General features: G+C 43.4%; 1 protein-coding gene across 1 annotated transcript; it reads left to right on the forward strand.

Moving 5' to 3' along the window:
• Nucleotides 1-31,232: 31,232 nt before the first annotated feature.
• LOC128901901 (protein patched homolog 1-like) lies at nt 31,233-85,358 on the forward strand. Its single transcript, XM_054184049.1, has 18 exons — nt 31,233-31,387; nt 32,610-32,679; nt 32,795-32,886; nt 34,313-34,511; nt 35,111-35,232; nt 37,685-37,832; nt 38,423-38,554; nt 38,837-38,992; nt 39,636-39,734; nt 40,629-40,754; nt 70,935-71,053; nt 73,068-73,470; nt 73,937-74,246; nt 79,986-80,128; nt 81,671-81,854; nt 82,832-83,112; nt 84,680-84,817; nt 85,266-85,358. Exons 1-18 carry the CDS (start codon nt 31,257-31,259, stop codon nt 85,356-85,358), a joined length of 2,946 nt encoding a protein of 981 aa, XP_054040024.1. The 5' UTR covers nt 31,233-31,256.
• The last annotated feature ends 40,655 nt before the right edge of the window (nt 85,359-126,013 follow it).

Consider the following 126,013-nt stretch of genomic DNA (forward strand, 5'->3'; position numbering starts at 1 on the left):
CCCACAGAAAAAATAAATCATGAAAATAAATGGAGTCAGGGTGAGGAGTTTTCTTTAATGCATTCTCTGTTGAAAGTAATTTTGAGTGTCCATGGCTTTCAGAGTTCACTCTTGTCTGAACCCAATGTCTGCTGAGGAATAATGAGAAAGGAAGGCCCATTTTCTACAAAAAGAGTCCACTTAAGTAATAGGAACTAATAGACCTCAAACCACTCACCAATACCTCCACATGGCACCACAACTCCAGCAGCAGCCTGCCCTACTGCTGAGCCAGCCCTACTGCTTACCTACATTCCCTCTGTTCCTGCTCAACAGCAGTGGCATAGGGAACAAGAAAGTAATGTGGCTTTCACTATGTTCTATTTCACTCCTGGATTTACGCACCAAAATCTCCAAGCTCTCTGGTACTACAAAAATGCCCATCTCAACCTGTTCAGAATCAGCAGAATCCCAGGGTGCAGGAATTCACTCAAAGCTCAAGAGAGAGAAAGAAAGGAATGGTGCAACCAAGGCAGTGCCCTGTCTAAGCGTACATGTTCCAACAGAAAAGGAAACAGATCCTTCCAAACAAGGATTTATAGTGCACATTCTGGCACAGACATTAGCCACAGCATGATAAGTTTGGAAATAATAATGAAGATTAATTTTCTGGAGCCTCGAGTAAATTAAACTCCTATGAAGTTTCAAAGGCAAAAGGAAGCATGTACTTACAACTTGGGGGGGGGTGGGGGGTGCCAGTTCTACAGAACAAGATCCTCCTGTTTCCCTTCCCATAATAGGTAGAGTGAGGGCACTTGTCATGTATTAGTCTGGTACAGTTTTGTAGAAACGCTGGGTGAAGGCCAGGCTATACTAAAGTAATTCCAAGTTCTGCCACTGCTTTCAATGAGTTCAGGTTTCACCCTTTACCTTCTCAGTGACCAAAGAATAGTTGCACTATTCTAGACTAAACTAGAGTTTCACCAAGTTAAAACTCTTAAAGATGAAAGAGGAATTTTAAATACTTTATTCTTTTGATGCATTAGCTGTTCAGCAATGAGCATCAATCCTGAGCAGTGACATGTATACCTGTCAAGATGGAACTTGACAGAGACCTATCAGTGATTTAGAATGCAATAGCCGCATTGAAATAATTGGCAGGGGTTTGGTGAGGGGGGTGGTGGGGTGTGCTGCAGGGGTGACCTCTGTAGGAGATCATGGGCTGCCCTGTGTTGTACACAGCAGGTTCCAACTGCAGGTCAATGGAGGTAACCCTTCCCTTTTATTCAGCACTGGGTAAGCCACACCTGGAGTACTGTGTCCAGTTCCGGGCTCCCCAGTACAAGAGACATGGACGTACTGGAGAGAGTTCAGCAAAGGGCCATGAAGATGATTAAGGGACTGACTGGAGCATCTCACAGATGAGGAAAGTCTGAGAGAGCTGGGACTGTTCAGCCTAGAGAAGAGGCAGCTTAGGGGGGGATCTCATCAATGTATATAAATACCTGAAGAGAGGGTGAAAAACGGACAGAGCCAGGCTCTTTTCAGTGGTGCCCAGTGACAGGACCAGAGGCAATGGGCACAAACTGAAACACAGGAGGTTCTGTCTGAACATCAGGAAACACTTTTTCACTGTAAGGGTGACTGAACACTGGAACAGGTTGCCCAGAGAGTTTGTGGAATCTCCCTTCTTGGAAATATTCAAAAGTCATCTGGACATGGGCAACTGGCTCTAGGTGGCCCTGCTTGAGCAGGGTGGGTTGGACCAGATGATCTGCAGAGGTGCCTTCCAACCTCAACCATTCTGTGATTTTTCCTTGAGAACTGAATTTTTACTGCTGGGCCAGTCACAGAGATGTTGTCAGCAAGCGGTTTCTTTTATTAAACTGTCAGAAGAAGCAGGTGGCATAAGATGGGAATACCCTTCCTAGTAAGTGAACCACAGTAATATCAGGATAATAAACCTCAGGGACAAGTGCTAGATGGAACTACAATCAAACGTTATTTACCAAACACTTATAAAAAAGCAGAGACAAAAAAGTAAGAGCAAAAATTGACAAAAGAAACTTTGCCACAACAATCTCACAAGGAATTAAGAAAAAAATGCTGAGGAAAAAAGAATGTTCACAACTGTGCATTGGTAATTAAGGTGCACAGCACCTAATGACCAGAACAGATTCTGAATGTACATCTCTGCCTATGGGTGGGACCCTGCAGTGCCTGCTCTATTTTTCTCGGCTGTGGGGGCTGATTTCATCGTATTTTTTGCTCCTCAACTACGTGTACCAAAAAAGTTCAATTAGTAGCACCTTATTTTTCAAAATAGAAAGAACGATACTCACTAAATGATCCATGAACTTCATCTTGACACCAATATGGCTGTCATCTGCAAATCTGGTCCTATACGCTATAACTCATCCACAGGGCAAGACCATCTTGATAATAGCTGATAACTTTGCACTCAGCGCTAAATTCTCAACGCACACAGGTATTTACTAATGATTACTTATGCAGTTTTCTGTATTAACTTTTATAAACCAAATTCTGCTGCAAGCTACTTTGACATAAATCCAGAGTAACTACCACTGTCAACAAAGTCAGTCTGGTTTTACATAAAAACAGCTAGAGGGAATCTGATGCTAAGTAAATAATATTTTCTCCCTGAAAAAGAAAAAATGACAACCTGGAGTCATGCCTCTCAGACTAGAGCAACCCTGAGCAGGCCCCCGGACAAGAAGGAAGTAACGCTGACTGCCTACAGGCCCTCAAGGGAAGCAGCAGCTCCACATTCCCCCGCCTGCATGCTGGGGTGGGGCTATTTCTAAAGGAAGCACACAAATCCCCAGTCTCCCAATACAATTTCTTCTCCTTTACCAAAGCAACCTTCCTACGCTGGTGCTTAACAACACAAAGGCAAAACGGGCGAGCCTTTTGGCTGGTTTTGGAGGACATCTTGCCCTCTGGCCTAGGGCAGTGCCCACAGTCACCCCACACCTGTCTGCCTGGCCACAGCCTCTGGGCTGGCCAGGCCGGGCTTCACTTCAGCAGTCTTTTTTTTTTTTTTTTTTTTTTTTTTTTAAAAACCTTGAGACAAATGTTTCTCCCCCACAGTTGAAAGCTATCCAAAAAAACAGGACCACACACAGGCACCCACCCCTCTAGGCCGTGCTCCTCATGGCCTGCTATGGGCACATGCACTCCTAAAATGTTGAAAGGGAGGCCTCCTTGCAGCGCAGACTCCCATCTTTGGCAGTGGGGCCAGAAAGACACTGCTGCCAGCAGCCCTCCTGTTCGGAGAGCCTCTCCGTGGCTGGTGAAGTAGTATGTGCCACCTGGAGCCACGTGCCCTGCTGTCCACCCCTTCCCAACCTATACACACTCTCTGGTGTTCACCAGCCTCACAGAGCCCCGCAAAACAGCACAGACAGCGCTTTGTAAGCTTCCCCTGGCTGCCAGCTCAGCCCCCAAACAGTCAGCTGCCCCTCCTCTGCATGAAAGTCTATTATATACATATGTATACACACACATGCATGCACACACTCTTAAAGTCTCCGATACTCAAGCTCTTTTTATCCAGCTCCTGAGGTGGAAGGGGCAATGTGGGGAGGGATGACATCAGAAAAAAGGGGATCTTGGACTTACCTTCCACCCACAGCTCCTCCATGTTGGTTTCAAGATTTGCTGCCCTTAATCCTACAGCAAAAGCCCCAAATATAAGAAGGCCAACAACCAAAAACTTTCCACAGTTTTTTTGTATGAAACAGCCCAGTTTAAATAATAGTCTCTGAAACTTTGCTCTCAGTCACAGCGGTGCTTTTCTTCCAGTAGCTTTCCCCTACAAGGCAAGGAAAGGTTAGTAGTTAAGAGGCAGGGACAGACATTGACGCAGGGAGGGCACACTTATTCCAAGAGGGCATATGGGTAAAGTCCCCCTCCAAGCACTAACACACAAGCAGAACAGTTATTTACACATAAATGCTCATATCCTCATAGTGTCCCTTGGAATAAGAACAGTAACACTGTCCTTCGTGAAGGGCCTTCATTCCATGACTCAGCTGAGCAGCTTGCAACCACCATTAAGTATTCATGTAGGCCAAGATGTGTAGCTGCTGGTAACCATCCTATCGCTAAACCACCATGCAGGTTTGGGATTCCATAACTGCTTAAAATCCATATAAACAAGACAGTGTGTGTGTGCCTGCTCCCTGCCTAAGCTGCCCATCACTGTCTTGCACTCAAGTCACCGCTACCAGTTCAGGTTGCAACACACTCATTCATACTGGCAAGATTCATGGCTCTAAGAGAGAAATAACCTATGTCGAGAAAAAAAAATGTCCCCTTTCCTGTTCTCATTAGACCTCTAAAGGGCTGAGAGTGGGGTGGTGGGGATGCCGATAGTGAAGGAAAACTACTTTGTAGAAATTTGTTGCCATTTCTCCAATTCCCAGCCCTTAGCACAACTAATGCTAAGGTAAATGCATGATCCACGTGGTGAGCAGTGCTGTAAGATCATAAAAAATTAATTTCCATAGAGTTTAGAGACACTGTGAGATCTTAATTAGGAAGCAGAGCAGCCATCTGTAAATTGCGACAATATTTGTGAACGGAAGAGGGCAGCCACATGGATTTTTTTGCCTTTCCCCTTTTTACAAAGCCTAGAAATCTGCTCCGCGAAATGAAATGCTCTTTGCAGAAAGGCATTGTCTCTTGAGGTTGTTTATTTTGAACATTTTTTGGTTTGCAGACGTTAGCAGTTGGGACCGTTCCCCTTCCCCTCCCCGAGTTGGGCTTCCAGAGCACTCCTGCACCTCCGGCGTTTCCATGCTAACAATAAAGTCGGTGAGCTGGGGGAACGCAGTACGACCTGCACAGATTTAAGGCGGTAATTTATTTACGACTTTCACTTTCCCTCCAAACGCTGGGGTAAACGTTACAAACTTTCTCTGCTATAAGAACCCCTCTCTGAGGGTAGTCGCGTTTTCGGCACTCGATGGAGAACTTCACAAAAGCACAACTTTTTACCATGAAAGCAGACACTCATTTTCTCCCCTTTTCCGGTTTAGGGATTGGTGTTGCAGAATGCTACGAGGGAGCAGAGAGAATCAAAGGAAGCGGAGAGAGGAGAGGAAAAGCGAGAGCGGGCCACAAACTACCCGGGGGAGGCCGGGAGGGAGGTGAAACTGCCTCTGGGACATTTAACTAGAGGAGCGCTCCGCAGCACAAACACACACCAGGGAAAGCGTATGCAAGAAGGAAGGGAAGGAGAGCACTCTCTCCCGCACTAAAGAGTCACAGACGTCCCTCTCTTTTTCCCAGCATTTTATTGGTGGCTGTTAAATTTCCATCTCCTCCTTCCACCCCCCACGAGAAAACACCTCCCCCATAATAATAGTACTAGCATATATCTCTGAAAAAAGTCTGAGAGATTGAATGCACCTTTGAGATCTGCTCCAAGGCGAAAGCCGCATCGCAGTAGCTTGGTCGCTGCAGATACTCCCGGTCGGACTCCGCGGCGCGCTGGTTCCCTCCGGGCCTTCGTCGCCTCCCGCTATCGCTCCTCGCCGCCCGGCCGTGGTGTACGCCGCCGCCCTCCGCACTGCTGCTCGTCTCCGGCTCCAACACGTTAACGGCTGAGGCCATGTTGCCGCCGCTGCCGGCGGCGTGAGGGAGTTGCCTTTGGTGCTGTTGCTGCTGACGCTGCGGCGGGGTCCGGAGCCCGACAGTGGCCCGCGGAGTGCGGCAGGGCCCGCGGGGGGCTGGCGGCGCTGCAGACCGCGAGCTGCTGCTGCCGCCACCTCTGCGCGTCCACTTCACGCGGAATGTTGGGCGGTGGCTGCTGCCACGGCCGCTCCTGCTGAGTCGTACCCTGCGCCTCCCATTGCCACATTGCGTGCGGTCCCCGAGGTGCTGGCGGTTGCTCCCCGCACCCAGGGAGGGTGGGCGGGCGCGACTCCCTGCCCCCCCCCGCGGTTGCCGCCGCGCTTTCCTCCGCTCCCGTTGAAAACGCTTCCTCCGGCCACCACTGCCTCTGGGAAACCGTTCAGCGGCGGCGGCGCGGCAGCGGCACGGCGGGCTGCGGCTGTGCTGTCTCGTTGTGCTGCACCATACTGCCTCAGCGCCAGGGTGCTACCCGCGAGTCGCGGGGACGGTGAGGCTCCGCGCTCTGCCCCGCGGCGGCGGGCGGGCGGCTGCCTAGCGCTCTTCCCCGGCGTGTGTGCGGCAGGACCGAGCTGGAGCCCCTCAGCTCAAGAGATGAGGTGAAGAAGAAAAAAAGGATTTTCTCCGTCTGGATAAAGAGGAGGAGGAGGAGGGGTAGAAGGGAGGGAGTGATAGAGGGAAGAAAAATAGAGCTGAAAGCCCGCCCCTGGGGCTGTCAGATGGCTTGGGTTTCTACGAGGCGGATTGGCTCGAGGAGAGTAGAAATTACTCAGCAAACATGCCTATTATTAGCTGCTTAGCAACAGCTCACCAAAGTAGAGAGACCACCCAGGCAGGCAACCCTTGTACGCATCGCCAGTTTCAGGGGGAGCCTTAAAGAGATCCAGCCTTCTTTGCATGCAATACTTCCATTAAGGAATGCCTCTCCTTTCTTCTTCATTTTCTTTTCAAGATTTTTTTCGTTCGGGATGCTTTTAGACAAATACATGCCCAGAACTTTCTCGCGATCCATATATAGATTTTTTTTTTCTTTTAAAAAAGAGGAGGGAAACGGGAGGAAAGCAGCATTAAACAATTTCTAAAGCCCTTAAAAGAAAATCCTTTTAGGGGCACCTTGGCCTCAAGCTGCAACAAATACTGGGAGGTCCAAGATGCAGAAATAATGACAGTGGTGAATACTGTGGTAGGAAGTGCCAGATTTTTCTCACTCTGACTTTATTTTTTAACTAAAGAGGTGACTTAGTTCCTTGCAATAAAAACACCCCGTCCAGTTAGAAAAGCACAGTGTAAGATTATGACTTGAGGGATTTAAAGTTGCACAGTAGCTAGCCTGTTTCAACTTAGGGCTCATTCTTTAAAACTGAAACCAGAGGATCGCCAACTTTAATATGTTTTAGTGTAAAAATTAATGAAACGCAGCCAGTCTGGCCGCGCTAAACACTTCTAAAACTATACGTGATTGTTTACTTTTTTGGCACCGCTCCTCCCCGTCTCTGTTCATTGCGAAGTAGCCATTAATTGCTACCGTTACAGCTGCGCGCATTCTCGTCCAGCCTCGGGGCTGCGCGCACTGGCCCCCAGCGCGGCTCCCCGCAGAGGAGCCGCGGGAAGCGGGGACAGCACAGAAGACGTTGCACTCCGCGCCCCGTCGCACCCGGCTCCGGCCCGGGCAGACCTCCCAGCGCACTCGCGCGGAGGACAGATAAAAACTCGCCCGCCGCGGCTCCGCGCCTGGCCCAGGAGGCTCTTTGTGAGCTGCCTCCGAGCAGGTGAATTGCTGCGCGGCAGCGAAGGAGATGTGTGTTCGTTAAAAAAAAGTCGAGGGGGGACGGGACGAGACGGGATCAGACCCAACGTGCGAGCGAGAGCCTGGGACGACCTCTCTGGGCGGCGCGGAGGGGCGCTGCTCCTTCTCTTTCCGCGCTGCGGACAGCAGTGCCGGAGCTGCCGGGGCAACCGCGGGACGTGCTCAGAGGAGGTCTCTCCCGGTACTGTCCCCCGTAGCACGCCGGGACCGTTAAGCCCGCGGGCACCGGGTGCCTTTCCCTTCAATACGTCAAACTCCCGGGGCTGCGGTCGTGGACAAAGCCCCCGAGCCTCGGGGCACTGCCAGCGCCATCCTCTCTTGGGGGGGAGGGCTGTTTTGCAGAGGTTGTGTACCGGCAGCGGGGCTTTCCCGGCAGGGCTTCGAGCCACCAAGCCCCAGCGCTAGGAGCGGCCTATGCACCTCACCACTAGTGCAGAGAGTCTTTTTGTGAAATTACAGTGGCACCCATTGACAGGGGTTTTCCAGGGTCACTGTCAGCAGTGGGGGATCCTCTCTCCCTTCTTCCACTTCCCCCTACTTTTTCCCACACTTCCCTGTAGTATTTTGATTGCAAGGGAAATCTGCATCTTTGAAGGCCAGGCCTTGTGCTCCTTACTGAGCTGTCTCCAGGAAAACTGCTGGGAGCAGCACACACATGTACATACACAAACATGAGAGAAAGAAACCTAAAGGGAGCCAGAGGCTGGTTTTAGTTGGAGGATGAAATCCACACCTAAGATGCAGTCACAGAATCACAGAATGGTAGGGGTTGGAAGGGACCTCTGGAGATCATCTAGTCCAACCCCCCTGCCAGAGCAGGTTCACCTAGAGCAGGTTACACAGGAATGCGTCCAGGCGGGTTTTGAATGTCTCCAGAGTTGGAGACTCCACCACCTCTCTGGGCAGCCTCTTCCAGTGCTCTGCCACCTTCAAAGGAAAGAAGTTCCTCCTCATATTTAGGTGGAACTTCCTATGTTCAAGTTTGTGCCCATTACCTCTTGTCCTGTCACTGGGCACCACTGAAAAGAGCCTGGCCCCATCCTCCTGACACCCACCCCTTAAGTATTTATAAGCATTGATAAGATCCCCCCTCAGCCGTCTTTTTTCCAGACTGAAAAGACCCAAATCCCTCAGGCTTTCTTCATAAGAGAGGTGTTCCAGTCCCCTAATCATCTTGGTAGCCCTTTGCTGCACCCTCTCCAGCAGTTCCCTGTCCCTCTTGAACCGGGGAGCCCAGAACTGGACACAGTACTCCAGATGCAGCCTCACCAGGGCAGAGTAGAGGGGGAGGATGACCTCCCTCGACCTGCTGGCCACACTCTTCTTGATGCACCCCAGGATGCCATTGGCCTTCTTGGCCACAAGGGCACATTGCTGGCTCATGGCCATCCTGTTGTCCACCAGGACTCCCAGGTCTCTTTCCACAGAGCTGCTCTCCAGCAGGTCAGCCCCCAACCTGTACTGGTGCATGGGGTTATTCCTCCCCAGGTGCAGCACCCTACACTTGCCCTTGTTGAATTTCATAAGGCTTCTCTCCGCCCAACTCTCCAGCCTGTCCAGGTCTCTCTGTATGGTGGCACAGCCTTCTGGTGTGTCAGCCACCCCTCCCAGCTTTGTATCATCAGCAATCTTGCTGAGGGTGTGCTCTATCCCCTCATCCAGGTCATTGATGAATATATTGAACAAGACTGGACCCAGTACTGACCCCTGGAGAACCAGTCAACCACCTCTTATTCAAGTTTCAGCTTGGGAAAATAACTGTGCTTCTCATTAGGAACCAATGTGCCATTGCTCCTGCTCCCATTCAACCTGACCAGGTCTGATGAGGTGGCAGGGCTGAGAGATGGGGAATGAAGGGACTGGTGGACAGGTATTTTGGCTCATCCTCCAAAACCATAGAAGATGGTCTCTTCAAGTACCAGGAGCCTTCAGATCTGCCCTGCCTGCTTCCTGCTTGCTAGGCTGACTTCTCAGGGCTTCACAAAATAGACCAGTGCACTTAAATTCTTGCTCCTGGTTCCAAAACTTGATCTGAAGACTCAATTTAACAAGTGCTATCTTAATCTCCCCTCTCTCCCTGTGGTCTGGAGGGATTAGTTTATATTTTTTTTAGCATACACAAGAGATGAACTACTGCAGGGATTTAATTGTCCTTGCTTATTTGGTGTACGTGGCAAGGGGGTGGGTCAACTCACCACACCTTGTTTTTGGTTTTTTTCTGTTTTCCTTAAGGAACAAGTGTCAGTGAAAAAGTCTCCACTTGGGTGGTCAGAGCTGTGGCTGCCCCCAATTTGTCTCATAGCTGATACCTGGGTGCTACATTCCTAGCGATAATGTTTTAATCAATCTGCCCTTATTTACATTTGCAAGCACTGCTGGCTGTGTACCCAGAACTACTCTTCCACACTGAGGGATTTTTTTCTTGCTTCAACAACTTGCAAGGATCCCACAGATTTTTTTTTGTCAGACTTGCTCTGCGGGTGAAAGCCTGTGAAGGTGTCTCCTTAGGTAGAGTGGCTGCAATCTGAAATCCTTTATACCTGTTCTTCCCAATGCTTGGATGGCCAGAGCTGGCATACAACAATCTCAGAGATTTGGTCATACACAAATAACTTCATTTTGTAAGGCTCTGCCTCTTCCTTAGGTCACCTTTGTTCTCAAAGGTACTACATTATAACCCCTAATACTGAAGAGCTTCATACTTCCTCCAGCCAGGTGAGGAGGGATCAAATTCAACAGAGGTTAATAATGAGTAGCACTGATTTTATTTTAATACATTTTTCCAGGTTGCCCATTACCTGTGGCCATGCCATTAAGAAGATTGTACTGCATGAGCATCCAATTACCTTAATAAAGAACAAACACTGAAATGAAGTGCGTACCCTTCAGTTTACTTGTTAGGGACTAGGAGAGAGCTGAATGTGGCAGAACAGGGAACAAAACTAACTTGCATGAAAATAAAATGGGTTTGTGTATCCTTTCAAATTTTTGCCTCTCACACGTTTTCATCATTCAAGAGCACAAGTCTGCTTCAGCCCTATGCTCCACATACCTGTCTTACATTGTCTTTGGCATTAAATAAGGTCACAAGGTAGCACCTTCCCTGCATTTTGCAGAGCAGCATACCTACTTGAATCTGCCACCTCTCCATTTCTCTAAATATATGCCCCACCCACCAAGTGCCCTACTTGCTACCTTGCATGTGGGTTTTACAGTCCAGTGGTAGCGGTGTGCAGCAAGGAGCCACTCTGCAGGGCAGCCCCTCTGTAGAGTGCCTGAACTTGGGAAAGGACCCAGTAACATGAAACAAGCCCTGCTCACTCCTTGCTCTCTCCCTGTCCTCAACACTGGAATAAAGAGAACTGCTCAAACCAACTTGTCAAAATAACATGGCTAATTATCCCTGATCTCCTTTAATGGAAAGCTGTTCCATATGCCACAAAGGAGCAAATGACACTAATCCAGGAGCACAGTCATTTTTCTTCTGCAGAGGGCTGCAGAGAAATGCAAATTCAGAGCCACCAAGTTTCTGTGCTCCTCCAGCATAGCAGCAGATTCCCAGAGGAGGGCAATCCAAGTGCCCAGGGAGCTGCGAAGGACAGCAGCAGTAGAAGCAGTCCTCTTGCTCCAAAATCTGGAGGACATCCCAGCTCTAGCAGACCTTGTCATATTCCACAAAGGGCTTTAGTTTTACAAACCAAAGTCATCTTCAAAACAGATTCTTTTGTGAAAAAATGCTTTGCCACTTGCAGGACTTCAATGTGCACAAAGGGGGGAAAGTTAAGCTGAAAAGTTTTTAGAAAATCCAGACAACATTGAGTCTGTGTAACGATGTAACTCAACTCTTGCATTTGGAAGAAAGCAGGGCATTCATTTTCATGATCTCTGCCATCAGATCTTGCAGAAAAAAAAGCTGAGTGACATGATGTCTTTGACCCACTGAAGAAGCAACAAATTTATTAGATATAGGTGTGAGAAATGAAAAGGAAGTAAACCAATGGAGGCTTATTGTGTCTTTCTTTCATACTGCTAATCCAGTATGCACATCACTCCTACATGTCTCAAAAGGGCTTTATACAATATGACAAAGGCAGAAGAAAAATAAAAGTGTGTGCACACGTGTGCATGTGTGTGTGAAATAAGGATAAAAACAGAAAAGCCCAATAAATTAATCCACTGAGCTGCAAATTTTACATTTACTGGTTCTTGAAAGCAATTAGATTTTAAAGGATTCCTCTTCCTCCTCCACCCTCCTCAGGCCTAACATTTATCAAAAATATTAAATCCCCTTGAGATACAGTGTCAGATTATAATTCAGCCACACAATGACTCTAATAGCCCAAACAAAAATGCAGATACAACTATGAGACTGGTGCTGAAACTATATTAAAGCCCTTGAACCATAATGAAAACTTGTTGCCTGGTTAGAAGCTGGGAGATATCAAGCTTGGCTTAAAAAAAAAATCTTTTTAAACTGTGTTTAAAAAGCAGACATTTTGTCAATTCCTCTCCCCTCCTCATCCTCAGAAAACAAGTATATGTCCCATACTAAGGCTAAGGCAATATACAAGATGAAGCTATATAATTGAAAACCTCTTAATTTTCTTAATTCCTTAAAATTTAAATGTCGTATGCCCTTCCTTCCTTCCTTCCTTCCTTCCTTCCTTCCTTCCTTCCTTCCTTCCTTCCTTCCTCTTTCATCAAGGCACCGCATGTAGATAGATAAGCTGTCTTCCACCTCCAGCTTTTCCAAGAAAATCTTCCTTTCTTATCCCCACTTGCCCTGCATGCCTGCATCTCACCCGTGGAGGTACTGTCCTTCCAATTCTTTTTAGTTGAAGAAAATGCGGTGAATTTCATTCCCTACTTGCTCCTGCAGGCCAGCCTCTAGTCCATCTGGAGTTCCCTTTGGACTTGGCTTTTTTCTGCTCAAAAGGAAGGGAACTGTTAGTGTAATCCCTGTGCCACCTTTTGGTTCTATCTTCATGACTATGGCAAGGGCATGAGCAATTGGGATGGTGCACCTACCTCAGAACTGGTATCCTGTGTACATGAATTGCAGGAAAAACCACATCCAAAAAAGGGTCTTCCAGGAAGATTACTGCTTCAATTGCCTTCAAGGATTTCACTAGACACATATAAGGTTTAGAATTCCCCTCCTCCTTCTAATACTGATCCATGGACGTATGTTCTTTTGTTTTTAAATCCCACTCCTGGTATCATGTTGCAGAGACCTCAGGTTTGTCTTTACAGGAATCAGGTAATGAATGCTATGATCAAGAACAGGGGGTCCTGCCTCTGGCCAGGCAGAAAAAAGGCAAAACAGGGTTTACTGGACTGTATAGATTCGATGGCCTGGCACATCAGACTCAAGGAAATATAAGGCTTTGCTGGACAAATTTGCACACTGTACCCTAATGCTGTAAGTATACAAGGGGAAAAAACACATCTGGATTTCTGGAGTTACAGAATAGTTGTCTGTGTTGGAAGATGAGGTGAGTCTAACAGGGAACAAGTCACAAAAGCATCCTATTGTGTGACCAGTCTGATTTCCACGTGTATCCTTGGCAACGGCTATCTCAAAAGAAGACACTTGAAGGATTGAAAAAGGTACTGGTGGGCCTGTAGGAGTCAACCCTCAGTGTAACCCAGGGTCAATACTGAGTCCAATCCTGTTTAACATCATTAATGATCTGGAGGATGGAGCAGAGTGTACCCTCAGTACCACTGCTGAGTACTCCAGTATCAAACATGCTAGAACTCCAAGATGAACTAGAGTCAAAAGCCAAGTGGTATGCCACAACTGATATTGCCAATGCATTTTTCTCTGTCCTTTTGGCAGCAGTGTGCAGGCCACAACTTGCTCTCATGTGGAGGGTTGTCCAGTAAACCTGGAACTGATTGCTCCAGGGATGGAAGCACAGCCTTATGATTTATCATAGACTGATACAGACTGCACTGGAACAGGGTGAATCCCCTACACATCTGTAATATATTGACAGCATCATGTGGGGCAACACGACAGAGAAAGTGTTTGAGAAATGGATAATAATAATCCAAACCCTTCTGAAAGCTGGTTTTGCTATAAAACAAAGCAAGGTCAAAGGACCTGGATGAGAGATGCAGTTCTTGGGAATAAAATGGCAAGATGGGCATTGTCACATCCCAATGGATGTGATCAATAAGATAACAGCTATGTCCCCACCAGCTAACAATAAAGAATCCCAAGCTTTCCTAGCCCTTGTGGGTTTCTAGAGCATGCATATTTTGGGTTACAGCTTGGGAGTTCTCTCTGTCAAGCGACCTGAAAGAAGAACTATGTTGACTGGGGCTCTGAGCAGTCACAAGCCTTTGAACAGATCAAACAGGAAATAATCTGTGTGGTAGCCCTTGGTCCAGTCCAGGTAGGACCAGATGCAAGAAATGTGCTCTACACTGCAGCCAGGTAGCGTGGCTTCACCTGAAGACTCTGGCAGAAAATGCCAGGAGAGACCCAAGGTCGTCCTCTAGCATTTTGGAGCTGGGGGTGTCAAAGGGTCCGAGGCCTGCTATACTGTGGCTGAAAAAGAGATGCTAGCAGTGTATGAGGCATCATGTAGATGCTCACATGCTTAAGAGCCATAGTACGGAAGAACATCGAAACAATGAGCAGGTAGACTAGGCTGCCAGAATTGAAGTAGCTCAGGTAGACCTGGACTGTGAATGTAAGGATGAGATATTCATAGGTGGGCCCATATAACATCAAGACATCTAAGGAGAGATCACAAAATCACAGAATCACAGAATGGTTGAGATTGGAAGGGACCTTTAGTGGTTATCTGGTACAACCCTCCCAGCTGGTTGTGTTTGAGTGTTGCCGGGAGCTCCTTGTTCATCCATGCGGGCCTTCTGGCGTTTTTGCCTGACTTACTGCTTATTGGGATGGACCTCTCTTGAGCTTGGAGGAGGTGATCCTTCAAGATTAACCAGCTTTCTTAGGAACCTCTTCCCTCCAGGGCCTTATCCCATGGGACTCTTTCAAGCAGATAACTGAGCAGGTTAAAGTCTGCTCTCTTGAAGTCCAAGGTTGTGAGATTGCTTTTCACTCTGTTTCCTCCTTTCAGGTTCCTGAACTCCACCATCTCCTGCTCCTGCTTATACTGATTGCTGTAACGACCAAGGCCAGCTAACTTTGTTATTTGCCCCATTGGAGGGTTAGAAATGGAAAAGCATAGAGGGGTTGCACCTGTGGGGAGGAGTGGACAGGACAGGTGACCCAAAACTGACCAACAGGGTATTCCATCCCATCTGCATCATGCTCAGTATAAAAGCTGAGGGATCAAAGGGTCAGCCCTCTTCAATGGCTGACATCTGAGGAGGACTCTGTCTGTTCATCTGCCTTTGACCCCGATCCGTGCATTCCTGACTCCAGATCCGGAATCCAATCTCCGTCTGTTGCTGAGTCCAGCCTGGGACTTCCCCAGTGCCTGCTGGTGATGTGATCGTCATCCTGGGAGCTCGATATTGGTTTTGTATATACTGTATCTATTTCATTATTTCCTTTTTATTTTATCATTAATATTCCATTAAAGTAGTTTAGTTTATTTTCTAAACTCATAGGTCTCTCTCTCTCCCTCCTCTCCTTGGAGAGAGTGGTAGGGGAGAGCATCTTTCGTTCATCTTAGTGGCCAGTCCAGCCCAAAACACGACAGATTTATTGGCACCCAACATGGGGCTCAAGTGGGGCTCAACCAGGGCTCTGATAGATTGTCTGAACAGTTCAAATTACAGTTTGCTCAGAAATTAAAACAGACAGCTCACATGATGTTGTTCTTAAGCAAAATGTTATATCATGCCTTTAGAGAGATTTGTTTAAAGTTAATTGATGCAATGCTGCTTAGCCTGCCGAATGTGTTCCATGATTTGTTTGTTCTTTGTGTTTGTATGTGGTGGTTTAAATGTGCTATTCTGCTGTGGTTTGGATAACAGTTTTAGCTGCATATCTTGGGCATCACATAATGGATTCTATTACTAATTACACTTTTGATTTTATCTGGGGAAAGTTTACTTCGCCTTTTAATGCTTATACAAAATTGACACCATCAGAGCTACAGGATGGAAACCTTTTGGACTGTTTCGAAAATGAACGTTACTTTCTTAAAATCATGATTTTGTTGTCATTTTTTCTGAATGTGTTGCAGGGGTGATTTTTTATTAAAAATCAGTGTAGGAGTGGGTATTGTGTGACATGCACTGCTGCTACTCGAATCCCAGGAGCCACTCTGCAGCCTGTCACCTGCGGCAAAAGCCACTCCCCTGCCTGTAACAGCACAGGCCACTTCACTGCCTGCACTGGCACAAGCCACTACGCAGCCTGCACTGGCACAACCTACTCCATGGCTTGCACCGGCACAAGCCACTCCACCACCTGTACCGGCATAAGCCATTCCGCCACCCATACCAGCACAAGTGACAAAGGATGAGGAAAAGGATGAGGTACTTAATGCCTTCTTTACCTCAGTCTTTAATAGTAAGACCAATAGTTACTGGGGTACGCAGCCCCCTGAGCTGGATGACAGAGACAGGGAGCAGATGAAGCCCCCATAATCCAAGGGGTAATGGTTAGCGAGCTGCTACACAACTTAGACGCACACAAGTCTGTGGGGCTGGATGGAATCCACCCGAGGGTACTGGGGGAGCTGGCAGAAGCATTCACCATGCCACTTTCAATTGTTTATCAGCAGTCCTGGCTAACTGGGAAGGTCCCAGATGACTGGAGGTTAGTAAATGTGATGCCCATTCACAAGAAGGGCTGGAAGGAGGATCGAGGGAACTACAGGCCTGTCAGTCTGACCTCGGTGCCAGGGAAGGTTATGGAGCAGATCATCTTGAGTGCCATCACACGGCACGTACAGGACAACCAGGTGATCAGGCCCAGTCAGCATGGGTTCATGAAAGGTAGGTCCTGTTTGACTAACCTGATCTCCTTCTATGACAAGGTGACCCGCTTAGTGGATGAGGGAAAGGCTGTGGATGTTGTTTACCTGGACTTCAGTAAAATCTTTGATACAGTTTCCCACAGCATTCTCCTGGCAAACCTGTCTGCTCATGGCTTGGATGGGTGTACTGTTCACTGGGTAAAAATCTGTCTGGATGGCCGGGCCCAGAGAGTTGTGGTGAATGGAGTTAAATCCAGTTGGTGGCCTGTCACAAGTGGTGTTCCCCAGGGCTCAGTATTGGGGCTGGTTCTCTTTAATATCTTTATTAGTGTTCTGGATGAGGGGATCAAGTGCACCCTCAGTAAGTTTGCAGAGGACACCAAGTTGTGTGGGAGTGTTGATCTGCTTGAGGGTATGAAGGCTCTACAGAGGGATCTGGACAGGCTGGATGGATGGGCTGAGGCCAATGGTATGAGGTTCAAGAAGGCCAAGTGCTGGGTCCTGCACTTGGGTCACAATAACCCCATGCAATGCTACAGGCCTGGGGAAGAGTGGCTGGAGAGCTGCCTGTCGGAAAAGGACCTGGGGGTGTTGGTCGACTGCCAGCTGAATATGAGCCAGCAGTGTGCCCAGGTGGCTAAGAAGGCCAAGAGCATCCTGGCCTGTATCAGGTGTGGTGAGTAGGACTAGGGAAGTGATCATCCCCCTGTACTCAGCACTGGTGAGGCCCCACCTTGAATACTGTGCTGACTTTTGGGCCCCTCACTACAAGAAAGATACGGAGGTGCTGGAACATGTCCAGAGAAGGACAACGAAGCTGGTGAGGGGTCTGGAGAATAAGCCTTATGAGGAGCAGTTGAGGGAGCTGGGGTTGTTTAGCCTGGAGAAAAGGAGGCTGAGGGGAGACCTTATCACTCTCTACAACTACCTGAAAGGAGGTTGTAGCGAGGTGGGGGTCGGTCTCTTCTCCCAAGTAACAGGCGATGGGACAAGAGAGAATGGCCTCAAGTTGCACCAGGGGAGGTTTGGATTAGATATTAAGAAAAATTTCTTCATTGAAAGGTTTGTCAAGCATTTGAACAGGCTGCCCAGGGAAGTGGTTGAATCACCATCCCTGGAGGTATTTAAAGGACAGGTAGACGTGGTGCTTAGGGACATGGTTTAGTGGTGGACTTGGCAGCATTAGGTTAATGATTGGACTTGATGATCTTAAAGGTCTTTTCCAACCTAAATGATTATGTGATTCTATAAATCAGTGTTGAAATTCTTGCTCATGTAATACTGTTTAGACAGACTGGAAAAGCTGTAGTAGGAGAACTATATTACTTTTTTTTTCACAATTAAAAAAAAAAGCTAGGAAAAGGAGATTATTTTGAGAGACCAACAACTTGGTGATATTTGCGATGTGTGGAATATCTTACTGTCTTTATTTGCCATGTGGTTTTAACAGTACTGACTATGAACTACTCAAGGTTTACAAAAAGTTTCAATTCTGGGTGCCTTTTTCAAGAACTTTATTCAGATCTGTGTTCTTTGCCTTATACAACTGAAAAAGTAAAAAGCAGGTTGGTTTCCCTTGCTGGCCTTTGCAAGAAAAACCTGTGAAATGAGGCATAACTCTTATTAATAGTATCCCTTAATAAATACATATGTGATTGTAACTGCATTAGAAACCATTGCAGTAACTCAGCATGTTCTTGGGCAATTTCCTAACTTTTGCTGCATGTGAAAGTTGTTGTTGACTGTCCCATAATTCAAGTAATAACACTGTGCCTCAAAAGGGGGAGCACAGAGACTGTAGTGGTGTAAATATAAGTTGCATTCTGTGGACTGAAGTCACCATTTAGGCAGGCTCTCATTTCAGATTTTTTTGTAGCAGAGCTTTAAAAAAAGTAATTTTCATTTTTAATTTTTCTTGTTAACATCCTTTAACTAACCACATTCAGCTGCTTCCCTTACTGTAAAAGAGGAAACAGAGTGTTTTTTTTGAAGTTTATAAATTAACTTTGAACTTCTGTGCAATGGAGAAACTACACATACTTTTAAAAATATTTGATGTAAAACAGTATCATACAAAGGAAATATGTTCACAAATTTTTTAATTTTAAAGGTTTATTTTCTTAAAGGAACAATTAAGATATCTTGTGATCAGTGGAGCACTATATTCCTGGAAGAGAGGAGCTATACTTCATAAATCACTGTACAAAAGGAGCAGCACAGGGGTACGGAAAACATTTTCAAAAACAGAAGGTCTGACATTTATGGCAAAAGTTAACCTACATGAGACAGTAAGAATACCAATCTTAATTTTTCCCTCAGTCCCATCCTACCACCAGAATGATGGCTGGTCACTTCCAGCTTCCAATTACCCCCCCCCCATTCCAGCTAATTTTATATTAGCTTTTTAATTCGGCATAGAAGTTGCAAACAAAATACAGGTTTATCTAATTTCAGTGATTCCTATGTTGACCAAAGTGCATAAAATCATTCAAATCAAGAGTCCTTGGCAGCTGCAAATTGGAATGGCTACATCACCAAACAGCAAAGATAAACCACAAATTGTTTGTGCTAAAGAACTACCTTGAGTCACAGTAGTGTGTGTGTGTGCGTGTAGTTTTTGTGCACATGAGGTTTGTGTTTGTATGTCTGTGTGTGTTTTGAAGTGTTCTTGGTTATAGTGAGCCTCTGGAAAACATAAATATTGAGAGGTAACCATTTCTGTTAGCCGATTGTTTTAGCAGTCACGTAATCCTTCCTTTGATATCTTGGGTCAATGAAATCCTAGTACCACCAGGGTTTAGTAGGAGAAATATTAAAAGAATTTCTCTGTGATCTTTCCTGCAGCAGAAACAAGTAAAAATTACTCTGCTACAATAAAGGAGTATTTGTGTATTCTTGATTGGCTCTTCTCCAAAAGCTGTTGTGGTAGGTCTAGAAATCTAGAGAGATCTCCCTTCTGGGTACTCAATACTCTTTACCAGATGAAATATAAGGGGAAACAGTGTTTTTAGGTATAGTTATAAATTTAGCTCTGTAACAAAGTTCCATAACCACAATTATGCTCTGCCAGTAACTTAAAAACTAAGTCCATTTGAAAAATTGGGCCGAAGTACAAACACACTCCCATAATTATTAGCAGATCACTCTGAAAATGATGCTAGAGGTAAATTAGTGGAGTAATACTATATAATGTGCTACATATCCACATAACTTCTTGTGTTAAGATCATAATGCATATTAATTTGATTTTAGAGAGAAAACAATAACATTTTTCATAGGCTCTTGGAAAAGGTACATCTTTTTTGCTCTAGGGCTCGACTCCTGTTCCTGCTGAACTGAGCCAGTATGTAAAATCAGAACTGATATCAGCTCAGTAGGCACTGGAGGATGGGTCCATCAAAAGCTTGGAACAACAGCAGCAGCCGTAAATGGCAGCTCCAGTCAAAACCAATAATTTCCTGCAAACGATATACATTGCTAAGCTACGATTGCAGACAAATCATGAGACCATCCATTAAAGAAGAGACTAATTTACAAAACAACATTTTATAGACAATTCTAATTTAAAATCACAAATATTTATTCCCTCTGACCTTTAGAAAAACACTGTAACCAAATTATCTTAAATTCTCAGTCTGACTGCAAAAGTAAGGAGCATTGTTTATTCTCAACTAAAAAAGAGAGCATTTGGTTCTTGCTGAGTCACCTCTGCCTCTTATGCTCTGTATACTGTGTTTCACATACAAACATTTATTACAGAACTATATATTAAGCAGCAATTTATCTCAGCCAGCAAATGCACTCCATCTGATATAGGCTGGCACTTAAGTGTTCTCATCTCCTCTTCTCTTCAGGTACAGAACTTAGCCACTGTGAACAAAGAGGAAAACAATCACTGTTCACCAATCAACTAAGCTCTGTACCTCATCAGAGAGGTCATCATCTAACTAATTATCATATGAGGTTCATTCCTTTTCTGTTAGGACTTTTTTAATGGATGGATAAGGTGTATATCAGATAGTCATGATGATTTTCATAGTAGTAGCTGGGGTTATGGCTATGTGGTAATCCCTGGCAATGTGATTTTAATCTCAAATCTTAAATCATCATGTCAGGAACCCAAACAGCAACAACATTAAAAGAAAGCTGTGTAGTCGCTCTTTCTTCACAGGCTCAATATTTCTTAAGAGTGGTGTTCTCATAACAAAATCTTCAGATTTTATTTATTTAGCTCAGCATGCATTTCTAGTCTGTCTGGGAAGTCAAACAAATTCTAGTCTATTGCTAACACATATCTTATGTAATTTTCCTATGATAGATACTTACCACCAGAAATTTGTAGAAATTTTGATTTTCATTTTAATATTTAAGGAACTATAGGAAGACAGCACCAAGTAAAGAAGAACAAACTGCATCTGCATCTTTATGGCCTTTATTGCACTTCAGACACTTAAAAGGCATTTACCACATTACAGAAATGTTGAATGTAACTCTCAAATTTGGGTGGGTTTTTGATAACTGGAAGTCATAAGCAAGTGTCTTGTTATAGCCCTGCCTGTTTTTAGAATGTGACCCTTTCCCCCACAACTGACATCCTGTCACTCTACAATCTAATCCACATTGACCACATTTTCCTGGCAGGCACAGTTCTTGTCTATACAGAACAGGACTATTCATTTGTCACCTCTGTTGTGAGGTTATGCAGGGAAAAAATTAGAAGGGCCAAAGCCCAGCTAGAAATTAATATGGCCACTGCAGAAAAAGACAATTAAAAATGTTTCTATAAATACATTAGCAACAAGAGGAGGACTAAGGAGAATCTCCATCCTTTACTGGATGCGGGGGGAAACATAGTGACAGGTAGTAGTGTAGCTGCGATAACATATTTAAGAAGAGGAAAACAGTTGGTTCATGGCAGCAATTGCAGCTGGAGAGAGGAGTGAGAATATGTGAGAAACAATTCTGCAGACACCATGGTTAGTGCAGAAGAAGGGGGAGGAGGTGCTCCAGGCACCGGAGCAGAGGTTCCCCTGCAGCCCGTGGCGAAGACCATGGTGAGGCAGGCTGTCCTCCTGCAGCCCATAGAGGTCCACAGTGGAGCAGATATCCACCTGCAGCCCATGGAGGACCCCATGCCGGAGCAGGTGGATACGCCCAAAGGAGGCTGTGAGCCTGTAGAGAGCCCGTGCTGGAGCAGGCTCCTGGCAAGACCTGTGGACCCGTGAAGAGAAGAGCCCATGCTGAAGCAGGTTTCCTGGCAGGATTTGTGACCCTGTGGGGGACCCACACTGGAGAAGTGTTTTCCTGAAGGACTGTACCCCCTGGGAAGGACTCTATGCTGGAGCAGGGGAAGAGTGTGAGGAATCTTCCCCCTGAGGAGGAAGAAACAACGTGTGATGACTGACCGCAACCCATTCCCTGACCCCCTGCTCTGCTGCGGGGGAGGAGGTAGAGAATTTGGGAGTGAAGTTGAGCCTGGGAAGAAGGGAGGGGTGGGGGGAAGATGTTTTAAGATTTGGTTTTATTTCTCATTATCCTACTCTGATTTGATTGGTAATAAATTAAACTAATTTCCCCAAGTCAAGTCTGTTTCGCCTGTGACGGTAACTGGTGAATGATCTCTCCCTGTCTTTATCTTGACCCACGAACCTTTCATTATATATTCTCTCCCCTGTCCAGCTGAGGAGGGGGAGTGATAGAACGGCTTTGGTGGGCACCTGGCATCCAGCCAGGGTCAACCCACCACAGCTTGAATGGGAGAGAATTAAGACTCCTGCTCAGTACTGATTACAAAATGATGGTTTTGCTAAATTAGATATCTGAATTTTGATATCACAAATCAACTATAAAGGTATGTGAACATCCAAGGCAATCAGCCTGTCAGATGAATTATATCTTTAGGCAAAAATCTGAGGTATGCTGTACTTGAAGAGATCTTCATACCAATCCTAACTGGCGGTATGTTAAACATACATGTACAAATAATGTAAGGTTATCTCAAGCTATTCAAATAGATTGAAAGATGGAGAGTATCTTTGCAAATGACCAGTTTATAACCTGCAGAAATGTCTATTTTGTGAATATTACTTGCAATTTTGCATTTTCTCTGTTGTCTTATCCCCATTTATTTCAGAAACAAGTTAGATTGTGTATGACATTAAGAAGCTTCTTTTCTTACCTCAGCTTCAGTCTTCAAAGACCTGACTACAGTTAGCACAAAATCATTTAAATTATCGAATTGTTTTCACACAATTCAGATTTACACAATTTCATAATTCTATTATGGGTGCAGATTCTTTTCAAAGATTGTGCTACCTGTCAAGTCAATATGCAACTTTGGTAAACAGGACTGCTTCTCACACAACTGCAATTTTGTTTAAGATGTGTTGTAAACAGAGTTAAGAATACAGAATGGAAAACAACTGCATGTGGAGCCTGGCCTTTTCTGGATGTTCTGACTTACAGTTGCCTATTGTACAGGCCATTACAAAGCCTAGAGCAAAGCCCCTCTGTGTTTTTCACGCTAGTGCCTACATACATCTAACTCAGTGCTCCAGCAGCTGGGTTTAAAAGCAAACAAGATATTTAACAAGAGTTATTTCTTGAGCTAAGCATCCACAAATTCTATGGTATGCCAAAGTTTACTGTTTGGTGAGCCATACGTATTCATTCTGTATGAGGTCAAATCAAGGTTTTAAATGAAAAAAAACCCAGAAAAACACCTTTTCTCTTCTCCAGACTAAACAGTCCTAGCTCTCTTAGCCTTTCCTCATAGGAGAGACGCTCTAGTCCCTTAATCATCCTTGTGACCCTTCATTGGATCATCCCCAGTATGTCCATGTCTCTCTTGTACTGGGGGACCCAGAACTGTACATGGCGTTCCAGGTGTGGCCTCACCAATGCTGAGTAGAGGGGAAGGATCACCTCCCTCCACCTGCTGGCAATACTTTGCCTAACGCAGCCCAGGATAATATTACCCTTCTTTGCTGCAAGGGTACATTACTGGCCCGCGTTCAACTTGGTGTCCACCAGGAGCCCCTGGGCCTTTTCTGCCAAGCTGCTTTCCAGCTGGGCGGCCCCCAGCATGTGCTGGTGCATGGGGTTGTTCCTCTCCAGGTGCAGGACTCGGCGCTTCTCTTTTGTTGAACTGCACGAGGCTCCTGTCTGCCCAATTCTCCAGCCTGTTGAGGCCCCTCTGGATGGCAACACGAGCCTCTGGCCTATCAGCCGCTCCTCCCAGTTTTGTGTCATCAGCAAACTTGCTGAGGGTACGCTCTGCCCCATCATCCAGATCATTAATGAAGATGTTGAGCAGGACTGGACCCAGTATATTGACCCCTGGGGTACGCCGCTAGTTACTGGCCTTCAACTAGACTTTGTGGCACTGATCGCCACTCTCTGGACTGGGACATTTGGCCGGTTACCAACCCACCTCACTGTCTGTTCATCCAGCCCATACTTCATCAGCTTCTCTATGACGGTCTTATGGGAGACAGTGTTGAAAGCCTTTCTCGAGTCAAGGTAGACAATATCTCCCCTTGTCTACCAAGCCGGTCATTTCATTGTAGCAGGTTATCGGGTTGGTCAAGCGTGACTTCCCTTTGGAAGTTTGCTTAAGTATTCTCTGACCCGATCCTCTTCCACAAATGGTAAATATTCCTTGCCCCACACTTTTCCCCTGGTATCTGGGATGCCTGAAGGCTTGTCTTGCTAGTAAACACTGAGGCAAAGGAGGCATTCATTACCTCAGCCTTTTTCATGTCCTGTGTCACCCGGTCCCCTACCCATTCAGCAGTACGCCCACATTTTCCTTAGTCTTATTTTTGTCAGCTATGTACTTATAGATACCCTTCTTATTGTCTTTGACATCCCTCACCAGATTCAGTTCCAGGTAGTCTTTCCTAATTTCATCTCTGGATGTTCGGACAGTGTCTCTGTATTCCTCCCAGGTTACCTGTCCCTGCTTCCACCCTCTGTATGCTTCCTTTTTGTGTTTGAGTGTTGCCAGGAGCTCCTTGTTCATCCACGCAGGCTTCCTGGCATTTGTACCTGACTTCCTACTTGTTGGGATGGATCACTCTTGAGCTTGGAGTAGGTGATCCTTCAATATTAACCGTCTCTCTTAGGCCCCTCTTCCCTCCAGGGCCTTATCCCATGGGATTCTTTCAAGCAGGTCTTTGAAGAGGCTAAAGTCTGCTCTCTTGAAGTCCAAGGTTGTGATCTTGCTTTTTGCTCTTCTCCCTCCCCTCAGGATCCTGAACTCCACCATCTCATGGTCACAGCATCCAAGGCTGCCTTCGACCTTCATATCCTCAATGAGCCTCTCCTTGTTGGTGAATATGAGGTCCAGCAGAGCGCCTCTCCTCGTCAGTTCCTCTGTCACTTGCGTTAGGAAGTTGCCGTTGATGCTGTGGAATACTTACTAAATTGGCTAAAAATACAAAAGTACCGCATTGTTCACACATTAAGGACAAGTATAAAATCAAGAGGCTTCTGAGGTAGAAAACAGCCGCAGCTGGCATGAAGAATACAACACCTGTGGTTCCCTGATAAGGATGCTTGTGAAGCTACATGAGGTATGGGGCGGGATGCAATTGTTCCGCGGCTTTACCTTATGATGTATAGCAGATACGGGAATGGGATGATACCATGAAACAGATAAGCTGCCAATTAGCTGCCCGCTCGATACTCGGAGCCAACATTTTGTCAAATTTTGATGAAATGCTGTCCTTTGTGCGAACTTTGCTCATTCTAATGTCATTATAATACCAAAACACACCTCCATCCCGAAGGCTACCCGCCTCCAAGGTGCGAGCACTCCTTCTTGAGTCTGCGCCCTGAATTTCTCGTGAACTATACCTTTAATTGTGAAGCGAGAGAATTTTACACCAATCATGATAAAAGTATGTATGACTAAAGTCACTCAAACTCCACCTTGAAGATAACAAATAGTATAAAAATAGCCCGAGAGAGGGGGGATACCCAGGGAAGACACCATCGCGAAGAATTCCATCACTGATTTCCAGGATCAGTCGACGGGCTGAGCCTTTCTTCCCCCCTCCCCCCATAGGGCCGCCTTTGGGTAAGACTTAGATTATACCGAGTACTTTCTCGAGGAACTTAGAAATTTCTCTAGAGAATCTCTTTCCTACATTTATAGCCAGGCTATATTGTTTATAACTTTGTTGCGCATTTTGTATACTTTCATTTGCACGTGCTTTGCAGACAGTGTATTTATCACCGGCAATCCTGAGAACCTATATATCTGTTGTTTAAATAAACTGCACTTTTTAAGTAGCTAGTTATTTCGGTTTCTCACTGAACGCGACCAAAGACTGGAGAGTGGCCGTGCTAGTTCAGGAGCACGACTAGACTGAAGGTGCAGTCCACTATTAGTGTATCCAAATCGTAATAGTTGAATACATATTAAACGCGATTGGACTGATAGTGCTGAATTGGGCATCACTCAGAATTTAAACCTAGCCGCACCTAGCCTCCCACCTCGGTGAGGAGTGTTAGAACGCAAGGGGGTTTATTTTCTGCCAAAACCACTTTGCCCCTTTCACGCAACAGATGCAGTCCAGGAACCTCCTGGATTGCTTATGCCCTTTTGTGTTGACCCTTCAGCAGACGTCAGGGTGGTTAAAGTCCCCCATGATGACCAAGGTCTGTGAACGTGAGGGTACTCCTATCTGTCTGTAGAGGGCCTCATCCGCTTGTTCTTCCTGGTCAGGCAGCCTATAGCAGACACCTCCTACAAAGTCACCCATATTTTTCTGCTCTTTCATCCTTACCCATAACGTGTTATTTGGCTCATCATACATCCCCAGGCGGAGCTCCATGCTCTCCAGCTGCTCTCATATAAAGAGCAACTGCACCTACTTGTCTTCCGCCTCTGTCTTTCCTAAAGACCCTGTATCCCTCCATTGCAATTCCCCAGTCATGCAAGCCATCCCACCAAATCTCTGTGATCCCAATAAGATCATAGTCCTGCAACTGCATATGGATCTCTAAATTTGACAAATACAATTATTAACAATGTTGACAAATACGGTTACTAACAACGTTGGCAAATACAGTTATTAGCATACTGTAATGAAGAGTATGGAAATTTTCAAGCAAATTACTAGTGAAAATATTTATATTTAAATAATGTGAACAACACATCTTTGAAATGAATGCTTTTTTTTGCCTTTAAGTTATCGACTTTGTTCTTAACCACTCTTGTGGTATTAGTGTCATCTTACACTGCAGCAACACTCTCACTTGTAGGCAGTTATCAAGCTAATGTTTTATATGCCATTATTGTCTCAGCACTGACCCTAACGTTTGGACTCGATGATCTTAAAGGTCTTTTTGAACCTAAACAATTCTATGATTGTAAAGGAAAACAGTTGAGTGCAATAAAACCCTCCCACTCCACTGCTCCTTCTGTTCCAGCCTTTGTTCTTACTATTTTTTAAAAGACAGGCAACTAATAGTAACCAGTTTTTATAATAAGAGTAAAATGTAAGGAGTTTTAATATTTTTCAAAACTGAGTCCAAATTTGATATTATCAAGTAATTGAGTGTTGCATTTGGTTTATGTGTAAAGGTTTTAGTAGCAGTGGGGCTGCAGGGATGGCTTCTGTGCAGAAGCTGCCCCCATGTCTGACAGAGCCAGTTCCAGCCAGCTCCAAGATGAACCCACCACTGGCCAAAGCTGAGCCAATTAGCACCATTGGTAGAGACTATCATTCCCTGTAGAGACTACCAGCAGATGTCAACAAATAGAGACAAAAAGCTAGTATCAAATTCCATTGAAGAGAGACACCTTGAAATTTGCTGCAGAATTTATTAAGATGTAAATTACTGATATATCTATGTGTGTATGTGTGTTTCTGAATTTAGGCATTAACTGTGAGTTTCTACTAGGTGGAATCATCACCATCTTTTCTAGCTGGTGCTAGAGACCCCCCTGTAGCGCTTAGTTCATAGCAGTATTTGCATGTGGGCTTGTTTATGTCCACCTGCCTCTCTGGCTGTTTCAGTTGCTGCCTTAGCAGGGAGTAGCTTATTCTGGGAATTTGCTGTTAGGTGGTCTGTTCATGACTGAATGTCAAAAAGGAGTTTCTCTTGCTTGCATTGGCCATCTTCCTTTAACCATTTGCCTGGCTATCGGAAAGAAATAACCCTCATGAGCCCCTCAAGAGCCAACTAGGCGGAATCATCACCATCTTTTCTGGAGACACCAGAAAAACATAAATGTTATCTTCATAGACCACTAAATTTCTTCTTGAAATACATCACAAAACCCCTCCATTATGTCTCAACTTTTCTTTTTTTTTATGCACTTCAGAGAGGCACCCCAGCATGCTGATTTTCCAGAAGGGGTTTGGTGCCTTGTAAGCACTTCCTTGCTTACATGCGAGATCTTCGGGTATGGCAGCCTACAGTGATTTTTGTAAACTTTCAGTTAAAAGAAGTGAAAACATCTAACTGATAGAAACTTTGTGTAATTTTTTTGTCTTCCTTCTTGTTCTTTATTGCTTATGATATATTGAAAGGCCACTGACGTATATATTTGCTTTTGGTCCATCCATATGTTTTCACATAATCTTTTTTCCTCTGCAATCTAAGTTTATAATCTGTTTACATGAGTGTTATGTTGTATAAAGTATCTGCATTTAGCCTGTGGAGTTATCTTTATTCTTTTTGGGAGAAGAAATGTTCACAATGGACCCACCAAATAAATAATTTATTGGTGTAATGTCTTAAGAAGAATGTGCAGCAGCTCTATTGCTGAATTCTGGAACATGTGCTTGCTTTCTTGGATGTTTTTTTTATTCCTGTTTTGAATGTAAAAGGGGAAAAAAACAGCTTCGTTTTTGATGACAAACTTGTGTGATTGATGCAATTCAGATTAGCTAAATCTGCCTTGTTCAGTTAAATTAACTTAGTTTGACAGGATCTTGATTAGGAAGCAATCATTTCTTTTGTTAATAAACAATTGATCATTTTCAGCAGATAGGAATGCTGCCCTTTGTTTTGCATGGTTTGATCTGTTGGTTCAAGTCCTAGTTAAATTCAGAAGTGAAGTGTGAGTGGAATGGGAGAGAGTATAGTAGCAGGAGTAGATGTTTATGGCTGACTCCAAAGTCCTCATCCAATTGTGTCTTTATTGTCTTGGGTGGCATTTAAATAAAAAAAAAAAGAGAAAGAGACATTTTGTGTTCTGAAGTACTTGCAATATACAGGACTGCAAAAGCAAGCTTTTGTTCCAAGACATATATATTAGAATGCATGTGCTCCCCTATCCCCACCGCTTTGTCCTTGTAAGACAAAGCAAAATTTATTAGCATATCATAGAGTACTGGCTGGTGGAGAAGGACAGCAGTGGACACGAACATCAGCCTCACGAGTGAAATTGGAATTTTATAAATTATAGAATCAGAGAATATCCTGAGTTGGAAGGGACCCACGAGGATCATTGAGTCCAACTCCCGACTCCACCCAGGGCAACCTAAACGTTAATATCTAGGAGCATTGTCCAAACGGTTCTTGAACACCACCAGGCTTGGGGCCGTGACCACTTCCCTGGGGAGATTGTTCTAGTGCTTGACCACCCTCTCACTGAAAAACTTTTTCCTAATATCCAATCTGAACTTCCCCTGATGCAGCTTTAAGCCATTCCCTCGCATCCTATTGCCGGACACCAGAGAGAAGAGTTCAGCACCTCCCTATCTGTTCCCCCTCATGAGGAAGTTGTAGACAGCAATGAGGTCACCCCTCAGTCTCCTCTTCTCTAAGCTGAACAAACCTACTCTCCTCAGATCCTCAGCTGCTCCTCATAAGCCATGCCCTCTAGTCCTTTCACCATGTTTGTTGCCCTCCTTTGGACACATTCTAATATTTTTATATCCTTCTTATATTGCGGAGCCCAAAACTGCACACGGTACTCAAGGTGAGGCCACACCAATGCTGAGCATAGTGGGACAATCACTTCTTTCAACACAGCAGCAGTACAACAAATCTGATATATGGGTTTGCAAAGTAACTTTCAATCTAGAATGATCATTTGATATGGAGTATGATATTTGATTTGAATTTGCATTTAGTTGTGATTAATGTGCATATACTCAAACACTTGAGGCAAAGTCTAAGTGGTTTTAGGGTTTAATTATTGATATAAATGAACAGTAGCTTTTTTGTTACTGTGCATATGCAGTCTTATTTATTGTATATACCGTCACTGTAATGAGAGGGATGTTAATAAGTTATAAGGGGAATCTTGGTATGGAATTTATACTTTGCTTTTTATTTTTTGTTACTGTGAGCTGATCATTGTTACATGATGTGAAGGAGGTAGTGCCGCATATGACAGGCTGAGAAAATGTTTGGAATGTGTTGTAGAAACACTTATTTCTTCAAAGACTTCTTGAAATAAAAATTAAGTGATGCTTCATGCCAGAATGACTATAATTGTTGAGGGCCTGATTCTGACAGCTTTATCCATGCTGGGGCCTAGCTTCTTGCCTGATGGTCTAATCCATTAGCCCCAGGGTGGTTACGGGTAGAGTGAGGGTCCAACTGATTGAAAAAGTATGTCCTAGGCTTGTTCAGACTTGAGAATGTCGTCATTCACACTGCTGACTGGTTAGAGATCGGTCTTCCATTATGTGGCCTAAGAAGAGAGAGATTTACATGTATAGTTTCTATTCCCACTGTTGCAGAACCGAACTTTGACAGTAATTCAGATCATCAGTGCCAAGGTGACTAGAACTGAAGAAAATGTAACAAATTAGACCAGGTCTGTAGCTTGGACCTAGCAGACCAATAAAGTTAATAAATTGTAAGGGATGGAAACAATATATCAGTGGTGTTCTTGTCCCCCTCATCTGTATGTGGTCTTGATTCAGCTAATGGACTGAATTAATTGAACCCTCTCCCACGTGGATTTTCTAGAGACACTATAGGGGAGGTATATATAAAGTATACGTACTCTAGCTGAATGCTTTTTTGTAAGTGAGAAGATAATTTTCCATTCTTATGTAATTTTCTCTGGCAAGGCAAGTTGAATATGGCTCCCTCTAGAGCCTGTCTCCTTTGCAGTCTCTCTCTGCCTTTTTTTTTAATCCGTGTTTTGATATGGAGCACACCTGCTCAGCTCATGTGGGTTTAGAAACAGATGTTGTGTATGAATTATCCCCTGCATCACACCATGTTATGCAAGTACTGGAGCACTAAGGCAAATTGTTTGCATATGGTCCTTTCTGCTGCACTGTTGCACTCAGGACTGCACCTCTTTATGTGAATTTAATATTTTTTCACTTTATATAAGGCTGAAAGAAGTACTCATGCTCACTTACTCTTTCCCTCTTCTGTTTTTTTAACTGAAGCGAAACATCCTCCTTTTGCCTTTGCTAAATTATTTAGAAGAGTGTAAATTGAAGCCATTTATCTTGAAATGTGCTATTGTAGCAGACTGTTTATACAAGTGAAAGAAATTGTAACATAAGAGTATTCGGTCTGGTCTGCAAGCAAAAGGTTTGGTTTTGGTTTTTTTACATATGGAATATTGGTTCTAATATAGAAAAAACATGTTACTTAAGAAGCTTCAATTTGCACAACGGTGTTTGTGCAGTAGGGAAAATGGCATTTTTTAATGGGGAATATGCTTTTTGTTACACTGTTATTAAAATAAATTTTATATTAGATTTAGAGCTACACTGTAATCAATTTGAGGTAGAATATTCCATGCACATGGTAAAGATTTTCTGACCAGAGATTGCTCATCGTTGAATCCAGAATAAGCTGTTATTAGCTAATACAAAACTGTTAATATTTATCCATCAGTTGGTGGACAAGTGAGTCGGGAATTAAATTACACATGGCAGAAGATTGGAGAAGAGGCCATGTTTAACCCCCAGCTCCTGATTCAGACTCCACAGGAAGATGGTGCTAATGTACTAACAATAGAAGCACTCAGACAGCACCTTGACTCTGCACTTCAGGCCAGCAGAGTAGATGTTTATATGTACAACAGGTAAGGAGAAAAGCAAAACTTTTCTTGATCATCTGTAACAGGTAGAAAGTGGACAGATGTTTCCTTGCATACATTTTTAATGCATAGCACTTCAGAACCTGTGTTTTGATTTGAATGTCACTATTTACTGATGCTTGAAATTGTGGCATGATAGCAGTGACCAGTTGACTTTTTAACAAATAAAATGGTGTAAGAGGTGTTGGATGAGATTCTTAAAATGTACCCTTATGAGCAGTGCTACAGTGTCCAGCATTTTTCTTGGTAAAGGAGTGATAACTGTGCTCTTAAAAATAGGACTTTATTGATGGGATTCCTAACAATTAAAAGCTTTCCAGTAATTTGGGTTTAAAGGGGAAATGCAAATAGAAGAAAAATGGCAGTGGGTGGAATTACTGGGCTATTTAATAACATAGATGCAATCATAGTAGAGTTGGCCTTCAGAGTGTCTATGCGTACATACTGAGGGTTGGGAGTTGTCTGAAAAGCAGGAGTTAAGAGTTGTCCAACAATAAAAATACTAAAAGTGCACCTTAACAAGGCACCAGCTTTGGGCTAGTGAGATCTCTCCATGATAAGTGGTTCCTCCAGGGTTACTACTTACATGATGATGTGCCTAGGGACGCTGTCTGCAAGGCATGTCTTTCAGCACATCTTTTCAGCACATCTAACTGATACCTAAATGATTTAATACCTAGACTCCAATTATATTTTACCCAGCTCCTGCCTTTTCTGAGGGGCTATAAGTCACTACAGCGGAAGTTGTAATACAGCTGAACAAGGAAAACAGAAATTCTAATGGTTTCTTTTCTCCTACATGCATGAGTCAGAGAAAGTTTGAGCCTGAAGCTGACTTATCTCTCTTCTGTCACTCAGTGCTATCTTAAGTCACAAGTGGTCTCATTTATATAAAGCCACATCTCTGTCCCTTTATTTGTGTCAACTAGCCTATTAATACAAAAGTAGCTCCAGTATTTTTAATGACTTTTACAGAGACTGTCTAGCATAAATTAAACAAATATTTCTAGTTATAACTACAAAAAAGAAAGGCCTTTTCTTTTTTGTGAGGTTGTGGTACACTGAGTAAAATTTGTCTTTCTCAGTGATTCACTAGTTGAAGCCACCATGTCTATGTGAGTTGCACTTTTAATGTATGTTACATTTTAAAAATAATTTTTCAGTAATTGTGAAAGAAAAAAATACTCTTTCTTTATATTTGTTACAGACAATGGAAATTGGAACACTTATGTTATAAATCAGGAGAACTCATCACAGAAGCAGGTTACATGGACCAGGTAGGCATAACAGGCATTTGGTTATAAACTTTTTATATTCTCATGATTCAGCTTGTATTGTTTATATTATATTGTAGTCTAACTGTGTTTTTTTTCCCCTTTCTGACTTTGACAGATCATGGAATATCTTTATCCTTGTTTAATTATCACTCCTTTGGACTGCTTCTGGGAGGGAGCAAAGTTACAGTCAGGAACTGCCTATCTATTGTAAGCATGCTGTTTTTAGAACTTTCCAGTCCATCTGATTTTATTAGTAAAATTATGCATGATTTTGAGTTGCATCCCCTTGCTTAATCAGATTCTGGTTTAACCACAAAATAAAAAATAAATTGTAGTGTCTTTGCAGAAAATGTTCATGGATTTTTTTTTAATTGAACAAAGATTTTTCTGTTTCTAAAAGATTATTTGTATGCATCAATTTAAGTCCTGTGACATTACTTTTCTCATTCTGCTAGCATGCAAAAGGAAATATAAATTCTGAATTCAAGCTTTTTAAATTGTATGCTTTTTTGGAAATAAACTTTTTCGGAAATAAACTTTTTCCTTTTTTTTTTTGTGTCCTCCCCCCAAACTACAAAAACATTGGCTGGGAGTTAATTTTATTTCTAAGAAAATGTAGGTGTCTCGGGTAAAAACTCATCTTCCTAAGGAATAAAACTCAAATCCTTTGCTTATGAGATCATTAAAGAAACCAAATATATCTTTTATGGGTGGTTTCTCACAATTTGCAAATGTGGTATTATATGCCCTGGATCATTCAAAGAGTTACTTGTTAATCTGTGCAGGCATTTTCTGTTAATTATGCAAGAGTTAGCATTTGAGTTATTGTTTCTGTCCTGGTTTGCATGTCTCTGTGAAAGCAATTTGCAATGGCTATATCCTAATGCTTAGTGTACAGTTTTAGATGGGGAAATAAGGGGGTTTGCATTTTCTAGTTGCGAGATTTCAAATAAAGAATTAAGCAGATACTGTGTGGTTTGAATCACAGAATGAGGCAGCCAAAAGCCTTTGTAGTCTGTCAACATCACAAATTCAAAAGTGGGGGGTGGGAGACGTGACAGTGATAGCAATGACAGACATGGTAGCAGGAAAGCTTGATGGTTGATAGTCAAGTAGCCAGGGCATTTGGAGGAGCACAGAATTATTATAAATAAAGAAAGATCAACTATATTGATTGATTACATTTGCAAGATGATTATTAGACTAGCAAGAAGTAATCTGATACTATGTGAAAGGATTTCTTTCCTTAGCCCCCTCCCTTCTTTCCCTCTCCACTCCCTCCAAATTTCTGAAGTGGCAGTTGGCTACTTTTTTGTTATTTAGGTGCTTGATAGTTTGTTTTACTTGGTTTGTAAATGAAAGTATTTTTAACATGTGAATATTCCCTTTCATACAGTAAATTGGTATGTAAGTACTGACTATTTTTGTTAAAATCACCACAGGGCTACAAGAAAAGTGTACATAAACAAATATAATTAAAATATGCATTTCATTTTATGAAACAACCTAACCAGAAAGGGTTATAGCTTGTAACAGAAAACAACTTCATAATTTGTGCAAAGACAAATTAAAAAATTATTTTTCAGTACTTATTTTGTCTTTTTTTGGTTTTTTTCCCTCATTTCTTTTACAGAGGGAAACCTCCTTTGCAGTGGATCAACTTTGACCCCTTAGAATTCTTAGAAGAGTTAAAGAAAATAAACTACCAAGTGGAGAGCTGGGAAGAAATGCTGAATAAAGCAGAGGTTGGTCATGGTTATATGGATCGACCTTGTCTGAATCCTGCTGATCCTGATTGCCCAATCACAGCTCCCAACAAAAATTCCACCAAAGTAAGTTTGCTTATCTTTGTGTAGATCTTTTCAAGGGAGGCTCTGTATGTGTAGTGAGAGAAAAGGGTACCATTCTCTTTCAAGTAATATATATTTTATGTTCTTCAGGGATTTCATTATTCAGTTCCTATTATATACTATTAGCCTAGAGTCACTAACTTTCCTTCAGCCTGTGATGCAATATTAGTCATGCATATTTAGAGTGAGATTACAGTTCTCAGCTACTGGCTGGGTGTGGCAATGTGGTGACATACCATTTCAGCAGGCAACATGCCTCAGTCAGACACAGTCACTCCTGGAATACAGCTGCCGCTGTACACTGACACCGTGCAGCAAGGTCTTCCTTCAAGTAGGGCCAGTTTTGTTGACTCAACTTTATATATCCCTTTCTCAGTCACACTAGGCTTTGGAGAAGTTGCTGTCTGGTGAACAAGTATTGGGCTAGTTTGTCTGCTCCATTTGTTGAACACATTTGTCTTTGTGGACTTCCTAGATGATTTTCAGTATCTGTTATTTCAGTACACTAGATGTTGATTTAGGATATGAGTTTGTCTGAAGTTGTGCAACTGATTAATTGCTTCTTTAAAACTTTTTTCTAGCCTCTTGATGTGGCTCTTGTTTTGAGTGGTGGATGCTATGGACTGTCAAGGAAATACATGCATTGGCAGGAGGAATTGATTGTAGGTGGTACAGTCAAGAATAGTTCTGGTAAACTTGTCAGGTAAACAAACAAATGTTTACAGAAAAATTTAAAATATTTCTTTGTTAGGGTTTGGGGTTTTTTTGGCAGGGGGCCAGATCATGCAAAATCAACTGCCTTTCAGAATCTGTGAATGATGTGTATCGTGAACCCTGATCTAAGAGGACATCCCTGATGAGGACAGAATTTAAAAGAGTGATTAAACAATTGTTTAAATTTAAGGATGTGTCATTGATGCCTGCTTCTAACCTAAGAATGATAGTGTACATTGCTCAGACAATTGCTCAGTTTCCTGGCAACTTTGTTGTTTAGAATGTATGTATAAACATTGAACAGTATTTAAAACACTGAACAACTTTGATTATGTTTTTGAAATATAATCAAAGGAAAAAAGGGGAAAAATTACTTTGGTAATGTGCCCATTCATTTGACTTTTCTCAGAATTCCAAAATCTCCATTGAATTGTTTTTTAGGGTCAATACAGAGAGAAGTATATTCTTTATGTCACTGTATATTGAATACTTTTTTGACTGACAAAATAAGCCCTTTTGTTTCAGTCTTCTTGAAGAAGCCATGGAACACCGGACTTTGGGGGGCAAACCCCTTGAAAGAGAACTGTGTTAAAAAAATAGGACATATAAAAACTTTTTTTTTTTGTAGAATCATAGAATGTGTTGGGTTGGAAGGGACCTTTAAAGGTCATCTAGTCCAACCCCCCTGCAGTAAGCAGGGACATCTTGAACTAGATCAGGTTGCTCAGAGCCTCATCAAGCCTGGCCTTGAATGTCTCCAGGGATGGGGCCTCCACCACCTCTCTGGGCAGCCTGTTCCAGTGCCTCACCACCCTCATTGTAAAGAACTTCTTCCTAATGTCTCATCTAAACCTACCCTGCTCTAGTTTAAAACCATTGCCCCTCATCCTGTTGCTACATGCCCTTGCAAACAGCCCCTCCCCAGCTTTCCTGTAGGCCCCCTTTAGGTACTGGAAGGCCACAATGAGGTCTCCCTGGAGCCTTCTCTTCTCCAGGCTGAATAACCCCAACTCTCTCACCCTGTCTTCATAGGAGAGGTGCTCCAGCCCTCTGATCATCTTCGTGGCCCTCCTCTGGACCCTCTCCAACAGGTCCACATCCTTCTTGTGCTGAGGCTTCCAGTGCTGGACACAGAGACACGTTCGGTATACACCGAATCCAAATTTATATTAAACTAAAAGAAGTATAATTCTTGCATATTTAATACAGATAATTTTTACTAGAACTTTTTATATGGATTTTGATGTTTTTTACATTGACACTAAATATTGAAGTTTAATTTCTTTCTAATTTTGATTTATTCTGAAAAAGTGCACAGAAGTGTCTTCTAACAAATAGCCAAAGACTTTATTCTTGGTGAAAAATAAAATAGCTCCTTAAGCTTCTAAAATTGTTGGATAGAGTTACATACTGTGGAAATTTACAATGGATAATTATTGCCTTTTGTGTATTCTTTGCTGCTTGTCAGGTGTCAAGAGTTTAGTCTGGTATTTCTCTCCAAGGGATGAAGAAGGCTGAGGTCTTCAAATGACAAATTGCCAGCAGCATTTGCAGGATCTCATAGGAATAACTGTTCCTGTGTCCTCCTGTTGTGGTTTAACCCCAGCTGGCAGCTGGGACCACACAGCCACTCATGCAGTTCTCCCCCTTCCCCCTAGAAGGGCAAGGAGAAGAGGGAGAAAAGGAGGGGAAGGGGAAAGGGAAAGGAAAAAAACAACCTTGTGGGCTGAGATAAAGACAGTTTAATAGAACAATAACGGAAAAGGAAAATAACAATAATAATAATGAGAAGTCATTCTCATCACCCGGTGAATTGGTACCTTCCCGAGCAGTGATCACGGATTCACCCCCACCCCCACCCCCATTTATATACTGAGCATGATGTCTATGGTATGTAATATTCCATTGGCCATTATTCCATATTCTGTTGCCTATTCTGTCTATGCTCCTTCTAAGCTTCTATGGGAAGCTGAAAAGAGTCCTTGAAAAGTATAAACATCGCCTAGTAACAACTAAAACAATATGCATTATTGACATTCCTTTCACAGCAATCACTAGGAAGAAAACTAACTCTTTCCCAGCTGAAACCAGGACACCTCCTCATAGCAATCTGTCTGTCAGTCATGATTTTTATAACTGATTTGTAGGGTTACATTCTTTGCTCCTGAAACAGATCTTATTGAAAATGATGGCAAAACTCTCACTAACTTCAGTGAAAACAGACTTAGCCTCAGTACTGTATAGACCAGTACAGCTGTATCAGATGCATGGTAGAATAATTATACTCTGTTCAATTTTAATGTCAACATGTGGCCTATTAAATCAAGAACTCGTGCAAGTTCCTATTAGGCTCTCATTTGAATGTTTATGCAGTGAAAAATCATTTCCTGAAAATGCTTATTTTATGCCTCTTTCTCCTCTCTCTTCTCTCCCTGTTACAGTGCCCAAGCTTTGCAAACCATGTTTCAGTTAATGACTCCTAAGCAAATGTATGAGCACTTCAAGGGGTATGAATATGTTTCACATATCAATTGGAGTGAGGATAAGGCAGCAGCAATTCTGGAAGCTTGGCAGCGGATGTATGTTGAGGTAAAATTGAAAATAACCTAGATATCTTGCTATAAAGTTTTACTAAGATCCACTGCCTTTAGTCATGGCTTTTTATAGTATTTTAAACTAAACATCTTAAACTAGAATTGAGTGTTGTCTCCTGGTTTTAAAATTATCCTTGTGCTGTAACAGACTATTTTAAAAGGCTGATTTCATCTTTTTTTTTAATTAAGAAGCTGCTTGCTTATTCACATATGAGAAGCCATGAAGGTTTTAATGTTTGCTGGACCTTGGATTAAAGGCAAAACTCATACAACAGCAAATCAGTGTCAGAGTTATGGAAAGAAGAAACCTCCTTTACATTTCAGGAATTAAGTTAAATGTTTTGAATGAGCTGTGAATGCAGTGGCCTTTCCTGAAGGATGCAAATTCTTGTTTGATAATCAGTAGCTTGCAGGAAATAATTACCAAAAGTATTTATTTCATGTAGCATAAGTGAAATCTCTTGTATAGGGTGTGTGCTTTAACAGGAACATTAAGGCAAAAGAAATTGATTTCAGATATGTGCTGTAGAAGATGATAATGGGTGGTTTTTTTAGCCACACTAAGTTTTATTTTTCTTTCCATAGATTGTTCATCAGAGTGTTGCACAAAACTCTACTCAGAAGGTGCTTTCCTTTACTACAACTACTCTGGATGACATTCTAAAGTCATTTTCTGATGTCAGTGTTATCAGAGTAGCTAGTGGCTACTTACTAATGGTAAGAAAATAAATTCTATTTATTTAATTGACTCCAGTAGTATAGCAGGGATCGAATAGCTGCCTTGTTACCAGTCAACAATCCAGAACATTTTCAGAATGCTTAAAATAAAAATTGCAGTTTGTAAACATTTGCCTCAGGGTTGTCACCTGTTCCTCTATGTATGTAACGTCTCTGATGTGTCTGTTCTGTTTAAAAACGCTTGTAAGCTGTGTATGTTGTTGGGGGGAGATAGCCGATAGAGAAGGATCCATTCTAATCCAGTCCCTGCTTTGCTTTCAGCTTGCCTACACCTGTTTAACAATGTTGCGGTGGGACTGTGCCAAGTCTCAGGGTGCTGTGGGGTTGGCAGGAGTATTCTTGGTTGCTCTCTCAGTGGCTGCAGGATTGGGTCTGTGCTCATTGATTGGAATATCCTTTAATGCTGCCACAACTCAGGTATTAAGGAGCCACAAATCTGCTGCTAAATTACAAGAACTTTGTTAGTAAATGAACACATCTGAATCAATCTTTGAGGAAAAACAAAAGCTGAGAAAGTATTTTGATTTTTAGATTTTTACTTGTGTCTTTCTTCTATCTAGTAGCTTGTGCTGTGAGAAATTAGGCGAACGTGCTGCCAAATGATTTTAAAGGAAAAGGCAGATATCCTGCAGCTTGTTTAATTATGTAGATTCTAGGATATTTGTTTTTCTGTGTCCTAACATGAGTGCAAGCATCCAGTTGTACATAAGAAGCTGCAAGTTTTGTCCTTACATCTGAATATATCAGGATGTTCAACTCCTGAAAATATTTTGAAAATAACTTGAAATATTATCTGATATTCTTTGCCTACCAAAAACTGGAATTACTTTTAGTGAGGTTTTGTACCTGTGAATAGTATGCTGCAAGTTCCTCAGCAGTCTTTCAGAATAAAAGTTAATAGCTGTATTGCATCCTATTGATTTTAATTTTAACCTTGGATTTGTGTTCAGAGTGTAGTGTAAAGGTTATTTTGATTAGCCATCTAATGACTGGCTACATGGTAGATGATAATAACATAAAAATGTTCTTGGTTTTTTGCTTGTTTTGTTTCTTCCACAAGGTTTTGCCTTTTCTTGCTCTTGGAGTTGGTGTAGATGATATATTCCTTCTGGTACATGCATTTAGTGAAACAGGGAAGAATAAGAGAATTCCATTTGAGGTAATGACAAAACGGGGAGTTGGGGGAAAATAAAATAATAAAAGAAAAGAAAAAGTCTCAACCTAGAATTAGTTAGTAATGATTTTTTAAAAAAGTTTTTGTTCTAGAGATCTTTGTCCTAGGGCCTGATTTTCTTTCCTTTTATTTCTAATTAACCATGACATTCGCATTATGAAATTTAAAATTCTCCTCACTTTTATAATCTTTTCCTTTTATTGACCTTTTTATTCTCAGTCCAAAGTTTCATATCCGAAGTGCAAATAATTTAAAAGCAATATATATTTGCCAGTTTTGTTTTGTACAAGCAATGTCTTCCATGTGCTCTTTGCAGCTGGTTCAGCATGCAGGCACTACAAACTCATTGTGCTATAACCTCCACATGCTTCAAAATAACCTACTGCATTGGGAAAGGGTCCTGTGTTTGATTCTCTCTGTTTTTTTGTATGGTTCCTGGGGTTTCTGTTTTTTTTTTTCTTACATGCTGCTTCAAGATATTATGCATCTACACTGTTAATGCACGCTTATTTTGTCTGAAAAACGTTGAGAACACCAAGTGACTGGACTCATACAAAATACATCCTACTTAATAACTGATATATTTGATATAATGTCAGTATCCATTTAGCTTTGACTTTTGAAGCCAGTATCAGCTTTGATAATGTTTGTTACCCTCAAAAAATGTAAGCACTTCATACATCATCTGCTTTTCTCCTGGACAGTGTACTTAGTATATTGTATACTTAGTATGTTGTTTACTCTTATATACTCTCAAATGTACACTTGTATTCAGAATTTCCTTGTAATAGTTTTCACTGTTACCATATCTGTTACCCCTTCATTTGCAGGACATCACCTTATTCACTTGACTTGTATAATACGTCATTTGTTTTGCAGGACAGAACAGGTGAATGTTTGAAGCGAACAGGAGCAAGCGTAGCCCTTACATCTATCAGCAATTTTACTGCTTTCTTTATGGCTGCCTTAATTCCTATTCCTGCTTTACGAGCATTTTCACCCCAAGTAAGTTTTTATGTTGTTTTATTAGCTCTTGTAGATGGTGTCATCGTGGAAAGCAAATGATAATAACTTAATGGTAGTATTAAGTCCATGTTCAGTGCTTCTGCAGTTCACTGAACCAATATGTGATCACTGTTTACCGTAGATCTTGGTGATAACCAACTGCTTTCTCCCCTTGATTCTGCTCCGTCCATTTCTTGCGCCTTGAGTCTCACATCCTGTTGGTGGGTGAAAGAATATCCTGCCCCATCCCAACTAGGTTGAGTGCAAAAAACAAGAAGTATGCAACTAAGCAGAAACAAGTCTCCAGCAAGATTTGAATCCTTAAGGCAGTCTAGACCAGTAGACTGTATTCTATTTTACACCATCACATTCCCAAGTAGGAATTTTATCCTTTCATTGAGGTTTGTCCAATTTGCTGCTATTATAAACCATAACCAAAGTGTAATGACAGCAGCAAGAATGCATTTGCCACATTAATTATTACTGCAGCAGTTTGTACTGACTTGTTCCCAATGTAATTTTAGCACAACGTTGGAGGAAACTTCATCAAGAATTTTCTGTTCTGTTCTGTTCTGTTCTGAGAGAAAATGTGAATTTTCTGTGCTGAAGCATGTATCACTTTCTCTCTCTTTCTCTCTTTGTCTTCTCTTTTTTTTTTGTGATAGTATACCTTCAGGAAGATGAAATATTAAGGATGCTAAAGAAAGCTTCCTTTAAAAGCAAGGGCTCTTTGAAGAAAGCTCTGGGAAGTTCTCTGACACGTTCTTAACACACAAGCAGTTTACAGCATTGGTTGACCTTGGTGCAGAGCAGGCTGCTACTTTTTCAGTAGTCATTTTTCCTATTAAAGCCCGGCTGTCCAACCATTTTTCATTCTCCTTGAGCCCCTGACCTACCCAGAGGAAGCAAAGGCTTCATTTTTTCTGAATACCTGAGGCAATTATTGCTGTTTTCAGCAATTTCAGCATGCCTGCATTAAGCTATTAAATGGTAAAGTGTTCATGATTGCAGCTACATGACCAATGTTAGTAACCTGTTCACCATTTTCAATAGGTAATTTGGTAGTTGAGGGGATATCTGTGGCATCTTAAACTAGGGCTTTAGTCCTGAATAGTTAGCAGTATTTAGTTCTGCTGACTTGCCAAAACCTAGATCTCTCTTCTCACAGGGGATATGACAATGAATTGTTTTATATTATAGCAAAGACCAGTTTGAGTGTGTGAAATATTTCTAAAGTGTAATGCTTATTTTGGAAAAAGTGATTTATGTCACCTAAATCTTGGGGTACCCAGCCCGCTGAGATGGATGACAGAGACAGGGAGCAGAATGAAGCACTCATAATCTAAGGGGAAATGGTTAATGACCTGCTACACCACTTAGACACACACAAGTCTATGGGGCCGGATGGGATCCACTCAAGGGTACTGAAGGAGGTCGTGGAAGTGCTCACCATGCCACTTTCAAACATTTATCAGCAGTCCTGGCTAACCGGGAAGGTCCCAGTTGACTTGAAGTCAGCAAATGTGATACCCATTCACAAGAAGGGCAGCAAGGAGGATCTGGGTAATTACAGGCCTGTCAGTCTGACCTCAGTGCCTGGGAAGGGTATGGAGCAGATCACCTTGAGTGCCATCACACAGCACGTACAGGACAACCAGGTGATCAGGCCCAGTCAGCATGGGTTTATGAAAGGAAGGTCCTGCTTGACTAACCTGATCTCCTTCTATGACAAGATGACCCACTAAGTGGATGAGGATATTGTCTACCTGGACTTTAGTAAAGCCTTTGACACGGTTTCCCACAGCATTCTCCTGGAAAACCTGGCTGCTCACGGCTTGGACGGGTGTACTGTTCGCTGAGTAAAAAACTGGCTAGAAGGCCGAGCCCAAAGAGTTGTGGTGAATGGAGTTAAATCCAGTTGGTGACCGGTCACAAGTGGTGATCCCCAGGGCTCAGTATCAGGGACAGTTCTCTTTAACATCTTTATTAGTGTTCTGGATGAGGGGATCGAGTGCACCCTCAGTAAGTTTGCAGACTGCACCAAGTTGGGCAGGAGTGTTGATCTGCTTGAGGGTATGAAGGCTCTTCAGAGGGATCTGGACAGGCTGGATCGATGGGCTGAGGCCAGTGCTATGAGGATCAACAAGGCCGCTTTTGATCTTTCAGGTAGGCAGCAACGAGGTAGTGAAAAGAAGTCCAAGGGCAATGAAGAAAGATTTCAGGACCCTGGGGTCAAGGGATCGGGAGCGCAAGTTGTGTTCTCCTCTATCCCCCCAGTTGCAGGGAATGATGAGGGGGTAAATAGGAGGACCCAGCAGATCAATGCCTGGCTTCGAGCCTGGTGCTGCCAGCAGGGCTTTGGGTTCTTTGATCATGGCCTGATCTACAGAACACCAGGCCTGCTGGTAACAGGCGGGGATACCTTGACTTCCAGGGGGAAAAGGGTTCTAGGACAAGAGTTATCAGGGCTCATTAAGAGGGCTTTAAACTAGATTTGAAGGGGGGGTGGGGATGGTACTGGGCTTGCTGGTGAGGTGCCAGGGCATAGTTGCTCAGCACTTGTGGGCCAGTGTGCCAGTATTTCTGAGAGCCAGAAGGCACACCACATCTCAAGGGTCAAAACTACACACACAACTCCCTCTCTGAAATGCTTATATACCAATGCACGCAGCATGGGGAAAAAACAGGAAGACCTGGAGATCTGTGTGTGGTCGCAGGGCCACGATCTCATTGCAATTACTGAGACATGGTGGGACAGCTCACATGACTGGAACACTGTCATGGATGGCTATGTCCTTTTCAGGAAAGACAGGCCAGCAAGGTGAGGTGGTGGATTTGCTCTTTATGTGAGAGAGCATCTGGAATGTATTGAGCTTTCCCTGGGGGCAGATGAAGAGAGAGTTGAGAGCTTGTGGGTAAGGATTAAGGGGCAGGCAAATATGAAGGACACTGTTGTGGGTGTTTATTACAGGCCACCTGATCAGGATGGGGAAGCTGATGAGGCTTTCTACAGACAGCTGAAGGTAGCCTCGCAATCACAGGCCTTGGTTCTCATGGGGGACTTCAATCACCCCGATATCTGCTGGGAAGGCCACACAGCCAGGCACGCACAGTCCAGGAGGCTCCTCCAGTGCATTGATGATAACTTTTTGACACAGGTGGTGCAGGAGCCAACAAGGAGAGGAGCACTCCTGGACCTGGTACTGACAAACACAGAGGGACTGTTGGAGGACATAAAGGTTGGGGGCACCCTAGATTGTAGCGATCATGAAATGATAGAGTTCAGGATCATGGGTACTACGCACAAAACATCAAGAAGTAAAATCACAACCTTGGATTTCAGGAGGGCTAACTTTGACCTCTTCAAGAAACTGCTTGGAGAGATCCCGTGGGCTAGGGCTCTGGAAGGCAAAGGGGCTCAAGAGAGCTGGTTGGTATTCAAAGACCACTTTGAGGTTGAGGGAGGTCATCCTCCCCCTCTACTCTGCCCTGGTGAGGCCACATCTGGAGTACTGTGTCCAGTTCTGGGCTCCCCGGTTCAAGAAGGACAGGAAACTGCTGGAGAGGGTACAGCAAAGGGCTACCAAGATGATTAGGGGACTGGAACACCTCTCTTATGAAGAAAGCCTGAGGGATTTGGGTCTTTTCAGTCTGGAAAAAAGATGTCTGAGGGGGACCTTATCAACACTTCTAAATACTTAAAGGGTGGGTGTCAGGAGGATGGGGCCAGGCTCTTTTCAGTGGTGCCCAGTGACAGGACAAGAGGTAATGGGCACAAACTTGAACATAGGAAGTTCCACCTAAATATGAGGAGGAACTTCTTTCCTTTGAAGGTGGCAGAGCACTGGAACAGGCTGCCCAGAGAGGTGGTGGAGTCTCCTTCTCTGGAGACATTCAAAACTCGCCTGGACATGTTCCTGTGTAACCTGCTCTAGGTGAACCTGCTCTGGCAGGGGGCTTGGACTAGATGATCTCCAGAGGTCCCTTCCAACCCTATGATTCTTTGATTCTATGATTCTAAGGCCAAGTTCCGGGTACTGCACTTGGGTCACAACAACCCCATGCAACACTACTGTCTTGGGGAAGAGTGGCCAGAAAGCTGCCCGGCGGAAAAGGACCTGGGAATGTTGGTCAACAGCCAGCTGAGCACAGGCCAACAGTGTGCCCAGGTGGCCAAGAAGGCCAACAGCATCCTGGCTTGTATCAGAAATAGTGTGGCCAGCAGGACTAGGGAAGTGATCGTCCCCCTGTACTTGGCACTGGTGAGGCCATACCTCGAATTCTGTGTTCAGTTTTGGGCCCCTCACTACAGGAGGGACATTGACGTCCTGAACGTATCCAAAGAAGAGTAGTGAAGCTGATGAAGGGTCTAGAGCAGAAGTCTTATGAGGAGCAGCTGAGGGAATTGGGGTTGTTTAGCCTGGAGAAAAGGAGGCTGAGGGGACACCTTATGTCGTGGTTTTGGCCAAATTAGCCAATGGCCGGCGACAGATACTCCCCCCCAGCCTCGGAGAGGAGGAGGAGAGATAGAGAGATTTACGAGTTTAGAAGAAACTAAACTACTTTAATGAAATATTAATAATAAGATAAAAAGTAAAATAATGAAATATTAATAATCCGATAAAAAGGAAAATAATGAAATAGATACAGTATATACAAAGCCGTATCAAGCTCCCAGGATGATGTCACCGGCAGGCACTGGGGAAGTCCCAGGCTGGAGTCAGCGATGGGTGGGAACCGGGTTCTAGAGTTCGAATCAGGAACACACGGATCGGGATCAAAGGCAGATGAATGGACAGGGTCCTCCTCGGACGTCAGCCATTGAAGGAAGAGAGCTGACCCTTCGATCCCTCAGCTTTTATAATGAGCATGATGCAGATGGGATGGAATACCCCTGTTGGTCAATTTTTGGTCACCTGTCCTGTCCGCTCCTCCCCGCAGGTGGGACCCCTCTATGCTTTTCCACTTCTGACCCTCCAATGGGGCAAATAACGAAATTAGCTGACCTTGGTTGTTATAGCAATAAGTATAAGCAAGACCCTCTCTGCGTACCATTCCTTGGCACAAATTGTCTTATCACTCTGAACGAACTGTTTTAGACACAACATGCTGTTAATTTCAGAGAGTTAGAAGAGGCTTAGCTAAGAAGTAAAATTACTGAACAGAAAGTTGGTTCTGTTTTACCTCAAACCAGGACACCTTATCACTCTCTACAACTACCTGAAAGGAGGTTGTAGCGAGGTGGGGGTCGGTCTCATTTCCCAGGTAACAAGTGATAAGATGAGAGGAAATGTCCTCAAGTTGCACCAGGAGAGGTTTGTATTAGATATTAGGAAAAATGTCTTCACCAAAAGGGTTGTCGAGCATTGGAACAGGCTGCCCAGGGAAGTGGTTGAGTCACCATCCCTGGAGGTATTTAAAAGATGAGTATACGCGGTGCTTGGGGACATGGTTTAGTGGTGGACTTGGTAGTTTTAAGTTAACAGTTGGACTTGTTGATCGTAAGGGTGTTTTCCAACCTAAATAATTCTATGATTCTATGATTCTGTTCTGTAATCTGTGGCCCAAACTGAAATGTCTAACATATCTTAAGCAGCAAAAAGGATACTGGAGATCTTCACTAGGAATCAGAAGAGAGGTCCTGTTTTCCCATTGTCTGGTTTTGCAGTGGCCATGCTTTATAGAAGGTACTTCAGCCTAAATGCCACTCTTAATAAGAACTCAACAGAGATGAGTCATTTTATCCTAGTCACACTGCTGTGCTGCTTTCTTTGATCAAACTTTGCTCAGCCTGTTCTCACTTCTCACATCAGAACATGGTAGATTGCCTTTGGAATATCTGTGGAGATGACAGCTGGAATTCTTTCTGTAATTTGAGTATAAATTAAATTTATCTTTTTTTAAAAGTCTCTTTTTTTTTTTATTTTGCCTGCTGCCATGTCTTATAACTTCCTGTAAACAGCAGAAGTTCAGAAAAGGAAGCCCATTTGTCAAATGCATGGTGCTTTCGAAAAGTAAAACACAGTTTCCGATGAGATTTCAGCATATCCATGTATGAACATGTTGATATTATTCAGAATGACATCATGATCAAAGTTATTTTTAAGGCAGTGACTAACATGGAATCTATGTGTAGGTATATTTGGGTGTCCAGAAATGAATGTTTTGAGTGGCTCAATCTTTTCTCAGATGCATCTGTCTTTCCTTGCACATAGTAACCCCTTATATGTATATAAGAGATGGAAAAATGTGCAAAAAGGCCAACCAGAGACCCATACTGAGGATTTATTGGTATTAGAGCACTCTGTGTATATGTTTGGAACCACTGAAATTACAGCCCTTATTGTTAGAAAGGAGCATCTATTACTTGCATTGTCTAGCTTCACCAGGTATAATCAAAACCAGGTAATGCATTTAATCATAGCATTCAGAATCAGATAACCATGGCAGATTTTGGTGGGTGGTATTGGCAATTAGTCACGGACTCCGTTTGTGATAAGCATGAAATTGTTTATTGCTTCTCAGGCCTCGGCTTTTATACCCGAGCTCTAAAACTTTCCATGCACCTGCTAGGCAAGTAAACACATATTTCAGATCACTAACCCAGTCGCCTTATTCAGTTCCCACCAAGATAAGCACGCGAAGCTGTTTTCTTGTTCCATGTTTATATTGAACCAGTTCCTCTTCGTTCCATCCGTATCGATATCTGCGTTTCTGTTTCTGTGTGCTCTGCTCACTGTGTCTTTGGCCGTACGCAGGCCTCTGCTTGTAGATCTGCCACATCTCCCCCTTTTTTGTTTAACACCAGACCATTTATTAACAAGGTCGCCATGACTTGTGCTTCTACTCGTTGTGACACTCTTAGCAGGTTATATACTAAACACAATTAAAAACAGAATCAAAAAGAACCCTGCTAAGGCAATAAATACCCAGATTCCTAAATTTAGCCCAGAAAGCCAATTTCTTTGGATTTACCCACGAGAAATCCTTTTGTAATATTTCAAATACATTGTGGTTCATTAAGTCTTGAATCTTTAGTATTTGAGCTTTTAGCTGATCATGTAAAGGATGAATATTTTGTTGCAACGACATGTCAAAAGCACCTTGGAGATGGTGTTTAACCATTTCCCAGCCATGTAGCAACGTATTCCAGGGGAGAGATGTAACACAAAGTCTTCGAGAGTTGTACTCCCAATCACAATACAGAGAAAGATGTGTTTTTAATGCATTTTGCCGATCCCCTATCCATATTACTGCTGCTTCTAAAGCTTGTAATCTGGCTAATATTTCTTCATCTGTACGTTCTTGCGTATCTAATTCTTCAGTTACATTAGATAAAGTTTCTCCTACAACCTTAGTAGTCTGGACAGATTCAGTAAACGCAGCAACGGCTACAGAAGCTGAAGCTAAAATAACAATTGCAGATACTATCGCAAAAATCAGCCATCCTAAAAATCGTTTAGAGCATCTGAGTGTTTGGTTTATTTCTTCTTGCAAAATTCTGCTAAAATGTCCTAACCCTCCAGAACCTTCCCATTCTCTGGTAAGGTTGATGGGCAACCACACTTCCGCTTGTCGTTGCAATAGAAAAAGATATGAAATATTATTGGTTATTGCATCATGTGTAGATATACATGTTTTATACCCTACTCGTGTTAAATTTACACAATAAGATTGATTACATTCTTGTACACTTGCATTTTGAGCCGAAGCAAACAGACGGATGAGAAGTACAAATCATTGCAGAATTTTCTTGCTCACAACTTCTATTTGTTGTAGTATTATCTATGGTTAGCTTATGAAGACTTCTGTTTACAAATACAAATCCCATTCGCCAGCCCTCAGTATGTAGCCCAATATACAAAGAATCTACATGAGACAAAAAAGAGATAAGCATTAAAAACTGCAAGATTAATAAAAATACCCATCCTTAGGTATGCCTGCTTTTACTCATTGATTGGCTCGACTGGTTCCAGGCCTTCCTTTTCCCGTACTGGGCTTGGCTCATGAGCCAGCTTAACGAATTTTGCAGGAATCCAGTATGGATCCGAGGATAAAGACACACAAGCATACCCTCGACCCCATGTTATCAGGGGGACTGGTCCTTCCATGCGCCCTGATTCAAGGTGCTTATAATACACCTTCAGTTGTTCAGGCCATTCAACAGTCCTTCTGAAATGTTGCTCTACTGCTGTGGATGACAAAGAAGACAAGTCTAGAAAATTTAAAACATAAGTTGCTTTATACAATCGCTCTTGAGGTGTCATACCTACGGGATTCACCCTTTTTTGTTTAGCAAGCATGGTTTTTAAAGTATGATGCATACGCTCCACAATTGCTTGCCCAGTTGGGGAATGAGGAATACCGGTGACATGTTTAATACCCCATACCTGTAAAAAATGCCTGTACTTTAGTGGACACATAAGCTGGTTCATTATCAGTTTTTATAGTTTTTGGTACTCCCATGACTGCAATGCATTGCAACCAATGTCGAATAACATCACAAGCCTTCTCTCCTGTATGAGCAGTAGCTACAACAAAGTGAGAAAACAAATCAACAAATCAACTGAAATATGTACATAGTGCAAATGTCCAAATTCCATAATGTGCGTAACATTGGATTGCCAAAGATCATCAGGTATAAGCCCTCGTGGGTTAACCCCCGCAAATGATGGCAGAGGAGCCAGCTGCTGACAATTGGCACAAGTTCGCACAATATGGTGTGCTTGTTGTTGTGTTAAAGAAAATTGCTTCCTCAATGCCTTCGCATTTTGATGAAAAACATCATGCAACGTTTTAGCTTGCTGCATAATGTTCGGAGTTGTTACCAACAGTGTGATAATCTGCAACTGTGTTTCCCTCAGTTAAAGGACCAAGTAAACAGCTATGAGAGCGTATGTGGACAATAAAATAAGGAAACTGTCTTTTTCATAAAAGCAACATTAATTGCAGTAAGAGACTAAATAACAATTGGTTCTCTACTTGTTTTATAAATGCTCCTTCAAGTCTTTGAACAATGCCAGTAACATATTGAGAGTCTGCCACTACATTTAACGGTTCCTGTTGAAATAAGTCAAAAGCCTTTACTGTGTCCCTGAACCATCTACAAACACCATACGGGCGCCAGCAAGAGGCTTTGGTGCTAGCAGGATGCACGGCTGTAAAGGAATTTGTGAAAGTGACTGTAACAGTCTGTGCCAGGGGAAAGAATAATTTCTTTGCCCAATATAATCTACTAAGGCAATTTCTAGGTTAAGACTTTGTGATAACCAAGGGTCAAGGTCATCCTTTTTGACGGGGACATGTATGTGGCTTGGATCCATTCCAGAAAGCTGGTGACAGCACAAACGACCCTGGAAAAACAATCGCAGTAACATTTCAATCATCACAGTTACTGATTTTGAAAAGGTATGTGGCAAAAATACCCACTCTAATGCAGTCAGGCTCTTTGCGAGTGCATCATCCCACTGTCCTATCAGGGCGTAAGGTTGAAATTCTTGTTGGAAGGTGTTCAATGCATCTTGTAGAAGTAGTAGACTATACCTTATCTGCAACGTGCTGTAATGCCTTCTGAGCTGTTGGGCTTAATGAATGTGGAACCTACGGGGGGAGGGGGAGAGCAGACACAGGCTCCAGGGCATCCCCTGTATCTTCAAAGTGCGCTCATGTCTCTCTCCCTCTCTCTGACCCAAGACAGCCCCCTTATATCCTGCACTGGATTGAGTGGAAAAGTACAGGCCAGAGTAGCTGAATGCATGGCCAGCGCATGCAGTGAGTCTCACCAGACTCATGATCCAGCTTTGCTAACAGCGGCTGTCTGATACATGACTACATTGTTGTAATCCCTTCTTGTTATCTTCTTCTGTGAAGGTCAGGTTCTCATGGATACACACACAGTTTTTGCAGCAACAGTACTGAGTCCCTTTTTCTCGGCATGTATACTGGGTTTGGTTCAACTAGTCATTTTCCATTGTGTCTCACTCGGACCATCCGCTATTATCCCTTACACATGCCACCCTGTGGTCCGTAGTTGGGACACGACAATGTTCTACAACTCGAACAAGGGTATGATGCAAAGCGGCATCTACAACTGATTGTATAATGCTTATTAAACACGGCAAACAGCATACTAAACATAACAGACAAATTCCTTCCACACAGGCAATGAGTATAATTTGCTTCAACCAACCTCACCCCCAAGTCCATCCAGCAAAGAGATTTCACCCAGTGGTCTCCACAAGTTGCTGGTTCGGTCGGTGCAGTTCCTGCAACTGGGCATGGATGGATTTGGAGTGCTCACTTAGATTCATACAACACAGTCCTTTAAAATCTTGACAACCATGTCTGTGAGCTGAAAGCAAAAAATCAGTAGCAGCTCTGTTTTGCAACATCGCATATCGAATACTATCTACATCTAGCAATAACTCAGAAATAGCAGTACTAGTAGCATTACTAAACTTATCCTTGGCAGCAAGAGAGTCCTTGTTATCACGAATCCTTGGCAGCAAAAGAGTCCTTGTTAGCAAGAGCGCATGCGGACTCCCTGTTCTTGCTGGTACTGTGCTTTGATCTTCTTCCACAACAGGCCAAGATTCTCAAGCAGCTGGATAAGGTGTCTGTGAGTCCATTACAGGCTTATGTCATCCAAATGTTTTTCTTGCCAGCACCCGAGGCTGAATAACAATTGGTGTGATATATGTGTTTTCCAGCACCCAGGTGCGAGTCCCTTGAGTGTATTTACAATCCTCCTCACTCATCTTCCGTTGCTTTCCCATATTCCACCCCCTTGCTCAAGAGACCGCTTCTGCTGGGGTTCATTTAGTCTCGCGGGGTATAACACAGAGTAATTTACCAAGGCATGCAATAACATATACACATATAGGAAAAAACCAAAACCATATCTCTATGGTACTGCTTTGAATCAGGTGTCCTATTTCTCTTTTTCTGATGCTTTCTCGTAATGCTTATGGCATACTTTTGTGCTAACGTGGCACATTTCCCATCTAATTGTTCCTGTTTGGTTTCTTTTTTTGTTTTCTTTCTTTTTTTTTTTCCCCATCACTTACGACTGACATAAAAGTCTGCCTTTGCAACAAGAGCTCAGGTTCTCATTTTTCCTTAAGTTTCTCATTTTCCTACACAGCATCCTATAGATTTTGGCTCAACTCCTTTTCCCAATCAACCATGGTCTTATAGACAAACAAGAAACAACCAGCGATACGCCCTGCACGGACGAGCCATTCCCGAGAGCGTAAACGTGTCGGCTGGTGAAAACTCCCCCAATATTTCAGGACTTCCATCGGTTCGACAGCCCATCCTGGTGTATCTACCTGGGGCGCGCTCGCCTTACGTCTAAACATTGTGTATATACAAACTTCTTCACTTGACGGAGTGTCAGCCCTAGTCGCGTACGAGAACAGCACCACACCGGGCAGAACACCTGCTCAAGTGGAGTCACCTAACGACACTGCACACAACAAGAAGCAAACAGTAGCACACATGCTGATCAGCAGGTATAAGCTGGCACCCACACACACACTTACACAGCAGACATACAAAACCAGCACTTCTATCTCAGGGAGACGACTGGGGAGGGGAGGGGCTGAGGCGGGCAGTGGCAGGAGCGAAGCGGCTCTGTCCTTCTCTGCTGACATTCTGACAACACACTGCAATACCCGGATTCTGGCTGCGCACATATAAGCAGTTGATAAGGAGGAACAGACGTGATACCTGGCGCAAATGGAGGAGGGTTAAGAATGGAGGAGCGCGATAATGACTTTCATCGCTGTTGCTGTAAAATCTCCTCTGCAGTTGGAGCAGATGCAGCCATAGCTTTAATTGGGGTTAAAGGTGGATATAAATCAGGTTCAGTCTCTGGATTTATTGGACCAGGATCAAAGGGGTTCCCAGGATCATCCTCAGGGATAGTACAGAATAGGGTAGAGTGAACTTGAGTGCCTCCTTTCCCTTCGGCTTGTTCTGATCTCGGCAAGACCGGGGGGCAATCGTCTGCTTTAAAATTAGGAGGTGCGGCGGTTGCCCCAGATGGTGCAGCATCGTTATTGCTTGCAGCTTGTCTGATGTCCTCCTGTTTCCGTATCATCTCTAGAATTTGTCGCCAAGGGGTTAATAATTCAGCGGCAACCTTGTCCGCCTTCATGGCTCTGTGCCAAAATTTAACCCCTGCTGCGTCCCACGTTTTTATACTAAAAATAGTGATTGCATCGACACCATCGCAATTAACGGAGACCCATTTCAGTATCTTTTTTAAGGTCTGGAGGCTCATATCTACATGATGTTTCCGCAAGAGTCCCTCCATTAGCCCTAGCACCTAGCACCTAGTAACACCGATACGTTACTCCCCATCGTTCCCCACAGCTCACCTCTCTTGACGAGATAATTGAAGCTGGCTCCTGCTTCCTTTCAGCAGCACTTCAGTTCTGTGGGGCTTGCCACCAGTCAGACATCGTTAGCCTGGATAATCACTCTGCCTCACACGGGGCACCATTTGTGGCAATTAGTCACGGACTCCATTTGTGATAAGCACGAAATCGTTTATTGCTTCTCAGGCCTCAGCTTTTATACCCGAGCTCTAAAACTTTCCATGCACCTGCTAGGCAAGTAAACACATATTTCAGATCACTAACCCGGCCGCCTTATTCAGTTCCCACCAAGATAAGCACGTGAAGCTGTTTTCTTGTTCCATGTTTATATTGAACCAGTTCCTCTTCGTTCCATCCGTATCGATATCTGCGTTTCTGTTTCTGTGTGCTCTGCTCACTGTGTCCTTGGCCGTACACAGGCCTCTGCTCGTAGATCTGCCACATGTATATATGGATTTCTTTATTCACAGTCTTCTTCCTCCCTCTCCCTCTTACTCAGGCTTGTTTAAACAAGAATTCTTTGTCATCTTTGATAGCTTTCTAGCAAAACTTAGAAAGCAATGAAATACTGCAGTTTACTTTTCACAGACATTGCCTTCTCATCTAGATAGTGAATTTTTATCAGATAGGCTTAAAAAACGATTGTTCTTGACCTTATTTTGCTCTTCATTTGCTTTCCTTAAGATATTAAAAGATAACTGTCAAAGTTTCCATAACATTTGAGGACCATTATCTGTAAAATAACCTACCTGCTAGGGAAATTAAATGGTTTCCAGAGTAGCCTTGCATGTGGAAGCCAAACTTTTACTTAGAAAATAATGTTTTGCATATCAGTGCTTTCTTTTTTCCGCTTCTGTTCCGTCAGCTAATACAGTTCATTGATACCTGTGAGTTGTTCAGGTACTTTATGTAACTTAAACACTGCAAGTTTGCTGCTGTCATAGGTATTGGCTAGGGTTAACTCAACAAAGTGGGTTAGCTCTTGCTGAGTTTAAAAGTCACCATTTTCCATTTCTTTAAGTGAGTTGTGGTTTGTTTTTTTTAATTAATTCCCTTATGGGGATAAGGACTATTTTAGCTTTTTAGCTGTTTGCATTTTTTTTAACATTAGCTGATTTTATTAGCCCCTTATTCAAGGAGCTTTAGGTTTTGACATGCTGAACGTATCCCAAGTGTTCAGTCACAAGAATCACCTGTTAAGAGAGTGGTCAGAACTTTGAAGGAGTAGGTCCTGAGTTTTCAGATGTGTTGCATTTCTTAAAAACAAGGGGGGTTGTCTAAGAAATCCCCTGAAAGTTTTTGAAGTTTGCTGTAGGAATGTCTTAAATATAGCATTTTCTTTTGAGTATAAATGAAGGAGGCATGGCAAAGTATAAGTACCACTGGGCTGAATTCTTTCCTCAGACAGAATATTCAGACACCCTTATGGAATAAATTCTGCCCTTCAAAGAGAAGATAGAGCTTCATAAACATTCACCTAACTTCTTGCTTGCACCAGAAATTTCCTCCCCTAACAGCAGAGGAATGGTATAGACTCACTAATGAATAAGGGTGGAACTTTGCCCAATAAGTTTTAGCAGTAACTTTTTTTCCTCACAGTAGGAATGATAACTTTTTTTCCTAAATATAAAAGTGATTACCAGGTGGTGGTGGTAGGTTTGGGGGGAGAAAGAATATAAGTTTTTAAGCTCACTCATTATCGTACTCTGCTGAAGCAGTTTGTCCCCTTCCTCTTACCCAAGTCTTTTAGCTTTCCCTATTTCTGATATTAGAATTTAACAAGCAAAAATAAAGCCTAAGGAGAAGAGGCAGTGAAATTCTGAGTCTGTATGTTGTCAGGAGGGAGCTGCAGATAGGCAGCATAGGGTGGAAGTTTCCCTGACAGACCTCCTCATCTGTTCAGCACCTCTGGCTGTACAGCACACCCATTCTCCTTGGGTGGGCTGCCAGGAATGGCAAATAGCAGCACATACCTTTGTCAGGGCCCCAGTCTGTCATCCTGGCTCGCTTCTTCCTTGCTGCCTTCAGCACAGACTGTCAGTCTTCTGTTTCAGTTAACAGTTGCAGCAACGGCAATAATATTTTAGGCTGTGCATTATTAAAAAAATGCAAAATTAGAGCATGTTTCTCAGAAAGTGATCAAGTTTTGTCTGCTTAATGGATTTATTTTTTTTACTTCTCTCTGATGTTCTCATTTCACTGAACTTCAGTTAACACCTTTGAGAAAGCCCCATGTTTTTTCCCACTCTGGTACTAATCTTACCTTTATTGATTTTTCAAGGAAAAGGCCCGAGGTCCTTTCCTCTCCCATTTGACTGTTCCTCTCTGAAAGTGTGAAAGCAGATGCCTCTGCCTGTTCACAAAAATCCTCTGCTTGCTTTTAGTTCAGCTGCTGCCAGCAGATTGCTTGTACATTGGGAGATCTACTACCACAGACTTTTGCTGGTGCTTTTCTAATCAATGTCACCATTACATATTGCAGATATTGCCAAGATTAAAATCACATTTTTTCATATGTTCCCGTCCCCAGCCACCAGACTTCTAAATAGTACTGGGGAGAGAAGGTGGTGGCTGATGCATCAGGTCAGAGATTCAGTCACTCCTAAACAGTTTTTCCTTCCCTCCTTGCTAATCTGAATCTCAAACCACTTCTCCTTTCCTTCTCTCGCTCGCTTCCAAGTTCCCCTGGAGTTGGGGATGTACATCAGGAACTGGAAGGCACACTGCACCTTGTCAGTTCATGGGGTGTTTTATGATGAGACAACAAATTTGAATTGATATACAAACAATATTTTCTGTATTTAATTGTGAAAACTGAAATGTTATGTCTTTGAGATGTTGGGGTGGAGGGTGAGTGAGAGAAAGTATAATATATATAGGAAGTGTGGTGTTAAGCTATAGGAATCCATCAAAATAGTCAGGATATAGAGGCTTGTTTAGAAATAATTGACTTGCAGGATCAGTACATCAACACCAGCCATGCATTTAAGTATTAGTTTTGGGGTTTAGCGGTATTTGGGATTCAAGGTCACTGGGGTCTACAAAGAACTGATAAGGCAGGAAGTGTTTAGAACTGATTAGGAACTGATTAGGCAGGAAGTGAGCAGAAGTAGAGGACTTCAGTTAGTTTTTCAGGAATGCTGAGAGGTATAAGAATTCTTAGACCAGGTCTCAGCTGATTTTTCCAAATCTCAGCAATTCATAGCTGATCCTTGATGGAAGCTGTTGGTTAGACACAATTACTCATGATTTATGGGTGATTCAATTTTCACTGTTTTAGCAGCAATAAGAGAGCAGTTGTATGAACAAGGTGCAACAAACACCTTGCAACAGCAGCCATTTGTTTTCCTGACAGATTCAGTCTCTTCTAGCGAGGATCAAAAGGAAATCACTTAATTTTGAAGTCTTGTCTATGACCTTACATACCTTTCTGCGTTGATATTCATAAATCAGAAAATGATCATGGGACCTCGGTACGCTGTGGGTTTTCCTGAGGCAGGCAAAGGCCAGGGCAGTGGAGACACCTGCCATGAGCCAGCAGCTCTCGTGGGAGACGCTGATGAGGCAAGGGCATTGCCAGAGCAACCTCAACAATAAAAAGTAGCCTAGGGAGAGCGAGTGACCAGGAGCGCTGCAAACAGAGCATGGCACATTAGCCAGGGCACAGCGCAGCACTTGGCACGGCAGTTGGCGCGCAGGAAGGGCATTGTCACACTACCAGCTCGAGGTGAGTTAAATTGGTGGTTGTCACCCTCTCGGAAGGAGCTTAGCTATGGTATCCACCCAGCGGAAAGCCATGTCCTCTGCACTCACCAGAATGGATGTGGCAATCCAGACAGAGATCCCACAAACACATGCAGACATCCAGGTCTCAGGCTGCAGGGAGTGTCAGATCTGGGATCACTGGTAACAGATGGCAGTAGTGAGAACACCTGTGTGAAGTGTGACCAGGTGGACGATCTGCTCAGCCTGGTGGCAGAGCTACGAGAGGAAGCAGAATCATAGAATCATAGAATTCTTTTGGTTGGAAGAGACCTTTAAGATCATCAAGTCCAACCATTAACCTAGCACTGCCAAGTTACCACTAAACCATGTCCCTAAGCACCGCATCTACTCGTCTTTTAAATACCTCCAAGGATGGTGACTCAACCACTTCCCTGGGCAGCCTGTTCCAATGCTTAATAACCCTTTTGGTGAAGACATTTTTCCTAATATCTAATCCAAACCTCCCCTGGGGCAACTTGAGGCCATTGCCTCTTGTCCTATCGCCTGTTACTTGGGAGAAGAGACCAACCCCCACCTCTCTACAACCTCCTTTCAGGTAGTTGTAGAGAGTGATAAGGGCTCCCCTCAGGCTCCTTTTCTCCAGGCTAAGCAACCCCAGCTCCCTCAGTTGCTCCTCATAAGACTTGTGCTCTAGACCCTTCACCAGCTTTGTTGCTCTTCTTTGGACTCGCACCAGTACCTCAATGTCTTTCTTGTAGTGAGGGGCCCAAAACTGAACACAGAATTTGAGGTGGGGCCTCACCAGTGCCGAGTAAAGGGGGACGATCACTTCCCTAGTCCTGATGGCCACACTATTTCTAATACAAGCCAGGATGTTATTGGCCTTCTTGGCCACCTGGGCACACTGTTAGCTCATGTTCAGCTCCCTCAGTAACCCTTGAGTTGATCCCATCCAGCCCCATAGATTTGTGTGCGTCTAAGTTGTGTAGTAGCTCGCTAACCATTTCCTCTTGGATTATGGGGGCTTCATTCTGCTCCCCATTCCTGTCATCCAGCTCAGGGGGCTGGGTACCCAGAGAACAACTGGTCTTACTATTAAAGACTGAGGCAAAGAAGGCATTAAGTACCTCAGCCTTTTCCTCATCCTTGGCCACTATGTTTCCCCCCGCATGCAATAAAGGATGAAGATTCTCCTTATTCCTCCTTTTCTTTTTAATATATTTATAGAAACATTTGTTATTGTCTTTTACGGCAGTAGCCATATTAATTTCTAGTTGGGCTTCAGCCCTTCTAATTTTCTCCCTGCCTAGCCTCACAAAATTTCTGTAGTCTTCCTGAGTGGCCTGCCCCTTCTTCCATAGGCCATAATCTTTCCTTTTCTTCCTGAGTTCCAGCCAAAGCTCTCTGTTCAGCCAGGCCAGTCTTCTTCCCTGCCAGCTTATCTTACAGCACATGGGGATGGCCAGCTCCTGTGCCTTTAATATTTCCTTCTTGAAGAATGTCCAGCCTTCATGGACTCCTTTGCCCTTCAGGACTGCCTCCCAAGGGACTCTGTCAACCAGTCCCCTAAACAGGCCAGAGTATGCCCTCCGGAAGTCTAAACTAGCAGTTCTTCTAACCCCACTCCTTACTTCTCCAAGACTTGAAAACTCTTTCATTTCATGATCGCTATGCCCAAGATGGCCTCCAACCTTCACATCACCCACATGTCCTTCTCTGTATGTAAACAACAGGTCTAGCAGGGTGTCTTCCCTAGTTGGCTTGCTCACCAGTTGTGTCAAGAAGTTATCTTCCACACACTCCAGGAACCTCCTACACTGTTTCCTCACTGCTGTATTGTATTTCCAGCAGACATCTGGTAAGTTGAAGTCCCCTATGAGAACAAGCAGTAGTGACTGTGAGATTTCTCCCATCTGCTTACAGAATATTTTGTCTGCCTCTCAATCCTGGTTGGATGGTCTATAACAGACTCCCACCATGATATCTGCCTTATTGGCCTTTCCCCTGATTCTTACCCATAAACACTCAACCCTATCATCACCAGCATTAAGCTCTAGACAATCAAAACACTCCCTAACATACAGAGCCACCCCACCACCTCTCCTACCTGGCCTATCCCTTCTGAAGAGTTTATAGCGATCCAATGCAGCACTCTAGTTGTGCATAGCATCCCACCATGTTTCTGTGATGGCAACTATATCATAGTTTTCCTGCTGCACAATGGCTTCCAGCTCCTCCTGTTTATTGCCCATGCTGCATGCATTGGTGTATTTGCACTTCAGTTGGGCTATTGATCCCACCACCTTTTTGGGGGGAGAAGCCATAATTCCTACCTGACCATTCCCAGGCGCTTACGTGATTTCTAGCCCATCAATATCCCTTGTGTCTTTGCTATCGCATGACACTCCATCCCCTACCTCCACTGGGATGGCAGGATGGCAGACTGAACAACCTCGCTAGCACGCTGTCCCACAAATATTGATGTGCCACCCCCAGGCTTGTCTCTAGTGAGCCTGGTTTTATCCCTTTCCCCCTTCAAACCTAGTTTAAAGCTCTTTCGATGAGCCCTGCCAACTCCTGTGCAAAAATCTTTTTCCCCCTTTGAGACAGGTGTACCCCATCTGTCACCCACAGGCCTGGTGTCATGTAAACCAACCCATGATCAAAAAACCCAAAGTCCTGCTGCTGACACCAGGCTCAGAGCCAGGTATTGATCTGTTGGATCTTCCTGTTTCTTCCCTCATCATTCCCTGCAACTGGAGGGATAGAGCACTACTTGTGCTCCCGATCCCTTAACCAGTCATTCCAAGGCCCTGAAGTCTCTCTTGATTGCCCTTGGATTTCTTCTTGTGACTTCATCGCTGCCTACCTAAAAAATCAATAATGGATGATTAATCCTAGGGCCATACCAGGGTGGGGAGTTTTCTCACCCCAGCTTTAACCTGGGCCGCAGGGAGGCAGAGACTTCCCTACGAAGTGGGTCTTGTCTGCACATCGGGCCTTCTGTTCCCTTCAGGAGAGAGTCACCTATGACAATGACCCATCTTTTTTTCTTTGTGGGAGTAGTTTTGATGCAGGGTGTAGGCCAACTTAACCTCAGTGACACTTCCAAGCTAGACGAACCATTGTCCTTGTTACTGTTAGGTTCCACTTGCAGAGCCTCATATCTGTTATGCAAGGGCACCTGGGAAGGTGGGGTTGTTGCTGAGGAGATGCGCCTGCTGCGTCGGGCAGGAACTTGTCGTCATTGCCCCCTATCCCTGAGGTTACTATGTTCAGTCAGGTGGAGAGAAGGTAGGGAATCCTCTGTATTATCACAGAATCACAGAATGGTTTGGGTTGGAAGGGACCTTAAAGATCATCTAGTTCCAACCTCCCTGCCATGGACAGGGACACCTCCCACTAGACCAGGCTGCTCAAAGCCTCATCCAGCCTGGTCTTGAACACTTCCAGGGATGGGGCATTGACAACTTCCCCGGGCAACCTGGGCCAGTGCCTCACTACCCTTACAGTAAAGAAATTTTTCCTGATATCCAGTCTAAATCTACCCTCTTTCAGTTTAAAAATGTTACCCCTCATCCTATCATTACACTCCCTGATAAAGAGTCCCTCCCCATCTTTCCTGTAGGTCTCCTTCAGGTATTGGAAGGCTGCTATAAGGTCTCCCCGGAGCCTTCTCTTCTCCAGGCTGAACAGCCCCAACTCTCTCAGCCTGTCCTCATAGGAGAGGTGCTCCAGCCCTCTGATCATCTTCGTGGCCCTCTGCTGGACCCGTTCCAACAGGTCCATGTCCTTCTTGTGCTGAGGACTCCAGAGCTGGATGCAGTACTCCAGGTGGGGTCTCACCAGAGAGACATATTATGTATCTTGTCACCAGAGACATATTATGCATCTCACCAGAGACATATTATGTACCTTGTCTTCCTTTTGGGCCTGTCTCAGAGAAGGTAGGATGTGAGTCCAGTGGTCAGTCTCTCTCTCACACTCCCTGATGCTCCTCAACTTACTCACCTCGTCCTGGAGCTCTGTTACTAAGCGGAGGAGTTCCTCTACCTGGGCGCACCTCCCACAGGTGTGCTCACTGCTGCCATCCTGTACCAGTGTAAGAGCAGGGCACACCCTGCAGCCTGACACCTGGGTGGCTGCATGTTCCCACTGGAGCTCTGTCTGGGAAACTGCATCAGTTGTGATGGGTGCAGAGCTTAGAGAAGCCGTGGCTTTCTGCTGGGTAGATACCATCGCTCCCTGGTTTAGCTGGCAGAGCTTTCAGCTCCCTTCCTGCACACCCTTCCATGCGAACTACCACACAAACTGCTGTGCCATGCCCTGGATGATGTGCCATGCTCTGTTTGCCCCTCCTGTTTGCAGCACTTCTGGTCACTAGCACTCCCTAGGGCTGTTTAAATCTCCTGCAGTTGCTCCTGGCAATGCCCAAGCCACGTCAGCCTTGCTCTTGAGAGCTTCGGACTCCTGGCGAGGCTCTCTGCTCTTCCTCTGGTTTCCCTGGCTCTGGCTCTGGGACCACCCCCCGTCCACCTCAATCTACCTCCCAAGCAAAAAAGTTAAGGAGCTTGAGAAAGAGATAGACTGGTGGAACCATGCTCTGCCCTCCCTAAAGCAGAAACGGGAACAGCCTCTAGAAAAAAAACAAGATCAAGGGGATCCTGTATCCTCCCCCTGCCAGGCTGAAGGCAGTAGCTTAAAGGAAAGACATGAATGGAGGCAAGTCTGCGCTCGGGGCAGACGGCAAACACCCTCCTTGCCCACCTCGCCTTCCCAGGTGCCACTGTACAACAGGTATGAGGCTCTGGATGTGGAAGGCCAGTCAATGGATGATGTGGATTATAGTCCATCAACACCAGAGGTGTTGCCAGGGTCAGAAAGGCCTACCCCACGTATCATGACCACCTCCACGAGGAAGAAAAGACATGTTATAGTTGTAGGCGGCTCCTTTCTGAGGGGAACAGAAGGTCCAATATGCTGGACAGACCTTTCTCTTAGGGAAGTCTGCTGCCTCCCTGGGGCCCAGGTTAAGGACATCACTAGGAAACTTCATAGCCTGGTATGGCCCTCGAACTATTACCCACTGCTCTTCCATGTGGGTGGTGATGAATCCTAGAATGGTTTGGGCTGGAAGGGACCTTAAAGATCATCTAGTTCCAACCCCCCTGCCATGGGCAGGGACACCTCCCACTAGACCAGGTTGCTCAAAGCCCCATCCAGCCTGGTCTTGAACGCTTCCAGGGATGGGGCATTGACAACTTCCCTGGGCAACCTGTTCCAGTGTCTCACCACTCTCAGAGTAAAGAATTTCTTACTAATTTCTAATCTAAATCTACCCTCTTTCAGTTTGAAACTGTTACCTCTCGTCCTATCACTACAGGCCCTGATAAAGAGTCCCTCCCCAGCTTTCCTGTAGGCCCCCTTTAGGTACTGGAAGGCTGCTATAAGGTCTCCCTGGAGTCTCCTCTTTTCCAGGCTGAACAGCCCCAACTCTCTCAGCCTGTCCTCATAGGAGAGGTGGTCCAGCCCTCTGATCATCTTCGTGGCCCTCCTCTGGACCCGTTCCAACAGGTCCGTGTCCTTCTTATGTTGGGGACTCCAGAACCAGAGGCAGTACTCCAGGTGGGGTCTCACGAGAGCAGAGTAGAGGGGCAGAATCACCTCCCTCGACCTGCTGGCAATGCTTCTTTTGATGCAGCCCAGAATGCAGTTGGCTTTCTGGGCTGTGAGCGCACATTGCTTGCTCATGTTGAGCTTCTCGTCCACCAACATCCCCAAGTCCTTCTCCTCAGGGCTGCTCTCAAACCATTCTCCACCCAGCCTGTATTTGTGCTTGATTGCTCTGACCCAGGTGCAGGACCTTGCACTTGACCTGGTTGAACTTCATGATGTTTGCACAGGCCCACCTCTCAAGCCTGTCAAGGTCCCTCTGGATTGGCATCCCTTCCCTCCAGTGTGTCAACTGCACCACACAGCTTGGTGTCATTGGCAAACTTGCTGAGGGTGCACTCAATCCCACTGTCCATGTTGCCAACAGCACTGGTCCCCATACTGATCCCTGAGGAATGCCACTCATCACTGGTCGCCACTTGGACATCGAGCCGTTGACCACAATCCTTTGAGTGCGGCAATCCAGCCAATTCCTTATCCACTGAATGGTCCATCTGTCAAATCTATGTCTCTCCAATTTAGACAAGGATGTCATGCAGGACAGTGTCAAATGCTTTGCACAAGTCCAGGTAGATGATGTTAGTTGCTCTTCCTTTATCCACCAACGCTGTAACATAGTCGTAGAAGGCCACCAAATTTGTCAGGCATGATTTGCCCTTAGTGAAGCCATGTTGGCTGTCACCAATCACCTCCTTATTTTCTGTGTGCCTTAGCAGAGTTTCCAGGAGGATCTGCTCCATGATCTTGCCGACCATAGAGGTGAGACTGACAAGCCTGTAGTTCCCTGGGTCTTCCTTTTTTCCCTTTTTGAAAATGGGCGTTATGTTTCCCCTTTTCCAGTCAGTGGGAACTTCCCCAGACTGCCACGACTTCTCAAATATAATGGAAAGAAGCTTAGCAACTTCATCTGCCAGTTCCCTGAAGCCACAATGCATAGTCCGAAGGCAATCAAAATAGACTTCAGGGCCTTGGTATGGTTGGTAAGGGAATTTGAAGCACAGGTTATTTTTTCCTCTCTCCTTCCAAATGTGGGCAGTGGCAATGGAAGAAAAAGATGGGCCCAGTCCATTAATACATAACTCCGTGGCTGGTGTCACAGTTTTGGGTTTTTCGATAATGGGATGTCCTACAAAGCACCAGGCCTGCTGGCGTCAGATGGGATTCACCTTTCTGAAAGGGGAAAGAGGGTCTTTGCTCATGAGCTAGTGGGGCTCATTGACAGAGCTTTCAACTAGACTTAAAGGGTGAGGGGGGTAATATCAGGCTTGCCCGTGACAAGCCAAGGGATGACACACCGAGGTTAGAGGGACGGAGTGCTAGCAAGGGCCCTCAGCCTGTTGCTCTGAGATGTACTGGCTATACTGCAGCACACTTGAAGTCTTACTGAGATGAGACAGGAGCTCCTGAGGTAATAGGAACAGGGAAATACCAGTAAAATACCTCAAAGGAATTAAGGGGTGTTCCTCTAAGAAGGTGACACAGCTGACAGCCCAGATGAAGTGCCTCTACACCAATGCACGCAGTATGGGCAAGAAACAGGAGAAGCTGGAAGCCGCCGTGCTGCTAGAAAGCTACAACCTAGTTGCCATTACTGAAACCTGGTGGGATGAATCCCGTGACTGGAGTGCAGCTATCGATGGCTACAGGCTATTCAGAAGGGACAGGTGAAGAAGGAGGGGTGGAGGCGTTGCCCTCTACATCAAGAAATGGATGGATTGTGAAGAGCTGTCTCTGAAGAATAGCCACAAGTAGGTTGAAAGCTTATGGGTAAGAATTAGAGACCGCATCAACAAAGGGAACCTTGTGGTTGGTTTCTACTATGGGCCGCCCGATCAAGGGGATCCTATTGATGAAGAATTCTTACTCCAGCTACAGGAGACATTGCACTCGCAGGCTCTCATCCTGCTGGGGGATTTCAACCACCCCGACATCTGCTGGAAAAGTAGCACAGCAAGCTGTAGGCAATCCAGGAGACTCCTGGATAATGCATCGAGGATAACTTCTTAAGCCAGGTAATAGACAGCCCCACCAGAGGAGATGCGATACTGGACCTGATGGTCACCAATGAAAGTGAGCTCATTGGTGACATCAAGATTGGAGGCAGCCCGCACTGCAGTAATCACGCACTGGTGGAGTTCGCAGTCCTGAGGGATATGGGTCAGATGAAGAGTAAAGTCAGGACTGCAAACTTGCAGGTCTTCAAGGAGTTAGTCAATAGGACCCCCTGGGAAACTGCCCTCAGGGACAAGGGGGCAGAACAGAGCTGGCAGATCTTTAAGGACGCTTTCCATAGAGTACAAGAGCTCTCGATCCCCAGGTGTAAGAAATCAGGAAAGGAAGGCAAGAGACCAGCATGTCTGAGTTGAGACCTGCTGGTCAACCTAAAGGGCAAGAAGGAAATGCACAGGCAGTGGAAACAGGGACAGGTATCCTGGGAAGAGTATAGGGACGCTGCCCGGTTGTGTAGGGATGGGGCCAGGAAGGCCAAGGTGCAACTGGAGCTGAACTTGGCAAGGGATGCTAAGAATAACAAGAAGGGCTTCTACAGGTATGTCAGACAGAAAAGGAAGGTTAAAGAAAGTGTACTCCCGCTGATGAGCAAGACTGGCAAACTGGTAACAACAGACGAGGAGAAGGCTGAGGTACTCAGCAACTTTTTTGCCTCCGTCTTTACTGACAACCTCTCTTCCCACACCTCTCGAGTGGATGGAATGCAAGGCGGGGACGGGGGGAGCAAAGTCCTCTCCCACTAAAAAAGAATCATAGAATCATTTAGGTTGGAAAAGATCCTTGGGATCATCGAGTCCAACCATCAACCCCACTCTACAAAGTTCTCCCTTACACCATATCCCTTAACACCACATCTAAACGACTCTTAAACACATCCAGGGATGGTGACTCCACCACCTCCCTGGGCAGCCTATTCCAGTGTCTAACCACTCTTTCTGTGAAGAATTTTTTCCTAATGTCCAGTCTAAACCTACCCTGCTGCAGCTTGAAGCCATTCCCTCTTGTTCTATTGCTAATTACCTGTGAGAAGAGACCAGCACCAACCTCTCTACAATGGCCTTTCAAGTACTTGTAGAGAGTGATGAGGTCTCCCCTCAGCCTCCTCTTCCTCAAACTAAACAGTCCCAGCTCCTTCAATCGCTCCTCATAAGATTTATTCTCCAGGCCCTTCACCAGCTTCGTTGCCCTCCTCTGCACTCGCTCCAGCACCTCGATATCTCTCTCGTATTGAGGTGCCCAGAACTGGACACAATACTCAAGGTGTGGCCTCACCAGTGCTGAGTACAGGGGGACAATCACCTCCCTCCTTCTGCTGGTCACACTATTTCTAATACAAGCCAGGATGCCATTGGCCCTCTTGGCCACCTGGGCACACTGCTGGCTCATGTTCAGCCACTTGTCAATTAGAACCCCCAGGTCCTTTTCTGCCAGGCAGCTCTCCAGCCACACTTCCCCAAGCCTGTAGCGATGCATGGGGTTGTTGTGGCCCAAGTGCAGGACCCGGCACTTGGCCTTGTTGAAGCTCATACCGTTAGCATTGGCCCATCGGTCCAATCTATCCAAGTCTCTCTGTAGAGCCTCCCTATCCGCATGCAGATCAACACTCCCGCTTAGCTTCGTGTCATCTGCAAACTTACTGATGATGCACTCTATGTCCTTATCAAGGTTATCAATAAAGATGTTAAACAGAAATGGTCCCAACACCGAGCCCTGAGGGACACCACTTGTGACCGGCCGCCAGCTGGATTTAACTCCCTTGACCACCACTCTTTGGGACCGCCCATCCAGCCAGTGCTTGATCCAGCAGATCGTATGCTCATCCAGGCCATGAGCCGCCCGTTTTTCCATGAGAATTCTATGGGGGACAGCGTCAAATGCTTTTCGAAAGTCTAGGTAGACAGTGTCCACAGCCTTTCCCTCGTCCAATAATTGGGTCATCTTGTCATAGAAGGAGATCAGGTTCGTCAGGCAGGACCTGCCTTTCCTAAACCCATGCTGACTAGGCCCGATCCCCTGCTTGTCCATTATGTGGCTTGTAATGGCACTCAAGATGATCTGCTCCATGACCTTCCCTGCTACCGAGGTCAGACTGACAGGCCTATAGTTTCCTGGATCCTCCTTTCTGCCTTTCTTGTAGATGGGCGCTACATTTGCTACCCTCCAGTCCATTGGGACCTCCCCAGTTAGCCATGACTTCAGGTAGATCATGGAAAGTGGCTTGGCGAGCCCGTCTGCCAACTCTTTCAGCACTCTTGGGTGTAACCCATCCGGTCCCATAGACTTGTGCGCATCCAAGCGGTGTAGCAGGTCACCGATCACTTCCTCTTTCCTTGTGATGACCTCATTCTGCTTCCCCTCCCTGTCTCCTAGCTCACGAGGCTGGGTGCCCAGGGAACAGCTAGTTCCACTGCTAAAGACTGAGGCAAAGTAGGCATTGAGCACCTCAGCCTTTTCCTCATCCTTTGTGACTATGTTTCCCTCTGCATCCAATAAGGGAGGGAGATTTTCCCTAATCCTCCTTTTGTTGTTAATGAATTTATAGAAACATTTTTTGTTATCCTTAACAGCTGTAGCTAGGTTGAGCTCTAGCTGCGCTTTGGCTCTCCTAATTTTCTCCCTGCATAGCTTCGCTATATCCTTATAGTCTTCATGAGAGACCTGCCCCCTCTTCCAGAGGTCATAGACTCTCCTTTTGTTCTTGAGGTCCAGCCAAAGGTCCCTATTTAGCCAGGCCGGTCTCCTTCCCCGCCTACTTGTTTTTCGGCACACAGGGACAGCCTCCTCCTGTGCCTTTAAGACTTCTTTCTTGAAGTATGTCCAGCCTTCCTGGACTCCTATATCTTTCAGGGCAGCCTCCCAAGGGACTTTGTCCAGCAGCCTTCTGAACAGGTCAAAATTTGCCCTCCGGAAGTCTAAGGTGGCAGTTTTACTAACCCCTCTCTCTCCTTGTTTCCCCAAGAATCAGAAATTCGATCATCTCATGATCACTGTGCCCTAGACGGCCACCAACCTTTACTTCCCCCACAAGTTCTTCCCTGTTCACAAGAAGCAGGTCCAGGAGGGCACCTTCCCTGGTCAGCTCACTTACCAGCTGTGTGAGGAAGTTATCCTCCACACATTCCAGGAACCTCCTGGATTGTTCCTTCTCTGCTGTGTTGTATTCCCAGCAGATATCCAGGAGGTTAAAGTCCCCCACAAGAACAACGGCAAGTGACCGCGAGATTTCCCCCAGCTGCTTATAGAAAGCTTTATCCACCTCACTGCTTTGGTTGGAAGGTCTATAGCAGACTCCCACAGCGATATCAGCTTTATCGGCCCTTAACCTAATCCAAACACTCTCAACCCCATCATCAGTATCCTTGATTTCCGAGCTCTCATAGCATTCTCTAATATACAGGGCCACTCCTCCGCCTCTCCTTTCCTGTCTGTCCCTCCTGAAGAGCTTGTAGCCATCGATTGTGGCACTCCAGTCATGTGAGGCATCCCACCACATTTCTGTGATAGCCACTATGTCGTAGTTTTCCTGGTGCAATTCCTGAGGGAATTGGCTGATGTGGCCAAGCCACTCTCCATGATATTTGAAAAGTCATGACAGTCAGGTGAAGTCCCTGGTGACTGGAAAAAGGGAAGCATTGCACCCATTTTTAAAAAGGGGAGAAAGGAGGACCCCGGGAACTACCGCCCTGTCAGCCTCACCTCCGTGCCTGGGAAGATCATGGAACAGATCCTCCTAGAAGATATGCTAAGGCACATGGAGGACATGGAGGTAATTCGAGACAGCCAGCATGGCTTCACCAGGGGCAAGTCCTGCCAGACCAACCTAGTGGCCTTCTGTGATGGAGTGACTACGTCAGTGGACAAGGGAAGAGCTATGGATGGACTTCTGCAAGGCCTTTGGCATGGTCCCCCCCAACATCCTTCTCTCTAAGTTGGAGATATGGATTTGATGGGTGGATTGTTCAGTGGATGTGGAATTGACTGGATGGTCGCATCCAGAGAGTAGTGGTCAACGGCTCAATGTCCAGATGGAGATCGGACAAGTGGTGTCCCTCTGCGGTCCGTATTGGGACCAGTACTGTTCAATATCTTCATCAATGAGATAGACAGTGGGATCGAGTGCACCCTCAGCAAGCTTGCAAATGACACCAAGCTGAGTGGTGCATTTGGCATGCCAGAGGGACGGGATGCCATCCAGAGGGACCTGGAAAAGCTTGAGAAGTGGGCCTGTGTGAACCTCATGAGGGTCAATAAGGTCAAGTGCAAGATCCTGCACCTGGGTCGGGGCAACCCCCAGTATCAATACAGGCTGGGGGATGAAGGGATTGATAGCAGCCCTGCAGAGAAGGACTTGGGGGTACTGGTGGATGAAAAGCTGTACACAAGCCAGCAACGTGCCCTTGCAGCCCAGAAAGCCAACCATATCCTGGGCTACATCAAAAGAAGTGTGGCTAGAAGATCAAGGGAGGTGATTCTCCCCCTCTCCTCCACTCTGGTGAGACCCCACCTGGAGTACTGCGTCTGGTTCTGGAGCCCCCAACATAAGAAGGACATGGGCCTGTTGGAAGGGGTCCAGAGGAGGGGCACGAAGATAATCAGAGGGGTGGAGTCCTATGAGGACAGGCTGAGAGAGCGTCCTGGTTTGAGAGAGACAGGATTAATTTCTCTTTCAGTAATTTTACTTTGCAGTAAGGTCTCTTCTAATGCCCATTGCAGGGGGGTTGGACTAGATGATCTATAAAGGTCTCTTCCAACCCAAACTATTCTATGATTCTATGATCTTTTCTCTCAAAGATTAAAGTAATGATTAAATGCTTATTAGGCTTTAAACACTAGATAAACTCTATTGTAGTAGTTCTGCGTCCAGCCAATCAGCAGGACCAAAATTTTACTTTAAGTAGGCTGGAGACAACAGAAGAGAAGCATCAGTAAGAACCACATTTGTGTGCAATATATTTATGATTGAAATAACTATAAAATGTTTACATACATAACTAATTCTGTCATTCTCAGAAAAGTACAAACAAGAAAAATTCTTTTTTTATACTTTACAGCTTCAAAACCCTAAAAATCATTCAGTATGTTACTATGATTTTCACAGATAAAAGACACAAAAATACAAAATTGCATTATTTAGAGTCACAGAAGTTGATCATTTTTAAAACATGAATTTTGGATGTCTCATCTTTTGAGTTGCCAATTTTAAGGGCTGATTTTCAACATCAAAAGCAGCCATCCATTTGTGTTGGAAAAAGGAGGGATCATTTACATCAGGTCAGGCACTTAATTTGTGTAATCCAATTTTAGTCCTTTTTTTGACTGTTTGAACCCAAGTGGTTTTTACTTCAGATGTTACAGGTGGAGGCGCTTGATAATTTATATGCTTTCCTCAGTCTGAAGCTGGGCTACTATAGAGATGCCTACTAATTATATAATGAGTAAAATATAAGGGTTTCCTTTTTTTTTTTAATCTGTTGATAGCTCAACTATTTTTTTCCAGTTTTTGGACATAAAAAAATAAAATCCCTCAATGACTTATCTTTATCTCTACTATTCTACTGCTGTATTCCAAACCCACCTGTGCCCAAGTTTTCCCTTTGTAAGGCTAGTGATCTTAGCTATGTTTTATTGCAAATAAATACCATTAACAATAATGATAGATGCTGCACCACATATCTTTATAGAGATTCTCTGGGAATCTCTGTGTTGGAAAGGGTTATGGTTTGAAGGGGGGTTTGTTATTTTTCTTTAAATAACAATCACTTTGCAAATTATCTTGACTATTCTTGTTCCAATTTAAGACTCATTTTGGTAGACTGGCTCATTAATCAAGTTATTTTAAACACAAGCAGGAGTACATCAAATGCATAGTGTTTTACTAAATAGAGCAGTTTCATTAAAATTTAATTAAACCTTTGTTTCATTACTTATTTAATAATGTGCTTTGATGTTATTGTGGTACTTAAATTACTTCAGATCCCTTAAATGTGAGAACTTCAGTCCTAGTTCCAAGTTTGCTTTTGCTTCCATCTTTTTGTACTAAGAAACTAAGTAGGGCAGAATCTCATATAAAAGTGTAATTTATTGATGAGACTGTTTTTTCCACTTTAAAAATCTTGGTGCTACCACATCTCTAGGTATAGAGATATTAAAATAATATGAAGATTAATATTACAAGAAATGAATTAACTACAGTAGGCCTATGATAATGAAACTGGGATGACAAAATATACCTCCCAGTTCCCTCAGGGAGAAGCTTGAAAGGGTCTGATGAGTAAACATGATAAATGGGTAGATAGGTGAGAACTGAAAGGAGGCTTTATGCTTTGTAAAACCAATGCCCTAAATGAAGCTTAGTAATGACTTCGCTTCTATTATGATTGATCTCTAGGCAGCAGTTGTGGTGGTATTCAACTTTGCTATGGTTTTGCTGATTTTTCCTGCTATCCTGAGCATGGATCTTTATCGTCAGGAAGACAAGAGACTGGATATATTCTGCTGTTTTACAAGGTGAGAATGTGTGATAGAATTACAGTATGTGAGATGCATCCTTTTTGTGATCACCAATCAGTGCTACTACCCCTTGTCAGGAGTGGGAGTTCTTCATTGCAGCAGGACAGCAACAGGGTCAGTATGTTATTGTCATGGTTTTATTGCTAGTGACTGAATTACATTTGCTACCTTGTTTTTTTATCAGACTGAGGGGAAAAGTCAAAAGGCATTTCACACACGCATACTTTTTCCTTTATTCATATGTACATCCATTTTAGCCATTGGAGGTCAACTTTCTGGAAGCATGTAAAAGAGCCATGTTTTAGTAATATCTGTATTTTTAGAATTTTATGGGGTACTGCAGTGTGTCCAGTGCTGGTATTGGGTAACCTTGGAAGACTTAATTCCAGTCTCTTATGGAAGACTGTAAATAACTCAGGGTACTCAGAAGCCTTACTTATACACTATACTTATACACTTACTTAAACACTATGTGCTTTTTTTTATGCTTTTTATGCCTTAAAAATAATGTAAAAACTATAAATTTACTTCCCTTTAGCCCAGTTTTTCATAGGACTATGAGGAATTCAGAACGATCGATACCATTGGAAGGTAGTGATTGATAAACTTTCTGTTATGGCTCCAAAAGTAATTTAGAATGATAGTATGCACACTCTTACCTAATACACATACAGCTCTGAGGGCAGGGGCAGGCTAGGAGGAAGCTACTGTCATCAGCAGAGCCGCCACCTAGAGATAAAGCATATTTTCTACATTATTTTTTGCTTTTGCCTGCAATGAAGAGGATAAGCTGCATTTCTGTACGTGTACTCTCACATGCATGTCATAACCAGGATGTAGAGAAAACCCCTTGTGTCCTCTTAGCCTTTCACACCCATGTAGGAGCAGACACAGTTTGATCTTTTGAACTTCGATGTCAAAGAGAGAAAATGCTTTCCTAAATTTGTTTTTAAGGGAGTCGTCAGAACAGGGAGTTGTTCACAAGCCAGGACTCTTGCTTTCTGTTTCTGATTTAGCCATAGTTTCACTGGATGGTCTAATGTGCTTGAATTTTGGAGCCCTGATTCTCAGAAGTAGGGTAGGATTCTCAGGGTGGTCAGACCTTCCATTTATTCCCCCATCTAAAGTTGTACCAAATGTGAATCAGAACTTGGGCCCATGTACATATGAAGAAATTCAGTTAATTGAATTGCTTTCTTTAGGTAGGCAATATTTTCTTCCTTTTTGTAGGATTTTTCCACTTGGTGAAAAATCTCTGATACTGTTTTCTATCAGCAATTTGTTTTTATTTACAGAAGGAGGCTTGTTTATGACATTTTTTTAATAAACTAGGTATCTATTATGTTCTTGCATAGACTACAATAAAGGGAATGCTTCAAAAAAATGCTTCTGTAATTTCATCTCTTCATGTTGCCTGTCCTTCCTGGGAATTAATCCTTGTACGCGTTTACTTCAATTTTAAAACACGCAGTCAGTGTATGGCAAGTGGTTTCAACCTGCCTCCCAAAAGTCTGAGATCTTATCCAGAAGGTCCAAATATTATTTAACAGTTACTTTAATAGTTCTAAACAGAAGAACTCAGCATGTCATGCATTTACATTTTGATCTTCTAAATAGTTTAATTCTCAGCATGGTTGTGTAGATGTAAACTCACACGCACGTATCATGCATTCAGACTGTGTGCAACTACTTGGCTATTGACCTGATTAGCGTGTGTAATTAATAGAGTGATGTGAGTGGATGCCAGTGTCTTCAGACAAATGCTGGTTCCTTCTTTCTTGGGCACAAGAAACGTGCAGAAACAGGCTCAGAGGCCTATACTTTAAACCGTGTCTAAGAAATATTTCCTAAAAGTGCAGAAGGAAATTCTCATCAAAACATTATGCTTAATTAACATAAACAATTTAATAGTAGTAGAAGCAGTCTCAGGTGGAAGTAGATTATCCTATCTAGCCTGATTAAAATAAAGACCTATCTAAATGTGAACAGATGTTTTTCTCTTCTCTTGCAGTCCGTGTGCCACTAGAGTGATTCAGATTGAGTCTCAAGCATATGTGGAAAACAGCGATAATACTTGCTACAGTCCTCCACTCCCATACAGCAGTCACAGTTTTGCACATGAAACTCAGATTATGATGCAGTCTACAGTGCAGTTGCACACAGAATACGATCCTCATGCACAGGTGTACTACACCACAGCAGAGCCTTGCTCAGCAATATCTGTGCAGCCAGTGACAGTGATGCAAGATAATCTCAGCTGCCAGAGCCCAGAAAGCACAAGCTCGACAAGAGATTTGCTTTCCCAATTCTCAGACTCCAGTATGCATTGCCTTGAGCCACCCTGTACTAAATGGACACTCACATCTTTTGCAGAAAAGCATTATGCTCCACTCCTGCTAAAACCAAAAACTAAGGTACTCAGAAAACTATTTACCTGTTTTTCAAAAATAGACTTCTGCCTTGGCCAATATGAAAATTATCCTGACAATAGTATTAATTATCAGGAAAAAATAGAATTATTTTGCAATTATAATTCTTAATAATTTTACACCTAATTTCATACTTTAAAAGTTTTATCTTGGTAGCGTTGTAGTGACATACTTTTACAATATAAGTTATCAGTGAGGGGTTTGGTGACTTTCAGTAACCTAAGCTCATGAACAGTGAAACTAAGTCTTCATCATCATGTAAATTTCCTGTTCATGATCTAGAACCCCTTCACTAAAACACAAATTAGTTTGGCCTCGTAGTGTGTGTGCACATAAATATATAAAAGCTTGAAAGTACAGTGATGGGTATTAATTTTGAACCTGGTTCTGTGTCCAGTTATTAATTTCTTTAGGAACATAAAACCAAATGCATTTCCATTTTCTGTTGCAGATTGTGGTTATTTTTCTTTTTCTGGGTTTACTTGGGCTCAGCCTTTATGGAACTACCCAGGCGAGAGATGGACTGAATCTCACAGACATTGTGCCACGAGAAACTCAGGAATACGACTTTATTGCAGCACAGTTCGAGTATTTCTCTTTCTACAACATGTATATAGTGACACAGAAAGCAGACTATCCCAATGTCCAGCACTTACTTTATGAACTTCACAAAAGTTTCAGTAATGTGACATACATTTTGTTGGAAGAGGATAAGCAGCTTCCCAAAATGTGGTTGCACTACTTTCGAGACTGGCTGCAAGGTAAGAGAGAACTGCATGAACTTTTCTTTTTAATTCTACGGTAGCAAGCAATTATTCACTGTAGCAACGCTCTCCTCTTCCAATACGGTCACATGGTTTAAAGCATGCTAGCAGGAGGGAAAATGTCTAGGTTCTGCTCTGAACTCGGACATCAATTCGCTGTTTCTCCAACATCTCACTTAAATTCTTTGTGGCTAAGTTTACTCCCCAGTAAAGTAGTTTTGGAGCTTTAAAAGATTATATCCATGAGGGGTCATCTCATGTCATTAATTTCTAAGTGGCTAATGAGGAGTTCTACTTTATAATTAACGGCCCAGGTTCTTGGGAAGATAAATGTTTGCTGAGTGTTTTGAGAACAAAAGTCCCGGTCCAGCAATGTATTTTGGCACAGGCTTAACTTTCAGCACATGAGTGATTCTGTTGGCTTCAGCTGGGACTGCTAGCACAAAGAAAGTTCAGTGGGTCTTAGGCATTTTATTGGATTGGGAGATTACTACACATTCTAGACTTCCAATCAAGTATCCTCACTCTTTCTATGGTGCTACTTTTTCTGTGCTGAACTGTAACTGGGAGGTGTTATAGGTAGTATGATGATAATTATATTAAAGTGGGCTTATTAAAGGCATAATATTATAATTATTCATATCGAGGCAAATAATTCTTTTGTATTTAAAATAAATAGTAATGCTACATCTCAGCAAACTTAACAATTCTCTCTTGTCAGCAAACATCCTGCCCAGAAATACTTCTGTTCTACCTCTGTCTCACTGTTGGAAGAATCTTCAGAAAGCTTTTGCAAACAGAAAAATAAAGTGTGCTGACCTACTGAGACTGTAAATTTTATCCTTAACTGTTTACAGATGGCCAATGCAGCCAATGATTCTTAGAAAACATGCACGTAACTTCCACTGTTTGGAGTTCCTTCAGCCTAACACCCCTCTTTTTTCAGAGGCTCTTGTATTTTGCTACCTGGTATCAAATCATGTTAACATTTTCTATTATCTGAAAATGCAACAGAAGATAGTTAACATTAATCGTTTGTTTAAACTGGAAACGTTAACATTATTTTTGTGACTGACTGAATGTAAACGAGATAGCTTAAATTCCCTGATGGCTTTTAATTAGGCTTGTTTTTGCAAAGGGTAATCTTATCTCGTGTTTCATGGTGCCAGCTGTTCACATGAGTCAGTAGGAATTCCTTCCTCACCCCCATTCCAGCATCCAACATACTTATGGAGAATTTTACATTCTTCTATATAACATTTTAAAAATTGTCTTAGTTTGTATAATTTCTCTGCAGAAAGGGGTCAACAAGTTACTTTTATCTTTCTGTCCAGAAACGTTTAATTAATTACAGCTATCTTTAAAGCAGATTGAAGGGCTTTTGAAATCATTGGTGTGAACAGTTTATAATAAAAATATTGTTTGCTTTTAAATCAGTTACTCTGCTATTAATTTCAAAGTGTTATAGGGAATTTTTATTACTGAAATTTTGAAATCCTTCAGAAAGCAAGAACAACTGATAGTGGTTTCTTGGTATTCTTTCTGCAGCCTTTCAGTTTCAGCAGTGTAAAAGGCCAGTAATAAAATGACCAAAAGTGTAAAGTGGTTAAGCCAGCTGAGAAATACAGATATAAAATAGAGCTGGATTTGAGGGATGATCGAACTTGTAAGAACTGTAGCATACATCAGAGGGGGGAAAAGAAGCGAAAGAGCTAAGTTTCCACACACTGTAGTCATGTAAAATGTAACTTGCAACCACGAATTGGTAATGTTGCATGCAACTGCATATATTTGGTATTGTGTGTCTGCTTAGCCCTGTGTCAACGGTTTGATATTAGTCTGAAAGTTCTGCCCCCAAATATTGTCTAGCATAGCAACTTGTCTGCTCCTCTTAAGCTGTCCTTTGAAGGTCTCTCCTTTTTTCCTACATTCTTCTTCAACAACCTCCTCTTAACTCCCAAAGGGATCTTTTACATGACTATTATGACAGCACAAATGCTTTCACATAACCACTCTCTAAGAGATTTAAATGGTGTTAGAGTTGTATTCAGAAAGGATGGATTTGTATTTCTGCGCTTCACAGAATCACAGAATGGTTGAGATTGGAAGGGACCTCTGGAAGTCATCTGGTCCAACCCCCCTGCTCAACCTCAAGCCAGTTGCCCAGGACCATGTCCAGATGGCTTTTAAATATCTCCAAGGATGGAGACTCCACAACGACTCTGGGCAACCTGTTCCAGTGCTGTCACCCTCACAGTAAAAACATTTTTCTTTATGTTCAGATGGAACCTCCTGTGTTTCCGTTTGTGCCCATTGCCTCTGGTCCTGTCACTGGGCAGCACTGAAAAGAGCCTGGCTCTTTGCACCTTCCCTTCAGGTTTTTATATACATAAAAACCTCCAGTCCCTTAAACATCTATGGGGTCCATACTCCAGGCCCTTAAACATCTTTGTGGCCCTGTGCTGGATTCTCTGCAAGTAGCTCCATCTCTCTCTTGTACTGGGGGACCCAGAACTGTACATGGCGTTCCAGGTGTGGCCTCACCAATGCTGAGTAGAGGGGAAGGATCACCTCCCTCCACCTGCTGGCAATACTTTGCCTAACGCAGCCCAGGATAATATTACCCTTCTTTGCTGCAAGGGTACATTACTGGCCCGTGTTCAACTTGGTGTCCACCAGGAGCCCCTGGGCCTTTTCTGCCAAGCTGCTTTCCAGCTGGGCGGCCCCCAGCATGTGCTGGTGCATGGGGTTGTTCCTCTCCAGGTGCAGGACTCGGCGCTTCTCCTTTGTTGAACTGCACGAGGCTCCTGTCTGCCCAATTCTCCAGCCTGTTGAGGCCCCTCTGGATGGCAACACGAGCCTCTGGCCTATCAGCCGCTCCTCCCAGTTTTGTGTCATCAGCAAACTTGCTGAGGGTACGCTCTGCCCCATCATCCAGATCATTAATGAAGATGTTGAGCAGGACTGGACCCAGTATATTGACCCCTGGGGTACGCCGCTAGTTACTGGCCTTCAACTAGACTTTGTGGCACTGATCGCCACTCTCTGGACTGGGACATTTGGCCGGTTACCAACCCACCTCACTGTCTGTTCATCCAGCCCATACTTCATCAGCTTCTCTATGACGGTCTTATGGGAGACAGTGTTGAAAGCCTTTCTCGAGTCAAGGTAGACAATATCTCCCCTTGTCTACCAAGCCGGTCATTTCATTGTAGCAGGTTATCGGGTTGATCAAGCGTGACTTCCCTTTGGTGAAGCCATGCTGACTACTCCCGATTACCTTCTTGTCCTTCAGGTGCCTGGAATGGTTCCCAGGATTATCTGTTCCATCACCTTCCCAGGGATCAAGGTGAGGCTGACTGGCCTGTGGTTCCCTGGGTCCTCCTTCTTGCCTTTCCTGAAGATAGGAGTCACATTTGCTTTCCTCCAGTCCTCAGGCACTCCTCCCAATCTCCATGATCGATCAAAGATAATCAAGAGTGGCCTCACACTTCCTAAATATTTTCCCCACTCCAAGGGCACCAACAAACAGCATTTTCTTAAAGGGGACTTTGAAGTCCCTTCAATGATATCAGAATATCTACTGTTAAATCATCTTCTTTCTGGGCAGGTGCTGAAGGGCTGCACATAGCAGGTTTGGCAGGCTTATTTCATTGCTTTGTTCTCAACCTGTTGGCTTTACAAATGGGTACGATTTTGTAAGATGACCTGGGAGGCAGTTTTCTAAGGGAGGGGGGAAGAATTTATAAATGGGAATGAATACTTAGGTCCTGAGGTGGTGTCAGTAAGATTGTGTTTTCTCTTCCAACACTCTCATCTCCTTACAGCTGTGGCTAACCTAGCTTATCTGTAATGATGGTGTTCATTACAACTCCTCAGTGCAGCTGTGAGGTGGGTTGGTGATTTCCACCACCACCCTACCCCTGCTGTGAGGTATTCCCTCACCTTTAAAAGGAGACAAAGAGGAAAACAACAGTTGAGAGTGTATAGCTGTTGGCTGTGATCTTTAGATGTGCTGGCAGCAGATCCTAAGACTTGTATTGGGTACACAATTCAAACAGATGGAACAAATTGAGCACTCCCACTGTGCTCAAGAAGCAGCTGAGTTGCTGTTTGAAGTTGACAGTTTGAGTGTGGTGGGTTTTTTTCCCTTGTAGTAGAATTTCTGCTTGTATCATAGAAGTTATTGCCTTGGTGCTCTGCAGTAGCCCCGGACAGTTAATGAAGTGGGGTGTGTCCCCTTCTGTTGTTTAATGTGCTTGGCCAGGATTTTGGTGAGGGAGGGGGGAGTATGGAGAGTGTATTTCTCTTCTGGGTAATGGACTAAATCTCTCCTTGGTTTTAACTCCACAGTAGCCAGTGAGGTTAAATCAGGGCTGAACTCAGCCCCTTCTGTTTTGGCACCATCTGTGTCAGGGTGAGACTTCAGCTTTTGTTTTGAGGAGGATGTACATGAAAGAGTAATTGTTGTGGTTTAACCCCAGCCAGCAACTAAGCACCACACAGCTGCTTGCTCGCTCCCCCCACAGTGGGATGGGGGAGAGAATCAGAAGAGTAAAAGTCAGAAAACTCGTGGGTTGAGATAAAGACAGTTTAGTAAGTAAAGCAAAAGCCGCTCATGCAAACAAAGCAAAACAAGGAATTCATTCACTACTTCCCATTGGCAAGCAGATGTTTAGCCATCTCCAGGAAAGCAAGGCTCCACCACGCTTAACAGTTAGTTGGGAAGACAAACACCATAACTCTGAATATTCCCCCTTCCTTCTTCTTCCCCCAGCTTTATATTGCTGAGCATGACGTCACACGTCATGGAATATCCCTTTGGTCAGTTGGGGTCAGCTGTCCTGGCTGTGTCCCCTCCCAACTTCTTGTGTACTCCCAGCCACATTGGCAGGGCAGTGTGAGAAGCAGAAGAGGCCTTGACTCTGCGTAAGCACTGCTCAGCAATAACGAAAACACCCCTGTATTATCAACACTGTTTTGAGCACAAATTCAAAACATAGCCCCATACTAGCTATTGTGAAGAAAATTAACTGCTCTGGCAGGGGGGTTGGACTAGATGATCTCCAGAGGTCCCTTCCAACCCTACGATTCTGTGATTCTGCAGGACAGTCACAACCAGCACAGTAATAAATGCAAATATGATTATGGATTTTGAGTGGGGTGACTCTGGAACTGTACTTCATGAAGAAAACCGCTTTTTATTCTAGACAAGTTTGACTCTTTCCTGCAGAAGTGTACAAGCAGAGTGCTAGGTTACGCTCTCACATCCAGCCTTGCGCTGAGGCGGTGGTGAGGCTATGCGAACTCAGGAATGGCTCTGAGAAGGACAGTGGACCTGAGAGTCCTAATCCCATCCCCACTCTCCCTTTTGCCTTGAGGGGAAACTGATTATTCCAGTGCAGATTGCATCTCCCTTTTGCTAGCTCACTTTTGCTGGTCAGCAACGTGGGAAGAGTCTTGAGGCTTTTCCCTTGCACCTTCTTGCTTCTCCTGCCTTTCTTTGGGGGAAGTACTGGACACGAAAACGGTGCTTTTACCCTCCCACGCACTGACCGTGAGGCGGGGAGCCCAAATCTAGGAGGCAGCAGATGGATAATTTTCTTCCTGCTTCAGCTATAAATAGTCACAGTTTATATTAAAAAGAATCATTATTATTGTTTCTTCCTACTCAAATTTGTTTCAAAGATCGATTTGTCTTGTCCTATCTTCCTCACACCTTCCTCAACTCTTTAGGACTTCAGCATGCATTTGACAGTGACTGGGAAGCTGGGAAAATCACTTACAACAATTATAAAAATGGATCCGACAATGCTGTTCTGGCTTACAAACTCTTGGTGCAAACAGGCAACCGAGCAAAGCCCATTGACATCAGCCAGGTACTGTATCAGAGTCCATACTGGTTTACACAGGAAGCACAGTCCGTCATGAGTTGGGGGAGGTGCAAGGAGCATGCCATAGCCTCTTTTTTCATCTTGATAAATTGAAATTCCTGAGTCGTACCTAATTGCATAGCCTCTCTGACTTTGCTTGAGCTACATGCTAGCTGTAGAGTCTGACCTGTGCTGAGAAGCATTTAAAATCAACACCAGGAATGCCTGTCCTTGGTGATTATTGGCTGGCATGCATTAAATGCTGTTCCTGTCTCATACACACGCACAGTTTCCACTGCAGCTGGTGTGGAAGATGCTACTCTGCATCCATAGGTAGATGGAGCCTGGTCCTATGTCAGACATACAGCCAATGTTAGCCTTGTTCCTGATTTGAATTAGATTTGTTTATAGGGATGACCTTTGCTCAGCCTTCTGCTGTGGCTTTGAATCTAGTATTTGCAATTATTTGGTTAGTTCCTACCAATTTATTCAAAACACACATTTTAAAGAAAGATGTTTACAAATGATAGTGAATGGAAGGGGACTGAAATAACTATATGCTGTACAATATTATTGTACTGTCATTACTAAATATAGATATACTGTAGTAGAACTGAGAATGACAGTTGGTTGAGCTGCCTAAATAAAATACATCTGAGCTTCTTTCATAAGGTTATCACGGCATATGACTGCATTTGCTGCTTTTTATTATCACATAGGTAGGTGAAACATACTGGATTTTTTTTTAACCGTTGCTCTTCATTTCATTAAAAAGACCTGAAACTGGAGCCAAGCCAGAATTTTAAATAAACGAAGCAAACCAAAAAAAAAAAAAAAAAGCAGTAATACTTTTAATCCACAGAGTATACTCCGTCAGAGTTCTAACTGTGCGGTATTTGGCTGCAGAACCCTAGAAATGTACCACTGCTGTTTACCCCACAGATACATTTGCCAACAGTGACCCAAATAACACAGTGCACTTGTCTGGGTTTTTTTGGCACTGGACATTTTCTGAAATACATAAGTCATAGGAGACAAGTGTTAGAAACATTTATACAGATGTTGTTTTATTTCTGTCACTCTCCTCCATTTACTGGGTGGCATTTCCTTCAATGTTATCAACAGAGGTTAACTGCGCACAGGCATGTATAGGGTCTCTTGACAAGTATTTTTCCCCTTTCTTTAAAATATGTTTCTCCAATTTGGTTGGTTTTCACCCTTGGCTACAGACAGTCTTTTGGAATTCAGATGTAATTGGTTCAGTCTATTCTGGAACCATCTTCTGATTTAGTGGTTATTATAAACATCATATAAATATTAGTTTATAAATAGCCACTTTCCACTGTCACTGTAGTTATTTAGATTTTTCTTCGTTGTCAAACAATAGTTTGTTGGTAAGTCACTTCAAGTGAAAGTTCATACTGTTTGTCTTTTTCTTTCCCCCCTCCTGTATGTGTCGCATCTCTAGGCTTTTTGTCATAAGCTTTGCAGCAAGAGCCCTGAAAGCAAAACTCATTCTGAATGGCTTCTAATCTTTCCATTTTGCAGTTGACTAAACAGCGTTTGGTGGATGCAGATGGAATCATTAACCCAAATGCTTTCTACGTCTACCTGACAGCCTGGGTTAGCAATGACCCTGTGGCCTATGCTGCCTCACAAGCCAACATCCGGCCTCACCGCCCAGAATGGGTCCATGACAAAGCAGACTATATGCCAGAAACAAGGCTGAGAAGTAAGCAACATTTCATCTTAACGTCTTATAGCTTATATAGGTGGTCTCACTCCTTCCTTCAAGACCTAGTAATTCTATAGTTGGGTGACACGGTATAGGGCTCAGAAGCATAAACAAAATAACGTATTGTGTTACTCTCTAGCCTCAGGAGACAAATGCAGTTGTGGAATCTAGTGTAATGTGGCACCACTGAAGGGTCTTATCATGTTGAAAAATGAGTTTCATAACAGTTTCTAGCAAAGCTCTAGAAATTTGTAATAAGCATTGCTTTTTAATGTCACCTGATAGTTCTGTATGTGAGAGAAACCTGGAGATTGCATGAAATTCCTGAATTTCATCACTGAGATTACATCATGTTTATCCTCTGGTTTTAATATGTAAGGAAATTGTATCAAGTTAGCTTGTATGTATAAGCTACCGACACTGATATGGTACAAGAGCTATTTAGGGGAGCAGTCTGCATGAGTGCGTGTTCTCCTTCTGTCCCTCCCACTCTGTGATGTTCACTGTTTTGCATCCTGAGCAGTAATGCTGGTTCGCCTTGCTTTGCTTCAGCTTTGTATTTATTGGGAGGATCGCTAGTTGGACACCCGCGGACAATGGGAGAAGACATGTGGTGGAGGACTGGCACTCTTGAAAATGTGCTTGGGTAACAAGCTAGCTGTGCTTCAGTGTATCCGAACCCTAGGGCAGGTATTCAGTAAAAGGCTGGTGAAGATTAAATGCATATATTGAAATATATCTGTAGTTGTTAAATTGTATATAATTGTTTGGGAACTTGATACAGGCTGTGTTTATCCCGAATATAGTAATCTCCTGTATTTAGAGTTTTTAAAGTGTCAGTTATTCCAAAGATGCAAAATTTAAATTCAACACCTTTGAGCATTTTGCTATAGAGAACAAGCGTCTTGTTAATCATGCTCTCTGTGTATCTCCTTCTTCTCAAACACATTAAAACATTGTTATCCTTTTCCTAGTTCCAGCAGCTGAGCCTATAGAATATGCTCAGTTTCCTTTCTACCTCAATGGATTGCGTGAAACTTCTGACTTCGTGGAAGCTATCAAGAAAGTGAGAGCTATCTGTAATAACTATGCCGGCCTGGGGATTGCCAGCTACCCGAATGGTTACCCATTTCTATTTTGGGAGCAGTATATTGGGCTTCGTCACTGGCTCCTCTTATCCATTAGTGTGGTTTTGGCTTGCACGTTTCTGGTGTGTGCCCTCTTCCTCCTGAACCCTTGGACGTCTGGCATCATTGTAAGTTTATTATGAGGGTCTTTGTTGAAGTCAAATTCCTTTCAGCATAGCTCTTGCTGTAGTCAGGAAGGTTTTATTTATGTCTGGGCCTCTAATGGAGTACGTATATTGCATCATTCATTATATACTTATTCAACTTGAGGGGGGAGAGTTCATGCTAAAGGTACAAACCTTAATAACCTTAATCCTTTGGCCACCTTTTTGCAGCTTTAAAGGTTTCTTATAAGGATATGTGAACTTTTGCCCTTGTTCAGATGCACGTTAACATGAGAAATAAAGACACAGAGGAAAATTAGGAATGTTATTAAATATTAAAGTTATTTCTATTTAGTTTTTCCTTACTCCTTTTTATCAGACAATGTTATTTTTCAAGGCAGTTGCTTGTGACTAACTTGCCTGTAAATTTGCCCACTGATTTCTGAATGCAATCTTTCTGGAAAGACTGAAATGGTTAGGTTGTACAGTATGCACTGAGAAAAGAGTGTAACTGGGCTATTGAGGAGAAAGAGTTATAAAATTATAAATTGAAGAGAATACTCCTCCATGCTTTCTGCAAGGCACCATAAGCCTCATAGTGAACATTCAAGTTAAATTGGATGATGATGTTACTGTGTTTAAATTCCATAAACTGTTGTATGGTTTATAAAATGTGTAGTGTATGGTTTTATGAATGTTGTATGGTTTAGAAAAGTGTAAAACAGTTACTAGTTTTTGTAATATGTTTATATGGCGAGTATGTTAAAAGGTAAATGTTTAGTCTAGAATATTTTTCATAGCACTTAATCAAGCAATTTATGTTATTTTTCCTGCTTTGTTAGCTTATAAAATCATTTATTATAGTGCATACTTTTTTCCCTTGGAAAGGTGGTTTATTTTCAGAGTATGACATTGCTTTTATAAGTTTGTCTCTTTTTATCCTGCTTGGCTTTAGAAACTTTGAAGTCGATTCCATGGATTTCCTCCCCTCCCTTATTATTTTTTACAAGGTAGATGAAAGAAAAATAAAAGCTTTCCCTTAGATTTACCTATTTGCATTGTCCATGTCAATCCCTCCAAGTATCTTTAAAGCTTGAAGGCCCTCTGTAACCTGAGACTCATCAGCTAATTGTGACATTCACTTACTTTCTTCTGGGTTTTAAACCTACTCTGTAGTCATCCTCACTCACATTTGGAGTACTACAAAAATAATTCCAATGCAGTTATTTGAAAGCTAGTTTTTCTAGAAGGATTGTCACAGAAACAGGTGAAAAAGAAAATTTATCTTCCAGTGGGTATCCATGAGAAGGAAGAAAAAAATTATTTTTCAAATCACATTGATAAATTGTTACCAATAGAAAAGTGATACTTGATCTGTTAACTGGTTCTTGGAATAATAATTTAAACTGACTCTTTAGAGGGTCATTGCCATTGAGCAAAATGAAACAAGGAAAAATGGCTTGTCTTTAGGGATAAGAGAAGGACTGATCTGAGGGATATATTTTATAGTCCCCGTATTGTTTTGAAAGATCCTTCCTCTTCATTTGTCTAGAGTATGAGAAGTTACTAACGGCTGCTTGAAATCATCTAGGTGGTGGTGCTGGCTCTGATGACTGTGGAGCTGTTTGGCATGATGGGTCTAATTGGAATAAAGCTGAGTGCAGTGCCTGTGGTTATCCTGGTTGCTTCTGTTGGCATTGGTGTGGAATTCACTGTTCATATTGCTTTGGTATGTAAAACTAGAAAGCATTTTCAAAGTATTTTAAAATAAAATGGTGACTGTTATGATTCCAAATCCTTACTTAGACTCCTAAGTCAGTAACATGATTCTCAGAAGAGTATCAGTCTCAAACCTTGCACAAAGTTTTGTGTGCCATTTGGATTGTCATGGTAGAGTACATCTGATCTGATGAAATAGTTCCTAACTATTGAGTCAGTCTCCTAGAAGATAAGAGGGAATACATAACAGTATTTTAGTATTTAATAATGCTTTTTGAAGACTGTGATTGAGATCATGGGTAAACGTGGTATCTAGTTGTGTGAGCCATACAAATACATAGACAAAGCAGAGCTCTTAATGTTCATTATTTTAGTCCACTCTCTCCCACTCATCATCTGCAGCCTTGCCGTTGTTGACTCTCAGTGCTATGTAACTGTTTATGCTCTCTTGTATATAGATTCTGTATCTTGTGGTAAAGAAACCTTTGAAGGGAAATATTCAAAATCATATAATGTCATTTAATCTCTCTGGATCGCTAAAATTTGAATGAGTTAGAATTCTTCACGTGAAAAATCTACACCTTCTTTTCAAAACCCATCAGCTATTAATGGGCTCAAATGTGCAATCTGCAGGGAAAGAGTTTTCCAATGTAATAAAGAGAAGTAGAGAGGAAAAAAATATTTGAATCTTTTATATAAAACATTTTCAACATTTTCAAAGCTAGATGTCCAAATCTAGAGCACATCTAATCGTCCAGCTTAGTCAACATGATGTACAGAAGTGCAGAGAAATTACAGTTCTCTTGCAAGGGAGCAGTTGTGGAGGCTCGTTATGCAAAACTCATCCTGCTTTATTTGGTGTCCAAGACTGGAGTAAAGGGCTATTTTTCTGTGTTCACATTTGAAAATGGCAGTGCTGATCTATGCAATGTTAAGGATAAGCTTAGACAAAGGCCTGATTTCTATTTTCTGCCAATTTATCAATATCAATACTAAGTTGGAGTTCCTAGATATTTTCTCAGAAATTGGGGAAATTCAGAATTTAAATGTTTATATACTACAAATGAAAAGCTAATTTTATCTTTGTAACTAAAATGACGCAAACCCACTCCTACCAAATACTTCCAGAAAATGTAAAATATATTTGTATTTCATCTGACCATGAAAAGTAGAGGTTGAATTATCCCAAGACACGCTTTAGCTTTTTGTTTATGAGAAGTTTATAAGATTCATGATAAATTTACATAAAGCATATAGGATAAAGCTAAGGATTGCTGGCTCTGTGGTACTTTGGTGGATGCTTAGCACGGTATCTTTGCATACCACAAGCTACACAGGGGTTTATGATACAAGTGACTTCTGATAGAAGTGTTGCTACTTACAACGCTGGTACCCGCAATAGTCCCTCTTCTTTCCCAAACATGGGGGAACTGCATGCTGGCTTGCAGTTGCTAGCACATTTCCCGGAAGAGGTTTTGTCAAGACCCTTCCCTTCTTAGACTCTATAGTTTTCAGAAGTCAGGTATTATTTTTTTTGTTCCACAAAGTAGGAACAAATAGACTATTTCTCTAATCCGATTTAAGGAACAACCACAGAGAAGGAAACAGGCAAAAAAATTTCTACCCACCTCTAAGCAGAAGTAACCTGTAACTTGGGTAAACTGCCTTACCCAAGTGCTAAATGTTTACACAAAATGCTTCATTCAGAAAGAGGGCGAAATGTATAATCCAGCCCTATACCTATCCCCCAGAGAAATAAAAAGGGCAACAGAAGCAACAGACAAGCACCTACATTTTAAATTTCTCTACGATTTTAGAATTTGTCCCTTCTCCAAAATAGGCCAAATCTCAATCTTCCAAAAATCTCAAATTCGTGCTCCAAATTACGGAGGTTTCAGATTTGGGGTTGAGCTTGCTGAACTAAGAAATAAGACTTTATGTTGCAAGTTGGATTTAGGCTCAACTCTGACTATGAAAGTGCAAACTGACAGATGATGCAACAACTATTTGACTACAGCATGTAGCAGACTTACCAATAATATAGCATGCGCCCTGAAGGATGATTGCTACTCCATAGCAATCAGTATAATTGCATGATTGTATCTGCATAGTTGACCAGTACATAAAAAAACCCCATTCTATAAACAACAAAATCCATAACCAATAAGTTATATTTTTATTCATGTTAGAATTTCTATCAGTGTTTGAACATTAATATTTAGAGAGTTTGTACAATTTCCTTTAAAGATTTAAAATGAGAACACACAAGATCACAAATGGTAACTAAAACACAATCCAGAATTGTATGAATATTCACACCCTCTTTCTCTCTTAACACTGCTTAACACTTTCTTTTCTGCCATGGGGTTTTCAAGGAAAAGTATGCACCATAATCACATTTCAGCAGTGTTCTAAAACATAATGCTATCATCATTGCATATAAACTCTTTAAAAATATACTTCTGTCAAAAGACTTGATGATTACTATGTACACTACAAAAATAAATTTTTACATAAATAAATTATATAGCATAATTTTATCTTTGTAACTAAAATGACACAAACCCACTCCTACCAAAATAGACAGGTGATGAGACCCAGTTTGAATATTTTTTCCTTTTACCTCCTTATGCTGAAAGCTATGATGAGTCTTTAATGTGTTATATACTCTTTACTATTTAACATTAGTAAGCACTCTATACAAATAAAAATACATTAAAAAGGAAAAACATAGCTGTAATAGTGTTTCCAATAGAAATAAAGTCCCTGCATTTTGTTTGGTATAAACTGACATGACAAATACTGTAAGAAAACATTCCTATGATACAAAAATATAAATATCACCCACAATTAAAAAAGGTTTTAAAAAACCCCAAACCAAAATAAATGTTGCCAGCCACCGAGTTCTCCCTTTGCCAATGTGACTATCGAAGTGCGAAGCAGCAGACAGGTCACCTGCACATAACATGCAGAACAGGGAATCGGGCAGGGGCAGATGGGAGATATCACAGCTCTTCCTTGCCCCCTTCCCTCCTGTTGTCACCTCAGAGGAAGAGGAGGGAGAAAGGGAGCACAATGCCTGTGGGCTGCACCAGCGGTGTCAGTGGGAGCTCTGCCAACCTCTGTCACAGGAGCACACACACTTGGCAGTTGAAGGTAGCTTCCAATCAGTATCATACAGTTTTGTTGCAGGGTTTTAATGACCTGAGGTCATTATGCTGCTAGTACTAAATTGGGGCCCCTTGTCTTTTTGTCATTAAGAGTTTTCATGTTAGACAGTGAACTGGACCAGTAGGCAATTACAACATTATCCCCTAGCATGCATCCAAACAGTAGCTTATGTATCACGGGAACAACGTCAGGCTCTCACCGTGTCTTCAAGTGTTCACGCTGGGGATCTGTAAACAATGTGCCTCATATCAAAGTGTTTTCAAGTGAGCGAAAAAGGCATGAAAATTTGTGCATTCTAGTTATCCCCATTCACTGTGCTGGGAAGGTCTGCGGGCAAAGATAGACTCCCTGAAGCCACTGGAGAAACACACCTTCCCATCAAAGAATTTGCAGCTGCTGTTCAGGCACTGTATTTAAAGAAAAGCCCCGCCATCACTGTGTTTAAAAATCAAATGTTGGTTGTGTGTGTTTGGCTCTGAATATATATTTGATCATCTACCTGCTCTAAAAAACAGCTTGGAGAAGGGCAGAAAAAAGACGGGGAAAGATGGGGGGGGAGAGAGAGAGAGAATGAGAACTTTTGTTCTAGTATTTTCGGTTAAGGTTCTCCATTCTTAGGGTTTGGTTTCAACCAGAACACAGAGACTGTAGAATTTTTCCAGACCCTTCACCCGCAGCAATCCATCTTTAGTTTAAAAATAACCAAAAAAAAGTAAAATTAGTTTCACAAAGAGATCCCAGTTTAGCTGTTTTAATTAAAAGTGCCAATGCAGCGTGGGGAAAAAAACCCAACAAAACAACAGAGAAAAAAACATACTTAAGTGTCATTCATTACAGTCCTGGATCCAACAGAAAGTCATTTATATTTAATAAGTAAAAATCTAAGATTGTTTTTTAATCCTTCCATTTGATTTTTCTCGCTTACTATTAGCTTCTTTCCTGCAATGAAAATAAGGTGACAGAGGATACTGCTTTGAATGCTATAAGGCCATAGCTGAGCTGTGGTTTACCAACAAAAAAATAGATTATTTAGCTTCTAATGCCACTCATAGTTAACAGTATCAATATCAAAATAAGGCGTATGCTCATTGAATTTCTATAACCACCAGCACCTTTCGGTATCCAGCACCTTTTGAAGTGAAAAGAGAGTGGTTACAGTGTTTGCACTTACTTGGCACTGTTTATGAAAAATATCAAAACACTTTCACCTCTCTCCTGGGAGGTAGGTAAAGTACAGTTATACCCATTTTACAGATTGAGAAACTGAGGCACAGGGCAGTTATGTGACTTGACCAAAATCACATGTAACAAGTAATTAATAGAGTGGGAAACTGAACCACACTCCCGAAGTCTGACTTCCTCTATTCTCTTCTACTTTATCTTGTCCCTTTGATGATGGTAGTCTATGGTACATGTTGGTAAACACCAATGCGGTTTTTCACTAGTGCCTACTAACAGGGAAAGCCAGACTCATACCAGCATCAGTGGGTTCGTAAGCCCATTAAGGGTTACCATACAGTAAAAGAGAAACTACAGTACACTGGGAACATACACACACTGACATGCACACTTCCAGATGCACACATCAATACACACAGCAAAACAAAACCTGCACACAGATAAACCTATTTAAGGCTCCAAGATTAACGTGTTTTTCTTCATATCTGCTTATTTTAAAAACATATCACGCATGGCGTGTTTGAAAGTTAACAGTAACATTTCATACTACCACAGGGTTGTGATATGCACATTTAAAATATTTTAAACAAACATGTACCTTTACAGAAAAAAATCCTATTACATAAGCAATATTTGCATATAATTATGCAAGTAAATCATACAATACTTAAGCAGCAGCAACTTATGCTGAAATTTAGAACTAGATTAAGTTTACTTGTGGCAAAGAGATGGATATACAGTAAGTACAGAGCAAAATCAATATTGTCCCCACTCTATTAACTGGAGGCAAATGACTCCAGGTTATACTACTTTACAATGTTCTTTTGTATATTACATATGCATACATCTTTAAATATTTATAGAAATATTTAACAAAATAGTACAATAAGTTACAGTAACAGCGAATTGTTATCTTGATGCAGCATGTCCTTTTCCACAGCTCTGAGCAGTTCTTCTCTTTAAGCAGTTCTGGAAATAGAGTTTTCCATCTTTGGCCTCTTCTTTGCTTCAGTGCTTCACCATCTACAAATACAGAGGAAAAAAATACAAACATGAATTAAAGTTCAAGAAAAAGAAACAAATCAAGCTAATACGACACTCATTTCATGATTCTTGTGGTTACAGTTAGCAGTCAGGCAATGTGGACTCTTTTTCCATCAGTCATGGACTTCTCGGTAAAGAAATCCTCATGCCAATTAAGAAAATGTGGATGCCTTGATTTCTGAATGCCACAAATTCAGTCAAAACCAACGGACACTTCAAAGAGAGAAAATCTGTATCTGATACTGGACACAGTTAACATTCTCATATTAGCCTGCTGTTCAGCTTGGAAAATCTGAGCCCGAACATTTCCTTATTCTGAGGATGCTATTACTTACTATATCCCTAGACTTTGAGTATAAATGCATTCAGGTTTATTTGCACTTTGAGATGTTTGGAGAGAAGTTTTATAAATCAGAAGGTGATTTTATCAGGAACCATCAAAACATTTCCATCAAAATTCTGCACATATATGTGTGTATATGTGCGTGCGCGCGTGTGTGTGCAAAATATTCCCGCAACCGAAATAAAATGGCTTGCTTTGGTCAAACTAGTGTCTGCCACTGAAAAGCTGTGAAAAACAGAGCAAGAAAATAGGGACCAAGAGCTAAGTAAGGATTTAACGCTTATGTTTTTTTCCCCCAAATGAGGAAAAAAAAAAAGGAGTTAAAATAATTAAATTGGTTTTCAACCACAAGCCCCCAAAAGCTTTAGGGGTAAAAAACTCAATTTATTCCTCCCCTTCAAAGCATTCCCCATAAAATTAATGGAATTTTTTTTCAAGAAAATAAACAGCTTTAGTCTGCCCCAAACATCTAAAATATCCCATATGTTCTGAACAGCACTACATCCTGTAACTTTCTATTGCTAGCCTAAGGAGAGATAAGGATTTAAGTTTCAAAACACACAAATTCTTGGATGAACCAGCAGAATATCATTTCACAGGAACATATTAAATGCCCTGTTGAGTCAGCTTTGACCTATATGAATCTGTCATAGCCACTGCAACTGCCCCGGCAAAACAGAGTGCTTGGCCCAGGGACTCCTCCAATCTGGGAGCTTGCTGGGCATATCTCCAAATACGGCGCCGCATCCCCAAAGTGCAGGGGACTCCCCACAACGCAACACCGCACTAGGCAAGGTGGAGCTTTCCCATCTCTCTCACTCAGCCCATCTCCCAGAGGGATTTAGTCCTCACTATGGACTTCAAATTCTTTTGATGAATTTTATTTGAAAAAGGACAATTCTTGAAGTAACTGGCAATTTTATACTTTCACTGTCATTGCTGTGTGACGTTTTAGAAGAGAGCCCGATTCAGTGATCAGAGCACTTCCCTAAGGTTTAGGGTCTTGACTATACTTTTTGCCTGGCCTATATCCCTCGAGATCATGAATTCCACCAGGGCATGCTCACTGCAGCCCAGGCTACCTACCAATCTTGACCTCTCCGATAAGTTCCTCTGCATTGGTGAGCAACAGGCCCGGTAATGCATCTCCTCTGGTTGGGCTTTCTATCACCTAGATTAGGAAGTTATCCTCAATGCACTCCAAGAGTCTCCTAGACTGCTTGCAGCTTGCTGTGCCACTTTTCCAACGGATGTCAGGGTGGTTGAAGACCCCCAGCAGGATCAGAGCCTGCGAGCGTGATGCTTCCTGTAGTTGAAGCAAGAACGCTTCATCAACATCCTCCCCTTGATCAGGTGGCCTGTAGTAAACGCCAGCCACGAGATTTCCTTTGTTGGCTTGGTCTCTAATTTTCCCCCATAAGCTCTCAACCTGTGTACTGCTGTTTTTCAAAGACAGCTTTGTGCAATCAATCCACTTTTTTTACACAGAGAGCAACACCCCCCACCCCCACCCCCCTCCTTCCTTGCCTGGCCCTCCTGAACAGCGCTCCAATCATGTGATTCATCCCACCAAGTTTCAGTGATAGCTTTCCAGCTGCGCAGTGGCTTCCATGCTTGCGTTCATTGGTATAGCGACACTTCAGTTGGACTGTCGACTGTCTCACCTTTTTGGCGGAACCTTTTTGGAGGGTTGGGGGGCATTCCTCACTACTCCAGTAGGTGCGCTCATCCACCCTGTTGCTTGTGAGTACACAAGTGTCATGTCTTTGGGCCCCACCCCCCAAGTTCCTTAGTTTTAAGCGCGATTCACTAAGACAGCCAATCTGCCAGCGAAGATGCTCCTTCCTCTTCTAGATAGGTGGCTCCCATCTCTCCCCAACAGGCTGTATTCACTGAAGAACGTCCCGTGATCATAGAAGCCAAAGCCCTGGCGATGACATCGGCCACGAAGCCAGGTGTTGATCTGCATGATCACAGAATCATAGAATGGTTTGGGTTGGAAGGGACCTCAAAGATCATCTAGTTCCAACCCCCCTGCCATGGGCAGGGACACCTCCCACTAGACCAGGCTGCTCAAAGCCTCATCCAGCCTGGCCTTGAACGCTTCCAGGGATGGGGCATCCACAACTTCCCCAGGCAACCTGTTCCACTGCCTCACCACCCTCACAGTAAAGAATTTCTTCCTATTATCCAGTCTAAATCTACCCTCTTTCAGTTTGAAACCGTTACCCCTCGTCCTATCGTTACACTCCCTGATAAAGAGTCCCTCCCCATCCTTCCTGTAGGTCTCCTTCAGATACTGGAAGGCTGCTATAAGGTCTCCCCGGAGCCTTCTCTTCTCCAGGCTGAACAGCCCCAACTCTCTCAGCCTGTCCTCGTAGCATAGGTGCTCCAGCCCTCTGAGCACCTTCAAACGCTTCTAAAAAACACTGGGCCTTGAAAGGATACATCTGCCTGGCTAGAGACACAACCTGGAGCTTATCTCAGGGGTTCCTAAATGACACCATATATTTTGTGCTGAGAGTGATGGTGTGACTGTTTTTACCCTGGCAAACAAAACATTCTGGACAACGTACAGGATGCTAAGATTCCTCTGATGGACATACTTAGTAAAAGCTTTCTCAATTTCATCACTCTCAGAAGCAGAGTTCATCAAATCATCGATCATAACCATATTTACTTTATTAGAGGGAAATAAATGGTTATCGCTAAGGCTTTCAAGTAAATCCTCCACGAACTTGATAAAAGGATGCTTACAAAGCACTTCCTGATACAATGGTTGTCAGTAACTGTAACACCACACAATATTCTCAGGCATAACAGAAAACCAGTAGTTGGCATTCTCCAAAAGACTTTTTACAAAATAGCTTTTCCCACAGTTGCTAGGCCCTGCTAGAATAATAGAAAAGATGTGCTTTCAGAGCAGGCCCATGATCTTAAACCATAGGGGAGGCTTTTAAAATTTTTAGTCAGTGCCCTTTTGTCATAGACCATGTTCTGCATCTTCTGGATGGGCCTGGTTTCTATTGTCCACTTCTGCTTGTTCCTGATGATACAGTGCTGCTCTATGATGATCTTTTTAGGGTCGTCACTGTCTGGATTTATGCATTAATCCAACCCAAGATCCCTCAGGGCCTCAAAACTGATCTTTTCTCATTTTGTTGAATTTAGAGTGATGCCTTTAACCTTTAAACAACACTTTCCTCCAGACTGCAAGTAGCTGTAGGATTTGGGGCCTGATGACCCAATCTCTGTAATGTGCTCATCTGGCGGCAACTTGCTTGTCAACTCGCCTAAATAGCCACCGAGTGAGTGTGTCCCAATCCTCCAAATAACTCATGAATATCACAGGATCTGTGTCATAATAAAGGCAATGATCTTGCAGTGCATCTAAGAGATTACAAAACCCTAGGCATGCATATGCAGTGGTAAAACAAGGTCCTGATTAGCTGTGTGCCATGCCAAGAATTGCACTGGATCTGGCTGGGACAGATAACACACCAATGATTTGGCTGTTGAACAATGCTTGCACAGGATCAAGGCTTTCTCTCTTCCCCCCTTCCCCAAAAGTGAGTAGGCTGGGGGTGGGCAAGAGGTTGGAAGGGGACATAACTGGGACAGCTGACCCAAACTGACCAAAGGGATATGACCATATCATATGATGCCATGCTCTGGAACAAATGCTCAGGTAAAGGAGGGCAAAGCAGGGAAGAGGGGATGTTCACGGTTATGGCATTTGTCTTCCCAAGGACCGCGATGCATGCTGAGAACTTACTTTCCAGGACATCTGCCTGACAATGGGAAGCAGTGAATGAATTCTTTTTGCTTCTCTTGCATGCGCAGCTCTGCTTCACTTATTAATTTGTCATTAACTTGATCTTTTCACCTTACTTCGATTCTCTCCCTATCTCCTGGGAGAGGGGAATGAGAGAGAGGCCGGGTGTATGTTTGGCTGCTGGCTGGGGTCAATCCACCAGAGTCCTTTTTGGCACCCAACATGGGTCCCGAGGTAGCAACATTACCATGGATACAGAGCAGATTAAACAGCTGTCTACTTTGTCTATAATCAAGCAAGCCACACAAGGAAAGTATCCCTGGAATAGAGGGCGGTGGCTGGGATATCAATGTAGCAAGGCCTGGCAAATTGACTGTATTGGACCACTGCCACGAACCCACCAAGGCCAACGCTATGTGCTCACCATGGTGAAAGCAACTAGTGGGTGGCTACAAACATACCCTGTAAACCATGCCACTGCCTGAAACACTATCTTGGGCTTTGAAAGGCAAGTTCTGTGGCAACATGGTACCCCAGAAAGAATTGAATGAGACAATGGGACTGTCGTGGTTTAGCTTCACACAGCAACAAAGAACCACGCAGCCGCTCTCTCGCCCCCCCCATGGCCATGGGGGGAGAATTGGAAGAAAAAGGCAAAACTTGTGGATTGAGACAAAGGTAGTTTAACAGAACAGCAAAGGGAACAGAAAAACAACAACAACAACACTGACAGAAGAACGTACAAACACAATTACGGTACCACTGCTCACCGACCGGACCCAGGACGCCCCAGCCTGTTCCCAAGCGGCAACTTCCTGTCCCCTCCCCGGCCAGCTCCTGGCTACAGACTGGGCATGGCTCACATGGGATGGAATACCTGTGTCCCTGCCAGAGCCTGGGGAAAACTAACCCTATCCCCGCCAGAACCAGGACAGGGACTCATTTCCGAAATAACCTCATAGACTCCTGGGCCAAGAAACATGGCATTGACTAGGTGTATCGCATCCTCTATCACCCAGAAGCCTCCGGAAAGATTGAATGATATAATGGACTATTAAAGACTATGTTGAGAGCGTTGGGCACCGAGAAATGGAAGCACTGAGATATAAATTTAGCAGAAGCCACTTGGCTGGTTAACACCAGAGGGTCTGCTCACCGCCCTGTCCCTGTCTTAACAAAGCCCCTACATGCTGTGGGAAGAGATAAGGTCACCATAGTGCACGTAGGGAAGTGGCAGGGTGGGTTCCTCCTCCCTTGGGAAAAGACAAGCTCATTTGTGGAATTGTCTTTACCCAAGGTCCTGGGTGTACTTGGTGGGCAATTCAGAAGGATGGGGAGATATGATGTGTACCTCAAAGTGATTAAACCTTGGGGAAAACAATCCATGAATTGAGTTATATGTTATAGGAACAGACAGAGAATGAGCTTCACAGGGAACCAGGTGAGTGCAGCAATGACCCAACCCAAGCCAGTTCTAGAGCCCAATAATCCAGCACACTCCTCCTCCTGTCCCGAGCATCACCTTGACATATGGGGCCCGAGTCATCGTCTGTTCTAATGGACATTTTGTGGCAGGGGGCGGGGCATGGAATGGGGAAATAATACCTATGTATATGTCAAGGGACAGGGGATGGTGGTTAATGAAAAACCATCTTTATATCCAACATGTGGATAGTTAATGTGTAAACCTGCATGTTGGATGTAAAGATGGTTTAAGCAGTTAGAATAAGAGGGGATTTCAGGAATGGGAAATAGAATGGGAGGGGAAAAAAAGGTATGGCGTAGAAGGATCAAATATTGTAATGTAGTATGGTAGATGGAAAAAGTAAGTAGGATATAAAAATTAAACAATATATGAATGGGACAGTCAGAGGATACTTAGATGAATCAGTTAATTTGGGACCTGAGCATGACACAATGTCATGGTTTGGGCTGGACTGGCCACTAAAACGAATGACAGATGCTCTCTCACTTCTCTCCCAAATGAGAGAAGAATGAGAGAGAGACTTATGAGTTGAAAAGAAACTAAAGTACTTCAATCAAATATTAATAATGAAATAATAAAAAGAAAAGATAATATTAATAAGAAAATAATGAAATATATACAATATATACAAAACCAGTATCAAGCTCCCAGGACGACAATCACGTCACTGGCAGGCACTGGGGAAGTCCCAGACTGGACTCAGCAACAGACAGGAACTGGATTCCACAGCTGGAGTCAGGAATGCACAGATCGGGGTCAAAGGCAGATGAACAGATAGAGTCCTCCTTTGACACCAGCCGTTGAAGAAAGAGAGCTGACCCTTTGATCCCTCAGCTTTTATACTAAGCATGGGGCAGATGGGATGGAATACCCCGCTGGTCAGTTTTGGGTCACCTGTCCTGTCCACTCCTCCCTGCAGGTGAGACCCCTCTACGCTTCTCCACTTCCGACCCTCTAACGGGGCAAATAACAAAGTTAGCTGACCTGGGTTGCTATAGCAATAAGTATAAGCAGGAGCCTCTCTGCATACCATTCCTTGGCATAAATTAGAAACAATCAGATCTTATCTCTCTGGAAGTGAACAGTGTCTGGACAATATGCCGTTAATTTCAGAGTTCAGTTAGTTAGAAGACACTTAGCTGCAAAATAAAATTACTAAACATAAAATTGGTTCCATTTTACCTCAAACCAGGACACTCAGTCAGCCAGAGCTTTTTGAAATGTTCTATAAGGACAAGGAAAAACATTGTAGTGGGTAGACCTTGGCTGGCCGCTCTCTCACTCCCCTTCCTCAGCAGGACAGGGGGAGAAAATATGATGAAAAAATCTCATGGGCTAAGATAAAGGCAGATTAATAAAGAAAAGAAAAGTCCACATGCAGAAGCAAAGCAAAACAAAAAGATTTATTGTCTACTTCCCATCAGCAAGTTATGTCCAGCCACTTTCTGGGAAGAAGGGACTCAGTATGCGTAATGATTGCTTTGGAAGACAAATGCTTTAATAACAAATGCACCCCTCCTCCTCCTTTCTCTTCACTTTTATTCCTGAGCACGATGTCATAGGGTATGGAATATCCTTTTGGTCAGTTTGGGTCAGCTATCCTGGCTATGTCCCCTCTCATCCTCTTGCCCACCCCCAGCCTACTGGCCTTTGGGGGTGGGGGGGTGGAGAGACAGAGCACTGCTCAGCAGTAGCCAAAACATTGGGGTGTTATCAACACGGTTCTAGCTACAAATACATAGCACAGCGCTATGAGGGCTGCTATGGGGAAAGTTAACTCCATCCCACATATAGCACCAGCCTGCAGCCCATAATGGTCTTACAGGTAGCTGTAAGATCCCCTACAACCATGGGGAAAGGGAGCTCCCCTACCACCACTCTCCCTCTCTGTGTGGCACTTACCTCGAAACCCAGTTTGTGGTTCATGCACCCATTGGCCAGTTCTTCTCATTCGCATGGTGTTTTGGGGGATCTCCTTCAGGTCTTTTCCTTATTGTCCCCATGCACATGTTCCTCTGAAGTTGGCATTTTGTTCTGGTTTTCTGCAGCCTGCTAAACTGGGAGACCCCAAGCTGGCTTTACTTCTGTTTACTTTCTATTCACATTTAAGCTTTAATTATTCATTCCATTAGCTGTTATTAAAGATTTTTTTATCCATTTTATACCTATGTTTTTATGTCTACATATATTTAATTTCTATAGCTTTAGATATATAAATATATACACATATATACATATATAGAAGTATATATAAAAATGATGTATCTATGTAAAAATAAATAAAATACATATTAATACATATTTTTACACTCCTTATATATATATTTCTGTATATGTATAAATTGTATAAAAATGTATATGTTTTTATATCTGAGCCCTTCCTGGTCCAAATGAAGTGGGTCATCACTCACAGGGGTGCCTGAAAACATGTGGGTATGATGGTGTCAAGAAATGGCTGTCAGCCTATCACAAGGCAGTATGAAAATATGTGGGGAATGATGCCATCAAAAGTAGTAGCCTCCCTGTATGTAATGACAGGGGTTTTCCTTTTCTGATGTGCTTTTGGGTTCACTGTGAGGGGCAACTAGTTCTGCCAGCCAATCACAACAGAGCACATGACTGGAAGAGGGGTGTGACTTCCAGCGCAAATGTCCCCTGAGGCTGCTGGGAGGGGGTGGGATTTCTGCTGGAAGCTAGGGAGTTGGGGCACCTGTTACTTCTTATCTTATATATCAGTGGTACCTATACTACTCATGAAACATTTTAAACTACAAATCAGTCTTGCAAAACTCCATTTTAAAGTAGTTTTCCTCTTTAAATTTGCCCATGTAAGAAAAACAAGATCCCAATTCTTAGTTTTGAATGACATCATAATTTAAATGGTGGAAAAAATTATGATATAGTGAAATAAGAAGTAAACCTACAGTCACCAAAAAGCCAACTATAAATTCAATGGAGAAAAATTACTAGTTTCTGGGATCAGATACAGTTTTGAATGTACAGTAGCTCCTTTGTTTATCAATGCAGAAAGAGTCAGTAAATGAGACCTGCTTCATGATCCCTGTCCCACAGTTATTTTGCAGAAGCATGGAGAGAATAACTTCTTAAGCTGGTTCTCCTTCTCTTTGAGACAGGATAATCTCTGAGAAACATTTTACAGTGCATCTTTTGAAGAAAAGTGCATTAGTCTTTACTGTAAAAAACATTTGGTTGACCTTGAAAATAAAGCATTCACAAGAAATATGAACAGAAGTTTTCATTATTCCTTAAACCCTCCCTTCAGAGAGACAAAAAATTCTGCATTCCATTGCTGCTCCACAATACCAAGTTGCCAGGCAATTGATCTTTTATGGTGGATCACCATGGTGACTGATGTAAACATAATCATAACTCCCATTACCTAGGTAAATGCTAGGACTGTGTTATAAAAGGAGAAAGAGTAACTCTGAATTTTAAAGAGAGAATATGAGTGACAATGAGATTTCAGAAAAAAATAAATTGCTATGGTTGATATTATAATTAATATGGTTCTTCTTACTAGACTTTTTTTTCCCACTGTCCTACAAGCCATTCCAAACCCCATTTCTCCTAATTTAATAAGTACATTTTCAGCATAATTAAGCTAGATAAGGAAACTTGTTTCCTTATCTATATAAGGTACTTGTTTACAAGTACCTAAAGGGTGGGTTTAAGGAGGACGGAGCCAGGCTCTTTTCAATGGTTCCCAGCGACAGGACAAGGGGCAATGGGCACAAGCTAGAACATAGGAAGTTCCGTTCAAATACACGGAAAAACTTCTTTACAGTGAGGGTGACAGAGCACTGGAACAGGCTGCCCAGGGAGGTTGTGGAGTCCCCTTCTCTGGAGATTTTCAAGACCTGCCTGGATGCAGCCCTGAGGGATGTGCTTTAGGCAATCCTGCTCTAGCAGGGGAGTTGGACTAGATGATCTCTAGAGGTCCCTTCCAACTCTGAAGATTCCTTGATTCCGTGATTCCGTGAAACCAGAAGACATTGAGAAATTCAGATTGGCCACAGAACCAGGTCAGATTTGAAAAAAAGCATGCATGCATTCTTCCGAAGGATCTTAAAGCTTGTGAAACTATGGTAAAAGACTAGGACAAGGCAAACATCTAAATTATGCAAGCAGAGTATTCTTGAACTAAGAGGTCAAGTCACTTTAGAAGCACCCTTAAAAGGCAGAAAAGATGTCATTTTGCATCTTTGAGTGGAAAAAGGCTCCATTTGCATATATTTTCTACTTATATCTCTATTTGCTTATGTTCTTAAGTGCACGTCACAGCCAGGGAAACTTTGGGGCTTATATCTTCATACATACTACTTCCTTCTCGATAGACCTTTTCTTGTAGAACAGAACAGAACAGAACAGAACAGAATAGACTAGAATCATAGATTCATAAAATCATAGAATGGTTTAGGTTGGAAGGGACCTTAAAGATCATCTAGTTCCAAACCCCCTGCCATGGGCAGGGACACCTCCCACTAGACCAGGTTACTCAAAGCTCCCTCCAGCCTGGCCTTGAACACCTCCAGGGATGGGGCATCTACAACTTCTCTGGGCAACCTGCAAGGGGAGGCTGCTCTGCCATGGAGCACCTCCTACTCCCTTGACCTTGGTGTTCCCTCTGTTGTTTCTCACTCCTTTTTGTTCCCTCCTCTTCTGTCTGGCATTTTTGCCCTTTCTTAAATGCTTTCACAGAGGTGCTACAACATTCGCTGCTTGGCTCAGCTTTGGCCTGTGGTGGGGCCATTGCCAAACCATCTGTGTCTGGCACAGGGCAGCCCCTGACCTATTCCCAGAGGTGACCCCTGCAGCCTTCCCCCACTACCAAAACCTTGCCACATACACCCAATACAATTTCTCACAGCTGGTCCTATCTGGATTGGGACAAGGGCTACAACTTGTCCAGAAGGATGCTGTGAGGGACAGTATCAAAAGAATCACTAAAATCCAGAAAAATTACATCCACAGCCTTCCCTTCATCCACTAGGCAGGTGACCTTATCAGAGAAGGATATCCAATTAGTTAGACAGGACTTTCCCTTCATGAACCCATGTTGACTGTGCCTGATAATTGCATTATTCTTTAAATGCCTTTCAGTAATACCCAGTATAACCTCCATAATTTTTCCAGGTACTGAGATTAGACTAACAGGTTGGTAGTTTCCTGAGTCTTCCCTCATGCCCTTCTTGTAAATTGGAATAACATTGGCTATCTTCCAGTCAGCAGGGACCTCCCCAGACTCCCAAAACCTTTGGCAGATGATCGAGAGGGGTCCTGCCATAACATCTGCTAGCTCCTTCAGTACTCTGGGATGAATCCCGTCAGGCCCCATGGACTTGCGAACATTCAGCTGATACAGCCGGTCCCTTACAATTTCAGTGTCCACAAATGAAAGTCACTGCTCCCACACTCGTGGTCCTCCGACTCAGGGGACCGGGCAGCCCAAGGTCTATCAGTATTATTAAAGACCGAGGCAAAAAAAGCATTGAATGCTTCCCTGTTATTCAGGTGACCATCTTCAACAAGTATCAATCCAATGTTTTCTTTAGACCTCCTCTTGCTATTATTGCACTTAAAGAAGCCGTTCTTGTTATGTGACACAACGCTGACCAGTTTCAACTCCAGTTGTGCTTTGGCCTTTCGTGTGTTCTCCCCGCACATACGAACCGCAGCTCTGTAATCTTCCTGCGGAGCCTGACCTTGCTTCCAGAGATCATACCATTTCTTTTTCCTCTTGAGCTCCACAAGGAGTTCCCTGTTCAGCCAAGCTGGTCTTCTGCCCTGTTTGCTTGACTTTTGACACAATGGGATTGCCTGCTCCTGTGCTTTTAAAAGGTGATTCTTAAAAACTGACCAGCACTCGTGGACTCCTAAGCCCTCAAAGGCAGATTCCCAGGGGTCACTGATAAGTAGCTCCCTGAATAGCTTAAAGTTTGCTCTCTTGACATCCAGGATAGCAACTCTGCTGTCCTTTTTTCTCGTTACACCAAAAATTTTAAACTCAACCATTTTGTGATCCCTGTGGCCAAGACAGCCACCTACCATCACATCCCCCACGAGTCCTTCTCTATTCACAAACAAGTCTAGGAGGGCATCTTTCCTAGTTGGCTCCCTGAGTATTTGTGCCAAGAAGTTCTCTCCTACAGACTTCAAGAATTTCCAGGACTTGCTCATCACAGCAGTATGATATTCCCAGTTGATGTCTAGGAAGTTGAAATCTCCCATAAGGACAAGGCCTACCTTGCCTATAGAATAACTCTTCAGTGCTTACATCCTGGCTGGGTGATCGGTAGTAGGCACCCACTACAACATCTCCTTTGTTTTCCTTCCCCCTAATCCTTACCCAGAGGCTCTCAACCACATCATCATTAACTGTAAGGGCTGTGCAGTCAAGTCTCTCCCTTACATACAGTGCAACTCCTCCACCTCGCCTGCCCTGCCTATCCTTCCTAAACAGCCTGTAGCCATCCATCCCAGCACTCCAGTCGTGGGACTCATTACAACTTACTGTGGTGGGTTAAAATTGGCTGGCTGCCAGAACCCCACCCAGCCACTCTCTCACTCCCCCTCCTCAACAGGACAGGGGCAGAGAAAATAAGATAGAAAAGCTAGTGGCTTGAGATAAAGACAGGGTGATCACTTACCAATTACTGTCACGGGCAAAAACTCGAATTGCTGCCAATTAAAAATGGAATAGGATGGTGAAAAACAAATACAAAAACTAAACTGCCTTCCCCCCACCCCCCTTCTACCCAGGCTCATCTTCACTTCCTGACTCTTTTACTTCCTCCCCCACTGAGTAGCATGGGGAGGGATGGGGAATGGGGGTTGTGGCCAGTTCATAACAGTTTCTCCTTCCTCCTAACACTGCTCCAGCATGAGGTCCCTCCCACAGGATACAGTACTTCAGGAAAAGACTGCTCCAGGTCCCCCACAGGCAGCAGTTCCTGACAGAAAACCTGCTCCTGTGTGGGCTTCTCTCCATGGGGTGCACCATCCTTCAGGGCATATCCATCTGCTGTGGCGTGTGGTCCTCCACAGGCTGCAGCGTGGGTATCTGTTCCAGCTTGGTCCTCTCCATGGGCTGCAGAGTCAAGAATGAAGAAGTGAAATTGAGCTTGTGTAGAAGGGCGTGGGGTGGGGGGAAGGTGTTTTTAGTTTTGTCTTTGTTTCTCATTATCCTTCTCCATTTTTAATTGACAAGAAATTAAGTTAATTTATTAACTGAAATTATTACATTTATTAAATTTATTAATTAAATATACATTTAATAATAAATAAATGTATTATTAAATTTATTACATTTATTAACTCACCAAGTCGAGTCTGTTTTGCCTGTGACAGTAATTGGTAAGTTATCTCTCTGTCTTTATCTTGACCCACAGGCTTTTCCGTCTTATTTTCTCCCCTGTCCTGCTGAGGAGGGGGAGTGAGAGAGCAGCCTGGTGGATGTCTGGCAGACAGCTAAGATTAACCCACCACATTGAGCAAAGAATATCATGGATCAGCCAAAATGTTAAAATCTTCATTCAAACTCCTTCAGTAAAGGAAAAAGAAAAAATCAGTATTTTTTTCTGCCTTGCAATTACTATATTTTTCCATCAGCAGAAAGACAGAGAATAGCTGCATCAAGGTTTAAATCTGTGAAAAAAACACCTCAAAGGCTGAAAGAGTAAATGAGCTCTTGTAGCCTTTCAATCATTGTCCTTTCTGTCAAGGCTGTCAAGAGGATTATCAATTAAGGTCAAATGTGGCAGCTTTGAGAAATGAATTGTTTGTCCACTTGGAGGCAAATTCAAACACTGAAGCAACTGAAATCAGTGGATATTTATCTTCTACAGCTTTTTGTAAGCTATAGACATGGAGCTATAGACCAAAACAAACAAAACACCCTCAACTTGAATGGCAGCCCTGCAAATCAAGCCTGCTTTATACAGCTCTTATTAACTCTTTATATTCACATCACTTAAATAGCATGCTAATCCCAAACCAGATAAAATTCTGAAAATTATTAAAACTTGTTTAGTTTCTAATGGTAATAAATAAATAAATACACCATAATGAATCACAGCTATTATGAGTTTGGATCCTGACCAGCAAGAAAACACTTGAACAAATAAGGTAAGGCTGTTGACTGGCCAGAGTTCAATGCATGTTTGCTCTAAACATGATCCAAGCAATGTAAGCAAACCCCATGCTTCTGCATTCTTTATTACACTCCTGTTTCTATCTGTAACTGATGGTGTCAGCAGAACTCTCAATGGACTCGTGTGGTGCCAAGATCCTATGCATCTTTTAAACATCCCTAAACCTTACTAACTAGTAAGCATCAAAAACAGGTTATAAGACTTCATCACGATAGTTCTCTCGTAAGTGACACAGGTCAAACATCCAGCTGCAATTAGCCATAAAACTCTCTATTATCACAGGGACATAATAAAGACTTAAAAAATGATGCCCAGAAATTAGACTTATGGATTTGAATAAATTAACAAGCCTGTTTAATGTTCCCAGGTAAGAAAACAATTAAACAAACAAAAAAACCCCAAACACACCCACAAACCACGGATACTCCAGCATTTTGGGGCCAGTCACAGAGGTGACTGAAGTATAAACAGAAGACCCCCAGGTAAGCAAATCAAATAAACTTATCTCCCATACAAGGTACATGCAGTTACTATTCCAATATGCAAACTGGCACAGCAATCACAGGGTGAGGATAGTCTTTTTTCAGAGGTCTGATACTCCAGCTCCACAATACAGAAGGTGTTTTATCTCCCTTCTTAATCGCATCTAAATAAACCAGATTTCTGGTCCAGAGCAACTCCTTGGCAATTCCATAGCTGGTCCAGAGCCATTTCCTTAGAGTAAAACCAGTCAAAAGCCAAGATGCACATTCTTGTTTAACTACAACAAAAAAAAGTGAGAAAGAACATCAATACACAGTGTAAGAGAAAGGAAATCTTAGAAATGTATATATTCAGTACACTCCTAAGTGGTAGGTTTGGGTTTTTTTGATTGTTTTTTAACAGGTTTTGATAGTTAATTACCTTAAGATACTTGTCCTGAATCTCTTGGATATGAGCAAAATACTGTATATAGAACATGTAATAGTCACATAAATAAAACGTCTTTCCCTTCAACACACATTTCACAGTTCCTTCACTGAGGAAACAGTTTTGTGTTCATTGATGCTCAAAATCCTCACACAAAGTGTACTATGTTTCTACAGTATGTTTTTTGAAAGCATAAGCAAAGGGTCTGCACAAAACCCAAACACTTAGAAATCCTAGATTTCAGAGCCTGTCTTCAGAAGGATAAATACTGAACTTGCTCCCTTCATATCATCCTCTATACCTCACATTTCTTTCAAAAGAAATGTCAAAATTTTAATTGCAGCTGAACGCTCATTCATGGACAATTTCATGGGCAAAGATGGAGAAGACAGTGGATTAAAGGACAAAAATGATTTTTTCTGATATTTGTATGTGAATAATTTTCTGAAATGGCTCAAAATACTATCATATCAGAAATAAGGAGCAAGTAGTCTATATGATTAAAAGAACATGTAATCCATAAAGCATATCTGTAAGAAGACTGTGGTGTATATACACTGAAAAAAAAGGAAAATAATCTGTTAAGTGTGACAAGAAAAAAAAACGAAAAAAAACCCCAAATCATAAAACTTAGTTTTGATTCTTTTAGGGGGAAGAAGACAAGGTTGAACACATTAGAGTGTTCCTTATGGGAACTATTAGGAACAGAAAGTGGATTTTTCAAAAGTAATCATCACACAAATTCTGCATGTTCTAAAAATATTGCTATTATCTCTTTTGGGATACAAACAAGTTGCATCCTTATAAAATATATTTTTAGATCAACAAAATAGTATATTAAAGTGGGGAGGGGGTTTGGGGGATGTTTTTTTTTTAGGGTTGGGGGGTTAAGGGGGATTTTCGGGGGGTCAGGTTTTTGAGGGTTGGAGGTTTTTTGAGGGGTTGAGGGGCTTTTGGCAAGGGAGGTGGCAGGGGAGTTTCAGAGGGGTCGGAGAGTTTTGGGAGATGAGTTGGGAGGACTTTAGGGTTTGGAGGGGGGTCAAAGAGGGTTGGGAAGGGGTTTTCCCCATCTGGAATTTTTCTTAGGCTATAACAAGGGTGAAATAAAAATTTGGCAAGACCTGTCACCTCTATTATCAGAGCTGGCCTCACCCTGCTTATGACATCTCAGTGATTTGCAATGCCAGGCACTCTGTTCAGTAATGGCTGCTTTGCAGCTCCAAGTGAAATTATAAATGGAATGGTGCTCCAAGTAATGTCAGTGCATTAATGTGAATGGGAAGGACATAGAATCACAGAATCATAGAATAGTTTGGGTTGGAAGGGACCTTTAAAGGTCATTTAGTACAACCTCCCCTGCAATGAGCAGGGACATCTTCAACTAGATCAGGTTGCTCAGAGCCCCGTCCAACCTGACCTTGCATGTTTCCAGGGATGGGGCATCTACCACCTCTCTGGGCAACCTCTTCCAGCGTTTCACCACCCTCATCGTAAAAAATTTCTTCCTTATATCTAGTCTAAATCTACCCTCTTTCAGTTTAAAGCCATTACCCCTTGTCCTATCGCAACAGGCCCTGCTAAAAAGTTTGTCCCCATCTTTCTTATAAGCACCCTTTAAGTACTAAAAGGCCACAATAAGGTCTCCCTTGGAGCCTTCTCTTCTCCAGGCTGAACAACCCCAACTCTCTCAGCCTGTCCTCATAGCATAGGTGCTCCAGCCCTCTGATCATCTTCATGGCCCCTCCTCTGGACTCGCTCCAACAGGTCCGTGTCTTTCCTGTGCTGAGGGCTCCAGAGCTGGACACAGTACTCCAGGTGGGGTCTCATGAGAGCAGAGTAGAGGGGCAGAATCACCTCCCTCGACCTGCTGGCCACGCTTCTTCTGATGCAGCCCAAGATACTGTTGGCTTTCTGGGCTGCAAGCACACATTGTGGGGTCATGTCCAGCTTTTCATCCACCAGTACTCCCAAGTCCTTCTTGTCAGGGCTGTTCTCAATCCCTTCATCCCCCAGCCTGTATTGATACTGGGGGTTGCCCTGACCCAGGTGCAGGACTTTACACTTGGCCTTGTGGAACTTCATGAGGTTCACCCGGGCCCACTTCTTGAGCTTGTCCAGGTCCCTTTGGATGGCATCCTGTCCCTCTGGCACCACTTGGCTTGGTGTCGTCCGCAAACTTGCTGAGGGTGCACTTGATCCCACTATGTCATTGATGAAGATATTAAACAGTACTGTTCCCAATACGGACCGCGGAGGGACACCACTCGCCACCAATCTCCATCTGGACATTGAGTCATTGACCACTACCCTCTGGATGCGAACATCCAACCAATTCCTCATCCACCAAACAGTCCACCCATCAAATCCATACCTCTCTAATTTAGAGATAAGGATATTGTGGGGGACCGTGTCAAAGGCCTTACAGAAGTCCAGATAGACAACATCTGTAGCTCTTCCCTTGTCCACTGATGCAGTCACTCCATCACAGAAAGCCACTAGGTTGGTCTGGCAGGACTTGCCTCTGGTGAAGCCATGCTGGCTGTCTCAAATCACCTTCCTGTCCTCCGCATGCCTTAGCATAGCTTCTAGGAGGATCTGTTCCATGATCTTCCCAGGCACAGAGGTGAGGCTGACAGGGCAGTAGTTCCCGGGGTCCTCCTTTCTACCCTTTTTAAAAACGGCTGCAATGTTTCCCTTTTTCCAGTCACCAGGGACTTGACCTGACTGCCATGACTTTTCAAATATCATGGAGAGTGGCTTGGCAACTCCATCAGCCAATTCCCTCAGGACTCTGGGGTGCATCTCCTCAGGTCCCATAGACTTCTGTATGTTCAGGTTCCTCAGGTGGTCATGAACCTGATCTTCTCTTTCAGTGGGAGGGGACTTTGCTCCCCCAGTCCCCGCCTTGCATTCCATCCACTCGAGAGGTGTGGGAAGAAAGGTTGTCAGTAAAGACGGAGGCAAAAAAGTTGCTGAGTACCTCAGCCTTCTCCTCGTCTGTTGTTACCAGTTTGCCAGTCTTGCTCATCAGCGGGAGTACACTTTCTTTAACCTTCCTTTTCTGTCTGACATACCTGTAGAAGCCCTTCTTGTTATTCTTAGCATCCCTTGCCAAGTTCAGCTCCAGTTGCACCTTGGCCTTCCTGGCCCCATCCCTACACAACCGGGCAGCGTCCCTATACTCTTCCCAGGATACCTGTCCCTGTTTCCACTGCCTGTGCATTTCCTTCTTGCCCTTTAGGTTGACCAGCAGGTCTCAACTCAGACATGCTGGTCTCTTGCCTTCCTTTCCTGATTTCTTACACCTGGGGATCGAGAGCTCTTGTACTCTATGGAAAGCGTCCTTAAAGATCTGCCAGCTCTGTTCTGCCCCCTTGTCCCTGAGGGCAGTTTCCCAGGGGGTCCTATTGACTAACTCCTTGAAGACCTGCAAGTTTGCAGTCCTGACTTTACTCTTCATCTGACCCATATCCCTCAGGACTGCGAACTCCACCAGTGCGTGATTACTGCAGTGCGGGCTGCCTCCAATCTTGATGTCACCAATGAGCTCACTTTCATTGGTGACCATCAGGTCCAGTATCGCATCTCCTCTGGTGGGGCTGTCTATTACCTGGCTTAAGAAGTTATCCTCGATGCATTATCCATGAGTCTCCTGGATTGCCTACAACTTGCTGTGCTACTTTTCCAGCAGATATTGGGATGGTTGAAGTCCCCCCAGAAGGGGGACACAATGTGCGAACACAATGCCTCCTGTAGCTGGAGTAAGAAGGCTTCGTGAAGCCTGATGTGTAACATGTGAAGACTAATCTGTAACTGGATAATGGTGTGAGTCCTGTTTGTCACAGAATCTTTATTCCAAATTAAGAAATGGCAGGGAGAAAATACAAGAGGCCTGATCTTTTAAGACAGTCTGCCGTCACGGAAAAAAAAAAACATTTTTAAAGTCATTTTGCTACTTTACCAGCATATAATGTAAAATTATAGTAAAACCTACTACATCTTGTTCAGAGAACATGTAACTAGGTTAGATATAGTAAAGTCATACTAGCTCAGTTACAGATAATGGTTTAACTAAAAAGATCACTGCTGTGAAAGATTCTTTATATTAACAACAGCAGTATTTTTTTGTCAGCTATAGATATGAAGTTATGTATGAAACCTCATGCCGCTTTATCCTCATCTTCAATTTTTCTTCATATCCACATGATAAAATTCCTTAACCTTAATGTGACAAAAGTCATTTATCATATTATATTTAGTAGTGTTACAGATCTATAGTATCTGTCTCCTCTCATTCACAATTTAAAAAGAGGCAGTTTTAACAGTGGCTTACCTGGAATTCGTTTCAGATTGTATTTCTATACAGTGCAGCCAGATGCTGCAGTGATCCTGACTGGAATACCATTGTGCATCAAGGAGTTAGTGATCCACAATGCAGTTAGCCTAGGTAGGCCCAGGCCTGTGCTGTGCTGCACTATGCTGCACGTACAGCATGGCTTTCAGGCCTGTGTTGGACTGCACAAACCCTTGGCCGCAGGATAAACTCAGCGGCTCATTGTAACAGAGGAGCCCGCAGGCAGCTCCACTTGGTACTGGAGATTATGCCACCTGCGTGGCCTTGCCTTTATCTAACAGTGCAGCAAGAAGTTCTCATGTGAACATCCTTTCTGTTTGACCGTAGAAATAATGACAGTGCATGGATTGGAGGCTCGTTCAAATCACAGAATCACAGAATGGTAGGGGTTGGAAGGGACCTTTGGAGATCATCTAGTCCAACCCCCCTGCTAAAGAAGGTTCACCTAGAGCAGGTTGCACAGGATCATGTCCAGGTGGGTTTTGAATATCCCCGGAGAAGGAGACTCCACCACCTCTCTGGGCAGCCTGTTCCAGTGCTCTGCCGCCCTCAAAAGAAAGAAGTTCCTCCTCATGTTTAGGTGGAACTTCCTGTGTTCCAGTTTGTGCCCATTGCCCCTCATCCTGTCACCGGGCACCACTGAAAATAGTCTGACCCCATCCTCTTGACACCTGACCTTTAGATATTTATAAGCATTGATGAGATCCCCTCTCAGTCTTCTCATCTCCTGGCTAAACAGACCCAGGTCTCAGCCTTACCTCACAAGAGAGGCGTTCCGTTCCCTTGATCATCTTTGTAGCCCTCCGCTGGACTCTCTCCAGTAGTTCCTTGTCTTTCTTAAACTGAGGAGCCCAGAACTAGACACAGTACTCCAGATGCAGCCTCACCAGGGCAGAGTAGAGGGGGAGGATGACCTCCCTTGATCTGCTGTCCACACTCTTCTTGATGCATCCCAGGATGCCATTGGCCTTCTTGGCCACAAGGGCACGTTGCTGGCTCATGGTCATCCTGTTGTCCACCAGGACTCCCAGGTCTCTTTCCACAGAGCTGCTCTCCAGCAGGTCAGCCCCCAACCTGTACTGGTGCATGGGGTTATTCCTCCCCAGGTGCAGCACCCTACACTTGCCCTTGTTGAATTTCATTAGGTTCCTCTTTGCCCAGATCTCCAACCTGTCCAGGTCTCTCTGTATGGCAGCACAGCCTTCTGGTGTGTCAGCCACTTCTCCCGGTTTTGTGTCATCGGAAAACTTGCTGAGGGTGCGCTCTATCCCCTCATCCAGGTCATTGATGAATATATTGAAGAGGACTGGACCCAGTACTGACCCTTGGGGAACACCACTAGTTACAGGCCTCCAACTGGACTCTATGCTGCTGGTCACAACCCTCTGAGCTCTGCCATTCAGCCAGTTAGTTCTCAATCCACCTCACTGTCCATTCATCTAACCCACACTTCCTAAGCTTCCCTATGAGGATGTTATGGGAGACAGTGTCAAAAGCCTATCTTATGTCCAGATTGACAACGTCCACTGCTCTCCCTTCATCTACCCTAAGATCTCCCCTCATCTACTCTAACCCTCATCATCATCTAAGGGGAAATCATGCTGGACCAACCTGATAGCCTTCTATGATGGCATGACTGGCTGGGTAGATGAGGGGAGAGCAGTGGACGTGGAGCGGGTACAAAGCCTGATCCAGAGCTTCCTGCTGATTTTAGTGGCCTCCAGACCATACACTTTGTGCTTTTCATAACTATATCTTCATCTCCTTCCTTTAGTTTGTGCCATCTACTTGTTATGTACTCATTTCCAACCTGACACAATAAATAACACGACTCACTCTGTTCTTCAGCCAAAACCCACTGAAAACAATGGAAAAATCTCACTGGGATTTCCCACCAATTTCAGCAGGCTTTGGGGAAAACTCTTTATGCCCACAACCCATCTGATTGACATAGCCTGAGCTCCTGGGGTCAACCAGGGTCCACCTCCCAGCACCTGGGATTGCATGAATAATGCTACTGAAGTCAATGAGGTTTCCTCACATTCAAGAAGTCATTGATCACTCCTGCACAACATGCAGGAGTGTTTGCTGGATAGATATGGTGGATTGACCTTGGCCAGCTGCCAAACACCTACCCAGCTGCTTTCTTACTCCCCCTCCATAGCAAAACAGGGAGAGAAGATATATGATAACATAAATGCAAAATCCCAGAGCAAACAAAGGAAACAATGCTGCAAACTGATCTGAATGCAACTCCCCATTCCCTCTGCACCGCTAAGGGTGTGGGGGAGGAGGTAGATGAGTTGAGAAGTTGAGCCTGGAAAGAATTTTATCATATATGATAAGACCTTAGGGAATGAAGGATTATGAGGAGTATGTGGCTCTAAGCCACATAAGCGGCTGGGTGGGTGTTTGGCAGCTTTTAAATGTGTGATAATGTAAAATTTTGCAACTGTTCCACTGATTTGAATTTGCAGATTCAGACTTTGTTGTAGTTAAGTTAAGCAGTCATCAAAAAAGGAGAAAGGTTATATTTACTGTGATTTTATGTGAATAAATAAACAATGGAAACCAAAGCTGAAGCAGAAATTTTGGATAGAATTAATTTTCTCAACCCAAGAGTTTTATTGCTTTTGCTCTTCCTGTTCTCTCTCCTGTCCTGCTGGGGCAGGGAATGAGTGAGCAGCTGTGTGGTGCTTAGCTGCTGTCTGTGGTCAACTCATCACATCCAGTTATTTCTGAAATTGAATTGTTATATTTCTGAGGAGATACATTTCTCCAAAAACTTTTCAAATATAGACAGAACTTGTGCTTTATAATATTACAGGTCTTGTTTGTTGGCTGACCGCTGGTTGCAGCAATATAGTTCTCTACAGACAAAGGGATGCAAAGAAAGGCCAAATGGTTTGTCGGAGCCTATTTTTTTATGTTACTGTAGTTTTGGCTGCCCTTCTGATTACCTGCAAGAAAGATGTCCACAACATCACTACAATTTTTAAGACCATCTCGCTTGGTTTATAGAGCTCTTCAATCAGAAGGTCACTGTAGGTGTCTGCTCCAGCTATTGCTCTGTTCTTTCCTTCACTGCACTTACACTCACAATGTCCTTATTCTTTGTAGTTGTACCATTCCCCCAGTCTAGGACCACTAGGGGGCCATTTGCCAGCAGAGTTGCTTTTATAGTTTGAAGGTTCAAAGGGCAGGTTTTGTCCCTTTCACATGCACAACCACAGCCTGGAAAGAGGGACAGAAAAAGAGCACTTCTTCCCCCTCATACCTGTCATGGAGAAAGATGTCCTCTAAAATTGCACACAAGGTGCAGCCCACTTTTCAGATCTGGAGTCAGACTCTACTATTTCCTCAGGTTTGCTTGAGTTACTTGAGTACTGGTTGTGTTACTTGAGGTGGTTGAGACACACAGTATCTCCAGGAGCAAGGAGGGAACAGCGTCCTCTCATCCTCTGACACAGGTCCTGTTTTGGTGTGGATCCAAAGCCACAACGGGCTTCCTGCCAGCCTTGTCCTTCAGTAGCTGACACAAAGAATAACTAGCCTTTTCCTAAATCTGAATGTACACCGAGAAATAAGGCAAAATTTCTGGGTAGAAATCAGTGCATCTGATTCACATATGAGGCATTGCTCTTTGTTGCCTGTATAAAAATCAAGCTCTAAATACAGCTAGCTTCCTGAACAGGACTCAAAGTAGACTTTCTGCCATCCGTATGCACCTGAATTCCTGGCACTTGCAGCAAGCCTGCAAAATCTAGTGTAAATGCTTTGTAGTTTATCTCAACCTTGGCTAACATCTTTCTAAACATGTCATGAAAATTATCAAAAGATGTTCCTCTTTCCTTGGCTAGCAAGTTTTACCTCCTAAATTTTTACTGCTGCTTAATGTCTTCAGATAATAAATCATGGAATATAAATCAATTAAATACTTTTATAAAGTATTTTGGTGAACTTTATACCTCCAAGTTTATTCTACTTATATATCAAGAGAACAGAAATATCTGCAATACCTGAATATTATACATACACTCCTCACAGAAACAGGCCCACATAACAAATACTTTGTACCCACTCAGTCTCAATACAAAAGGGTTCATCCTTTATTATTTCATACTTTGCACATGCCACAAAATCAACCTCTTCCACTTCATGAGGGTCTGTGGCTTCCTTTCCCTCACTATTACAACCACTTTTCAGCTTTTCACAAATATTCACCTTCAAATACAGAGAAGAAATCATGCTCCTAGTCAGCATTCCTCACGTTTAGGTCCAAATTTTCTTTAAATCTTGTTTTGGCTTCCCCTTCCTGGCTTGATTCCTGGTAGGATCCTGCCCAGTGCTCCATGCTACATTTGGATACCTGGGGTCTAGGGATTCCTTATTCCTAGCTCACACAGATGTCAGGGGCATTTTCAGCACTGAGGTTAGCAGAGGCAGGACCTTTACCCATGTTTTCCACCATATTTGGAAATTCCCTTTCACCTGAGCTGATATGTCCTATCTCCATCCTCTTTTTTTTACAGTCCTTTCTGAAAATGAAGCTTGTGAACTCCATCCTGCTCATACTCATGCCTTGTGCACAATGACACTACAGAAAATACCAGGGAATTAACAAGGCTTGAATTAAGCTGCATGATTCCATTGCACTGCTATTCATTACTGCTTTTTACAAACTGGGTCATACTCTTATCCTGCAAAGATTTGTACATTATTTGTGTTTATAATGAGTCAATAGTCTGAGTATGAATTCCCTTGGAATTTGGGCTTAGTATCAAGACCATGTTTCAAATAACCTATAACTAAACTATAGATTTCTTATCTAAAAAAGGATTTAATTGCACTTTAAAAATTATAAACGTGCCTAAGTCCATTGTTAAAATAAGAAAGGATGATTAAATAATTAGCATCAAAAATGATCCTAAAGTTCTTTTGGTAGCAGAAAAGAATCTTTTTTCATGATTTTCTGCTATTTCTGATCCAGGTAGAGCCAGAAGTGAAAATGCAAAAACACCACAGAACTGACTCTCTCATTAGATTTATGATTCAACATTGAAGATTCATGAAAATCAGATACTGTTGAAAAGCTTTGGCTAAGCATAAGATTTTCACTGCTTAGCAGACTAACCTTTGGAATTTTTTTGACAATTCAGCTGATTGGCAGACCATTAATATTTCTAAAATCTTTTACAAAACTTTCAAAGTGCCACTTTTTAGCTATTTGAATCGCATACATATGGCTTGAGTAAATGGAAAAAATGAGTCAAAAATGCAATCAGAAAGAGGGAGACTGGATATAATTATTAACATATTTGTCTTACAGATGACACAAATAATTTTGAAAAAAATGGAGCCAAGGTAAAAATATATTTTTCTAGAACTTTCAATAGGTTTTAATTGCTGCCTCCAGTTTATTCAGTAGCATTTATGCTTTTCCTGATTAATCTCTCCACTTCGTGGTATGTCACTCAGTAAGATTTATTTTTCTTGCTCTTAGTGCTGTGTGAATGAATGATAGGAACTGCCACAAATTGTCAGTCAACTATAGAAAGTATAAAATATTGGTCTCTGTTTCCAGTAAAAAATTACATGTGTTGCAGAATTAAAATGGCATGGGATGGGTCTAATTAGGCAAGTAGTTGCATTTGAATATATTGTAATATTTTTCTAAGAGTGGTAGTTGTGGTTGGAATAATTCTGTTCAAGCACTGGAAATACCTGTACTTCATCAGAGAGATTAATTAAGCTATGTAAATAAGAATCCCTTTTCTCCTTTTAATACAATGTGTATTTTAGAGATGGGGGTCTTTAAACCAGAAGTTAAGGTCTTCAGATGTAATTTCTAGAAAACTACTGTGTTTTAGACAGTCTTGGCAACAAAATAAGCTTTTACTGTTTAATTGTGGGATTTTTTCCTGGCTGTTGCTGAAAGAATTGTTTTTAGTGACTTGTACAGGGAGTTGTGAATAGGGAAACTAAAGCAACAGATGCATGAAGCAGAAAAAAGAATGTGACGGTTAATGAGCAAAGGGGACCTACCAATTACTTAGGAGCATACAGTATTTCGTCTGATGATAGTTTTTGCTCTGTTAGATGTACAATAGCATGTGCAATGTTCCCATGGTTCTGGTTGTACTAGGCATTTAAATTTCACTTATGACATTATTTCTAGCTGTTTTACACTTAATTGCACCTAACTAAACTATAAAAAACAAGTCTTTGGGGAATGTAGTTTATACATCTAGTAGTCTAACAGAAGAGCTCTGCCTTCTGGGGAAAAAAAGTTGTGCAGGTTTTTACTGTAATGCTGTTAAATGCAAACTGAATGGAACTTTTAAAATTAAATTTCAGACTGAAAGGTCTTATTCTGAATCTGTCCTCTGGTCTAGGTACTTTCCCTTGTCAGTTATATACAATGTACTCAGCTTCTAAGGTAAGTCTTTCACATTGCTTTATAAAGAAATCTCTATCAAGCATTCACTAAAATGTTTTACATTTCTCTCCACTCTTAAATCTTTTGTTAACCTCTTTTTGTTTTTGAACTAACTTATCCAGCTTCTCTTTTTGCTCCCCTCTCTACAACTGGTGGAAGTGAGTTTGTCAAATAACAAGTGGCTTTTGCACAAAGCATTTTGTATTTCGTTTCATACGTTGGGGTAAGTTGTGCTCATCATTCCAGAACAGGTCTGGGAGTATTGAGATGCCAGGAAAAACCCATCCTAATGTACAAGTGCCAGTCCAATTAACAGGCAGAATCTTATAGGTCTTAGAACCACATACAAAATCCCAGAACAAAGGAAAAATTTTCCAGACATAATTGACAGGTCCAGGTGATAACAACAGGGTCATCAAAGACTATTTGCAGGGTTGTAGCTTGTTCTTCTGTTGATACTTGATCAAAGGAAGTTCATCCAGATCATTCTGCTCTGACGTAACAGGTGATACGCTCTGCATAGTGCCTGAAGGTGGTGTGACCCTTTTACAGTGGGAAAACATGTATTCAGTTGAGTAGCCCCATGGTCTTTACTGCAATATTAGTAATTACGAATACCTGCTAAGGTCCCTTCCAGTGCAGCTGAAGTGTGTATTTTCACGGGTATATGTGTTAGGGATAATAGAGGATGGTCCGAGTGAGAGACAACAGAAAATTACTAGTTGAACCAAACCCAGTATACGTGCCGAGAAAAAGGACCTCAGTACTGTTGCTGCAAAAACTATGTGTGTATCCATGAGAACCTGACCTTCAAAGAAGAAAATAACAAGAAGGGAATGCAACAATGTAGTCACGTATCAGACAGCCGCTGTTAGCAAAGCTGGATCATGAGTCTGGTGGGGCTCACTGCATGCACTGGCCATGTGTGCAGCGACTCTAGCCTGTACTTTTCCACTCAATCCGGTGCAGGATATAAGGGGGCTGTCTCGGGGTGGAGAGAGAGAGAGAGACATGAGCGCACTTTGAAGATACAGGGGACGCCCTGGAAAGCGCTGTGCCTGCCTTCCTCTGCCGTACTGATGGAGCTCCTCGTTATCCTGCTGCTCAGTGGTACTACTACGATCTATGGGGTGGTAAGAAGTACTTACTCTTTGAAGTAACTTTTGGGACATTTGTGAACTGCTTAGCAAGGCTTCGCAATAAAGCTGAATTCACTGCTTTTTTTTTCTCTGTAGCAAGGCTTCACAATAAAGCAGAGTTAACCTTATTTTTTTCCTTTGTGTGGGCTCCAGTTTGTACATTGGAATCTTTAAAAAAGAACTGGTTACAGTACACCTTAATGTAGAGTCAATCTCCTAGTTTCAAGGAATGACAGAGTTCAGTGGCGGGTTCTGGCAAAGCTTCTTTCAGCTGTGTGTGGAAAGTCCTTAAACATTTCATTAATACTTGATGATATTTTAGAAGACTGTTATTTGTGAGTTTTAAGTTTGACTGCATGGGAGTTAAAGGTGCTGTGTAAGACAGTCACATGGGTCTGCCCATTAAAATCTCACGAGGTGACAGCCTGCTGGCTACAAAACTGTTAAGGGATATTAAGAGTATAGCCGTCTCCTCCAGCAGCCCCAGCCAGGACCCTCCTGTCCAGTCCAGTGCAGGGTCTCTGGGGTCTCTGCCCAGACTGAGGGACAGGGCTGCTGCTTTCCCAGTTGCAGGTTCAACAAGTAGCAAAGCTGACCATGTATCTCAGAGACACACAGGACATATACAGAACACTGACACAGCTGGTCACCCAGACTGACACAGACAAGGCAGTCAAAAACGCCCATGTGTAGAATTCACATACAACATAAACACAGACAGCCAAGTCCCCTTCCTCCTCTTTGGCCGATAGGGATATAAGTTCACTAGTGAAAGCGCGCATGTGCGCGCACACACATTCTAGTGGCAGAGATTGTAGGTTGTTTGGTTGGACTCGATGATCTTAAGGGTCCTTTCCAACCATGAAGATTCTGTGATTCTGTGATACCCTGCTCTCTAGATTCACAAGTACACGCACATTCGTGGATCCCCAAGTACCAGAACATACCCTTCTGTCCTCTGTGCTAACATTAGTTTAATTTCAACATAATGAATATGCTTAGTATGCTTTATAATGAACATACCTGTTGAATTCCAAGAAACATTGGTGATGGGAAGCTGAAAAGTATAAACAGACATTTAATACAGAGGAAAGAAAAAAGAAAAAAAAAAGAGGAGTTTAAAACTAGCACAAAATTCCACAGCTGGACATATGGATGACTGGCCAGTCTCAGAAGAGCTGTGGAACTGCTACACTTACTGAAGTCTTAGTATTTTACTGCTGCAGCAAAATACAAGCCACATCCAAATAATATAGCATACATGCAGTTGACCAATTTTAAAGAGCCAATTGTTTTTGGTATAATTGTTAGTGAAGGTTTCATATTTGGAGAATTGTAACAAAACATAATTTTTAGTGGTGTCCTGGTTAGAGGTAAAACAGAACCAATTTTCTGATTTGTAATTTTACTTTTTAGCTGGGCCTCTTCTAACTGACTAAACTCTGAAATTAACAGCATATTGTTAGGAAACTGTTCGCTCCCAGAGTGATAAGACCTGATTATACCAAGGAATGGTATGCAGAGAGGCTCCTGCTTATACTTATTGCTATAACAACCAAGGTCAGCTAACTTTGCTGTTTGCCCCGTTAGAGGGTCAGAAGCGGAGAAGTGTAGAGGGGTCCCACCCATAGGGAGGAGCAGATGGGACAGGTGACCCAAAACTGACCAACAGAGTATTCCATCCCATCTGCATCACGCTCAGTATAAAAGCTGAGGGATCAAAGGGTCAGCTCTCTTTCTTCAATGGCCAGTATCCGAGGAGGACTTTGTTTGTCTGCCTTTGACCCCGATCCGTGCATTCCTGACTCCAGATCCAGAATCCAGCTCCCGTCCATCGCTGAGTCCAGTCTGGGACTTTCCCTGTGCCTGCTGGTGACACGACTGTCATCCTAGAAACTTGATACGGTTTTGTATATATGGTATATATTTCTATTATTATTATTATTTAATTAATTTATTAATATTTTCATTAAAGTACTTTAGTTTTTTTCTAAACTCATAAATCTCTTTATCTCTTCCTCTCCTCTCTTTGGAGAGAGAGGTGGAGGGGGAGCATCTGTCATTCTGATTGGCCAATCCGGCCCAAACCACAACAGATTTATTGGCGCCCCACGTGGGGCTCAACTACGGCATGACCAGGGCTCTGATAGATTGTCTGAATAGTTTGAATTCCAGCTTGCACAGAGATTAAAACAGACTGTTCACGTCACGTTGGTTTTGGACAGAATATTGTATCGTTTCTTTAAAGGGATTTCTTTAAAGTTAGTTGATATGGCACTGTTTAACCTGCCTTATGTATTGTATAATTTACTTGCTCTTTGTGTCTGTATGCAGTGGTTCAAACGTGCTGTTCTGCTGTTGTGTTTAATTCCGATCCATACTGTGATTGAATGGATAGCTTCTTTACCTGCATACCTCAGGCATTATATAATGAATTCAGTTACTAATTATACTTTGAATTTTATGTTGTGAAAGTTTACTTCGCTCTTTACTGCTCATGTCAAATTGTCACCATCAGAGCCAGGGGATGGAGCCCATTCAGATATCGGAAATGACAGTTGCTTTCTTAAAATTGTGATTTTATTGTCGATCTTCCTGCATGGGTTGCAGGGGTGGTTTCTCTTTAAATCTTGGTGTGGGAGTAGGTATTGTACAACATGCACTGACACTACTCAGACTCTAACAGCAACAGTAAAGTTGCCCTGATGACCAGAAAGAAAAAGAGGAGGTCAGTTCATTCCCCTGTCCCTTGTGACAAAGACCAGATCAAGCCAGATACCAGGGGAGAGGACTCTTCTGATGAATATCTAGGAAAGTGTCCTTCTAAAGACGAGCCTTCTCAAGGAGATCAGGACTGGAGGAAAGCCAATGTCACTCCAGTCTTCAAAAAGGGCAAGAAGGAAGACCTGGGAAACTACAGGCCGGCCAGCCTCACCTCCATGCCTAGAAAGATGATGGAACAGCTCGTTCTGGGCATCATCTCAAAGCATGTGGAGGAAAAGAAAGCTATCGGAAGTAGTCAACATGGATTCACCAAGGGGAAATCATGTCTGACTAATCTGATACCCTTCTATGATGGCATGACTGGATGGATAGATGAGGGGAGGGCAGTGGATGTGGTCTACCTTGACTTAAGCAAGGCTTTTGACACTGTCTCCCACAGCATCCTCATAGGGAAGCTTAGGAAGTGTGGGTTAGATGAATGGACAGTGGGGTGGATTAGGGGCACAGAGTCTAGTTGGAGGTCGGTCACAAGTGGGGGTCAGTACTGGGCCCAGTCCTGTTCAATATATTCATCAATGACCTGGATGAAGGGACAGAGAGTGCACCCTCAGCAAGTTTGCTGATGACACAAAGCTGGGAGGGGTGGCTGACACACCAGAAGGCTGTGCCACCATACAGAGAGACCTGGACAGGCTGGAGAGTTGGGTGGAGAGGAACCTCATGAAATTCAACAAGGGCAAGTGTAGGGTGCTGCACCTGGGGAGGAATAACCCCATGCACCAGTACAGGTTGGGGGCTGACCTGCTGGAGAGCAGCTCTGTGGAAAGAGACCTGGGAGTCCTGGTGGACAACAGGATGACCATGAGCCAGCAATGTGCCCTTGTGGCCAAGAAGGCCAATGGCATCCTGGGATGCATCAAGAAGAGTGTGGCCAGCAGGTCGAGGGAGGTTACTACCTCTACTCTGCCCTGGTGAGACTGCATCTGGAGTACTGTGTCCAGTTCTGGGCTCCCCGGTTCAAGAAGGACAGGAAACTGCTGGAGAGGCTAAAGAAAAGTGCTACAAAGATGATTAGGGGACTGGAACACCTCTCTCATGAAGAAAGGCTGAGGGGTTTGGGTCTTTTCAGTCTGGAAAAAAGACGGCTGAGGGGGGATCTTATCAATGCTTATAAATACTTAAAGGGTGGGTGTCAGGAGGATGGGGCCAGGCTCTTTTCAGTGGTGCCCAGTGACAGGACAAGAGGTAATGGGCACAAACTTGAGCATAGGAAGTTCCACCTAAACATGAGGAGGACCTTCTTTCCTTTGAGGGTGGCAGAGCACTGGAACAGGCTGCCCAGAGAGGTGGTGGAGTCTCCAACTCTGGAGACATTCCAAACCCACCTGGACACGTTCCTGTGCAACCTGCTCTAGTTGAACCTGCTCTGGCAGGGGGCTTGGACTAGATGATCTCCAGAGGTCCCTTCCAACCCCTATCATCCTGTGATTCTGTGAGGCTCCTGCGTCAGCCCAGGAGGAGGAATCAGATACAGAGGTGATCATTAAATCCTTCTCTATGAAGGATCTGCGAAATATGAGAAAGGATTTTACCCAGAATGATGGTGAGACACTTCTCTCCTGGTTGCTCTAATACTGGGATAATGGGGCTGATAGCATGGAGTTAGATGGTAGCGAAGCTAGGCAGTTAGGAAACCTGTCCAGAGAGGGCGGTATAGCTAAAGCTCTTGGGAAAAGGTCACAGACTCTCAGTCTCTGGAGGCGACTCGTATCAGCCGTTCATGCTCAGTATAAAAGCTGAGGGATCAACCTATGTTGCGGCAGTTTGTACAGAGTGCACCACCAATGTATTTCCATACTTTGTCAGATTTGGGGAGGAGTTGATGATGATTCACTAACTGTAAATGAAGTGGCTAGCAGAATGCGACAGTATGAAGACAGTCTTTCTTGTCCTCTCACTGTAGCAGCTGTGGAAAGATTGACTGATAAAACTGAGAAAATGATTGAGAAAAATATGAAACTGTTTGATAAACTGCCTAGGATGGAGGAGAGATCCTATTCTTCCCCTGCACGGGCCTGTGTTGCAGCCATTAGGAGAAGACACCCTCCTACGAGACCGACTCAGAGGAAACAGAACACACTACGAAATATCCTGTGGCTTTGCCTCTGCAACTATGGAGAGGACATGAGTAAGTGGGATAAAAAAACCTACCTCAGCCCTACAGGCATGAGTGAGTGAGTTGCAAGGTAAAGCAGATAGAAGAACGAATTATTCCAGGAGGGCTGCTGCTCGAGTCCACAGGGGGCGGTTCTCCGGTCCAGGTAGAAACTCATCTACTAATTATAGATGTTAGAGGTGCCCTGCCTCCAGCCAGGAGGAGGAGAGAGACAACAGAGTTTATTGGACTGTGTGGATTTGATGGCCTGGCACATTAGAGCCACAAAAGTATAAAGCCCTTGTGGACACTGGTGCACAGTGTACCCTATTGCCATCAAAACATAAAGGGACAGAATCTGTCACTATTTCTGGAGTGACAGGTGAGTCACAGGAAGTGACTGTATTAGAGGCCAAAGTGAGCCTAACTGGGAATAAATGGGAGAAGCACCCCATTATTACTGGCCCAGATGCTCTGTGCATCCTTGGCATAGACTACCTTAAGAGAGGGTATTTCAAAGACCCAAAAGGGTATCAGTGGGCTTTTGGTATAGCAGCTGTAGAGACTGAGGACACTACACAGCTGTCTACCTTACCTGGCCTTTCAGATGACCCTTCTGTGGTGGGACTGCTGAGGGTTAAAGAACAGCAGGTGCCAATTGCTACTGCCACAGTGCATTGACGACAGTATTGCACCAACCGAGACTCCCTGATTCCCATCCAGAACCTGATTCATCGGCTGGAGACCCAAGGCGTGATCAGGAAGACTCATTCACCCTTTAACAGCCCTATATGGCCACTGTGAAAGTCTGATGGAGACTGGAGATTAACAGTAGACTATTGTGGCCTGAAGGAGGTCACACCACCACTGAGTGCTGCTGTGCCAGACATGCTAGAACTGCAGTATGAACTGGAGTCCAAGGCAGCCAAGTGGTATGCTACAATTGACATTGCTAATGCATTCTTCTCTATTCCTTTAGCAGCAGAGGGCAGGCCACAGTTTACTTTCACCTGGAGAGGCATCCAGTCCACCTGGAATTGACTGCCCCAGGGGTGGAAACACAGCCCTGCTATTTGCCATGGACTGATCCAGACTGCACTGGAGAAGGGTGGAGCTCCAGAATACCTGCAGTACATTGATGACATCATTGTGTGGGGTAATACAGCAGAAGAAGTTTTCAAGAAAGGTAAGAAAATACAATCAAGATTCTTCTGAGAGCAGGTTTTGCTGTAAAAAGAGGTAAGGTCAAGGGACCTGCACGAGACATCCAGTTCTTGGGAATTAAGTGGCAAGATGTTCATCACCAGATCCCAATGGATGTGATTAACAAAATAACAGCTATGTCCCCACCTCCTAACAAAAAGGAAACACAAGCCTTTTTAGGCGTTGTGGGTTTCTGGAGACTGCATATTCCAGGTTATAGTCAGATTGTGAAACCTCTCCATGAAGTGACTCGAAAGAAAAATGAGTTTACATGGGGTCCTGAGCAATGACAGGCCTTTGAGCAAATTAAACAAGAGATTGTGCATGCAGTAGCCCTTGGACCAGTCCAAACAGGACAGGACATTAAAAATGTGCTCTACACCACAGCTGGAGACAATGGCCCTACCTGGAGCCTCTGGCAGAAAGCACCAGGGGAGACTCGAAGTCAGCCCTTAAGATTTTGGAGTTGGGGATTGTGGTGGTGCAACCCCCCACCCGCTTCAGGCCACTAGGTACTTGGCGTGATCTCCCTCCCAACCTGGGCCGCAGAACAACACAATGGACCAGAACATATCACAATGGTCTAACGTGAAAGAAAAGGTAGAGTGCAACATACCAGAACACAGTAGTGTGCCTAGTCCCCATGGCTCCTACTGTTTGAAGATAATAACTATAATTGATTACTCCTGACACCATATGGATCATGGCCACAGAGTAGGGGATACTAGGACCCCAAGATCTAGCAAGCTCTGGGGTTGCGTAACTATCGTCCAAGGCCAGAGTGGAAAAGTACCTGACAGAAGTCAATTATCTTGGATCCGTAAGTAGCGATTCTAGTAAAGACCCTTTGAGCTCTTCAAACCACGACAAGTGGCCTCACCTATAGAGAGTATATGTCCTAAGACTTGTATTGTATGGCTGTAAGTCAGTTAAATCTCTTGTATTTGTCCTCACTTGGAAGCTTATCTTCACAACCAAATCAGGCTAGCGATCTTTTTGTAAAAGGAAAGCACATATGTAAATGCAGAAACACCTACTGTCTGCTAAAAAGGCTAAATTCCTACCATTCCCTTTCAGTTAGCTTCAGATGGAGGCCCAAGAGCCTCCATTTTTTTCACCTAAATCTACATCAAGTTAAAAAAACAATAAAACTGTGTTAGTAAGTGCTTATTATTGAGAGCAGCCCTGAGGAGAGGAACTTGGGGGTGTTGGTGGATGAGAAGTTCAACATGAGCCGGCAATGTGCGCTTGCAGCCCAGAAAGCCAACCGAATCCTGGGATGCATCAAAAGAAGCGTGGCCAGCAGGTCGAGGGAGGTGATTCTGCCCCTTTTCTCCACTCTGGTGAGACCCCATCTGGAGTACTGCATCCAGCTCTGGAGCTCACACCATAAGAAGGACATGGACCTGTTGTAGCGAGTCCAGAGGAGGGCCACAAAGATGACCAGAGGGCTGGAGCACCATGAAGGCAGGCTGAGAGAGTTGGGGTTGTTCAGCCTGGAGAAGAGAAGGCTTTGGAAAGACCTTATAGCAGCCTTCCAGTACGTGAAGGGGGCCTACAAGAAAGCTGGAGAGGGACTTTTTACAAGGGCATGTAGTGATAGGGGGAGGGGTAATGTCTTCAAACAGGAAAAGGGGAGATTTAGATTAGATATCAGGAAGAAATTTTTCACTGTGAGGGTGGTGAAACACTGGAACAGGTTGCCCAGAGAAGTTGTTGAGGCCCCATCCCTGGAAGTGTTCAAGGCAGTGGTGAAGAAAGCTATAAAAATGTTAGTGTTGCGCTCCAGGGTCATACATCCTTTGGCATGCTTCTATGGGACAGTGGCTGTGTCCTCATCAATAGAATCACAAGAGGACACATCATAAGCCGGAAAAAAGCAGTAAGCATACAACTCATCTGGTTCTCTTACAATGGTGATGTTGGGTAGGTTGGATCTCCGTCATTTTCCCCACAGGGAATTTAAGAATAGTTTTGCAATTTGGCATCTGGCAGAGGTTTTTTTCATATGTTCGGGCTGCAAAATGACATCTCCTTTCTGCCAGTAATCTTCCACATATGTAGCTTTTTTGTCATCATTTGTGCACCAGCCTGGGTGGCCTGAAACATCCTACTTCTGGTGGAGGTGGAGTTTTATATAATCTGAGAAAAGACTCTCTGTTCAAAATGCCAAATCTCACAGATGTCAAAAAAACTGTAGCCCTCCTCCAAAGCCTTGTTCAGTTCTGATGAACACCAGGTACCCACAGAGGCTCTTTCTCTGTCATTATGGGTGCACACTCTCTTTAGGTGGTTCATCTTTTGCTGTCTTGTGTAGTATAAATATCTAAAGGTTGCCCCTGCCAGAGGGTGCCAGTCATTTTCATTGTAGCATTGATGCAACCATGGAAAAAACACCCAGTAAATTAAAAGCTGTTGGCATCCAATCAGTGACTGCATAGCCATCCAAGAAGTAGGATCCTACTTGATATTCACAACCTTGTAACGTGTGACAGATTTGAATATTTTCCTTTTTGATCACATACATAAGCCACTGAATAGAGGGGGTCAAATATCTCTTTTTCGCCTGATGATGGCCATCTGAAGGGAGGAGTGCTACTGTGTTAGGTTTAGAGAAACATAAACCAATACGTGGACATGCATGTAGAGGCCAGAGTAGTATACTGAAAGGGATCTATACAGCATTAAACCTTCACCTTTTCACTGCTCTCTTTCTTATAGAATGTTGTCTGGGTCTGGCTGGGATGGAGTTAACTTTCCTCATAGCAGCCCTCATAGTGCTGTGCTTTGTATTTGTAGGTAGAAGGGTGATGATAACACACCAGTGTTTTGGCTACTGCCAAGCAGTGCTCCCACAGCATCAAGGCTTTCTCTCTAACTCCCCCGCCCAAAGGCCAGTAGGCTGGGGGTGGGCAAGAGGCTGGGAGGCGACATAGCCAGGAAAGCTGACCCAAACTGACCAAAATGATATTCCATACCCTATGACACTCTGCTCAGCAATAAAAACTGAGCGAAAGGGGGGGGGCAACATTTGTGGTTATGGTGTTTGTCTTTCAAAACAACTGTGACACATACTAAGGCCCTACTTCCAAGGAAGTAGCTGGACATTGCCTG

This window comes from Rissa tridactyla, chromosome W, assembly GCF_028500815.1.
Source record: "Rissa tridactyla isolate bRisTri1 chromosome W, bRisTri1.patW.cur.20221130, whole genome shotgun sequence".
Classification (NCBI taxonomy): domain Eukaryota; kingdom Metazoa; phylum Chordata; class Aves; order Charadriiformes; family Laridae; genus Rissa; species Rissa tridactyla.

Coding starts and splice junctions, on each gene's coding strand:
- LOC128901901 (XM_054184049.1), top strand. CDS start 31,257: ATGTTTAACCCCCAGCTCCTGATTCAGACTCCACAGGAAGATGGTGCT. Junction 71,054..73,067: donor ATATTCTGCTGTTTTACAAG/GTGAGAATGTGT, acceptor CTTCTCTTGCAG/TCCGTGTGCCACTAGAGTGA. Junction 84,818..85,265: donor TCACTGTTCATATTGCTTTG/GTATGTAAAACT, acceptor TCTTGTATATAG/ATTCTGTATCTTGTGGTAAA.